Consider the following 144179-nt stretch of genomic DNA (forward strand, 5'->3'; position numbering starts at 1 on the left):
GAAAATAATATAAGTAAATTTTAAAAATTCTTTATGCTTTAATTTTTCGAATATACTATGAGAGTAATATATATGAGTAAATAAGTAAAATATTTTATTCGCATTATCGATAGAACAATCTATTCATGTGCTGAGTCATTCAAAAGTAATTTATGATAAGTAGTTATGCTAAGTCATTTCTATTCAAAATTTACTAAGTCATAGAAGTTTAGAAATATATTCTATCTAGTAGAGATAGTCTACTTTTTATATTTGTCTTCTATATCAGTTTTTATTTATTTATACATTTGAATGTTTAATCCTTTTGGGCTAAAATTTTTAGTTCAAAATTTTCTGGAAAAATTCGAAATCTGTGTTAATGAAATTTGAGATGTAACTCATTTTCTGAATGAAAAATTCAAATTGCTAAAATTTGCAATGTAAAAAATTAACTGTTAATTAAAAAATTAAATAAAATGCGATGTAATAAACACTGAATGCAAAATTCCTAAAATTTGAGATGTAACTCATTGTGCTGAAATTATACGAGATACTTAGTATAATTTCACTTTCATTTGTAAATATTAATGGAAGTCAAGTGTCTAATTTCATATCTTGTTTTGTGTTGAAACGATTTCTAAAATATTAAGCTTTTAAGATTTTTCTTGGATTGTATAAACAAAGCATCATTAGTTTCAATAGAAAATATCTTTTAATATGAAATAATTCCATGTGATTTTTCTTATTTTGTAAATTGAAAAATCTTTTTTAAAGATATTTAATTCATTAAAGTATTTTGTATGGATGCAATTCAAAATGAATAATATATCAAATACCAGGTAATTCAAAAGTCCGTTAGCATTTAAAAATTATATAAATTCATTGAATGATGTAGGTAGCGAGGTAAAAATTGACAAACATGCTTGAAATGGCATGGGGTTTTATAGAAACGAAAAAAATGCAAAAACATTGGCCAAGAGATGGCGCTTCATATGATAACAGAAGCAATAAGTAGCATAATACAGTAGACTCCCGATTATCCGCGCCTGCCGCACTAAGTTTTTTTTTTTTTTTTTTTTTTTTTTTGCTTCCAAGCAAAGAGAAAATGCTTCCAAAGCAAGAAGCAAACACAAATGACTGATTTTTTTTAAAAAGGTGTAGTTTTACAGTTATGCTTTTGTAATTACATAATACATTACAGTATTAAAACAGTACATACGTATTCATTTTTCTGTGTATCCTTGACGCCTCTCGTAAGTACAAGAACTTTTCGGTTTTCATTAACAAAATGCACTTTAGGTTGGTTTTGAGTGATATACTAAAATATTAAGCGTTAGTTAAACATTTCCTGCTGTTTATTTTACGTTTTATTGTACATAAAACGATTTTTCAAAGTTGGAATGACTGTTTTCTCTTTTGCTATACCCGTTTTTAGCTTTTTTCGGATTATCCGTGATTTTTGTTATCCGCGGCGGCCGCGCCACCCAATTCCGCGGATAATCGGGAGTGTACTGTAATTGATTTTTGGCAAAGACAATGTTGTGAACAGCACTGTAGCATACCTGTAGGTGTAGTGAGAATTTGTGGTTGGATATTGTCTTTTAGCATCCCTAATGAGGTCAGACGATAGCGGAATATTGCGATTTCAGGTAACGCCACAACCAATAATCACATTCTGGGGACCTGGGAGGCCAAGCATGACGGAAGGGGCGGCTCAGCACGAGATCCTCACCAAACGATGTGCGCAAGAGATTTTTCACACGTGTAGCAGTATGTGATGGAATGCCATCCTGCATAAAAGTCGTACCTTCCAGCTGGTGTTTATCAGCCAGGCTAGGGGTGTGATTCTGTAACATATCCGCATGCCTCGCACCCGTCACGCACAAAATTTGAAAAGCAGAGCCAAGTGTTTCTTTGAAGAATAAGGGTCTGCACACGATAAATGTAGTAAATACACACCACAACGTGACTTTCTCTTCATGTAATGGTTTTTTTTATAATAGTTCTAGGATTTTCAGTAGCCCAAATTCTTCAGTTGTCAGAGTTGACAGACCTTTGGAGTACGAAATAGGCTTCGTTGGTTCATAACATGTTAGACAACCAATTGTCATCTTCCGCCATTTTTTACACTTTTCTTTTTTTTTTTTGGTTTCTATGAAACACCATGTCATTTCAAACGTGTGTGTCAGTTTTTACTTCTCTACTTGCAATATTCCGTGAAAAATTTTTCAAATGTTAATGAACTTTTGAATCATTCTGTATATTTATGTTAAGAAGCTTTGCGGAGTTGCCAAGCAAAAGGCTTATTTGAAAACAGTCATGTTCCAAGCAATTCAGACTTTTGTTTTGGATTTTTTTTAAAGGTGATTTTTACTCAAGCTTGTTATCTATCAACTTATTCTTCAACATTGATATTTACTAAAAAGTAATCAAAACTGCCCGAATTTTTTCTGAAATCTTGCCTTATCTCCCCCTTCCCCCACCTTTTTTTCCCTACTATTTTAAGGATTTTGTGTCAGATGCGCTCAGTCGCATTTGCATTCATTCGATAACTAGTGTTATATGGGCTCGAGCATTAAAATGGATGCATTTTATAAAAGGTTTGTATATATAATTAATGTATGTTTATATATATAATAACCTTATATATATAAGGTTTGGTGCATTGAAAACGAAAGACACAAAATAATCAATGACTTCATGTCTCTAATAACGGAATGTAGCTTCCGCAGAAAACTGCTGATGGCCCTTGATTGCTTTTTTGAAATGTACGACTAATATCGAGTCTGAAGAGTTACGAAAATAATAAATAAAATGAGAGGAATTTGTTTCTAAAAGTTTATTATAGAGGAATACATCCATAACTTTGTTTTATAGAACACATTTATAAAAATGTTAATTTTGATTCTTCAGATAGTGATGTGTGCTGTTCTTTCAGTGACTACAACATGAAATTTATTGTTGCATTAGCTGTTAATAAATTAGAATCTCTCCGACATAATGCCTAAACAGTCAGTTTTATTGGAAGTAGAGCTGATTCAATTCTGGCCATAAAAGTATTGTTCATTCTCATTAGCAATATCTTCTTCAATAATTACATTGTCATTATCTTCCTTGTCAATATCACTCTCACTCTAATTCTTTTCAAAGTTGGAATCCGAAGTTTCTATATCCACAGTATTTGGATTCTTCTGTTCTTTATATTTTTGGTATATACATCTATTAATCCTAATTGAATTCCATGAGCATAGCACAATAGCTGATTTGCACCATTCAACTTTCCAACTTTTTTCATAACTGTTGCTCCATCAGTCGTTATGGATACAATATCTTCTTTCAGGGATAATCCATGTTTTGATAATTTAGATTTAAGCAATTAATTAAGACATTAATTAGCTAATTAATTTCGCCCATTATGGAGACATAAAATCAAAAACGTATACTATTGTGCTATGTTGGCGATCCCTGAACATATAATGGAGACAATTTTAAAACTTTTTAGTAAATACCGAAAAAACGGTATTTAAACTTTTGAATACCAGTATTACAAAATTGTACAAATGGCTCAGAATACCGGTATTCGATATCCCGGTATACCGGTATTGCAATCTCTAGACACAATATATATACAAGTGTGAAAATCATGATTATATGAACAACGTTTGATTTGAAGCTACAGTCATGGAGCGATTTTTATTCTCTAAACGATTTAGCGAGATTTATTCTTTATAATTTCAAGGAAACAATAACAATTTTATATATTAGTGCTGTAGCGGAAGATTAAGTAGACAAAAAGTAGGAAAGAAAGGTTGAGAAAATATTTTGAACTTATATATTTTTAGAAAAGAATTTTCCAGCGTATCATTTAGAGAATCAATAAAGATACAGGTAATATTTTTTAAAGAAACGATTAATTACAAATTGTAATACAAACACACACACACATGTATATATATTTTCTCTGTGGATATATCTATGTATATGATTAAACAGGTAAAAAACATGATACAATACTTTATTGCCATTCATTTTTATTTTTTAAACTCCTTAAATAAATAATGTAAAGGAATGAGATGTCAGTGATTTCTTTTGATCTTTTAATTCGGATGGGCGCAACAGTGTTCAAGCATTTGAATTTTATATTAAATGGAAACAAAATTTTAAAAAAATATGCTTAATAAATACATTTTTCCTCTTGATTTTTTTTTTTTTTTTTTTTGTGATAAAGGAAGCGTATTTAATTTAACCAGCAAGAATGGTCTTCCCGCAACTTTCCAGAAAACTTATCTTTTTATAACTTTCTAATAAAAGTATTCTCCCTCCTCCTATAAAATCAGTCAACTCGACAGTGTTCAGATTTTTATTTTCAGATATCTGCATACGAGTTTTGTGTTTCTTAGTACGATGAAGAAAATCAATCGAGCATTGTAAATGCCTTTTTTTTTTGACCGATTGAAATCAAAATTTAAAATAGAATTGCAGTTTTAATATCGCGATAACGTATCAAATTTCATTGATCTACGTCTTATATTTTTAAATTATCACTTTTACATATATGCAAAAGTACAGATGACACAAACGGTCAATTCTTTGACGAATTTAATTGAAAAATTTGATAAGTATCTAACTTTAGATGCTAAATTTGTCTACCGATTTTATTCAGATAGCTATTTACTGACTATTGTGCTCACTTGTACTGGAACAGCCAAATAGACAGATTTCATGTCGATGGATTTCATTCAAAATTTGATAGAAATCTACAATTTTGTTGTAAAGACCATGCAATTAAATTTCAATTTGTCTAGCTCAAAACGTTTTTGAGCTATTGTTTTCACAGACTTATAAACAGATATAATTCTCAAAAGTACTTTATGGACTCGGAGAAGTCTGAAATGTTGAGATTTGTCAAAATCTCGAGTTGAATTTTTTGAAGAATACAAATTTTCTCTTTGTATGCTTATTTATACTAGTAAGTAAAAATGGGCTTGATATCATAAATGATTAAATTTTTTTTAGGAATTATAACAAATTTAATTATAAACAGAGGACCATTATGGGAAAATTTTATATTCTTTCTGAACTTCGAACTGAATTAAACATTACCAGCTTTCTATAACCCAAATGGCATATTTTCTGATAAAGAAATATTAATTTCAAATAAAATTCCAAAATTTTATTTAAAAATTAAATAAAATTTTAGTGGGAGGTACAAAAATGCATGTTGAGTAGCATGAAATTTATACTTTTGATATGATAATAAAGTAAATTTAAAAAATGAAATTAAAATTTTACAAACGTCGAAACATATATTGAAAGGCATCAAAATGTCACTTTTCTTGCTTTTAATTGGAAAAACTTGTCTATAATTCTTTGATAATATCATTTTCAATAAATAAGCGAGACAACTGACTCCTATTATTCTGCAAATAGTTCTTGACTATTTTAGAACAGAGAAAGCGGCCTCTCTCAACTTACATTACAAATTCGGCAGAGCTCTCTGTTAAATTTCAATTTGGAGATAACTAAACAAAATGTAATCAAAGATTTTTTACTTAAATATTTAGTTATCATTTATAATTTACCGAAATAGAATGTTTCCATTAATTCAGAAAAAAGAAAAACCCGTAGTAATATTATTCTCATTAATTTAAGTGATCTGACATTACTGAAAATGGAAGTACTCGCCTTAAGAGAGGATGTCACTTTTCGGGGGGGGGGGGAGATCTCCTCATTTTCGATAATTTTTTGTCCCCTCAATTATTGGCAACTCTGATTCAAGCAGAAAAGAAAAACTGCACTATAGTATCAGAATTCGACGTTTGATGTAAATGATTGCTGTTAAAAATTAATCTTTTTCAGTGGATAAACAAAAGACTGATAGATAGTCCTTTTCTGATTTTAACTTAAAAGACACTGACCGCTTTCGTCGATCAACTGTTCGTCCTTCACATTAATAGCTATAATTTAGCCATTTCGATTAACCTCTGATCAACTGCATTTTACTAAAAGAAATGAAATAATATTTTAAAGCATTCTTGCACAATAAACATAAAGCGTACTACTGATCAGCTATGCATGCAAAAAATCGAAATTAATTGCCAACTAAAATTAATTGCCAATTAATTGCCAACATAATCTATTTGGTTGTAAGGTGCAAGTAAACTACTAACTGCGTTAATAGTTTTATTTTGCGGTAACTCTCAAAAAGGAGTGGTAGGATGGCCAGGCGATCATTGATGACTTATCTAGAAATCATGAGCTTCCTGTGAAATAGAAATTGTCGAAATCTTACTGATGGTTGAGGTTGGATGACTGGTCATTTTTCCCCCTTATTATTTTAAATGTTAATTGTTGATTTAATAACATGATTTTTTTGTCATATATACAAGGGTTATCCAAAATAACGGAAAACCCATAGAAAAAGAAGTGTTTTGCATCTAGTATGGTGTGAGAGCACCTTTGGCAGTTAAAACTCCATGCAACTTCCTTGAAATGGACATATACAAGTTTTGTATAACGGTAAGTGGGATGTTGTATCATTCCTCATGCAGGAACTGCTCTAACTGTCGGAGAGATACGGGAGGAGAATAAGGGAATCTCACCCTTTCTTCTAAAACATAACATAGGGGCTCTACGATTTCGGTGATTGGGCATATCACGGAAGATGTGTAACTGAGTCCTCATGTTCCCGAAACCATAACTGAACAGTTCGACTTCGGTGAATCGTGAAATTATCATCTTGATAGGACTATCTCCAAACGGAAACAATATCTGTGTCTTAGAATGCAGTTTGTCGGCCAAAAGAGTGGCATAGTCATTGCTAGTGACCTGTACATGTAAAGTGCCAAAGGGACCTACTCCATACCACGAGATGAGGCCCCAAATCATTACGGAACCCCTTCTTGCTTCACTGTAGGAAAAAGGCAGTCTGGGTTCTAGGCTTCTGCGGGATTCACCACACTTAAACCCGCCCCGTGGTGGGGAATAGGGATGAACTGGATTCATCTAAAAACAATACATGTGCCCATTCATCTGCAGTCCAGATTTTATGGTCCTTGCACTACTGCACTCGGCGTTTCCGATTTACATCTTTCACAAGAAGTTTTGCAATCGCAGCTTTGCCCCAAATATTTTGTTTATGCAATTCCCTTCGAACTGTATGAATAGACACTAGGTTCTGTAGATGTTCGTTCAGCTCAGCAGTCACTTCTGCTGCTGTGGTCTTCATTCTGGTGGTCACAGTCCCCCATAATATCCGCCTGTCTCTTGCAGTGAGTTTGGTTTTTCTTCCACAGTTCGTTCTAGCAGATGTTGTTTTTCCATGATCATTGTATGCTGTCATGGCTTTCTACACTGTACCTATTGATACCTCCAAATGCTGTGCCACTGTGATTGCCGACGCACCAATCAGACGAGCTCCTGCTATCTGTCCTCTTTGGAACTCTGACAAGTCTCTCAATTTAGGTTCGCCCGAAACGCAATTAAAGAGGCAACGATATACAATATACTCGCACATTCCCTTGAGATTATAAGCAGCAATGTAGTACAAACCCCCCCCCCCCCAAAAAAAGTAGTTACGTATTCAATTTATACCTACATTATCATATATGGAAGTTGCTTTTCCAGCGAGGCTTTTCCATTATTTTGGATAACCTCTGTATATGAATACCATGACTTATAAGATTTTTTGGTAATTTTTTTTTCCCTTCCGGATTCCCGTTAGTGTATATTCCTTCCAACATTTCATGTGACTCTTTTTATACATTCATGTTTTTTTTAAAGAAAAAGTATTGGGAAAAAATTCTTTAAACCAAACCGAAGGGGAAAATGCGAACAATTTTTTTCCCCCGATCGCTTGGTACTATGATATACGTCGAAACAAATTTAAAGGACCTCTGTAGATCTCGAAGTGCGAGGCGACCACCCCCACCGCCTGTGCGGAAAACCACCACTGTTCATGATGCACTATACACATTTTTCTCTAAACGTAGTTTTTTCCAAATTATTGAGTTGCCATAACTTTTTTTTTCAGTTTGTTGAAATATTTTACGAAATTTTTAGATTAGTGGCTAATTGAATATATTTTTATATTTTTTCAGAAATGAGTACTGGAAACATGCTAATGAATGCATTTTTTACCATCATTTTAGTCAAACAAGTTGCATTAAATTCAGTGTTTCTGCAAAATAATAAGCATTCTTGTTAAAATAAGACAATACTGATATTAATAGTATTAAAAATAAGAGAGTTGTTTTATTCTAAAAAAATATTTTTTCTTTAATATTACAAATAACTGAAATTCGTTTAAATCTGAAATACATTATGTTATTTCATTCTAAGTAGAAAAACCTATTAAACTTGCATTTTTTTCCCTCTGCCATACATCATCCCATGTACTCGCATTCAATATTTAATTGCAATATCAGCACATACTATTTTTAAACGCTTGCTTCTGAGATACATTATATTACAGTTAAAGTTTTATTCTCAGATAAAATAGCCTACCACTATTTAGTTTCTTAAAAGCATTGCCAGTGCTTTCCTGCTAGTTTTCAGTTTGTTGTATGTACATGCAAGCAAGGAAATAATTTACATCACAATTTATAATTTGTTTTCTCTTTTATTTTCTTGAATTTCTTGTCAAAAGGGAAGAATTATCACATTTGGACCATTTTGGATTGGACCTTTATAATAATCTCAATCCCATTAAATAATCAAGTCGTAAAATAAGATTTATTTCGCAGCTATTCAAGTAGGTTTTCTGGATTAATTTTTTTTCGGGAAAGATTAATTGTAATTAGAAGCAAGAGTTGGTGTTAAGATATCGTTATTCCTATATTTTAAGAAAGAAATGATAGTCTAAGATATCATTCCAAGTCGTTACCTTCCTATCAAAAGCAAGTAACAAACCATGCTATATCCTGAGAGTGATGATTTTTTTACTGCAATTGGCTATAATAATTTTATTCATATAATTTAAAAATAAAATTGGTGAATATTTTGGATTTTGCTAAAAAGTTGCTTTAATTAGACCTCAAATCAGTGCTAGAATTTGATGACCAAATCAAAGCGACTATTATCTTATCCAAAACGCAGCTCTAAAAACTACCAGTTCTTAAAAATTGAAATTAAAATAAGCTAGAGCAAAAAGACAGAATAAAGAGATATTAAAGACACCAAATTATTGGTTCAAACCGAGCAAAAACTAAAACTGTATGTTTTAGCATCAGCTGTGAGGAACAAGCAGATAAATGTTTTAAAAAATGATACCGCTCTTAAAATGTCAAACTTCAATTCAAGCTTTGTATGAACGCGAAAATCAAAAAATATTTTACTTTATTAATCTTAAAAAAATGATGATGTAATTCGAGGAAACATTTTCTTTGATTGAACTGATTACATAATTTTAATAAGTTGTGTTTCATACTACGTTAAAGTATGTTTCTCAAAAAGTTTATTCAATTTTTAAAGATAAACTATAAAAAATTATCCTGTTTTAAATTACGCATTTCTAAAACAATAAACTATTTTGCTTTTGAAAATATCCAGAATATTTTTAAGGTATAAAGTGAAAAAAACGACGCTTTATCGAGTGATGTGTGGATCATTCTATTTACTGTCAATTAAGTTTGATTTTTTTTCATTAATTTATATGGCTGTATCAATAAAACCAGGATTTAAAGCCAGGACATATATCCTGTCATAGCGCAGAAATTCAGTATTCTAACACATATTCAAATTTCATATTTGAAAATGTCCTTTTTAGATCTCTATTTTCTTTAATTTTTTGCGATTTTTTTTCATGAAATATACATTATGTATCAGAAAAAAATGAAATTTTTTGGCGTAACAGCACTATTGATAACGTGATTAGAATTCATAAGATTTACAGCATTTGTTTAAAAAAATATTTTTCATAAAAATATAATAAAATGGATAGTTTTTTTTTTTTTTTGTGTGTGTGTGTGTCAAAGTAATGCATCACTTAAAAAGTGTAGAATCTTAAAAATCTATTATATGTATCATCAATCATACATAATTCTTCGTAATGTTAGGAATTATATTTTGAAAAAATAATGATTGTGTTTATTTTGCCTTTTACTGTTATTACTACTATTTATTTAAATATCAAAATGTTTAACTTCCTATATAATTGAGGTACTGGCTCTCTTTTTTTTTGAAGTAATGAAAAAAGAAATCTTTAAAAGTTTAAAAATAATGTTCCATGGAATCCCAGTTTTGAAAAATTTCAGTTATGCATATTTTTTAAATTGAATTTCTTCTGCATTATCAATCTTATTTAGATAAATAGTAAGGCAATATTACTCTGCTAAAATGATGCATTGGAAGCCATTGAGATTAAAATTTCGGTAATTTTATATTTATCAAAATTATAAATATTCGTTATTCTAAAATTTGATATATCGACAGTCTTTAGCCTTTAGTGATTAATTTGATATTACAATCATGTAAAAATCTAGCGGTGTGCAAGCTAATTTGATATCACAATCATGTAGAGATCGAGCGTTGTGCAAGCTCCCACACTCTTCTTCATTTGACCAAAAGAATTTGATAATACGATATTTTAGTGTGTGACCGAAATCGATGTGTGAAACTATTTATAGATTCAATTTGTGTGTGGTTGCAATCACATGGCAAAGTAATTGCGTATGTCTTCCGACTGCACTTTGCTTTCCACTGCGCTGTCTCATAATACTGCTAGCAATGTATAAAAATGCGCAACAGATTTCAGAATTAAACTAGTACATTGCAGCTGACGAACATCAAGTAAGCATTAATTGAATTCACGTGGAAGCCGATTCATTATTTGAACGCTCAAAGTTTCAAAGTCTTTTTTCCAATAAACGTATAGTTTTAAATTAGGATGTTGATTGGCATATCAAACCATTCAATTTCTCTAATAATAGCATCTTTTTTTTTGTTTTGTTTTCGAGTTAATACTAAAACTTACTGATTTAAAACATTTCATGTAGGGAAAATGTTCATGGATTATAGGGTGATAATTATGTGATTTAAATTAAATTTTGAAAGAAAAGTTTCCATAGTATTGAAAAATGTCGGTATTCTGCTGTTTTGAGGGGCGACGCTTGAAATTATGAAATAAGTTATGTGAATTTAATGCAATTTTACAACATTAATTAAAAGAGAATATTCCTCTTCTCATGTCCAGATCAGGTTCCCTGCAATAAACATATAAACATTTAACTGAAGAGGTTCTAAAAGCACCAGAACACAGTTTAAGAGTTGCATGATGTACTGAGTCCAATTTTTGAAGAGGGTTTTTAATTATAGACCATTAATCATACATCCATAAACTATTTTATAAAGAATGTAAATTCGCATCATAGATGGTTATTGATAAAACACTCCGAATATACAGTGCTTGTTCACATTTCTTTTTCAGCGTCTTTATATGAGGAAGAAATGACAATTTCTTATCAGATATAATTCCTAGAAAGCGGGATTCATTGACAAATGGAATTTGTGACTTTTAAGATGGATTTCAGAATCTAGAAGGAGTTCTTCTGACAAAAATGTAAGTTTTCAGCCTGCGTCGTAAAAAAGTTAGAACAATTTTTAGGCTCACCATTTTTGGATGTTGTTCATAGTCATTTGAAGTTGATGCTGAATAAGATCCATATCATTACTTTCACAAGATAAATGCAAATTGCCAACGTATAAAATTCCTTTTATAGAAAAGGATAGAGGATTTAAAATGTCATTAATTTGACAGTAAAAGGTGTGACGCGTAAAATATTTCCCTGGGGGGGGGGGGGTTTCTCCTCTTGGATAAAAGTGTCTAAAAACTCGGAACCTGCTCTGACTTGAAATCTACGAAGTTTTAAAAAGCTTTAAATGAAAATGGGACCCTTCAAGTTAAAATTTCACATGTCTCTAAGAATTCCGTATTTCCATGTTCGGTTGTAAGCCTTTTCGATATTGCAAAATATGGCCGCCAGATGTTTTCTTTGTAAAAATGCAGGCCGAATGTCAGTCTATAGCCTAGAGATTGTTCTGGGCTTATCGCCTTTTTCAGAAGCCATTTTGACAGGGCTTATTATTCGCCTCTAAAGAGTGAATAAGCCTACGGTTTATCATTTTTTCAGTATCTTACACAACCAGCTGATTAAAGCGATTGGACGGTAGCTCAAAGAGCCCATTGGATCTTTACCAGTTTTAAGAAGAAGTATTTAATTGCATTTTGCCACGAGATCGGAAAGAAGTTTGTTTCCAGATTCTGTTAAAAAAGGGCAATAAATTTTTCCGGGACACGGGAGTGAGATTTTGAATCACATTGTAGTTAATTTTATCAGGTTCAGATGATTGTGCACATCAGATAAACAAGATAGAAATTCTTCAAAAGTAAAATTGCTATTGTGTTGTAGTGATGATTGGGCTCTAAAATTTAATTCCTGTTTTTCATTCTCTTGTTTGTAATTTGAAAAGGTAGAGCTGTAGTTTCTGCTATTGGATGTACCCGAAAGAGTAGGAGCAATTGAGCTTATAATATTTTTTTGAGGATGATGCAATCTGCCCATTATCGCATTAAACCAAAATGGAGTTTGAAATAGATTCCCAAATGTTTTACTTTTTAAAACCTTTTTCTATCTTTATGGCTGAATGTGGAATAAGTGATAGTAGATATATAATTGAACCACGAAGCCCTTTGACTGCGTCATCGAATACGATGAAACTCTGCTCTAGCCATTTTCTAAGCAATGGAATTTGATGTAGTTGGGTATCTGCGAAACATGGCCGATGCTTTCTTTTGTCTTTAAAATGCAATTTGAAAGTCTTCATTCTACCAAGAATTGAGAATTAAGATGCTTTTTCTTTGAATTATTCGCTTTCGGGATGGAAGCATTTGCAGTGTCATTTATAATCTTGGTTACAGTACAAACGGCTTCTTCTATGGAGTTCTTTTCCACCATATCAGAGGTGATAGTAGTAAGAGCGGCAAATTGACTCCGGTGGGCAGACACCGATGCATATGTTTCAGGGTGATTAGAGTCAGAGTTGCTATTTCTATTGACAGTTAAAATAAATTGAAAATGATAGTTACTTTGGAGATCATTGTCTGTTGTCAGATAAAAAAAATTGATAAATAGAAGGTGAACTTATGACAAGATCTATCGAATGAAATGTTGTTGTGGCTCGATGGAAATATGTTCGTTGATCGGAATTCAATAGGCACAGATCATGATCGGTTAACAACTGTTCAACTGTTCAATATTCCCCCTTGCCCCCCCCCCCTGCTAACACCGCTCCTAGGAAAGATTATTCAATACAATTTGATTAATTTATTTGTTTAATAGAAAATATAAGCTGCAAACAGTTATTAATGAATTAATATGAATCCAGGCTGCAGTAACCTGCAAATTTGTATTTAGTTGCAACGGTGATGAAGGGATGTCTTTTGCTATAAGTAATGCCATTCCGCCTGTAGCTCTTTCTCTATCAAAGGTTTTATTCAAAATAGGATAATGCTTAAACTGTAAATTATAAGCTGCTTTAAGATGTGTTTCTTGAAGGGCAATGCATGCTTGTTGATTAGTATTAATAATGTCTTTTGATTCATGTATTCTATTTTTGTGGTCACAACAATTACAAGAGACAAAAGAAGCTATGTGAAGAAGAACAATAGAAAAAAGGGGAAAAGAGAAGATGGTTAGGAATATATGAGTCGACTTTTCAACAAATATAGTCGGCTTTGATATGTGTTGATAATTTTGTTGTATTAAATGCTAATATAATGTGTTTGGTTACATACATTCTGCCCCTCTTTTAACATTGATTTGTCTGACTGCATTCACGCCTTTAGAGGACAACCCTTAAAAAATTTCTGTTTCTGAAATGTGTAACAGCTGCGATTCAAACATTATACCTTGATTACTGTTGAACGTTCGATGGAGAGATAGTGTAATGGGGTAATTTTAAAAAGTTTTGTAATTTTAAAAGTTACTAGAAACCATTTTGCTTGAACAGCATATGAAGTTTCAATCAAAAGTTTCTCAAATCTAGGCTTTTTAATATATTTGAGATTTTCGCCTATTTCTTGTAATACTTTTTCAATGGCAAATGGATAAATTTTAGAGGGCCGATTATTTCATACAGAAGTGATAAGAAAACAAGCTGTCTATGATATCTTGTCTATGTTGGTGATAAGAGAAGCCACGCAAAGTAGATTAGAATTCGGACCCCAACTGCACAGAAAGCCATGAAGTCCAACAGGAGAAGGCAATCAGCGGCTCTAAGAATTCCCAACCTCGGCATCTACTTTAGTGTTAGCCGAGACCTATATGCTAAGGGTCACTTCTAGCAGCGCTGACCATCTTAACCCCAAACCCCAGAAGTTGACCACTTTAACTTGATCCCTTTGAGTAGACCAGCCTTGGGAATGGGATCCCGGCCGATTGATACACCGGACACCAAAATATACCGCTAATCTAAAAGTTCGAAATGCTTTGCCAACACTTTTGGGTATTTGTTATCCATGAAGCAAACCGAATGGCAGTTACTTCTCATGGTGAACTTTCTCCCCTACCCTAGAGGGAACGAAAAACAAAAGTCAGAAGCAGAAGATGGAGGAAGGGTAAATCGAAAGAAGGCCAGACACTGGGATACTACAGGATCATGCAAGTCCATCACACCAAAAGAAAGTGCGACCCTGAGGGGTTAAATCTATTGAACAAAGCGGAATAATATTTTATTCTTCTGAACTATGATTTAAATTGTTTAATGGATTTGTAAAATAACTACTTATTTCTAATTGTTGTTTCTAATTGTAATAATTGTTTTTTGCTCTCTTTTATTCAAAATAAACTAAATCTGAAAATAACGAAGCATTCAGTTCTGATAGTATTTTTTACCTTTCTCTCTCTTCTCTCCGTTTTTAATATTCTGCAGCCATGACTTAATTACTGTAGAATTTCAGTACTATTGCTAACAAGGAGTGTTGCGATATCTATCTTCCATACTACTACAGATTCCTTCGAATTTTCAAACATTTTGCTTTGATACTTTTAAGACTGATTTCTTGTCTGCATGTTTGAAACCACATAAATAAATTTTCCTTGGATTTGGCGTTCCTATTAGAAGCTAAAACGATTTGCATTAATATTTATTTTTGTTACTTTTAAAAGTTTAAACCTTTTTTTCGGAACTTATTGTTTATTCGCAACTTTTGGATATCCTGCTGGTTTCCGAAAGATATTGTTCTACAGTGTTTACATATAATTTTCAAATTATATTTTACTTCATATTAAAATAAATTTAAAATCACTGAAACATACATTGGAACAAATATATCGTTTAGTATAGAACCGATTTATGTCATGGAACCAATCATTCAACATATTTGATGCGTGTCATATTAGTTCATTACATTAAAAGAGTTAAAGGTCTAGAATTTTAATAGAGATATATAAAGAGTGTTCCAAAATGAGCAACAAGCGTTTATTTCCGTAATTATTACAATTAGGCATGTACTTCCAGTTACAAAGTTTCATCATATAAGATACCCAAAGGTTTGAAAATACTTTGAATTCTGCAAGGATTGTGTATAAAAAGATACAAAAAAATAGATTTTACACGGCATCTATAGTTAAAAAAATGTCAATGAGTAAAATATTTTTTTACACTTATCTATAAGCAAACAAAGTTTCATTTTTCTGTCCATGAAATTTGCTGAGATATTAAAAGGCAAAGTTTCCCATACTTCATACTGGTATCTGAGTGGGTCTTTCGTGGACTTTTTTAGTAATAACATATATATCACATGCATTAACTTTCATTAAATTTTGAAAAATGGCCAAATAAAACATTAATTGAAGTATCTAAAAGAACTTGTTCAAAATGAATACCTTCAACAACTAAAAAAAATTGATTTCTTCTAATAATACTTACGTGCATGCGATCCAGTTTATCACTTGCGATATAAAGACTGGCTTCTTGAATTAGTCAGAAAAGATTTTTTGTGTGTACAAGAGACGTATGATGCGTAGAAAAACGTAAACAGGTCTATAAATAAACATCAAGAGTCAAGTAGACTACAGACGCAATATAAAATTATAATTTTTTAAACTTTTCGATTTCAACTTCCATAGAAACAAAAATGTTTTGGTACATTTGCTTAATTTATTCAATGAAACGTTGTAAAAAGTATATCTCTATGTGGAACATATTTAGAAAAATAAATACTTGCTCCACTTTTTTTGGGATACACAGTGCATACACACATTTGTTTTAATTATACCGCATATTGTAGCATCTTTATTTTCGAATGCTGTTATAATATGTTTCCAAAATAATTTATACTACTTATCGCCTTTTTGATGAATACAAAGCCCCTTGAAGAGAGTATTTGTTCACTTTACTAAAATGGCGAAGAAAACTGAAATAAAAAAAACATTTGGCGAGAAAATCAAAAACATTTTATTGATTCTGATAGGATTTCATAATTTAAAGGCAGGCTTGAGATTTTTTAAAATAAAACTGCAAGTTTGTATATCTGTAAATGAACGTTTAAATTACAATGATGCATGCTGTTTTTCAAAAATAAATAAATAATTAAATATGTTTAAAACTGTAGTCATTGCGTACTTTAATTCATTTCCACTCAACCACTTTGTCAAACCTGGATTTAAAAAATCCTCTAAAATTTAAACATTATATATACATCATCGTTGTTCTTGTACTTTTTGCGACACTTGAATTTCTCGAATACAAAGAAAATATGATTCATTCTTCTGTAACTTTAACCTATCTAAATAATGAAGACTTTTAATTTAGTTTACTTTAATTGATTTTTATACTACTGATCTATTATGAAATGGCATTTTTTAACGCAATTTTATAGTAGATAGCTTTTTTGAGAAAGTTAACAAATTATTACAGTTCTTAAAATTTATATTATTTCTAAACCTTTTCTTCATTTTTTATAAATGCATTGGTTGGTAACACATTTTGAGAATAAGAAGGAAATATTTATGAAAGTTTTTCTTAGAATCACTTTCGTATAAATTTCTTCAATATTTTCCACCCAATCATTTATGCAATGCTAATGTTGTGTTTTTAAGATAAATATTAAAATTTTTCTATATGTATTGTTTTGTCTAGTTTAACAATTCCACAGGAAATCCTTAGTTTTTTTTAGGAATAAATAGAAGTAGCCTACGAAAACGTACCATTCTTGATTTTGCCACATTTTTATATACAAGACTAATGCTGTCTCTTAAAGAATGGCGGAATACCAAAAACAATGCTAAATTTTTGCATTTCCGTGGAAAATCTATCAAAATTACTTTCTTTCCAGCAGTATTTATTGCTTGTACTACTTGGATTTGCAAACCATATGTATAAAAAGTTATATTTTTTCATTCCTACTAATGTATAAAATCAGAAACGACTAAATTTGCTCATAAGTAACTAAGTCATTAAATTTCCTATTTTTAAAGGGATTCTAAAGTTAGATAATTGTAAAGGAAAAGTTCAGTTAATTATATTTATTGCAAAAATTATTACAAAATGTCTTAAAAACTTAATGATGTTTTCAATAATATTGCTCTTAATTGATATTGAAGAATTTGGTAGAAGTACATGTTGACAGTGTTTTCGCTGCTCCAAAATAATGTTTGGATAGGGATCCATTGTTGAAGAAACGTTGTGCTAAACCTTTAATTTAACTATGATAATCGCAATTCGGGAGCTCTTACACTGGTAATTGAAATCTACTTTTTGGAGCAAATTAGTATATTCAAATATTAGGGTGTCCTATAAGTTTCTTTCCTATTTCTAATATGAAATGAATACACAATATTTACTGTTTAAGATATTATTTATTTTGTTATATAAGAACCCTTTTGATCTATTACCTTCTTCCATCTCTCAGAAAGCCTCATTATGCCTTCTTTCCAAAATAGATGTGTTTTGGACAACAAATAATCCTAGAGGTGCGCTATTATTTCGCTGATGGATTTAAAGCGTTTATCGCGAAAAGAATATTTTAAGGACAGAAAGAAGTAATAATCAGATGGAGCGAGATCTGGAGAGTATGCAGGATGCGGTAAAACATCCCAATCAAACTGTAAGAGCTTCTCTCTTACGACTAATGCAAAATGTGATCTCAAGTTGTCATGATGAAAAACAGCGCCTCGTCAATTCATTAATTCTGACAGTTTTTTTTTTTTTTTTTTTGCTATGGCAGCTTTAAACTGATCCAGTCGATGACAGTATTTCGTAGAATTTATTGTTTCACCTTGAGGAAGGAGCTCGTAGAAAATTACACTTTCCAATCCCACCAAATGGACAAAAGAACTGTTTTGGGGTGTAGTCCAGGATTTACGACAGCTGAATGCATATTATCCTTACACCAAGTGCGTTTTCTATGCACATTTTTATATAAAAGCCAAGTTTCGTCTACATTGACAAGCCTCTTTAATACTGCAAAATCGCCTTTCGCTACTCATGTTTAATGCTATGGATGAAAGTTTTAAAAGTGACTGTGGCACAAACGAAACGTACTGTAAAAGAGCTCTGGCAAGACAGAAATCTATGTCATAGTGGAATTGTGTATGTGTGTGTTTCTTTTCCTTTTCAAAATCAGTTACTTTCGAAAGCTGATCTCATGATCCATATGAAGGATCAAATAATTTCAAAAGAATTTAAGCTTGAATTGTAATGATTTATCAGATTAAAGTCAAAATATTAAAGTTTTTCTGGTAATGCTATAATTAAGCTGATTACTTTAATGGTTCTTCAAATGATAATGAAATGTGAGAGAGATAGGTAACAAAATTAAGGTGCTCGTAATATGATCAGGTTGAATTTCTTTATCTCTGCCATATCTATCTTCCACTTACTCAGCCATACCATATCTCTGCATTTTCTAAAGCGAAATTTTCGTCTTTTAACATTAAGAAGAATATTAAAATTCTTATTTATTAATAAGGCTCATTGATCATTAAAACTTTAGAATTTGCCTTTTAATTTCTTAAATCGCATCTAATTGTAGTAGGAAATGATTTATTATTGATAACTCTCGATGTATTTCGTTTTGATACTGGTCATATAGTTTAGCTCTTGAAAATATTGGATTTCGAATGGACGAAGAAAATCATATGATTCAATAGTCAAAAATCTAGTTTTAATTATTTTTTTCTATTTAAAGTTCTTTTACACACTTTTGTTTGTGCGTATGAGAAGGATGAACACAAGAGAAACATCAATATTTCTCTTGTGTTCATATTGAATATTTTTCAAGTACTGATAAATTTGTCTTGTTATTACGTTGTATTTATGTTTATTCTATGATGTAAAAGCTGTACAAGTTAATATTTTAAAGAAGAATTCCGTGAACTGCAAACACTTTTCAGAAAATTATTGGTATTGAAACTGAATAGTTTCAATCTCCTGAAATTTAATAATCTCAAAAAAAAAAGTTTACTGAGTATGTTTTGTTTGCGTGTTTCTGGTTGCTATCCACAAACTGTACTCTTTTAGAGCTGAAACACGCGCTCTAAAAATCTTTCCTGGAAAATTATCTTCAAGCCACTTTACAGAAAATTTGGAAAGTAAGATGCTGGCTTTAGTGTCGTTATCATCATCTGACCATGGGTCAGAATTCTGGAGCTCTTTCAAATAATTCCTCAGTCAGCTCAAAATGGGTCTTTAATCAGAACAAATATTCTTTTTTGTTTAATTTCTCTTATTATCTCATTATATAAAAATTATTTTTAATTATATCTGACATTTTTCAATTTAAAATTTTAACTCGAGACTTTTTTTAAAAAAAATAAGATAAAAATTATTTGGATGTCACATATGCTCTCCATAATTTCGTGAATTTTGTCTCTTGCTTTGCTTTAATAATATTATTTTTACCAAATGAATTTTCATGAATTTTGTCCTGGACATCACTTTTAACTAATAATTTTTTTTCTTGTTATTAATGAAATATATTATATATACATATATATACTGAAATGTAGGAAAGTCATTTGCTTCTAGAAGTAATATTACTATTTCGTTTCACTTAACGTAATATCATTATTTCATTCATTATTCATAATGTCATTATTTCGTAATTTTCTTCGTTTTAGAAGGGTTTTTTTTTGTTTATGTGTCTTGTATGCTTTCATCTGAATAAAACATTTCAAATGTCATCAATATATGGAGGTAAGTAGAAGTTTAAAGATCTGCTTATTTTTATTAGTTTTGAATTGTTAAGAGAAAACTAAGAGCTTGTTCTGCAGTGTTTGTTTTACTCTTTATTACTCATAATTTAATAAAACTGTCCACCAGGAATGCGAGAATTCTGATTATTGGGAATGCCGCGGATGACCCAAGTGATATCTACAGCTAAAAAGTTAAATCTAAGAATTCTATATGTTGTAGCTATAATTCTTACAAATAATATAAATATTTAGAGAAGTTTGAAGTAAAATTACTTTTGGTTATTTTATAAGAACATTTTTACGGTATTATAAATCTGTTAGACTAGATGGGACATTTTTTTTCAATTAAATAAATTAATTAATCTTCGAATTCTGTTAGTTTATTGAAAAGTTAATTTTTTGCAAAATGCAGTAACAATAGCATGAAACGAATTAGTTTAATTTTTATAGTATTCAAAGAGGCGCTAGTACTTTTGTCTTTATCTAAATGATATTGTAGATAATTTTATCCTTATCTTATAAAAATTTACCATAAAAAAATCTATTTAGAAAAATATTAACACGTTTACACCTGTAAAAGGTAATCTGCACACACGATTGGTATAAGTCGTTGAAGTATTCCTTGGCTTGTGATAAATAAACATTATGGTGAGAGCATTATTCAGCGACTGGTGTTTTATTGGAATCGTCATGTGTGGATTATTCCGCCTGGGAAAGCACATAGGTTAAAAAAAAAATTTCAGTTAGCAAATATTAAGCTAATGGCTACGCTTTTAGGATTCTTTGATTCCTAATATTCAACATATAGATATTGTAATTTCCTTCCATAATTTCTTTTGGAATTAGTTTGACATAAAATTTGTTTGACTTGAATTAAATAACCTTCATTTAATTCCTTCGTTGTTCAACGATCAGAAATAAATCTTAGAGCCAGTAAATCATTGTAAATTTATTAATTATATTTAGGAAGTATTTACAATAGTAGTTGACAAGGCAACATTTAGATTATCAGTTAGAAATCTGCTAATCAAGTTTGATGCTCTTTTTAAAAATCAGCACAGCACTGTTTTTGCTCAAATATCCCATGCTTCATGGAGACAGTGATTTTTCTTTAAAGTTCTAGTACTGTCCATTTTCAATCCGAAAAACCTGAAACAAAACATTTAATAAGATCAATATACATTTTTTATACATATATTTGAAAAAAAAATCGGCATTCATTTAATTTATTTGCATTATCTACATTTGTTAATTAACGATATTTATTTTATTTTATTGACATTTTCGATTTGAAAGTATTTCAACATTTTTGGTTACGTTGTAATTATATATTCTAGATTAAATCACATGCATTGTTCGACCAGAAAAAATTTATTTAATTGTACATATAAGGTATATTTATGTATGGATTGGTTACACATACATTCTTTCTTTAATATTTTCTTTTTATGGATTTTCAGGTAATTTTGCTCACTACACGAAAGTGAATATACATCTTCAGGCAGTTCGAATGATAATGGTAGAAGGTATTAGAGGCTTATGTTAATGATTTATAGGCTGTAAAATATAGACCACACTTTTATTTCATTCATAAAAGCCTGTAATTTGAACCAATCGGGCTTTATTTGGGTTTCGTTACTTACTGTAATGATGGAAAAAAAGTAATACAATAACTATAACAATAAAAGTTCTAATATAATTATTATTTGATTCGGATAGTAATTAGAAACAGAAAATTTTTCTCCGTAAACAATATTTTTGAAGTAAAATAACTGATGTGATTTACTTTATTTTTAAATATTACATTATCTCTATATTTAATAGCATTTTATTAAAAAATGATAACCATGCTTATTAAAAACTTTTATTCATTCAATTGTATGTGTTTTATTTATTTCAAAATACTTATATTTTTTAACAGTTTTTTGAAATATTTTATTATATGCTGAAACCTTTTTTCTTTTCACTTTAACGGGCAATACAACAATTTCCTTAAAAATGTTTAAGTAGTAATGTAGACTTCAGATCCTATAATTGCTTTTTGCATAGAGATTATTAATTTATTTACGAAGAAATAAAAAAAAAAGTTTTGTAGCAGTTTTATAAAATTTGATATTTTTGTTTGTTTTTCTGCATAGTTTTAATATTGAAAACACTATAAAAAAGAATTTCTATTTTCGTTATGCTTTATAATATTTATTAAATTGTTGGATTAGTAATTTCCAGAAAATAATCGTAATAATTTTGTATTTGTTCCTTAGTAAAATTTGATTTGATACTTACTTTAACAAAGAATAATCTTTCTTAATTATCTCTTTATATTATCAATATATCTCGTTTTCTCTATCTTGCAGTAAAAGTGAAAGATTACTTGTTAATGATAAACATGCAATTCTTTAGTTTCAATGGGATTTTGTTACGTAGTAAGTGACTACTCAGAATAATGAACTTTTACTATCATGCGAAATTCTTAAATTTCAGTTTAAATAAGCAAAAACATCTCTTTTTGATGTTTAATTGGATGAATAAACACAAATGGTTGGTTATAAAATTATTTATAGAGGCTGTTAGATTGAAAAATGAGCGAGTGAAATATTTAAAAAATGGATAATATATAAATTTAAGAAGTAAATAATTTAGGAAATAGATAATAAAGATCTTAAAATCCATATTTAATGAAAGAATTTGTATTAAACCAACAAAGGTTTAATATAAATTCATTTCGTTTGTGGAAAAAAAAAGTGTTATTCAGGATTTTTCTTCGTGCTCGAAAAACATGTCGGTGAGAAACTATAAATTTTTTGCCGAATACTTCTGTTCATCTTTATTTCAGGGCACTTAATTTTTAAAATAGAGTGATGTATTTTTATGACCAAAATTGGATACTCTTTTTTTACGGCCTTTCCCAATGTTTCGAAGCTGTTTTAATAATATTCAGGCTTAAAATATCTAAGTAATGAAACATTAGGGTGTTCCAAAAGTTTCTTTCTCAATGCGCAAACGGATCCGTTTTTAAAGAGGCTTGTCACTGGAAACGAAACTTGGATTTTATATGAAAATGTGCATAGAAAACGTCCTTGGTGTAAGGACAATAGGCCTTCAACTTTAGCAAAGACGGGACTACACTCCCAAAAAATTCTTTTTTTCATTTGGTGGGATTGGAAAGGCGTAATTTTGTACGAGCTCCTTCCTCAAAGTGAAACAATAAATTCTATGAAATATTGTCATCGACTGGATCAGTTGAAAGCTGCCATAGGAGAAACAGAAATAGGAAAGAAACTTATAGGACACCCTAATATATACAGTTAAAATTAAATTTGCATTCCGATGGTTAACAATGCTTAGATGGGGCCTTTATTCTTTAATATACATGTATTTTATGCAGCTGATATGTATTTAGTGTGTCTTAGGGATAAAGACAATGTATAATAATGTTAAATAATACCGATAAGGTAGCACAGCATTACTGACTTACGTGATTAAATCACGATACTGCTTTCTTTTCTCTATTGAATTTTCTTTTTTCGCTGTTCACTAGGAATGTGTCACAGCAGGTCTTCTTTAACTATGGATCCTTATTCTAAGTGGAATCACCAATATTAATTTTGTCATCATAAAATCAATTAAACAAGAATATCCATCAAATATTTACAATCAAAATAATTTTAAGAAATTCAAAACGCTATTTTAATCTAAAGCATCTCATGTACATTTTTGGATTGGAGTCTGTTTAATTAAATTTGGTTTTGTTTAATCATTAATTAAGTACTTTGCTTCTTATATTGTTTTCAAATTGATAAACACTTGGGGATGTAAAAGATTTCTTTTTATAGATGGGTTCTCAAATCGTATTTTGCAGCCTAAATAGAGTTTGAGTGGAAAAACCACTCGCACAATATTCTGAACTATATTTTCCTAATACTCTTTTGGCGCACTTTAATCAAGAATGATTCATTCGCCAAAAATCTCTCAAAACCAAACCATAACAAACCCTCATTTTCTTCATTTCTGAGAAGTGTCGATGTTAGATTCCAAGGATGGTGATCGGCTAACAATATTTATATATAACAACCGCTGTTTTTCAAATAAATGGAAATACCAGTGATCGAATTTAAGTGAAAATTTACAATAAATTATAGGTTTGGAAAGGATCGAATTTGAGTCTGTGATGGCGTAAGAACAAAATATGACTGAAATATTGACCTTAGTCATCGAAGAAATCTTGTTTATTATTTTGACGCTTAGCAATATGCAAGATCTTTACATCATTTTGAGGCTCATGCAATGAATAATTTCAGAGCAGAATATGCATTTCTTTGAATTGCTTCTTTCTAAAATAAGATAAGCTGCTGGATTAAGATATTTAAACTCAGAAGATATATTTGTAAATCTAAAGCATTTAAAATATCTGTTTGTATAATTAGAGCTACCTCAATGTATTGAAAAAGGCGTTAGCTGCTAAAAAGGGGATAGATTGGCAAAATAATTATAATAGGAGGCTATCTTAAATAATATTCCATTCCGCAATCTTTCGAACTAATCTCTGAATTTTTAATATTTTGGTTTGTGAAACCCTGTCTAGTTTTCTCTAATTACTGAACATCTATTCTTCTTGTAAATATTTTTCATTACAATTTGCTATTCTAACGATTGTGACACATACTATTGTAAGATTTGTAATGACTCTAAACAGTCAAGGAAAATAACAAAAATGAAAAAAAAAAAAAAAAAAAATGGCTGATCTGTCAGCCTCAGTTTATACAGTTTTCCATAACTTCATATAATATGAAAAATTTGACGTTGTACTTAATCACGAATATAAAGTTTCTTCAGATGGTGTCTTGTATCTGTGTGCATAACTAAAAATAATTAAATTAATTCTTTTTCCTTTTCTAAACTGAATTTTCTGGAACAAAGGCCCTCAATTTGAATAATTCAGTGCTCTTTTGTCTCAAAAGCTACTTTTTTCTTCTTCTTCTTATTTTCTTTCTTTTATTTTTGACTGTCAAAGAATTTATATTGTGTGCATTTTCAGGGTTTTTTAATTTATTATTTTTTTTAAAAAGCAGACGTTTGTCACTATACCTCTCAGCACTGCCATTATAAGAAACATAACTCGAAGGTTTGACATTATAATCCTCAGCTATGCCGAATGAAAACTTTTCCATTTTCGTTTTTTCTTCTGCCTTTCGCTGTTTTTTTTTTTTTTTTTCATTTCTTTTCGTTCTTCGCTGTTTTATTGCTTAGTATGAGAATCATCGATTCCTCTTCAAAACTGACTTCTTTCTCATTATCTAGAGTTCAATCGAGTTCCCATCTTCATCTTGATCATTGGAATCTTTAGATATGTATTTTCTTCTCTGCCGTCATTCATTTCCTTTTGTCCATTTTCTTTGGTATGTTTTATAAAGCTGAATGAGTTTATTATGTCTGTTTCTTGTTTAACATTCGTCTTTGATTAGATGTTCCAATTTTTCATTGTTTATTCTATGTTCGTTCCAAAGTGGGAAAAAATGTGTAGAATTGTCTCATCTTTTTAGTACAAAATTGCGACATCCTTTGTAAAAAATTATCGTGAAATAACTTTCCGTGTTTGGAAGCCTCTGCAGTTAAAAATAATAAAACAAATGAAGCCAAATTTTATATGCGTAATGAAGAAGGCATGAAAAGATGAATGAATCCTCTAAATTTCCCTCCCGCAAAAAATTCTTAAAAGAAACCCGAATAAATATTACAAATAGGAGATATTCCGGTTCTGTCGAAAAACCTCACTGAAATAAATAATTCCAACGAGCGCAAAGATAATGTATTATGCAAAATTTCATTAATGTTCAAGTGATAAATACACATACAGAAATGAGTGGCATGAAATATGGAACTCACCGAAACTAACTTTTACTAACCGATACTCGTGTTACCTTTTAATTGTCCTTATTTTAATTCTTCACATAAGACATTGCATTTTTTTCCGGAAATGATCTCTCTGTGTCTTCAACAATCTCCACAAGAAATATGGTTTCATTCCGTTCTTTAATTTCACGTGAAGATGTCACTCTGTATATAAAAAAAAGCAAAAAAAAAAAAAAAAAAAAAAAAAAAGAAAGAAAGAAAAAGCCATTGAGATATTAATTAAGAGATTTAATTCATAGTGCCATATGTCACATTTAAATGAAATGCTTTCAAGCATACCTAATATCTACATATATACTTACAATGTTTTTTTTTATTAACGTTTAAGACTCTTAGAGAAGTATTTACGGTCAAATGTATTTTGAGAGTTATTGCTATATATATTTTAGTCATGTTCATTATAACAAAAATGATTTCTGAGACAATGTTTCATTTTTCAAAATTTCCTGCCATACCAATGTGAGGACATGTTTTTTTTCTTCTGGAGAAGCTGTTCTTCAAAGATAGCGTTTTTACTGCTTAGTTGATTTAGAGTTCATCTCTTGTTTTGCCGTTGTTTTTTTTTTTTTCGGTCTATTTTCACGCGATAAAAGAGAAGACGAGAATAATTTTGTTCTGTTTTCGGGGCAATCATTAGTTGAAGTTAGTTGGATTTATTACTTACTAGCCGCCTTTGGCGACCAGCCGGTTCGACAATCTTAATGTTTGTTAAAATTTTAATAATTAACTATTTTATGCAATTCCTACTTTAATAGATTCTTCATCAAAATATTTTAAAACTTCAAATTTTGATAGTCATATAATTCACTCATAATATTATAAACGCCTTCAGTCATAACGTAATATGCATCTCTCTAATTTTCTCTTAACTCCCGTGTAATTTATACTTTAAATTAAAGTGGAAAGGATTAACCTGCAATTAATATAATAATATTTTTTTACTGAAACAAAGTATTTTTTTTGTGATATGATTACTGAAAACAGTCACTGAGCGTTTAAACTTTAGTTGCACTAAAGAATATCTTTCTTAATTTATGTAATATTTCAAGAATTTGTCAACAAAATTTTCTCAGATTCATCATGAACAGATCGATTAATTAACAATGTTTAATTTTATATGCATCAAACACTAAGAAAATAAAACGAATCGTTTAAAATAATCGGTCGAAAACAGGTTAAAAAAACTACTTAAAAAACGATGGACTTAAAACTATAAGCATATATAAAAAATATATAACTAACATAAATACACTTTAATTACAAAAGCATGCAACTAATCTAAAAATAATTTAAATCATCCGTTGATAATGGTTGTCATGTCAACAATCAGAACACAATACGCATGCGTGAATTTTCAACGCCAGTTACAGTAACGCAAATGCGTGAGTTTTTCTACGCCAGTTGGGGTAACGCTATGCAGATTAGAAATTTTTAATTTCCTTTATTCGGTTTTATTTTAATTCAAAAGTACTTCAGAATGAATCTGAAAGATCGATTAATTAACAATGTTTAATTTTAAATGCATCAAACATTAAGAAAATAAACAGAATCGTTTGAAATAATCAGCCGAAAAATCTTAAGCCTAGCCTCATTACTGTTGGGAAAAAAAACTGAACCCTTACTCATTTGACGGTGGGGAAAATGAAGATTTTTTTGGCGGGAAAGTTAGTTTTTAATTAATAATTAAAATTCTAATCAAAAATTCAAAAAAAGGAACCCCAGGTGCACATTCCCTAACTCCAAGGTATACATGTACCAGATTTGGTAGCTATAGGTCAAATTGTCTTTTCTGTAGAGCGCCAACACACACACATTGAGCTTTATAAATAAGTATAGATTAATTTCCAAATTCTTTAGTAGAATTTGGAAGGAAGATTAATACAAAATCGTAAACTTTGAGGAAAAAGCCCTGCTGAATCAGTCTTGGTAATAGCATATTTCAGTTGATAACATGAAAAGCAATTAGCATTTGCGAATTTTTTTTTAAGAATATCTCAACCACATTCTGTAATTCATTTTTTCTTATATATTTTCCTAAAAATGAACAGAATTCTCTAGTATTCTTTTATTTCAGACCATCTTTCATTCAGACAGTCGTTCATGGTGAGAAACACATGAAATGGTGATTCTATCAATTGTATTTTTAACTTAGTTTAACCTCATTAACGACCCTTTTCGAAGTTATTCGGTAGCTGTTTTGAGACGAACTTCGTAATTTTGAACCATAATCAAATGACAAAAGCGAACTCTAATCTGCGACTCATCCCTGAATTTTAAAGCCACACTAGAAGGAAGGTGTTTGATTTCGACGGATTTAATGTGCACATTTTAACTATGAGAAAAAAAGGAAGAATGTTGCAAGTTTCATCGGGATTATTTATAAATAAAAGGATTATCAGGGAGAAATTATTTTGGAAAGAAAGGGAGCGCAGCAATATTTTTAATTAATGTCGAATGTAAAAAACAGTTATTTTAGTAGAATGTTTCTGTATTTTTTTTTCTTTAATTTTTTCTTTAATTTTTTTTTTTTTTTTTTTTTTTTGCTTTTTGGACAACGTATGACTATTTACCATTTATTTAAAGTTCCGCCTTTAAATTTCCTTTTTTAAATATAGTAACTTTGTATGCCTTTTAATATTTTTAATGTTAAATGTCTTCAACTTTTAAGCCGATGCTTAACTGATGAATTCTTTTCTTGGATGCTGATATTGTTCTGTGAAGAATGAATAATTTTTTGTGGGCTTTTTTTGTGATTCATTATCCTTTGTGTATTTTGTTTTACTGCCTATATTTTGTATATTATCTTTCTGCTGCCTTTTTATTTGTCATGCTTAACTGAAACTAGATTTTTACCTATAGTGCGAATTTGTTTAATAGAAATAAATAAACACATGTAAAGCCTATATCTGAAATATATCTAACAAGAGAAAGATAAAAATTGTATACTAAGAAAATCCAGATTAATAAAACTATTGAAAAATTGTATATGGAATATCTAAGGTTTCGATAAAGATAAAAATTATTGTACAATAGTACTAAGTACAATATTTTTATTCATTCAGAAGTCAAGATAAAGAAAATTCAGTAAAAACAATAATAATAAAAAAAAAAATCTAACTTGCATGCTATTTACGTTTTCAGGATCTCAAAGACATGTTCTTGAAATAACAAACAGTAAAATCTGACATTAGTAATTAACACTGCATTATAGACTAATTGTTATGGTGACGAAAATATTTTGCTTTTTAAGAAAACGGAAGATAAAATTTATGTGGAAATGCTAGAAATATGAATGAAACATTCAAGGTCCATCTATTACAATATAAGCTTTAGGAAGCGGAACACTTTTAGGATCCCTTTTCGACAAGAGAATCACTTTTTTACGAGCATTTTCTTTTAATTGTTTCGAAGCGATACGAACACGACATAAGCTCCTATTCACAAGTCTGAAATGTAATTCTCTTCGCAAAAAAGAAACCGTACTTATAGCTTACACTTTTTTGCTTGATACTAAAAGGAATTTTCCAGTTTGGAATCACTTATTGTTTGCAAACACATATGGACTTCTCATATGGAAGAGAAAATCGTTGTAGAAGCATTTAGAAAAGGATTTTTTTTTTTTTGCATTTTTTTTTCTGACTAAAGATTCTTAAACTATTGTGTGTATATATATATATATATATATATATATATATATATATATATATATATATATACATAAAAGTCCCGAAACAGATGGTTTTGTTTCTGAAAATAGTTATTTTTAAAAAATGAATTACCAGCTTTCTTGCAATACATGATAACCTTTTAATACCTGACTCTAATTTTACTTGGGTTTAAATTTATCGATTGTCCACGCATTCCTCGATATCAGAGGATCTAACGTTAAATTATATTATGCTTACTATAGCGTTATGTGTAAATTATATAAAAAAATAACTGTAACTGTTACGAAAGGGTTTGAAATTATTCCTAAGCCTACGCTTAGATAGCTATTAGCAATGTTGGGGAATTAAATGGTCTAGTCATAGGAATAAAGAATGATATATCCTTCACCCCTTCAGAAACTGAAATGGGAGATAGTCGGAACTTTGTTCAAGTACTACAATTACAAGAAAAATGTTTTTAACGGTTATTATAATGATATCAACATTTTTCACCAAAACGTTTTCTCTTTTAATAATTTTCCTTCAGATAAAATAGTTTCGCCTTGAAATTGCAGAGCAAATTACGTCAAGAAAATAAGACGCGGATCAATTTTCAGACACTAAATTACCTTAAGATAATCTCGAGGATGGTTAAAGCGAGGAAATGATAAATTAAAAGTTTGGCCATTATGTTAAAATTTGTTATCGCTCATGTTTCCATCGGTATATGTCAAGACAGGCATATAAGCCTGATATTAAAAGGATAAATATATATTTATTTTTATAGTTAACTCTTTGAAAGTACAGTTTTTTAGTAATGGTATGTTAAAATATTTTTGAAATTGAAATTGGTTTAAAAAATAAGTTCCATTAATTTATTAGATCAATTTAAATTGCTTTTTAATTCCTTTCTTTAAATGTCGCAAAATGACGACACATGAAAAAGTTCCACTAATTATTTCTTCTACTAAAGTAAGAGGCTACAGTGGTTTTGCGGTAAAGGCATATCATTTGGGTTCCTGGATCGAAACTTGGTGGGGCGTTAAAATAACAAAATTAAACTTCTCAAAGAAATTTTTTATAAATTGTTTTTTTACTATTGTATAAAGCAAACACAGGGTTTTGATCTAAGTAAACAATATAATTTTATATATGTGGCAATTGATATTCTCGGTAATTAGAAGATGAATGAACACATTATTTTCCATCATTCCTTTTGCCTATTACAGATAGAATTGAAGAGTACAAGTGAATGTCTTTTTTTTTTTAGTGTTTCACAAGAAGTTTAATAAATATCTAGATATATTTTTAGGGTTTTGCAATTTGTTTATTAGAAAACCTGTGATGCGCAAAAGTTGTAGCATTTTTTTTCACGTATGTTTAACTCGCTTTTATTACCCTTCAGCGGAAGAAAACGCAGTCAATTAAATTTCACTTTCGAGCATTAGAAATTAAATTGCATTTTATGAGTTAATATTGCAGGAAAGAATTTTCTGTTTTATTAAACATTTCATTCAAAAAATGTATAAAAAAGAGAACAGTTATCACATTTTGCTATTTTTTAATTACGAATTACGGAGTTCTTAATGTAAAAGATAATTCTTAAAATTTTATTCAATTGTTATTAACACTCTGTATGTTTCTGGAAAAAAATCTTATCATTATAGGGATCAGCGCAACTGTGATAATTTTTGAGTTGTAGTATACTTTATAAATGTCAATCAATTCAATTTTTATATTCTTTTAATTAACTTCATTTGTTTCATACCTGTAAATATGGAATTTTGTAATCTATTTTTTCATTCACTTTTGGCTTAGATTGCATTTTGTAAGTTAATTTCGCAGGAAAGAATTTTCTGTTTTCATTGTTAAAATATTTATATAATTAAACTCTTTTTCCATATATCTAACTAAGTAGTAAATTTGAGAAAAAAATGATAACAAGATTCGATATTTATAATAATGAATTCGAACTTAAAGACTGAAAAGTAGGAAATATTTAAGATAAAAATCTATTTTTCAGAATACTAATAAAAATGTGTTTAAAAAATTGCTTTTATTAATCATTATTATTATTTGTACTTTAAGAACGCATTTTTCAAACTTGAAGACATGCTGTCTTTTAAATGGAAATACATCCACTTTTTAAGGTTATGCTTTTGGGCAAATGATTTCCTTGTTTAAATATTTTTGCGATTAAGAACAAATTTTTATAAGTGTTCTGGTTCAAAAACTTAATAAAAATTATAAGTTTGTCTTTCTAATTATTGTACATATTATATACACTCATGTTTAACTCATTATTTGTTTCCAGTACATTATATAAAATTTTTTAAGCGAATCCAAGCGATCAATAGACTGATAGGAATAAATGAATGATTTTTGTAAAGAATTTAGGCAAGAATATAGATGCATTTTGTAATTTTTGTTAATTGTTTTAAATAAATTCAAATGAAAAAATATTAATTGATTTCCAAAGGTGACAACTTCATATAGTTAAGATAATTGCAAATCAATACAAAGATCTAAAAATAGAAGCACAGGAGACTTTCAGAAATATTTCAGTAGTGTTATCTATCTTCAGAAAATATCAAAATTAAAAATTTCTATCTCCCTGTATATGTATGTTATAAAAATCTAAACTGCTGAATAGATTTTTTTTTCTAATTTTACTCACAAATGCAATGAAGCATCTCTGTAAATACAAATGAAGCATCAAGAATAATTCGTACGTCACAGAGATCTAAACCCGACGTCGAATCCATATTTGATATTTAAAAAAATGCCTTTGATAACAAACCTTTCTGGATTGAGCGGTAATACAATCAAAACCTTGCAAGAGATTCGATCCTCCTACGGATGCTATTCTCTTTCAAAGAAAAAAAAAAAAAATTCGTTAGCATTATGGATAATTTTTTTTTATTTAAATCCAAACAATTCAAAAGATTTTCTCCAAATTCGGAATACAAATACAGGATGCTCATAAGTTAAAGTTCACATTTGCGAGACATCTGTATCAAACACTGTGAAGCAGAATTTCATGAAAAGTGGTTAATGGCATAATGAAATGATGGAAATTTTTAGTTTTAGATAAAAAGTTCCAAAACCCACTACTAGATGGCGCTATGCCACAGTCCTTCTGGTATATGCAAATGTCGTAATTGTAGTAATCCTGTGCTTGCGTAGCAGGTCATGTGATATAAAAATGCGATGGTCGAATCTCAATCATGCCTGTTTCCAAGACGAGGAAGATGGCGTTGATTATGCAGGAACGTGCTTTACTAGTTAAATTGTTTTATTAAAACAATCACTGTGCTACAAAAGCTTCAGGAAAATTTCCTTTTTTGAAGAAATTAGTAAAAGGTCCAGTCGCTATCCAAGAACTAAAAAAAGAAAGATTGAGAAATTTGAAGCAACAGGATCAATGACCATTCAGCCAGGAAGAGGACGAAGGTATGCTGCAACACAGGTAATGGATGATGTAGTGACGCAAATAGAGGAAGACAGGATATACCGTTTCATAGGCAGCACTAGTATTCGGTGTATTACACAAAATGTGGTCTAACCTCTCTCCTAAGTTCATAAAATTCTTCGAAAACTGTTAAGTTACTGTCCCTATAAACAATCTCTTGTGCAGCAACTCTTACCAGCTGATCGTAATAACCGACAAATCTTTGCGCAACAGTTTCTTGTGCAATTGGAGTTTCAAAAAGAATAACCAAGGAACATTTTGTGGACGAACGAGGCCCACTTCCATCTGGATGGTGTGGTTGGCATGCACAATTGACGTATTTTTACTAAATAAACTTTCCATCATTTCATTATGACACTACCCAATTTTCATGAAATTCTGCTGCATAGTATTTCATACAGACGTCTCGCAAATATGAACTTTAATTATGTATGCCCTGTACTATGACGGATAAGAAAGGTGTTAGAAAAAAATTCGCAAAAATTAATCTAATAGTTAATTTCTATGAATGAAAAGAAGCATGAAAATATTTTCATCCGAAGCAAAGGCGGGTTATATTAATTAATATTCAATATTCTGCGATGTCTAATAGAAAATCGGAAAGAAAAAAAATCGGTCACTTTAGTGAGCTTCAAATAAGCCCTTAAGTCAGAAATTAACTACAATATCTATATTTTTATACTCCTCTATGTATTTGCATTTAATAGCCTTAAGTTACTTTATTGAAATAACAACGAATAAAATGCATGAATATTATTTTAAAAAAAACAAATTTTAAAGGAATGGATTTTTAACTACTTTTGTGGGCACTTTTGAAAATATTAGTAATTCTAAATAATAATAATTTTCGCCAATGTTTGAAGCATCCAAAGAAGCACATTTAAGTTTTTTTTCATTTTTAAAGCTCAGGAAAAAATGTTTAAAATAAAAGGAACAGCCAATTTCAAAGCTAATAATAGCACACATTCAAAATTTAAGACAAAAATACAAACTTTTCCCTAAAATAATTAATCTTAATGAACTTTCACTAAACAGACTTGTTTCTCAATGAAATTGATGCAATAATTTAACTTGCCATTTAAGTACGAGTTTTACATTAAAAAAAAATTATAAGATTAGAGGATAATCGAATAATCGACTTTAATCACAATGCAATGCTTTCCAGAAGAAACTCGTCATTGCATGTTTTGATTTATCTGGTCATGTCTTTGCAAAATTCGAATAACTAAATCAATGAATATTTTTCTATCGGTATAAAAACAAATCAAAGTTGTCAAATCAAGAGATGAGAAACCGACTGTCTATCGGAATCAGTTATTAAGGTTGAGTCAAGAGAGAGGAAACAAACATTAAATGAATATTAAAGTCGTTAAATATATCAAATTCTGACATCTGCGCTCTGATAACTTTTAAAACTATATACGCAACCAGGTTTAAAAACTATCTTTAATGATCATTTTATGTTCCACCCAACTGGTTTTGAAGCCATAAATATATTCTCTTAGAGAGTTTTTTGTTAATGATATATTATGTGATGTAAATAATGCTCGTTCTGTAAGTGGACTTTTTTTTTTTCATTAGCGAAAGAAACATTCCAAGAATCCTTCGAATCGTGAACCAATAAGAATGCATCTCCCACGATTCAACAAATCGCGGATCAGATCAATGGCGCCGCATTCGACGTCACGACTGCGTCACAACTGCGGCTCTGACGTCATCGCACAATTCTGCAATTTATACTGGAAAAACTGACACCTACAAAAGTTCAAAAGTCATCTGAAGTTACGTAATTGTGAAGATAAAATATTTTTTTCTTTTGATAACCCAGGAATTTTTTAAGGGATAAACTATTTCGAAGGAGACACGAGGGCGGAATGCAAATATTTTTCTCTTGTTAGAAAAGAAATTTGAAACTTCCAGCATAAAACTTTCCCATCAGTGAATCTCGCTAATCTTCTTGCATCTCTTTTAGGAAAGAGCAGAAGGATTAATATTTCTGCTTAGCTTCGAAAAAATATGAAAGTGCAAGCAAAATAAAAGTCTTTGTGTTATAAAAACCAATCATTAGAAGTTACAATCAGCAGATTAATTAAAATGAAAAAAATATAGGAAAGATTTGACTTGTTTTTTGTATTTTTCCTCGCTTCTTCATGTGGCTACTGAAATAAAAAAAAAAGAGAGAAGATTACAATTTGATGCTGACGTTGTTTTCTTTGGAATGAAAATAAATCTTCGAAGCTCATATTAATTATTTCAGCATTAACTTTTCTTGCTGTGTATTTTACCTTTTAAATTTAAACCTTTAAGTTTTTTTCATATTAGATGACATCAACTTACCATTATTATTTTTACTTGTAAGTAAAATCGAAAGATTCAGTTTCATTAATTTTCACTGAGTCAGAGTGAAAAAACATAGCTTATTTTGAATAAATTTACTTTATTTTCATCAATAATTTCTTATAGTTTTATTAAATTTTATTCGTAAACATGTCTACTCGAGGAATCTTTTTCTGGAAAATTACAAAAAAAAAAAAAAAAAAAAAAAAAATTAATATGGACTAGAATAAGTTTTGAAAATTATATTTAACGATGAAAAATAGAACAGATTACAGAAAAAAGAATGGTTTAAACAATACCACTATTTTTCGGATAGATGCAATTAATTCATAAATTAAAAAACTTCTTTAAAATAAATTTGGTAGCTTATCAATAAGTGCACAAGAGTTTCAGCATACAATTAAATAGTTTTTCACACAAAAAAAGCTTAGTCAAAGCTAATAAAAACTGTATTAAGAAATAAATTTGTTTTGAGAAATACATCACGATTCAATCGCAATCATCGATTTAAATGAATTAAATTTTAATCATTTTTTTATTTGTGAATGGATTCTTAAAGGATAATGAAACGCATTTACACAATAACATTCCCGTATTAATTGTTTGAAGATAAAAAATTATGAAATTTGTAATTATATTAGTTTTATTTGTTTGCTTTAAAATATGAAATGATAGAAAAAAGCTTTTTGCTTCAACTACGAATGATATTTAAAATTTATTTACATTAGTATACTACAGATTTCTCCAGACTGCAATTAGGTTCTAGAAATTATTGCAAAAATTCAAATGTTTCCAATAAAATGCCAATCTTAGATTTTATCTTCAATTATAAAGGTTTATTCTGTATTATGTAAAAATAGCTACAGTAAAAATCTTATTATGAAAGGCCGATAATTCACGTACTGAAAGGACACGTTCAATGTCAAATAAAGGTCGATGCTAGCGCAATCATTCTTAAAAGCGGTTTGCGCTAAATACTAAAATTTTTCTACAGTTTAAATATCTAAAAAATTCCATGACACTTTTATAAATAGTTAAGTAACTACAAGATAGTTCAATTAAAAAAAAAAGAAAAGAGAAATCTGATATTAATAACAGAACGATTCTAATATTATTTATTGTTGTTTTTCCTCCATAAGTATTTATCTTATTTCAATATTATGTCGATGATAGAAAAATTTACTATTTTATGCGAGAGAACTTAACTAATACTATATTCATTGATTTTTTTTCCTTTTTTCTGACTTTAATATCTTTTCTCAGCTTTAAGAAATAAAATTTTACATATTGAGCAATACAAATATTGAAATATAAAAATAATTACGCATCATTTTTGTATTAAATGAAAGAAAATAACGTAAATTTCTCAGAAACCTAGTAGATATTTCTTCTTTCGATATTCTCATATATTTACACAATACAGCACCTTTTCTGTTTAGTTTCTTCGTGCGCATAAAAAATGCGGTATTCAATTTGGATCTGTTTTTTACTGATTCGGCCTGAAATTTAATACAGAACTTCATTCGTCCTCCTCTTAAGAGTTTTTGAGTTATTGCATTCATATACACATGGACAAGCCAACAGACGGACAGTCTACTCTTTGGCAGACCAGTTCAAAGTTATACGAAGACCTATAATTTAGTGTAAAGATGATATTCTGAAACTTATCCATTTAGCTTGTTGAATCTTTGAATAATGAAGCTCGCATGCATATGATGAAAAATTGAGACATTCAATACCTTGCCATACTTGTTTCAAAAACTGATACATAATTGTAATTCTGGTCATAAAACTGTAACTTAAATTTTGTTTATCTAAATTATTGCACTTTTTATTATCGCGTTCATTTGCAAAGGACGGACTTAAAAGAAATAGTTCCCGTTAACAGATTTCATTCAAAGTTACTATTGATTCATAATTCTAAAGACCACATAAGAAATTTCATTTAAAGAGCAAGGTCCAGGTTTGAGTTATTGTGCTCTCAAACAAATAGATGAAAGTAAAATGTTTTTTCGGGCTCAGGGAGATATAAATTTCATATACTTATTAAAATTTCTAGGTTGAATTTTTATGAATGTAATACAGTAGACTCCCGATTATCCGCGCCTGCCGCAATAAGTATTTTTTATTTATTTATTTATTTATTTATTGCTTCCAAGCAAAGAGAAAATGCTTCCAAAGCAAGAAGCAAACTCAAATGACTGATTTCTTCAAAAAGGTGTAGTTTTACAGTTATGCTTTTGTAATTACATAATACATTACAGTATTAAAACAGTACATATGTATTAATTTTTCTGTGTATCCTTGACGCCTCTCGTAAGTACAAAGCACTTTTCTGTTTTCATTAACAAAATGCATTTTAGGTTAGTTTTGAGTGATATACTAAAATATTAAGCATTAGTTAAACATTTCCTGCTGTTTATTTTACGTTTTAATGTACATAAAACGATTTTTTAAAGTTGGAATGACTGTTTTCTCTTTTGCTATACCCGTTTTTAGATTTTTTCGGATTATCCGCGATTTTTGTTATCCGCGGTGGCCGCGCCACCCAATTCCGCGGATAATCGGGAGTGTACTGTATTTACTTTTTACATATTTCATGAACGAGAGAATAATAAAAAACTTTCAATTGGTTTCGAAACCAAATTTGTAAACCTTGCATGTCAAACTCAGTCAAATTTTCAATAAAGGCCAAATAAACAAGGTAGAAAGAAATGTAGGCTTCAGAACGTAAAAAGAAAACTTTTAATCTCTTTCGAAAAACAATCTCAAAAAGAAGAGCATAACGTAAAGAAAATGATGAAATTAATGATATCTCATTGTTATAATGCATTTTTTTCTGTTTAAGTGCTATCTCATTGGTACGCTGTATATTTTTATGATTTAATGCTATCTCATTGGTATACTACATATTTTTTTTTGTTATCAACATTTTCCCCCCTCCAAATGATTACTTAAAAAATTGAACCAAAGTGAATAAAAGTAATTCTGCTTTTCATTAACGATATATTTCCTTACATTAATAAATTGTAGTATTTTTAATGATATTACGGATATACTGACCCAGTAATAATTTTTAAAACAAAACTCTAAATACTTTTTTATAACATTTCGAGTGACGGTTTTTCCCACGGTGCTAGAGTTGCTGGCCTCGTTCCTCGAGATCTTAAAAGGCTTCAAAATCTGTTCAATGCCCGTGTGTTACTAATCCAGGGGCAAATTTACGAAATTGAGTTGGGGATAAAACCTGAAAACAATTTTGCGTCTGTGGCTTCATATTATCAAAATCTGCTATTGAATATTTGCAATAAATCCTCCATTGGAAATAATTATATGATAAATCAGATGTCAATTTAAATTAGGATACAGGTTACTCTTATATATTTGTCATCAGGAGATAATTGTAAAATTGAGGCATTTCACATTCAGTGAGTTCTACTTTCAAATTCAAAACGTATTCGATATCGATTACTTCCTTTGGTATATAATAAACTATTCATTTTATATTTATCGAAATAGATAAAAAATATTAACATAAATTTTATTTCAAATACGGTTTCAGAATTTAAGAATTTTCAAAAAGATTACAGTTGGAAAACCAAATTTATTGAAGATGGAATACTTTAATTTTAAAAATTTCTTTTAGTAGCAAATATATAAATAGAATTAATTTTTTAATTTAAACATCTATGTGATCCTAACATGCGATTTCTTTCAGACATATTAATTAATATTTTTAATAAGAAATATTTAAAATTTTAGCTTCCGAATGTTATTCTTTCGCTTTATATTGAACCCAAGGCTACAGAAATGATCGCTGAAGGAGAAGTTGAGATTATTCATGTATAAAAGCCAAGGAAGTCTTTCTAGAAACTAGAAGAGGGAAGCAATTTTTAAAATGTATAATTTTTTTTAAAAGGGCAACTAAAAAAAATCTGGTATGATTATTTTGCATTTTACAAACGTATTAAAGGAAACTCGTGATTTTTGAAGTTTTTTTTAACAGGAATCATCACATATATAAAAAGCAAACATACGAGGCAACTGAAGTTAGCATCGAATTGATTTTATTTGAAAAGTTGGGTTATATTTATATAGAATACATTTATCATTTAGCAGTAGGTAAAAAAAAAAAAACTTCTTACTTTTGTTAACAGGTAAAAAATTTATTATTATTGAGATTTATAGAATTAATAGCAAAATTAAGTAAGGGAATTTGTTAGTGTTAAGTTGATTGATCCAGAGACAAAATTCGCCTCCGAGTATGCTTTTTCATGATAATTCAATCAGTACCTTTTGTTGGCTCTCTGCTCATTAATTTAGAGTACCACTAGGAATTTCTTTTTGTGAAATACAATATAAAATTACATGTTTAAATAATAAAGATATTGCTGAAATACACGGCGTTTAATCAATACTATTTTTATAAAAAATATTAAATTTTGATAAAAATTTAAATATGATTTTTAAGAAGAATAATAAAAGGACTTCTGGTATTATTTCATTATTCCTTATAAATAATATTTTCACTGCTTTCGGTGCTATGATGCTATAAAATTCTTCTGGATATTTTTCATAATTTGATATAGGAATGAATTGTAACTGCATTGCTTTTACTTTTATTAGATTATACCTCGACTTACGGGAATGCGCTGTTTTACAAATTGATTTAACAATCTGTAGAAAGCTATAGATTTTTTTGGACTATATGTAACTTCTGTGCCATAGTATCTTTGAAAGATTTAATTTCATATTATAAAGATGAGGAGAGATAATCAGATGTTCGCATGACGCGCATGAATGACAATTAGGAGGTTAAATTCTTCATTCTTCTCTACAAGTATTGATATATTTAGCGACAGCAAATTCTTCAGTTAATCATATTTATAGTTTATAAAGATGTTTTCCATTTTTTATTATAATCTTAAAAACTGGCAAAAAACTATCTAGATATTTTTCTCACTATGAAGAAAAGGGTATACGAAATGTGCTTAGGTTTCAAAGTTAGTAGCTAAAAATGCTAATGAGTGTGTTTTAGTTACATGTATGTATGCAAAATATATTATAATTACATGATACACAGTAAATGCTTTGAGCCATTTTAAAGTATCAATCGATTGCTCATTAAGAAGAAGAAGAAGAAGAAAAAAAAAAAAAAAAAAAAAAAAAAAAAAAGCTGGCGTAATACCACAGAATATGTATAGTTAAATGTTAGATACAATGAGTAGTTACTTTTGTCATGTGAATGTGCCCCAATTAATTGATTTTTATATAATGTTTAATCATTGCAAGGTTTTTCTGACTTTAATGTTTGCTAATAATGATACAATTTACCATCCCAAAAAAATTAGGGAAAAAAAAAGCATTTTTCTAAATTCAAAAAACTCCAAAAATTATGTTACCTGATAGAACCTGTTTGTTTGGTGTTTCCTTCGAAGTAACTATCCCGTGCAACTATGTATTTTTGCAATTGTTCATACAGAGATGTAAATGTGAAATATAAGCCTCTGTTTTTCTTATTTCTCAGTGCCTTCCTCACTGTACACTTTCGGAACTTGAGAATCATTGCACCTTAAACAAATTTTTCAAGCGAGGAAATAGTGACTGAGGGTGGTCAGGGGAGAATAAAAGACAGTTGTGGGATATAATTCGACAAGTAATTTGACGCCAGGTCCAACCTGTGAGTCGGCGTCCAATGTTAATGGAATACCTAGGACTGGATCTTCTTTGCGAATGAATGTAAAGTGTTGAAATGCCTGGAATCAAGAGCTACTCGCATGTACCATACGTATTTGAACAGGATGAAACCTGTTCTAACTAATCGGTATTATGGTACTCTTCATTTGAGCAGAAAAACAATAGCCTAATTCATTTACATTTGGAAATTATTAATATAGTTTCGGTACTCTTGAACGTAGTAATATTTTGATGTTGAATATATACGTTTGAAAAAATCCATAAAGTTGGGTTAGAAAAACTGAACTAAAATAAATGGATACTCCAGACAAAAATTTGGGAAGTAACAAGTGGTTGGCATGAAGGAATTTTAAATAAATTTTTATTTTTGTTGGAAAATGTTTTAATACTGGAATAAATTCATCTGTGAAATTCCTCCACTTATTTTAATCTGCAGAACTGCTGAAATCGAAAGCTTTAGATATAATTAAGTATAATCAGTAATAATTTAAGTTCATACTACGACAAAAATTGAACAGAGCATCATTACGCCTAATTAAATAGTCCTAAATATGATTCTAAACAGTTTAAAATAACTGATATATTTTAAGAGAATTTATTTTTAAAATCTAATTAATTAAATACAGTGAAATGAAAAATCTATAATTAAAATCAGAGCGCTTGATATATGGAGTATTTGATTTCATAGAACTATCTTCCTGTCATATTAAGATGTTCAGAAACACTGCTACGTTACTCATAAGTTATGCGGTATCTCGTAGCTTTTTATGAACTGTCAATTATCACCGACTTTAAATATTGTTAAATTGACCACGAATCGGACAAAGAAGGAAAAGTAATAGATACACTAACATATAAGAAAATGTCATTGGTTTAAAAATATTGAGAAAGCGGCATGTGAACTACCACTGATGTATAGAAGATGTTTTTAGTTAGTTTTAGGTTATTTATATATTTTTATAAGTTAGTTAATATGTACAACAATATGCTAAAAAACTTCCATTTTAAAAGAGTGAAGTTTTCGGAGCAATACAAATTTAAAATATTTAAAACTGTCCTTTCAAATCTATTTAATATCATGCCTTAAATAATTCAGGCTTGTTAAAGGCGAAATTGAAAAACAATTTCATACGCCAGTTGCCTATGTCTTTTCCGTCGTAATAGCTTTAGTTGAAAAATTAAACATTTTTCCTGTTGAAAAAGATTACGCAAAACCTATGCCTTAGTCCAGTGTAAGATATCAGTAATACATAGTTACATAGCAATGTAATTCAGCAGCCGTGGCTTCATTTGAATTCTATTCCATTAGTTTAGAAAAACAAAAACAATAATATTATTTTCCTCGTAAGAAATATTATTTTTGCTTATATTCTTTGTTTCTCAATAATAAGTTCACAAGACATAATACTTATTCCTATGCTCAGAAGAACTTATTGCAACATATATAGCACTCACTACATTGACATCTTTCATTTATCATCATAAACATTCAATATTATCTGCATTTATTTGAAGTGTTTATTATTTTAAAAGTTTTAAATGAGAAAAAACCTTTAAAATCATTTAAAATTATCGTTAAAATTAAGCGATGAAAACAGCATCAGAAACTCTGAAATTCAATTTTCGTTGTCCTTGACATTGTGTTTAACTCCCCAATCAAAAGTTTGAAAACTTTTACTTAGCAGTTATTTAACCCTATTATTGCTTTATTTTTGAAGCATTTATTAAAGTATCTTCTAGATTAAAAATACTTTAAAAAGGAAATAAAATTTAAATACACTTTTTATACTAAAATTTCGAAAATCAATATAAATTTAGCATTATATTTTCAACATTAAAAAAACAAACAAAAAAAATATATAATTAAACTCAAATCATTTTCGAATTGTAGGGCTTGCTCTAATGTTCTGCTTTAAGATTAACTTTATTCTTACTTAATCTTTTTCTTTTTTCCCCTCCATTGAATGCAATCTTTTTTTATTCAATACGTTGGAAGAGCAACGTATTGTTAGCCTCATATTTCGCTCAGGAAATGGACATGTTCTGTCTTCGTTCACGTAAAGAAAGAAGGTAAGAAAATGGATGAGAAAGAGCCATTTTATAAATTGGCGACTGTCAAGAGACCTAATTATTTTGTCGGCGCAAACATTATTTTTCATATCTTTCCAAAGTGAATATTTTTTATGGTAGCTATTAGGTAATGTTCAAAGGTCTCGTACATTAAGCCAACCAAACCTTTGAGGACAGTGACTTTTAGCCGCTTTGTACATACATTTATAATTTGCGATTTTTATAAATATTCGATATATATTAAATAGCTAAAAACTATTTATTACTTGATCAATACCAAAGCTTAAATTATAAATAAAGGAGACCGAGTGTGATTTTGATTTGAAGACTAATGAAATGAGATGCATGAATTTTATTAATATTCAAGAACAAATTTTGAAATAATACAAAAATGGTAATTTTAACATTAAATTTGTGATGTGAATTTTTTATTAATTTAAAATGATAATATATTGAAAAATATCATTTAAATATGACTTATAAACTATATATTTGGGTGCGTGCATACTCACTACTAATTGAAAGTCCGTTCAAAGAAACGTTTTTTATGTTGATCATTGTGTTAACTAAGTATCATGAACCCAAAATTTGAAGCGATTGTATTATAATACAATATTTATATTGCATGCTTCGCATATTGTTTTATATATTTTTTTCCTGGTTGAATTATAAACAATAAGGAAATAATTGAACAAATACATCAAGAGATTTTCAAAAGAGATGCAAATATATTTATATACCTTAAACCCAATCTAAAAGTATTTATACTATTTCTATATTAAGCAAAATGAAAGAAATCTGGAAATTGAGGAGCGCAGCCCATCATTAACTATCGCAATATTAATTTTTAATAAATTTTTATTTCATTCTTTGTTCAAATATTTTAACGGGTTATTAAACAGAAATGTTAAATTTCTTTTTATCGAGTTCAACTTCTGCAGCCATAAAATTTTCTGATCACTGACTTGTGGTATTAAATTTTTTTTCCGCGAAATTCTTCTCTCTCTACTTGTGAAGTCTTATGCACAAAATCTGACCTCATTATAGTCATTAATTTAAGCCACAAAAACCTCTAGACAAGAAAAAAATATTTTATAATCACACTGTATTTGGCAGTGTAAGTCATCGGATCTCTGTGATTTTGAGTAAAAATTGCCTCTAATAGCTTTAGGTAGTTCAAACAAATCCTCAATATTTATCTTAGAAAATCCATTGTTCTAGAATATATTATCAAGAAAAATATGTATAATAGAGATATAACAAATCTTTACGATTTCTAAAGATTTACTTGAATCTTTTTAGTTAAATTTCACTGAACAGCATTTTTAACGATTCTAAAAGAACATAATAAAGAAATAGTATTTGCAAGTACTAAATCTACATACATGACTTTTTAGATTATATAGTAAAGTTTAAATATTTTTTAGATAAAAAAATAAATATTCGATATAGATGGAGAAAAAGTTGGAAGACAGAAAATAAATAAAAAATATTAGAAAAAGTTTGTCACCAAGAAAATATTTCTAGCTATCTTTTTTTTTTTCTTTTAATGAAAGTATTTATAAATTTGAAAATTTTCCAGCTTTAAACGTGGCATCTCAAAATTAATAGAAGATGATGTGCTAAATTATTTTTCCATATTCTAGTATTTTGTAATCAGGGACATAATTTCTGGCATTCCTTATTTATTTATAAAAGTTTTTAAGCTTTTTATCATAAACAAAATATCTAGGATATTAACTGGAATTAATCATTTTTTCACCACTGATGCATAATCATGATAGAAAATGCTGTTTGTAATATTTATATCACCTTGTGTTGTTCCTTTATTCATTGTGACAGTTTTTGGTAATTGATTAAGTCAAGCTTCAGTTTTTAAAAGAATTAAATCTAACCAAAAGAAGACCGTTTTCAAAATCTCCCAAAGATAATTGTTTTATTTTAATTATTTCTTAATCTTCATTCTCTGATTTATAATTCATTTTTATAAATATTATGAAACTTTTAAATCGCTTTTTTTAAAATTCATTAGCAAATGATTGCTACTCGTATGCAATCAAACTTAATAAATTAATCGATAAGCTGACGACGATATTCTGAATATACTACTTTAATATACTTTCACCGAGAGCTCTCAAATGTATAAAATTCCAAAAATCTAAAATGAAGAAGTGAGTGAAAAATATATTATAAAATTCCTTCTTTACAAACGTGAAACAAGTGAAATTAAATAAAAGAGTGTGAAAATATGCAAGTTTTGTATCAGATAAAGCTATATGAAAAACTAGAAAATATTTAAATAATTAATCCGATTCAAACTAGTTGCATTTTTACTGGTATTAATTTTATTTGTTTCACGAATGGCACGAAGTACATTGGGACGGGTTTTTAACAAACAGTCAATTAGCTAGAATAGCACCTCAATCAGCATGTCAGCCTAAAACTTTTATCTCCCACTAATTAAAGATTGTTCAGGTCTCAATCAGTTTATACAGTCCATCTATGTGATGAAATGAATGAAATTAAAACAAAGATTTTTTCTTATATTCATTGTTCTTGTCTACAACCTTATTTCGCTTTTTATTTCAATTCTATTCTATAACATATTTATCTTTAGTTTAGTTTTATGTTAATACCACATATTTATTTGAACCCTGTTTTCAGTTAAGATAATATCTGAATATTTCTTACATTCGCATTAGTTTTTATGGTTTATTAAGGCGCAAGATAGCGAAATCTGGCTTGTACTCTATTAAACTCCACCAATTAATTAACCACGCGATGGTTCCTCAGTAGAAATGTAAACGACCTTTCATAATAAACATAATAATTAGAACAAATTTTTCTTCTAAGTTACATAGATAACTGAATATTCAATAAAAGGATAGACCATTCGAAGTTAAAAAAATTGTATAAAAATGCTTATGGAACGTAAAAAATTTCTTTAAGTTGAATATCTTTTTATTCTGAGTGAAATCAAGAAGAATATTTCTCATTTTCAAGCAGATGGAAGGTAAATCCATAGTTATATTTAAAAAAAAATCTTTAAAGGCATTAAATATGCTAAATTTTTAAATCTGAGTTTTCATTCAAAATTTAAAATCTCTTGAAATTGGGCAACTTCTAATTTCTTTTGAAATCAAGAAGGACATTCCCCATTTCTAAGTAGATGAAAGCTAAATTCATGGTTAAATCAAAAGGCAATAAAGGCATGTCTTTCACTAGTAAAACAAATTTTTTCAGGTTTTCCATGTTTAAATTTGTTGAAATTGATTAGATGCAGCCTCTTAGAAGGATATAAAAGCACGAAAGAAGTAGAATATCTGAAAATTTCTGTCATTGTGTTGAAATTGATTAGAAGCAGCTTCTCAGAAGGATATAAAAGCACAAAAGAAGTAGAATATTGAAAATTTCTGTCAATGTAAAAATATATCAACGGTAAACAAACAAATATATCTAAGTAATATATAAATTATCTTATATTAAAGTAAACAATTTTCTAAACAAATTCAACAGAAATCTCTGGAAGCGAGGCGCGACTTGAGATTATATGTTAAGTAAAATGCTAGATACTAAATTGTTAAAAAAATGTTTCTCTATTGTAGAAAACTTTAATTTAATTTTAAATTTGATAATTACACTAGTTACGATTTTATTAAATTAATTTTTCTCTGAAATTATTACCATTCATTGAATAAATATAAATTTATGAAAGAAAGAATATTCAAATTTAAAATATTTTGAACAGAGAAACTAAACCTTTATTAAAGACTCATTTTTCTCTCATGAAAGATAATTTCCTTCATTCCATTAAACATACCTTCTACAGAAACTTCTTTCATTAAATTCTCCATGAGACCAACTCAAATCTTTCTTTTTTTTTTACAAAAATTGAAATGAATAGCAATAATAAAAAAAGTAAGCTAGTGCAACAAAGCTTTCAAAATGAAGAGAAAGCAGTCCGTTTACGGGAGCATGGTTGCGGCATCGGAGCGGACGTGACTTCTCCCGAGCGCCGCTTAAAGCCTCTGGATTAGGGGGAGTGCCGCTGTCGATTACCTCCGCCATTCATTCCAGGCTTTGCCCTGTCCCTGCCCTATTCATTTTCCCCCTTCCAGTCTCTCCGGACAAAATGCCAAAATTCCACTTGGATCGGATGGTGTTTTGTTCTCCCCGTACTATCCAAAAGCGTAAAATGACTCCATGCGGTAATTCCGTGCTTAAAAACAGGAAACTCTGCTGATATTCTCAGCACTAAAAGAGAGTTGTGATGAGTACAGAACGAACGATGAAAACTCAAGAGTTAAAAATCGCCTATGTTGTAAAATAAAAATAAATAATTTTTATGTTAGTGAATACAGTAATAATTGATACAGTACTGATCCTTTTGGTAATATTTTTGTCACTAACAGAATGTCAAAATTTCCCTTGGGTTGAAAGGCCTTTTCTTCTCACCGTTCTTCCCAAAAGTGTAAGATGACTGACTACTTGGTAATAAAAATTACTTAAAAGCAGAAAATTCTGCCCTTATTTAGTACGATTAAAAGCAGCAGCAATGGATAATGAGCACGTAATAAAAGATAATTATTTTTAGATTGTGAACCTAAAAAGAATATTTATATTCCACCAATATCAGATAGCACTTCGTTCTATCTTCAAATGGGTAAGATAATTTCCTGAATCGTAATGCGGTCTCTAAAAACTGAAAATTTCTTTATTGTTTTTTATATTCTAACAGTAAGAGTGTGAGGGAAAAACACATTATGAAGGAACGTACTTAAAAAGTACAAATTAAAATCGTTTCTGTCACAAAACAGGAATAAATGCTTTAATGGAAGTTCTAGATAGTGATTGGCTAGTAGTAATTGACATTTTATGGGCTAGTAGTAATTGACATTTTATGGGCTAGTAGTAATTGATATTGTATCAATCATTTTAATAATATTTGTCTCTAACAGAACGTTGATCAAATGGCATTTTGTTGTCATTGTGCTTTATAAAAGTGCAAAATGACTGCCGACATGATAATTAAAAACCAGAAATTCCGCTGTTTTCTGTATGATAAAAGTCAGCAGTGTTGAGTAATGAATACATAATGAAAGATAAGTTTTTAAAGATATCAGCCTAAATAGAATATTATTATTTTTCATATCGTTTAGTGCTTTGATCTCTCTTCATTTTTCGAAAGTGTAAGATAGTTATCTCCTTATGCAGTAATTCTATTCCCAGAAACTGAAAATTTTGCTATTTTTTTATGTACTAAAAATGAGAATTTGAATATAAAACATATTATGAGTGAAAGTAATTTTTAAAAAAACTCTTTTGTCCCGACAAGTTACATTTGAATCGGATAGAGTCTTTTTTTTTCCTTGCATTCTTCAGCAATGTGAGATACAGAGAATGTCCGTGTATTTTGATTTAAGGCTTAAAATTAGGAATTAGTTTGTTATTCAAAACGATAGAAGTGAAAAATTTCTAATATGATTTGAGAAGGGAATATCAGAGATACTTCTTACTCATTATGAATGCAGAAAATATGAGAATTAAAACAGAGAATCTCCCTCACGATAAAAAAAAACAAAACCAGAAAATACGGAATCTCCCTCATGATGAAAACAGAAAATATGGCAATTATTAAGATATTTCTTTCTCCTGATGAATGCAATAATAACGTTATTGCATTCCACTGAGAACCACAAGGGTTCTCTGTTAGTTGAGTAATTATACATAGGAAGAAGAGAAGACCATGTTCTTGAAAAAACAACAACAACAAAAAAACATGATTTACCCATCACATATACTAGCTGGCATCATTTTGTCTGAACTTCCACGCACGACAGCCGTGAACATTTGAATTCAAGTCCAATGGAATTTAATGATTAGGAGAAAATGAATGTATACAAGATCTTTTTAATTATCAAGCATAAGACTTTTTTTGCAAAATAAATAAATAAATAAAAAATGTGAATAAGATTGAAAAAAACATAAATACTATGCATCACAAAGCAATTGATAAAGACAAACTGGTTGCTTGATGTAAAGAACAAAAAGAGAGAGAGAGAGAGGGGAAAAAAAAAGATCGTGACTAAAAGTCAAAATTTCTTTTTCCTATCCCAGTGGAACAATGCTATAAGATTCTCGACAGAGTATTTCGAATTGATAATTCGACGCTATAAAACCGAGTACTTCGCTGTTCTGTGCATTAAAAGTGAATAGAAATGAATTCAGAATATGGTCAGAGGTATTTCTTCCGCATCGAATCCAAACTGAAGGTTCTCATGATTTTTTATTCATTGTTAATGGGAGTCGAATTAATAATTTGATGCTAACTTCTTTTGCCGTGAAAAGAACGTCAAAATATCTCTTGAATTTGGTGGCATTTGTTCCTTTCTCACTCTGTAACATTGGAAAATTATATCTCATTAGGATACAACACATAAAACTGCGTTGCTGTTTCGTGCACTGAAATTAAACGCAAAATGAAAGGAAAAGAAGTAAAAAAATATTTTCTCTATCATAACTAATATATTATTCTTCAAAAATTGTTGCTTTAGAAATTAAGATTGTAATAAACATTTAATATTTAATTCTGACATCTAAAATAAGTCAAATTAATTTTGAATCAGATAAAGTTTATTCTCATACTTCGATAAGGAAATATCACTCCTGATTAAAGTTTTCAATAAATAAAAGTTTTCACTGTTGTTCTGTACACAAAAAAACATGAAGTGATTATGATAAAAGAAGTTATATTTTAAGAAATTACTCTGTTAAATGAAAAGAGAATGTTCCCGAAATGGTGCATATTTTAATATTTGTCATTGTATTATTATTTATGGTTAATTCCTTTGACATTTTTAAATAAAGGCTTTTGCATTACAGTTGCAGTTAATATGTAATATATAAAGCAACTGTTGATCATATTTTAACATATAGAATAACTGTTGATTCGATATATATTCTTGTAAGCTATATAATTATTAATCAGGTTATTAGAGGGAAACTACATAATATAAAACCTTTAAATGGAACTTTGAAATAAAAGCGAGAGTAGGAAAAAGAAGCATAATTTTATTAATTTAAGGTAACTCGGGAATAAAAATTTTTAAAGAAAATTTTTAATTCACATTATTATCAGAACCTAGAAAATATATAACTGTAAGTTTCAGTTTTTTGCATTTTTCCTAGTCTTCGTTCAGGTAAAAGTCATAGCGTCAAAAACTGAAGTTCTGAGATACAGCCGATTTAAATATTTGACTGGGTATGAAAAATAGTAAGCATTATTTTACATGCTTATAATCTTCATAGTAAATTTACTGATGAATATATTAGTGGTTTAAATCATTAAATAATTAATTGGAAATTCTAGTGGATTGTAGTAGTCCATAAAAGATGTGCGGATTTAGTCATTTTTACCTGCCAAAAAATGACTCCTTTTGAACAATGTACATTATTTATGTGATCTTATTTGTTTATATCCTCAATTTGATTTATTTTTATTAATACAAAATATGCATTAATAATATTAGCACGGAAAAATAAATTATTAATACTAATATTATTTTCTAAAGCATTGTTTTTATTCTAAAGTTTCCTTTGGCATTTTCTACATAAGCTTTTTATCACATCATTGCAAATACAAATATTGCATAAACATACATTTTTTTCGTGACGCCTTAATCATATATTTAAGCAAAATCAGATTCATTTTCCGAGTCATTTCCTGGATTGGTTTCGGATTTAAATTTTTAAGAGTTCTTTGAACTTGGCAGCGAATTATATCAAAATTGAAATTTTTATGATATCACTATTGAATTAAGTCACCATACTTCTAGGCAGAGATTGTAAAGAGAGAAATATAAATACTTGAAAGTTTAGGACCATAGGAATTGACTTTTGAGTAATTATTTAAATGACCATATCTGAAAAATATTGATTCAGCGTGTTTCTCTCAAAATTGAAACATTCTACCTTCAGCCAGTTGACTTTATTTCCTTCAGATTCCTTTGCATAAGTTTTGAGGGATTGAACTTAAGAATCATTGAACTCAAATTAATGTATAAAATATGAGAGAGCTTTTTTCCTTTTCCTAGCAGAGCGGACGACCTTGAAGATGTTTGTGCAGTTACGCATTATGTAGACTGAATGCATTTTTTGCCTCAGTAGTGCTTTGTATACTATCATGTTGCATTATTACATGTCCGTATTCCATGCTGTTTTTTTGCTGAATAATTTTGATGAAAATTTTTTGAACCAAATACATAAGCATAGATACTATATCTTGGTTTTGATTCTGATCAATACATGTGTCAGAGAAAAAGTGAAACTTCTTTATTATTTTCTAGGAATGTGACCAGAAAGTTGAACAAACGCATTCCGATTTTTAAATTACCACGCTTATCATTCACTTCATACTACGTGTAACACTGAGCAATATTTGGGGGGTGGGGTTACTTCATATATTACTAAGCTGAAACAACACAATTCCTGCTGTAATGCATCAGTGACACATTATTGCAGGAATCTGAAGATCAAACAGAACACTCGTCCGTCGCTCTTTTGTCTGCCTAATGATTTACTCTTATTTGCTTCCTTTTCATACTGTTTATGTTCTTGGTATGATTCTTGCAGTTTTCTTTACAATCTCCTTGGGTTTTATTATTTTTTGAGGACAAGAGCACCGATCCTTTTACCAAAATTTCATACTCAGCTCCTTTCAACTATTTCCTGTCATTTGATCACCAATGTCTACTTTCGAAGACCATCGAAAGCAATTATCATGCCATACTCAGCAGAAGGAGACAATCAGTAAGTCTTTTTCATGTCTCATACACATTTGCGGTGAATCTTCTAAAAGTCATTAATTGGACTAAATGATTTATCTCTGAAGATATAAATGCTTATTAGATTTAGGGAAATACAAACATCTTTGTTATTCAGCCACAAAAGTTAAGAGAGTTAGTGAGTTGTAACAGAATGTAGGAAATTACTTGGAGATGGTGTTGAAGAATATATCTCAAAATTGAAATTTTCGGACTTGGTAACTCTTACCTGAACGAACAAATTTCTGATAAAATTACTAAATCACCTAAATAAAAAAAGTAGATTCTTTCTTCTCTTCGCTAAAAATTAATTTTTTTGCAAAGTTTCTTCATTCTTCTTACATATGACATGTGAAATTTTTTTGTAAGTTTCAGTACATTAATTTTTGTGTAATTTTCAGTTTCAAAATATACATTTCGCAGATATTACTTTGGCTTGATGTATTTGCAGTTAATTTTAGCAATTATATCTCTCACTTGAATTTTTCTTAAGGAATCAATTAGGAAACATTTGTACTAAATCATGAATGATATTTTTAAGCATAATTTTTATGCATCAAAAGCTTTAATACTTAACTCATTGGTATGATTAGTGCAGAGTTTTGTTTAAGTAAATCCTGTTAAAACGAAAAGTTGGATATCTTAACTATGAAATTATTGAAATGTTGTCCCAATTACACGACATCTCATAAAAGAATAACTTAAATGTCCCAAACTATAGATTAATGTCGTCGTTGTTGAATAAACACTTTACAAGTTGAAAGAGGCCATGCAAATCTAAAGAAATTGCATATAGCAAAAATATATAGAGAGAAAGTATAAATCAAGGTAAACCAGTTAAATTCATTAATTATGAAACTATTGAAAAATTATTTTAAAATTCCAAAGCACTAAAAAATAAATAACAATAATCCGCATGGCAATTAGACATTTTAAGTAATCTGTAATCCAAATGCGAACAAAAACTGTTCCTTACTAAACTTTCAAATTAGTAATGGCTCTGGAAGTCAGAATTTGCTGAAAAATAACAGAAACTGGAATTCCCTTCCAGTTTTTATAGATCTTTTTATAATATAAAGTTGTACAAAAAAATTGCATGAACCTAATTTTTATATAAAAACTCGCAAATACAATTTAAAAGAATTGAATACTTGAAAAGTTAGAAAGCTGGCAGAGAAAATATATATCTACACAGCTATGAGCGATGATTGGGCACATTGCCAGTGTTTGCATCAACCGTGCAATACACTAAATGTGCTGCGCGGAAAAAATATATTAGAAAAAAAATGTTTTGTTGTAGATCTAACTTTGCATACGTTTTCTTTTCATATTATTTGCGCAGTTCAAAACGCTTATAGCAACGTAGCTATTTCTTTCCGTGGCAAACACTAATTGCAGTATGTGATGCAACTTATTTGCAGAATCCTATCTATTAGAAACTCATTTGAATATGTTATGTTTGTAATTCATAGAAAGCAGGTATTTTATTATCTGCTACAATTCATTTTATTTGTGTGGAACGAAGTTACTGTTTTCCATTACAAAAACTCAATTTGCGGCATTTAATGCAATTTTCTTACATATTTCGGTAATTCTGCTACTTCGCATGTTATCTTATCCGATTAATCGTATGACTGTTATTCCATTCTAAAACGTTTTTCCAGGGAATGAAGATAAAAGGCCAATATGGCTTGAAAATTCCAATAAAATTCCATCTACTTGAGAAATGAACAAACTTGCTTTTTTATAGCAATTTATTGCATATTACGTTCTATGATTGCGATAATTCTGAATGGAGAATCGAACAATCCCTGTTTCACTATACTAAGATGTAAGACCTGTTAGATATGTTGAAAATACTAGATGTCCTTAGAGTTAATATTTAGAGTTTCGAATATCTTTACGTGAATGTGCCATAAGTAGATGAAATTTGGAAAGACGTTCAGGTATTGCAATTAGACCAAAGGACAACAATCCCTGTTCAGAAAATTTGTCATGCAGCGTCGAAAGAACAATTTGAAATATACTTAAAATGAGTTGACGTTTCCGAAATTGTTGAAAGTTATTAATACATTCTAATGCTAAAAATAAGAAGCCAAAAAGAAAATTTCAATCTTTATTTTTCATAGTATTAATCCATGCTAATTGATATTTCTCGTTAGTTAATTTCATTTATTTACTAGTTTTAGAAACGAGATATCATTGTTCGTAGACGTTTTCCTTTATAATTGTAGCTAATTAAAATAAATTATTCTATTTTCAAATAACATAAAGAACAATAACTTATATATTTGCTTTATTGGTGAAAAATATGGCTCTTTATATTCATTAATATATGCTTTATGTAGAAAATAAGATATTATTTGGAATCAAAATATTTAAGTATAAAGAATTTCTGCATCTTCACTGATAATTTTCCATTACCATGAAAATTATCATCAGTATTTTTAAAGTAATTAAACAATATTAAGCATTTATTTATTCTTAATTCATAATTTCTACTTTAGTATACTAATTCTAGTTTAATTTAATATGCAATTAAAATTTCAACTATTAAAATTTTTCTTGCACAAAATGAATTTGGGAGATGTTTATTAAGCACAACATTACATGTAAATTAAGCTAGCTAAAATGCAGGCCATTTTTTCCATTAAAATATATAAAACTGTAAGGTAGAGTTCAAGATAGATTTGCACAAGGATATAAATACTGCATAAACAATAAAATGTATAGGTAAATTCGAAATAAAAAAAAGACTTAACTAGAAGCTTTCATTCAAATAAAGCATGTGAATATCATTAATGTTTAGGATTTTTACAATAACAGTAAGACAAAGTCAATTATTTTTGAAAATTGTTTTTACTTTAGGAATAATAATTCCAATAAACTCAACAATATGATATTTGGAATTATTTATTACCTTAGTATTATCTAAAATTTATTTCTTTTTAAAAGATTAAAAGCAAAGATTAAATTTTCAATTAATGAACTTTAACTCATTCCAATAACAGTGACAATCAAATTTTCCATTTCACTTTTCTCAATCTACTGCAGCTTTGGAAAAATGCTAATTCTTAGGAAAACCCAAAACTTTTGCATTCTAACCTGGTTTTAATAATAGACCCAGAAAGGGAAGAGAAAAGCTTACTTACGAATAGCATCCTCGGATGGTGATGGAGAAAAGGATAGAAAAGATAGAGCGAAGAAGTCCGGGAGTAGACCCCGCCTTTCGCCTTAGCCGGGTAATTCTTGCCACCAATGGAATGTGAGCGTGGGATGTTCCAACGCTTGCCGATTGCGAAGGCGTGCGTCGATGGATGCGTAGAGTCCGGGAAACTTAAATACCGCATATATTAACGTAGCCCGATTTTTACAAGGGGGGGAAGGCAATGCTGCGACAGAATCCCGGCTACCAGAACTGATTCAGCAGCTAGACCAAGAGCCAGATCTTCAGCCATGGACAAGAAATCGTCCAACAAAGATATTGGAACTTTAAAATATACTGGTGAGTTAAATTTGAATTAAGTTAAAATGATCAATTAAGAAAGATAAACCAATATTATACATCTAAATTTTAATTTCAAGAATTTTCCATTGACTTAATATTGTCTACGTTTCTGAACTCGATCTGACCGACTCGACTTTCTGATCGAGTTCGACTCATTTCATAACTGTCCCCTATCTCTACATTACGCAAATGTAGAATGTCATATTTCGTAAAGGCATAAGATTAAGTCTTTTGGAGAGAATATTTTCTCAATTAATATAAAACTATAAAATCCAAAGAATATCGTTTTTTGGTAGTAAATTATGATCAAGTTTATTTACAGTACAGTTATAATTTAAAACAGAATAATTGTTCAATTATGTCCTTAAACAGTAGAGAATAAACTGAATGAAAAGAAATAATATGATAAAAGTTGGTTTTATAACTAATTTTATATTTATATCAAGAATTAATTTGAAGATATGATAGCCTTTAAAAAGTTATGCCTTAAAAATTATATCCAACTGAGAAAATTTCTATAAGTAATTTGTCTTCTCTATATTGAATCCTAACATAATCTGTTGATTCTGCATTGCAGTTGATTTTTTTTCCTTTTCTCCTATGCTTTGTTATTTATGACAAATTAATAAAATAAACTCGTCGCTTCAAAGTACATATAACATGTCAAAAAGTTAACAGTTTTAAAGTTTAAAGATATTAATGAACTTGTTTATCTCTTTAAAAATGAGTTTTGATCTTTTCTCACTTCTAATTTCACTGTCGAGAGTAAAAGATGGATGTCGTGGATGAATTTCATAGGCATCTGCTTCATGTCCTTCAAATAACCTTCATGCATCCAATGCGTGGGCAGGCTCAGAAACATCTCAGCTATGATTTTTTTCAGCTTCATCATGCATTTCGTCTGAGCTTTCTGATTGATTTAAGAAAATTATTAACGAAAAAGTTATTATAATTTTTTTATTTAATTATATTAATATATTTGTTATAAAAAATGAGTTCAATTCTATTTTTTTTATTCATCTATCATCATCAAGCATCAGAGATATTATTTAAATATGAAACTTAATCAATTTATTGAATTTTTGTTATATTTAAATGTTAAACAGTTTTGAAAAAAATCGAATTTCAAAATGAATTAAGAATTTTTTTTTTGTGTATCATATTAATAGAAGTTACATTTTCAGAGACTTTTCTGCAACTATTAAATAGTTTCGGAATAATCGAATTTAAAAATGAATTCGAAATTTTTAAAAATTATTTTTGATTATAAAATCGTTTTTTAATTTTAATTTTTCTTTGATTCTTCATAGATCATATATTTAATAACATTAAATTCATCTATTAAACATTGTTATAGTTTTAAAAGAAATATTTCCTTCTATTGTCTTCTCACAGCGAAACGTATTTATGTAACTAACGTAAGCATGATTGATTTTTTCCATCGAGATATAACTAGAAAATTGTAGGTGAAACTCTGAATGCAATTTATTGTAAATTTCCCGCTGTAAATCTTTAATATTGAAATGTAACTAAGATCAGAAGATCGATGTATTTAGAAAATATTTATAAAGAATTTATTCTTATTATTTTATATAAAGCTAGAAATGACTATCAAAACAGATTTTTAAAAATTTATTATTGTAATTTCCTGCTTATTATTTGAAATAAAATATTTAAGATATAATGGAACTTACTGTAATCATGGCTAATTTACAGCGCATATTAACTACGAACAAAACAATTGTCCTTCCATTTATACTGCAGTTTAACATTTCTTTGTTAAAATAAATTCCATTAATAGCCAAGAACAAGGAATTAGTTGCCGCCAAGTGACGTAATCCTTGTCCATTTCATTAGACACGAATACTCGGACTAATCCTACATTACGTAGTTTATTAACGAGGGCGGGATTACTGACGCTTCAATGGCCAATTGGATTCCATTGTTTCGCCCTCTTTTGTTTGAATTAGAAAGATAGTATAAGAGAAGATTGAAATTCTATCAAGTTTGGGAATAGTAAGAATGGATTTTTCTCTCTTGAGAAGAAGGCGGAAAAAAAATTGAATTAAACTTTATGAAATAAAGAAATCTTTATTTTTATTCCTGAGTGCTTTCTGAATAATCTTATCTGATGATTATTAAGTAAGAGATAAGTTATATATTTCTCGGATGAAAAGTTATATATTTCTAGGATATGTAGAAAATAACAAATAAGATTCAATTTTTCAGTTATCCTTGACAAATTTCATCGTAGATTAATCAGAGATATGTTTTATAACAATAAAAATCTTTATTTTTCATGCTTTTGGAATAATTTGTTATATGATAGGAAATTACATTAAATCTAGGAACCCAGTAGGGTTTTTTTTCCCTCTAATAAAATTTATTATTTTGTGTCAAATAAACAATTGGCATTTTAAAAGAATTTACATACATATTATTTTCATGAATGGAAGTTTGTAATTAGGAACTATTTGAGGCTGTATGACGTCATGTATGGAAGAAAATAAAAAAAAAGCTGACGACGAAGTAGAAGAAAATTCAATGCTGAAAATTTGAAGATGATTATTTTGACTATTTTCAACAAGAAAGGAAGATTCTGGAGATAGAGGATGTGGCTTATATTGAATTCTCCATAGCTGAGTTTTCAACAAATTTGTATCCTGTGACCCGTTGCGTTTGAAGTGACAGAATGAAGATCTATTATTCTCAAGTCTGAGCGATTGATGAAGGTGACACACGTCAAATGAATACGACAGATTCAAAGAACACTAATTTAACAAAATCTAAATTTGTTTTGGTGATTAATGATAGTTTACGATTTATAAGAATCAAATCGATATTTTCGAAAATATCGAACAGATATTTTCGTGGAAATAGACATCTCTGGAAAGCCTAAATGTCAAAGAAAAATTAATTGATTAAAAAGTTTGAATGTTCTACTTGAAGAAAGAATTATATTTTCTATTACTAAGTTTCTATTTATCTTTACTCATTTTAAAGCAAGTCTCTAAGCCTTAGAAATTTGTTTTTCCTGTTTCATAAAATTCATTAATTTTTAGTTACATAAAGTTTTGATTCCCGAATTTTTCTGGCAAAAACGAGGATAGAATAATTAAAAATAACTTCAGATTGAAGTACATTATATAGTGGTGATAGTTTATATACAATACCCCATGAAATAAAATATATATTAATATAAAAACAGTGAAAAAGCAATATTTTTGTGGAGTTGGGAACTGGCAGTAAAATAAAGTCTGAGGCAATAAGAAATAGTTTCTTACCATTTCAAATGTATTATCTTCATATCATCTTGTTACTATGATCTGAAGACAAAATAAGAGTTCTGAATCACCCATGGTCTTTTGGGTAATTGGGAACATATTGGGGTAATTATGAACGTGGCTATAACTGAGAATGGTTAATTAAGAAATTAATTTGAAAAAAAGCAAAGTTCAATGAGCCTTCCAGAACCCGATTATACGTTTACATAAATTATAGGCCTATTTTCAAACTCATGCGGTCATTTTAAATCGAAAAAAAAGTGACAAAGTTTGTAAAATTCATTTCCAATTATCCTAACCGACCTTAGTATTGATGATTTTAAAAATTTAAATACAAACTTAAAACTATTGATATCCTGACATTTTTCTTTTCTTTTATGGAAGATTGAAAAAAAAAAAAAAATATTTCAATAAATTGCTCTCATTTATACTGATGATTTCAAAGCATGTTATATTTCTGAAGCTAGCCAGTCACAATTTTTAGGAATTGCCGATTTTACCTATTGCTAAAAGTTTTAGAAATTGCTTACATTTTCTGTCATGAATGGACTGTTAATACCTTTCGTATTTCGAAATTTTTCTGTTTGGGGATCTGAGAAAAATAAAGACATAAATTTCAACTTATTAGGTAACGATAGGCTGTGGATTAAATTAGGTAAAAAAAAAAAGGAGTTTCACCATCCAGATTTATTATACAATATAACAATTGTTTGCTATTGTCTTGATTAGCATTATGTCTCTACTTCTTCTTGAAGTGCAATTTCGTATGTATGAGACTTAAGGCATCCTTTCTAATCATTTGACCAGTTCCGTCTTCCTATACTTTTCTGTGATGGATGGTTCTTCAAGATAGAGCATACATGATGTTTCTCTGCTCCTTCTTGATAAAAAGAATCAGAAACAATGAGTATCGTTATATCTCTGCTCCTTCTTACGGTACATAAAAAAAGGAGCAGAAATATAATAATATTTACAATGATAGCAAATAATATTGTAATCTTTTCTTCATTTTTTTTTATTTCTATGTACAGTTAAATTTTACATCTATCTTTTATAGTGTTAAAAAAATTTGGGTTTTTGAAAAAATTTGTTTCTAATGCAAAGTTTTGAATGCAAAAGTTTTTTTGTAATGTAAAATAAACATAATCACAATTTTAATTCTTATTTTAAAACAATTTAGAGTTTATTTGTTTTAAAAATTCCTAATTTGTAATTATATTGTGACTAGAAAAGTATAAATAATAAACATAATGCCGTAAAACATAGTATTGCCTTCATGTGTTTCATTTAGTTACATAAAGATTGATAGCACTTCTATTAAAAGAGGTTTTTATCACCACGTCATACAGAAATTAATCTTGTGAATTATGTGCATCTGATTAACAAAGAAATTTAATCATGACGATAAAAATGTTGTAGATTATTCGAGATTCATTCATTGCAAGACACTTCACGTAATCTCAAGATATCGCTGAATACAGATGGAGAGTTCAATCCATCATTTTGGATGGCATGTTTTTTTTTTTTTTTTTTTTTTTTTTTTGCAGTTTCCAAGCAAATATTCAATAAAATATTAGCAAATCTTGCCTTACTGGATAAAATATTAAATGAAGGATAAAAAATCTGTTTAAAAAAAAGTTATTGTAAGCTACAAGAAACACAAGAATCGTCAACGTATGAAACTTTTAGATGATGGTAAATTAGATAATCCTCTCTCATTCATTCATAGATATGTTTTCATAAGAGTTTTGATAATAGTATTTTTTTAAATTTAAACTAACATTATTATGATTGTAAAATCTCCAAAGATGTAAGCAATACAATCTTATACATATATAAATCTTCAATGACCAGATGTTTTTAGCCTTTTGCTCTAACACCTAATACCGAAAATTAATGATACTGAGGCACGTATGGGAAATTTTAATTTGTTCAACAGTTCTTGTAAATGTTATACATATTTTTAATACATACATTTATGAATCATTAAATTATAGTTACTTCTCATCACCCACCAGTTACAATTTTAACATATTTGAAAGTACTTACTTTAGCTCTTAACGCCAAAGTATTTAGTTTATTGAAGTTAAATAACAAAAAATGTTAAATTTATGTCCCTATTAATAAATAAATGTGATTTTTTAGATTTCTTCTTGTGATTTATTTCTTCTTTATTCAATAAAGATGTTTCCCTTAGGTCTTTTTGAGTACTTGTAAATGATTCGAGCAGAATTTATTTGATTTTATTGATTATCTCAGTCATAATCTCCAATAATTCTGCTAGAAAACACTTTATTTATGAAATACTGAAAATAGAAGCTTAAACTCAGAGAAGAATCGATGAATGATCAGTACAGATAATCTGAATTTCATTTTATTAATACTTTCCGAAGACTAATCCTGTTATCATATATGCAAAACGTATGTGAAGCTCCTTTCCAACTTTATAAAATAATATAGTAGAAAGCGTTTTAACAATATTTCCCTTTTTCAATCTAGTATATTTGCTACAGATATACAAAAATATTACTGCCCTTTTCTGCCGCAGTTACAATTTTCTATCTATATACATTACATGGCAAAGATATTAAAGGAAAATACGTCAACTGGAACATCTACGATTCTTAATAGTAATTGAAATAGATTACTCTCTATTCTAGCATTCAATCAAATGCTACAGGACAGAACCAAGAATAAGCTATGGAGTGAATAACATGCTTGAGAAGCTTAAGGTAATGATGAAAGGATTAAGAGAGTGTGTGTTTCACCTTTCACCTTGGCTAATCGGATGAACGAGCGACCATTTCTTGACCTCTCACCTTCCCCATACCTTGAAGAGTGGACAGGGCCTTCATAGATTTTCCCAGTGTCATTCAATTAAGATCGAATCTTGAGATGTGGGGTTGGGGTTATACCATGGGGAGAAGGGATCGGAAGGGATATTCAGAAAATCCTCTGATTTATTGCGACCGGGAACAGTGGAAAGGAGACCGCAACGGTGGATCATTTTTCGATACAGGAAATCAGTCCCCCAGGCAGTTTAATCTCTCCCCTACGTTTTACATGACTTTGGTCAATACTATTTTGTCGCAATGATGTCTAGGGTCTTTAGAGGTATGTTTTCTCTGTACACAGATTAGGTTTAGTTCAAACAGTCTTTATTACGACGATGAAACTTCAATATGATACTTTATTAAACTTAGAATAAATGACGCAAATCATTGTACATTTCGTATTTGACTTGCTTACATAGAAAGTGATCGTTATTGTTTCGGTAGAGTATATTTCTTCAAACATTGAAGGGAGAGAATTTCAACCGGATACGTTATTAAACTTGGAATAAATGACTCAGATAGTTAATACAGCTTGCACAGACGCTATTCTCATGAAAACTTTATTATTATTGAAGACGATTTTTTAAATTTCGCATTGCATTTTAAAATTATTTTTTTAAATTTTGCAAACGATGCGGTAAATTGATTTTTTTCATAATTATTCAATTCAATAAAGAATTTGTTAAATATTTTAACCTTTTTATTTCATTTTTTAAAGGTTTTTTTTGGTACTTACCTAAGTTTGGTATTCTTCCAATCTTGGGAGATTTTTTTAATCTTCTGAATAAAATTGTGTGCTTTCTTAAATTGTTATTTATGTATAATGCTTACAAATAAATTCTTATAATGATTCAAAAATACGAACTACTACTTAAATGCAACACTATTATATCGTCACACTTTAACACTTATAAAATTATGTGCTATTGAAGAATTAACAAGAGAACTGAAAGAAGACAAGAGAATTGAAAAGAAGTTCAAATTTACAAATTTGGGTAGTACTGAACATGAATGATTTCCTGGCTTGTAAAATTTGCACATTATCATAAATATACAGAATGTAATTTTTCATTCTTTGAAGTGAAAAGTGACGCAGAAGGAAAAATGGATTAAATAAAAACTGATGTTAATTAACTTAGGTGAAATGTCTTCATGCATTGCTTTCTATTGCTATGAATATCATATAAACAAACATTTTTAAAAATAAACCTGTTTCAAGCTCTTAAATTGATTGATTGCCATTTCATTTAATAATTGATATAGAAAATACTTTTTAGCGAAGAGATGGAATTCGGTTTTCTTTAAATATCATATACTTGAACGACTAGTGATTTTAAGTCCGGATTTGTTATTTTTTTATTTTTGCGCTCAATGTTCTTTTCTTTTTATTGGAAAACAAATGTTTTTCAAAAAGCCAGTATTCATTTGATGAATTGTTTTAATAATAGTTTCATTGCACCCTTTTGATTTATTATTTGATTTGTTAATAATGATAAAAAACATATTTTAAAATAAGGATTCATTAAATTTATTGATAAAAATAATTCTTTTGTAACATATTATTATAAATGATTAAAAATGCATTAGAGAAGTTAAGGATTAAGTTAAAACTAAATAAATTATGCATGTTAGGATTATTATGTTTAAGTCACAATTTTAAAAAAATGTATTGCTTTTTGATTCTAATGCTAGTTTTATGTATGAATACTTTTCAATAAGTGTATATACAACACCCAATTCAAATTTTTGATTCAAAATGCATTAAAAACTTTTTAAAAAATAATATATTGTATTAAGCATGAACTATTTCAGTACTGTAAATCAGTCTTTTTGCATTCTCTGTAAAACTCATTTCCCTACACCGAGAGTAGAGAGGCAGGAAAAAAGCATCCAGAGCCGCTAAATCTCAAGGCCATTGCGTTATCGCTTAGAGCAGACTCTACTGGGAATCTCCCGCAGTTATGAAAAGTCTAATAATCCCCCCTACTTTTCCCATAGAAAAGCCTGCCGAGGGCTATGACGAGTATTTAGATAACAGCGAGCCTTTTAATCCACTGCCTAAACGGGGACCCAAAGTGATTTGTACTCGTCGTGATTTTTTTTTTTTTTTGGTTCGTCTTATTGGTGTCTAAGGGGACCTTTTGAAGCGTATTCAGGATATCTCTCATGGCCAGAAGCTGTTTGACGTTTAGACCTAAGCTCCCGAGTGCCCTGAATTGATTCTCGGAAAGCCATGTTGTTAGGGGAAAGGATAAATAAAAGTCTTTTTTTCCAAGTCAATATGAAGAAAATAATAGAATGAAAACAACAGGTAGTTAGTTTTGGCAATTGGAGATAAGAATAGTTCCATTTTCTTACAAACATATCGTATAAATTACAGTAATTTATAGAGGTAATAGTAACAATAAGAAATATTATTAGTTAATCATTGCTATTTCTATTAGTTTTAGTAATGTTTGCTTTGCATCTTTTCCATTGAAGTCAATACTTCAAAGCCTTCCCCATTAAATTTGTCAAAATATAAAATCAAACAGTTATTGAAACATACTTTGACACATGATTGTAATCGCTAATGTGCTTATTTACGATGAATAAATTCAATAGTATATAATAATACAATGTTCATCAAAAGTTCGCTTACAAATTGTACGGGTAGGTCGAGTTTACAGAAACGAGTCATTTTTACTTGAAAGAATGGAATCAAAACTCAAAGAGCTCCTTTTGATAATTAATCTTTGCATTTGAGATCCCATGTTATTTGAAAAAAAAAAAATGTTTCTGCATACCTGACTTATTCTTTAAGTCTGAATATAAACTTTCATAATTTTTTTAAAAAAATCTGTTACTTGCAAATATAAGATAATAAATTGAATGAATGTTACTAAACTTAAATTCTATATACTAATTATTATAAGTATTCTCATACAATTTCTGAACAATTATTAGATTATTTTCAGAGAATCAAATATGTGAAGGTACATTTAAAATGTCGAATTTTTTTCTAAAGTTTATTTTAAAGAATAAAAAAAAAAAAAAGATATCATCCAAAAACTTCAGAGTAATAAAAAAACTCAAAACATTGGGAAAACTGTAGTCGGAAACAGATTTATTTCCACAGCCGCTAGAGTCATTTTATAAATTTTCATTTGAAAAACTCTGAAATTTTTATGACATTTTTGGAATTTTGTTGTGCAACCTATTCAATTGTATTATTATGAATATTAGAAATTCCCTTGTGATTTTGAAATTTCAAGCTAATTCCTTGTCAAATCAATCGATCACATTGGAATCAAGACAGGAAAACCAGATCTTGCTCTATTGGAGAGAAATAAAAGGGAATAATAAAGCTTCATTAAAATGAAAAGTGTAAACCAACAGTTGATGTAGTTGAAAACTCTATCAGATGACATTGTGATTTTTGAAAGAACATCGGTATTTAATTCCTATGTATCGCATATTATTCTTCAACAGGATTATTTTTTCCAAAATTCTTTATATTAAGATTATACTTAAAAGTAGATTTTTTCTATTCTTAATATGTTGGCTATGATTAGAATAATTAGCTGAAGCGTTTACCTTTTTTTCTAGGAATGAGCCGTATGCAAATTTATTACCATTGAACATACATAGATTTATATTAAAATTTCATTTCTTTAAAATGAGTTAAGGAATATGGAATTTGAAAGCAAAAAGTGTGTGTAAGGTTTTAAAATCTGCTGACATTCGTTGACAAACTAACAATATTAACTTCTTTTCAACACATCTTTTAACATCAAACTAGACATTTGGAAATTCAATGTTATTTATATGTTATTTTAAAAACGGAATTTAAATAAATTTTTGTTCATTCTTAAATAATATCAAAATGATTTAAATTGATATTTGGAATAAATCAAATCCAAAAGCAAATAATTTACACATTTTTCATTTAAAAGATGAATTGGAGAAATGTACATTGACATTATCTTTTGGAAAGATTTATTTGCTTACATATTCTCCTGTTTTGAAACTAAAAAAGCTAAATATTTGTTTAGGGAAATATGTTAAAGTTTTAATTTTCGTTCATCACATCTAGTTTATTCGTATAAAGCGCATTTAAATTTCATTTTAAAAGAAATTAGTAAATAAATAAATAAATGAAGATTTTGAAAATATTGAAAAAAATAATGATGATGCAAAACCAAGTGAATTAAGTCTAAAATTAACGAACGTATTTTTTCAGCTTCTTAAAATCGAAGATTTTTTATCCGTTAGGCGCAAATTTTTTTTTTCCTGTTTAAGCACTAACTAAAAAGATTTTTAAACTTCAAATTAAAAAAAATTTAAAAAGTAAAAATTAAATGATTTGAAATAAAATTAAAATAAAGAAATAAAATAAATAAAAATAAGGATAAAAATTGAAATATTTTTAAAACCTCATCGAGCATGCTAAAATGCTAAACTCTCGTATTCAATAAAGCTCTACTTTCAAATAATTTATTTAATCAATCATTCAACAACAGTTTTTTTTACTACGATTATTAGATTAATCGTATTTTAATTATAAATATTTAATGATATCGACTTTTTACTCTTCGCATTTATGTATATAATAACTTTATAATTTTTAACTCACTGAATGTGGTTCACGCATCGAATAACCATGTATTCTACTATTCAGCTTAAACTAAATCATTCACAAACATTATAATTCGATATATAAATTACGTCGGACCCATAAAGATGTGAAGTGTTACATGGACATTTAGTTGAATCAATACTATAACACCATTCCAGCCGGCATTCTGGCATAGGGGTAGCGCTTATTCCCTATGATCTGGGCGTCCCGGATTCTGGCATGTTGTTCTTCTTCTGTGTTCCATCTGTGAGGTGTGTGAATGTGCCCCCCTGTAGAAAGGGGTTGTGCAAGCGAATGTGACGCATGAAGTAGCTAAGTCGCAATTTTGGTCTTAGTTGGTGCTACTAAAAAACAAGAGACGCTCACTCGCCTTAAATCGATGACAGATAACAGTCAGCGGGCTTGTATAGTGCCATAAGTCACAACAACAATTGCTCCAAAATCAAAGATGTCATCTAATTAGATAGCACAGAAAATTACGCAGTTAAGGGATTAAACAAAGATTATCTGAAGATGTGATCATTAAGTCTATGATCTCTGGATATATTTTTACCAGCAGAAAAACACAGAATGCTGAGTAAATGGTTTTACAGAGGTTGCAGAACAGAATGCAGAGAGTTGTCTTTTAGTTAACGAATATTGTTTTTACCACTTTGTACTGACTTTTAAAAACATTTTTTTGCTCTTACTGTTTTCACATTATAATTTTTTTATCCGTTTTATCTTTTTCTAAAATTAAAACTATAGTCATTGTTAGATAGCAATGCATCGTTATGTTAAATTAAATAACTCTTTATACCCTCCTAGGAGTACAGAGTTTATTGGAATAGAATTTAGTTTTAAAATACCAATAATTAGTATTTTGTGAAAGAAAACTTTCTAAAATGGAAGTTGTTTACACTCATGGAATTCTTAGAATTCTAAAATTCACGGAAACAATATTACATTATCGCCATCGAAGCAAGCACTTGTGATTTTCTATGAACTGTTAATATGAGTTATCTTTAAATTAATAATATTTCTTGCAAATGAACAAAACTCCTTATAAGATTTATTTCTTTGATGAGATGCATTATCGCCGCAATAAATATTTTTGAAAACTTTCGATTCAACTAACAAAAAGTATCCTGTTCATAAGAATTTGAAATCCTTTTGAGTATTTAACTAATTTATTTTTTTTCCTTCTTTTTCTCTTTTAAAGATTTATTACCTCTTGGCAAGAAAGATGCCGAAGAAGTTACAAGAGCTTTCCTTCAAAGAGTGTTTGACATTCTGTGGGATTTCATCAGCAAAACAAATGATAGATCGTCGAAAATTCTCGATTTCCACCAACCCAGTCAACTGAAGGAAGTCCTGGATCTTGACATTCCAGATGATCCTTTAAATCTTGATCAACTGCTTGTTGATTGCAAAGATACTCTCAAATACCAAGTCAAAACTGGTACGTAACTTTTTAGAAAATGGCTTTTTTACTTATAAAATTTACAAGTAATAAAAATGACGATGCAACTTTTTGCTTTAGAACTAACACAACAAGTAATATTCAAAAATAAAATTTAGATAAAAATAAGCTTGTCGGTATTTTAAAAGATTAGAATTTAATATCCTGCCTGAAAACTTTTTGTTAGATTAATTTATTTGATGATTCTTATATGTCTACAAAAGGGAATTATGCACTTTTAATTAAACAAATGAAAAGGAATAAGGCGTTTATAGTGAGACTGAACAAAAGAGTAAATCATAATGATGAGAACTTTTAAATGCATCAATACTTTTTCCATTTTTACCAAAGATAAATAGAAAATTTTTTTTATTAAAAATATTCTTTTCAGGTGATATCATGAAATAAGACTAAAATATAAACAGCAAACTGAAACATAAAAATTATGATATGTGTACATTTTTCAAAACTGGTAGATTTTATAGTCAATACATACGAGTAAAAATTCTAATACAATTTATATTTCCTTATTTAACCTTAATAGTATAATATAAAGATAATAGACAGAGTAATTTAGGATTTTTATTACATTTCTTTATTGCAGCTTCTTTCTATAGTACAATTGTGGTTCTGAGAGTTAATATGTAATCTATTTTCTCTTTTAAATTAGTTGATTTACAAACATTCCCCAAAATAACAAAGCATTTTGACATCATTATCTTCTGGTCGTCCATATAAACTTAAACATGTTACAATAGGTTACATAAAATTGCGGACTCTCAACACGACTGGTACTATCCTGCTTCATATCAAATTATGTTCAATACTGAAAAATGAAATCTTTAAAAAAACCCCGAAGAAAGATGCAATAGAATGAAAAAAGAAGAAAAGGATACGATTCTTTATAATTACATTGATTGTTACGCCCATATGAAAGAAAAATCGAAATCATTATATTTTTTCAGCATTGAATCTATCCTAATTAACACTTTTCGATAACGCTAAACAAGCCTTTTAGATATAACAAGATAAGCAGGGTGTTTTTTGTTTTTTTGCACCCAAAAGAAGTTTAACATCTTGTTAAATTTACAAGGCTATGATATTCAGCTGATTCTATTTGCACTAGATGATTAAAGTATTAGCTTCAAATACAAAAAGATACAAATTAGTACCTTACTTTTTTTTTTATCCATCCTAAGCAGGACTATGTTAAAATCTTGAGTGAGTCATAGATTTGACAGTGGGGACGTGACAATTTGTTTGTTTTTTTAATACTAACGAGAGATTTGGTACCTTGTTAAATGCCGCGCAACAGTTCCCCCTGCCAAGGGTTCTCCTTTCAATCAGCCAATTATTCGGTGAAGGGGACCACTTCGCCGAGATTTAATAACGGGTCTAGGACGTCGCGGGAGGCCTGTTATTTATGGACCAATTATGGACCCCTCAACTCCGTTTACCCTCTCCAATCGTCTTTCTCGCCAAGTTTCGCCAAATAGTTTTTTCTTTTTTAGTGTCTTAGATAAAACTTCATATGTTTCCTATGAGATTTGACTTTTCATGTAAAATCGTAATTTCATTCATGTGAAATCAAAATTATAAAGGAGTTTTTTTAAAGAAAAGTACATAAAAAATGGGATATATTCAGGACTTATTGTTTGAAATCAGAAAATCTTTTATTCCAATCTTTATCAATGCAGAGTAACTCTAGGCATTGACAAATATTTTCACAATGCTTTAATATATGACAAAATTTAAATAATCTAACTTTATATTTAGTTAACAAAATGCTCCAATGGGAGACAGCTTTTATTTTTTTATGTTTGTGATAATCATCAACATTTATAAATAAGGTGAACCAATTAATGAGAGCTAAGGTTAAACAATCCGGTTCACTGATCATTTTAAAAGAAATTAATTTTTAGAAATTCTGCATAATTATAATCTTTGATTTTATAAATGTGAAACCTCTGATCTTTCTTTACTTTAGTTGTGTAATGCCACTACTGTTCATTCGAGAAAGATTTAACCATTAAAAAATTGGAATAATATCAAAAAAGAAATAAAAAATTTAGCCTATTGTTTAATGAATAATTCCATAGTTTTTCTTTAGCCAAATACTTATAATATGTGATTGGAAAAGTTGTGCATTTCGAACATTACCAAACAGATCTCGTTTAAAAAATCATATACATATTTGAAGTTTTATTTCTATAGATCTGTCCCTATTTCCTTTTAAAGGCGATTGTCTTAAATGTTTCTTATGATGAGATTTTTTTCACTGGAAACTACAATGAAATTTTTAAAAAGTAGTGTAAAGCATTTTGAAAGTAAAAAAAAAAAAAATCTCTTTTCTTATTCATGCCAAACTAATTCACATAAATCCATACACATGGCCATACCAAAAATTTCGCATTTGTAAACACTAGAAACGTTTTTTTATTCTTTTCTTAAAAAATGTTGTCTTGATCGTAAATCCACTTTCAACTACTTTTAGATTACGATGTAACTGAAGAGATTCTTGTTCATAGTCATTTGCCACTCTTATTATCAAGACTACTACTTACTTCTATGAATCTCCCATACATAGGGAACCCATCAATTTCGTATAGGTCAAAATAGGTGCGATTTAGTAACTGCTTGCGATAGAAATAATCAGTAAAAATAAATTATATTCTTTCATTGGCTGAATAAAAATCTATTGTTTATGATAAAGTAAATTCGTAACTCAGCGCAAAAAAAGGCACAGCGCTCAAAAATTCTAAACATACTTAGATAAAGAAAGAAATAAACAATTAAAAAAAAATTAATTTTTGGATTGAATTTTCAACGTTTATTTATCTAGAACAAGATTAAAGTTTAAATATTGTTTCAAAATAACGATATGTTCCGTAATGATGGTGGTTATTGTCGAAATATTCTTTTTCAGGGTACATTAGAGCAGAAGTCTTAAAAGTATTTAGAACTCTTTACCCTATATGAATTAAAGAAATCCACATTTGAATGTTTATGACAGTATTTCCAGTGCTTTTCTGTTTATAATTCGTAATTAATACGCATTAAAATTGTAAATGAATTGCTTAACAGCTATGAAGGAATCATGTATATACTAAGAATAATCCATCGATCTTCGTTCTTTCTTGCAAGTTGTCAAATTACGAATGTCTTTAAATTTTGAAACACATCTTACCGATATTTGACATTATTAAAACCAAATGAGTCTTTTAATACTATACTTCCATTTTAATTACTTATTTACACAACTGAATTGTTTTTTTTATCATCATTCAAATATCCATCCCCATCCTCCTTTGGCGGTGAAAAAAGAGCAGTAAATGACACTCCACGGAGTCAGAAAGTAGGATAAGCCCTCTCATTTGTTTCGTCTAATAAAAAATACCATTTCTAGAAAAACATTTCGGGGGAAGGGTGAGACGCCAAGATCTAAAAATCACGGCTCGATGAATCCAAGCCGGTGATCCCAGCGGGGATTCTTAACGGCTTCTCAACGCATGGCTGGCCACTGCCAATTGATGGATACCGGCAGAAGATGTGACTGCCGAAAACGACCGGCCGCAGGGTTATAAAGTAAGGGATTACTGTAACCGAAGATCTGCTCCCCAGCTACTCAGCCGCTGGAAGAAGACAAATGATCTTCGAAGTTTCCGAGGTGTACAGAATGGAAACTTCTATAATGCCTACAGGGTCAGTTTTCCTTCTGAAGATGGAAATGATGATTGCTCTTAATTGAAGTGTGTATCGAATGGCTTTGGATCCGAGTGAGATAGCTTGCTGGTTTATGTAAGAACCTCTATTAAAAGAAATGAAAAATCTAATACTTTAATGCATTTACTTCTTCCAGAATAATAAAAATAAACACATGCGTGAGGTTTTGCTCCTTTAATTAAATTATTATATTTGAAAAAGATAAAATCTTAGTGGAATAAAATTCAATAGATATAAAATAAGGGATTTGTGTAAGTGAAAATTGCTTTCATCTGATAGAAGAAGTCAAAGGATTCTCGGTTTGGAAGACGTAGAAAATGGATATATCTATGTATTATATTATGTACTGAATCTATTTTCATTCTGCAGATAGAACACATTATTAATATCAATTGATGGTTGTTTTTATGTGAGTTGGACAATTCATTTGTTTATTATAAAATTAGCTGTGTTATTATATATATTTATGTTTTTGACTACTTCATCTATTTAGAGAAAAAAAAAAAACATATAAAACTTTTAAAGTGCTTACTTTACCTTTTTCAAGCTACTACCATAATACCAGATCTTTGGGCTTTGTTTCTTTTGTCAGAAATTATTATAGTGACGGAGTGATGACCTAGCTTTATGGCTTATTTTTGTCTGTTCTAGCTCTTCACCGTATATGTAAATAATGTATTCCAACAATTGCGATGAAGCATATAACCAGGATTCAAATACTTTATCATAGCCAATAGCAACTGTTGTAACTTATTCAAAATTTTGGAAAATGAACAAACAATATAATTGTTAAATCAGTCATTGATACGTATATGTCTAATTGTTTTTTTCTAAAACATTTTTCTAATAACAATTTCTCAATTAACAATCTGGGGACGAATAAAAAATTATATTTAAATGCTTTTACTATCAATCTTTACGAAATACGAAGTGTTTTCATATAATTTCCTACTTTATTTGATGAAATTTTGCAATTGGAAGTATATGTCTAATTGCATTATGTAAGAAAATAAATTATTTTTCCACTGTTTTAGTACACCCTGCTTAAAGACAGTCCAGAGCAAATCTAAACATTAAAAGTACAGCAATAAAATTTAAATCTTCCATAAGATTTTATGCTTCTTAAATTTTGAATAATAAAAAAATGGCGCACTAAATCATCTTATATCACAAATGATTATAAATCTTAAGAGAAAATTAATTTATAGATTTTAAGAATTTGCTAAAGTGAAAAGTTAAAATGCTAAACATCATTATCATTGTTTATTTTATTAGCTTTATCATAGATTATTTTAATTTAAAATAAGGAACAAATTTAAGTAATAAATTACTTTAGAAATTAGATTTTTAAAGCAAATACAGTTTTTTCACAAATTTAATAAAGTTAATTTGAAATATTTTTTGTTTATGCAATTTTATTAACAAATAAAGATTTTACTTAAGCAATTTTAAAACTTTAAGTGATATATCCTTATTTCATATAGTTTATAACAGTTTAGAATTTTTATCACTAAGAGTATAGTTTAAAAACATTATTTAAGGAAATTTGGTGCATATATCCTATATGAAGAAAAGTACAAATGAATAATTATAGCAATTCATTAATTATAAAACATAACTACAAAACTGTTTTCAATTTAAATTTTTTTACAGTTTTTTTTAAATTTTATTTTTTAAAACAGTTTTATTATTTCAAACATAATTCTTGCACTGTATAATTTCTAGTCGAATATTTTTAAACAATTAATATATGCAACTTTTCCTGCATATTCAAACTACTTATTATTTTATTTACATTATACTCCAAAATATACAGTATTCTGTAATTCACACATTTGAACGTACAGGAGAATTTGTTAACCGGATAGGATAAATCAATATACTATGATAGATCGATGATCGGAAAGCATTATTTAAATGATTTCATATACTAAATAATTCAAAAGAAAGTGTTGTTTTATGAAAGTAAGTTGAAGTTATTATTATTTTTTTTTGAAAAAGCATTTAAAGCAAAAACTAGTCCTTTTGCCTCTTTAACGTTAGAATTCTTATTAATAAAATTATTAATTATTCTTCTCTATAAATTATATAATGTGTTGTTTTTTAAAAAATAATTGGCAATGATTTTGATGCAAGATAAAAACATTTCAACTAATAAAAAAAACAATTAAACTAATAAAATGTTTAAAAAGCTCGTTCATATTGTGAAAGAATTTTCATTTAATAAACCAACGAAGAAAATACTGCAATTCAACATCACATGTCCTCGTTAGAAATTTCATGCTCTAACTTTTTTATTGTTCGATTAAATGACACCGATTATTCTCCGATTTTCTCTAAACCACTGAAGGGGGAGAGGCTGGAAATCAGAGTATTACAGAAGGTGGGGTAGATTGTCAGAGGCAGCTGTTACAAGAGCAGAGCGTCAGTTCCAGCTTTCGTTGTGTTATTAATAATCGAAATTCCCCTCGCATATCGCAATCGCTTATTTTGCCTTTCGCTGGGGTATTTGCTTTATAAAAATAATTTCTTGAAACGAAATCGTTCAAAGGAATGAATTCACTTTTTTCTTTTCTATATTAGTTTTAAATTTGATTCTAGAATTTTGACAGCCCTATTCGAATGAAATGCATTTTGATAATCAATTAATGCATTTGAAAGATCGATTTTTATGTTGCTTGTAATGATCTAGCTTTGAAAAACGTATGTCTTCTTTTTATTTCTTTTGCATTTATCCGAAGCATTTAAAAAAGCAAAAGCTAGTCTACTCACAACTTCAATTTATATCCGAATGTTATAATGATGTAAATAGAGCTATTCAACGAAGCAATAATTATATGTTTTATAAAATTATCATAAGCGTAGGAAATTTTTTCGGTTCTCTCACCATTCATAATCTTATTTCATTGAATATTTTGTTATTACTTTTTAAAACTTTACTAAACCTATACTTTTATTATAGCTATCAATTGACAATATTAATTTATTAATATTTAGTTTTACTATCTTTTCCTTTTTATCTAAAAGTATTTAACAGAAATGACAAAAAGTCCAATAAAGAGAAAAAGCAAAGAAATAGATACATTTCAGTTGGTGATTGTATTACATTCTTTAAAAAGCTTTTCTTATTTCCACTTATGCAGTCTTCTATTCTTAATATTATTTAAATGAAAAATTCAAATAATTGCACATTCCTTTTTTTAAAAGGCATTAGGAAAAATTGAAGCAATGAATCAAAATCTTTGGAAGGTATTGTTTGCGATTTAAATGTGTATATTACACAATTTAGATATATTTAAATAATCTTCCATAACACACACACACACACACACACACACACACACACACACACACACACACACACACACACACACACACACACACACACACACGATTATAATTTGATAAACCTTACTTTTTAAAATTAATGTAAATATTTAATGTCACTAAATAAAATAGTGTTACTTATAGCATACTTTAACTGAAATAAAGGTATATTCTGCTTACACAAGAAAAGAAATCTAAAACAATAATAGATAACATAAAGTTCATAATAAAAGCATTTTTGCAGAAATTTGAACTTTTCATTATGTATATGATATTTGAAAGATATCTTTTCCACTACCTTTTATAACTATTCAAAGATATTTTTTCTTCTATTAGCATATTCTACTGACGCAAACTGACGGCTAAAATCACACAAATTTGCAGACTAAATATAGAAAATGAATAAAAGTAAATTCTGCACTATTTAATATAAAGCAAACAAAGGAAAAGTAGAGAATTTGAAAGGACCTATGAAAAAATCTCTTTTAACTAAGAAGTGTTCGGCTTCTTCTGAAAAAATGAACAATATTGAAGAGAACTAGAATAGTTGAAACTCTCCAGCTCACGGTTCTAGAATAAAAATTAATCGAACTTCGAAATTTTCTCTAACAAAACGGGGGGGAGAGCAGTAACATGAATTTATATTCTAATAACATTCAAATATTCCGAATTCTCAAACTTTTTATGCCTATAATATTTCAAAATACCACCAAGAACCAGGAATTAAAGTTTCCTCTGTGAGATATCTGCTCTTTAGTAGGAAATTAAACCTTGCCAGAGATTGCAGACCAAGTCAATAAATAGCTCTGTGACTGCGGCAAACCTCACCGGAAGACGGAACACTTTTTCATCCTTATCGCGAGCAAGCTGGTAAAGCATTCACTTTCCGTGAGGGATAGTCCCGTTGGTGGTAAATTAGTTTCACAAATTAAATTTGCTCGACACAAGCCCATGTAATCAGCGTTGGAACGGCCGCACAAAACGGTCGTCCTTTCGACCAGGAAACGGGGAGAAATACAGGATAAAAATGACGTCAGAATCCAGCCAAATCAAACGGTGTTCGGTGGGAAGCACTTCGTCATTTGAGAACTGATAATGGGACAAAAGAGATTCTCCCATGGAAGGTACAGGTCCGTACAAACAGAATAAGACTGATAAAAATGAGTGTTTTTGGTCCTATCCTGGTTTCATTTTACTGGATAACTAAGTTGAAGGATGTTTTCTGATTTTGTTTTAGATCAGAACTTCTTAAACATTTTCATCTAACCACTCTATCATTTGAAAGAATATTTAGAGAGCATTGATGAATATTTATTTTTCTTATTTTATGATATAGGAATATATGAACAGGAATTAAAGGACATGAAAAAAGGAGTATGAAGCACCTATTACTGATGAACAAAAATAAACTTAACTAAACATATTTATTCGTAAAATGTTAATAATTTTATTAACTTTAATTATATTTTTTTAGCTATATAACTTTCTCAGTTAGTTTTGTTCAATAATATTGAAGAATTTGATTAAAAGAATTGAGGTTAATGTTTTTGAACACAATTCGGGATATCAAGAATTTAGTTTAACAATAAAATAATACAATTAATTTATAAATAGGTCACTGGAATCAACGCTTCGTGTTTAGTACTGTAAGAAAACTAAGTATTTCATAACAACAAATTAGTAAGAATTTATAATTAATTTATAACAATAATATTAATAAATTAAAAAGGAATAAATAATATTTAAATAACTTCTGAATTTCTTCCTCTATAATATTAAAAAATGCAAATTTACGAATCAATATTTTAAAATCAATAATTTATGGTTTAGTTATATCTATTTCAGATAATAATAAGTAGGGAAATGTATTTAAGTAAACCTTACTACAGGTAAGTAATTTTAATTCCGTTGCACTTTTCATTTTTATTACGAATGAACCATTAATTAAATGTATAAAACTCAAATTATCAAATAAATAAATAAATAAATAAACAAATAAATAAAAAAAAATAAAAAAAATAAAGATAAATAACTTATCATTTTAAACTTTTAAGTTGAAGTATCAAATTACAATATGAAACATATTATGTGAACAAATACATCATCACTTAAGGTAATTGATATTAACAAGCTGTGGAATAATTTCATTTAATAAAAACCTCTGTAACTATTCTAGATACTTGAAAACATTAATAAATATATATTTATAAGAAAATAAGAGGTATATTAATCATAACTAAGAGTGCATGAAAAGCTATCAGCTTTATTGTCAATTTATAAAAGAAATTTTATAAAATTATGATTTTTTTTCCCTTATCAAAAATGAATCATACAAATTTTAAAAGTGAAGTATTTTTATGATGATGATTCAGAGCATTTGGATTTCGTCGCCCTTGAATTTTGTTTTCTCACTATTTACTTCAACAGTTTGAAAATTTTTCTAGTAAAACATTTAATTCATGGTAAACCTTACTTTATTGAAATGAAGTTAACTAAAATAATGTTGACTATGTAATATAAAATATTTTTGATATATTTCAATGATAAAATGAAGAGACATTAATAATTTATTTTAAAACTTAGATATGAAAATGAGTGATAAGGCTGATAAGAGGTTTATATGATAATTTTTTTTTCATTTATTTTTTTCAGAAATTTTTCATTTACTTAGGGATAATTTGTCTTTTCTTCATTTACTCATACTACGTTCATTAACGTTCTTCATTTCATTCCATTAATTCTCTATTTTCCCATTTTAATTCGTCAAACAAATTTCTTTATTTAAAGTTATCAAATTTTTCTGTACTTTTAAAAGCTGAAAATAAATACATTATTTTTATTAAAAAATATAATCAATTATAATTCTAAAAAAATGAAATTCAATTTATATTCTATTATTTTCATTTCGCTTTCTAACATTTTACTTGTAAGAATGTTGCCGAGTGCATTAATGATTCTTATATTTTGCAGTATTTTAAATATTTTGGAACAATGCAGTGCCGTTATGTTTATTCCTGTTAGATTCCTAATCTATTTTATACAAAATTTTCAACTTATTGGAAAAATTCGTAAAATCATACACATAGGAAAATAGCTTTATAAATACTTATCAGTAACTTTAAAAATTATTCTGATTTATTTTCAAGGGAAGAAACTAAGTATTTTATATATATATATATATATATATATATATATATATATATATATATATATATATATATATATATATATATATATATATATATTTGAAGAAAAGTTTATCTTGTGACTCCAAAAAAGTTTCAGTTGTCTTCATTACATCCTATTTTTCGGGAAAAAATTCGAAGAGAATTTTCAACTATTCGGAAAATAAATATGTTTAAATCCAAATAAATTTACTCTGACACAACTTCCGTTTCTATGAAATTGAGATTTTAGCTGTTTTGAAAATCATCATCTTTGTCAAGGTAAATAAAAGTTTTCTTTTCCTTGAAACATTTACTTCGCGGTTCCCACAGCAAGGTTATTTTTGGCTCTTTTGCTATTAAACCTGACCCATCGCTGTAAATAATGCTGCAAAACCTCCAAGTTCCACTGAAACAAACCACCGGAAAGCTAGATTCCTAAAATTCAATTATCGTGCTCAGGGGAGAATTCGTTTTCCCGATTCAATGACTCGTAATGCAATAATCGACGACGGTAACACAGTTTATGTTATCTATTTCTTAAACTTTTCACCTAAAGTCATCGTAATTGCTTCTAACTCTTCTTATCGACAAGAATTTCGTCTATTTGGGAGTTTGGCTCTGAAATAGGGAGAGATAAATGCCCCAAGAACGAAACATTGAAATATTTCACCAAATATATGGTGTAAATGAAAAATTAACATTGAAACAAATCCTTTACAAAATTAAGCTCAGTAAATAAAATTTTACTTTTAACTTTTATCCAAATGTTAAAACATTGTAAAAATCAAAGATGAAACAATAAGGTCAGATAAAAAAAGAGAGTATATGAAATACGAAAAGAAAAGGCCAATAAGAAGACGTATGATAAATTCCTTGATAAAATAAAGATATTATCAATCATATCAATGGGGCGATTTTCAAAATGTACAAAAGAAAATCAATAACCAAGTTATTTCTTTTTTGTTCTCTGTAATGTGATTGTGTTCAAATAGTGTTACGTTTTACTGGAGTAAGAGTGGTTATTTGGAGATAGATAAAATTGAAAAACTTTCCGATAGAAAAGCATATTTACATATCAAATAAAACTGCTTTTTACCAACTTTTATTCACACAGAAACGACAGTGATTTAATTTCAACCAATCCACGGATAAAGGATAGGCTGAATGGCACAAATTTCAATTATCTCATTTGATTTATACATGCATCATACGTCAGTGGTGATGGAATGCCTTAAATTCTTAGTTTCTCTCCGTAAGAAATACTCGGAGACCTCAAAGTATCAGTGAGACAACCTACTATTAAGCAGAGTAGCCGAATTCCAAAGATTCCAGTATCCAGCCCACGGGAGAATCCATTTTCCCAAATCAATGACTCCCTCACTCCTTCTTGACGGATGACTCGCTTGTGATTACAGCTCCCTCCCTCCCCCAAAAGAAGGCTTTTGTTACTTGACACCGCTCCCTCCCCCTGTAATTTCGCCCCTCTTTATGACTGGTGGGGGTAGCTAAGCAGAAAGTCGAATCTAGGACCCCTTTAACCTATTCGAATCCCCTCGGTGATAAAATCCTACTCCTGAATTTATCCTTCTCTGCAAGGATGCTCTTTTCAGTTTTTTAATCCTCTGTCCTATTCATTTTGCGAGAAAAGTGCCCTTTTTCGTCTGTTTATGACTTGTTTAATGAAAGTTTCGTCGAGTCATTCACATCAAGGCTAGTTTTATTAACGTTGTTTATTTTCATGTACGAAGCTAGGTATGCTTTAATTGGAGGTGCGTGTTGATTTGTGTTTCTCTAAAAATTTGTTGAGTTTTGCATGAGCATTACTTTAAGCCTTTAAGGCTATTACTTATCTTTATTTTTTTCTCCCCTGTATAAAACTTTTATCAGGCGTTTAGTCGATTCAGAACAAACATTTAAAGATATCTGTTTATAAATATAGATTTCATATATAACTATATTCAGTTATCTTCAGCTGAGGATTTCATAATTTTTTTTTTTGAAATTGGATTTAAGAGTATTTTAAATTCTCCGCTCTCCTACGCTATGATAAAGCTTATTCTTGACGTTATCATTCTCTACAAAAGTGATTTTTCCAGGGTTTTTTTCAAAATTGGATTCAGTTTTGCTTAAAGCATACATTTCGCTTGTTTATGATTTTCTTTATGAAAATTTCTTTCTTGTATTCGAGTTTTGATAGTAGAATCACAACTATTACTTCAGAGAATAGCAATTTCCGAATTCGAATCTTAAAAAATCTGCAGCTGCAGTTTAAACATTTCCATGATGATGTGAAAGGTTGTTTAGAGAATGGAGTACTAGCTGAAGTGACGTTTTCATCCCAATCTATCTATCTTAAAACTTAAAAATAATCATAATCTACAAAACTCATAAAAATAATCATAATCTACAAAACTCATAAAAATAATCATAATCTACAAAACTCATAAAAATAATCATAATCTACAGAACTCTCAATGGTTATAATTGGAGGTGCAGATCATATACATTACTTTTGCATTTAAAACTTGCTTACACTTAGCAAAGTAGTTTTTCAGTGTTCCTGAAACATTGGTCTTATTTTATTATAGTAATTCATTAATCGTTTAAGTAATTCTGGCAGAAAAATGGGAAATTTATTCTAGAAAGGATACAATTTAAATTTCCATGGATAAATACCATAATACATGCCTAATAATAATGATAATATTAATTTATTATGTTAATAATATATAAGACTTCATTGTATTAATCATTTTAAACTAGTTTAAATTAAAAATGGTTCAGATCATGCTTTTAAATTTAGATTAATATAATAGTTAAAGTATTAATTGTTGTTTCATCGAGCCTTATGTCACTGAAATGTATCCTTAAGAGTATATGGATGCCAAAATAATTAAAGGGCAAATATTTTAATAATCTATTAAGAAATGATGTTTATAATCTTAAGTTAACTCAGGAAGGCAAAATTGATTTGTACCATAATTTTTCTATTAATTTAAATAGAAGTTTACAGAATTATGGGACCAAAGTTACATTTAAAATGATCCTAAACATTATTTATTTTATTATACAAATTTAAATTATTTTATTTTAATAATATAAAAATTAGTTCAGAACATACCTTTGAAAAATTAAAAGGGGAAAATATAGAAATTAAAAATGGTCATATGAATCAAGATCTCAAATTGATTAAGAAATATATTTCAAAAAGAAATGCAAGATTTCATTAAGCTTGAGAGATTTTTGATGGAAACTACAAATTAGGTTGTTTCTAATGATTACGCGTTCTGTCACTATGGGATCATAATAGGTAATTAATTCTTACAATTGAATTTAATTTATTGAAACTTAATAAATTTCAAACATCTTCATCAAATTAATAAGATGAAATAAGAATTAGAAAGTTTGACTGAAATAATTTAGATAATTGATTCAAAATTTATGCAGTTTTAGAATTTTCATCCAAGTCTTGGATACTTCTAAAGAATGTTCTTTACTACAATTTCTGATGGGGATAAAAAATATAAAACTAATGAACATAGCAATGAAAATTAAAATAAAAATTTTGAAATTCATATGTGCCAGTAAAAATTATCTATCAAAATGAAATTCAATTTCTGAGTATTCCTAAAAAAGTTGAGTATTCTATTGATTTTTCTATTCACCTTATTTTCATTATTATTTTAAAATTTATTGAGCTTTCATTAATTCTTATTCAATACTTTTTTCTTTTCTTGAAAATTATGTCGAATTTTTACTTGTTGTTCAGGTAAGAAAATTCGATTTATTTTTTAAAGGTTAAAAAAAATCTTTTTGCTATTTCTAATGAGCTTGCTTGAATAATGTACTGTCCCTAAAGGATCAAAGTCTATTTGTTTCAACTATCAAACTATTTGTTTTTAAAAGTTCCCTTTTACATAATCGCTTTATTTCAACTCGGTTATAGCAAACAGCCTACTTGTCTCCTTTATCTATGTATATGTACTCGTATGTATATAATAATCCTTCTTAACAATGATTTTATTTAAATATAATTAGTTTTCTGTTATAATAATATACGTTTAGAATTTAAGCAAGAGTAAAATTGCGAGATTTTAAAAAATATATTAATATACTTAGTTAAGAATGTTCTAAAAAGAACGCAAAAACTTGGTTTGGAATATTGTAAAAAAATAAGAATTTTTAAATTCTCATTCCCAAGAAAAATTCATTTCCTCAATGAACTTTTAATATCACCTTGATCATATTGGGTATTCTATTAAATTATCGATTCCAACTACATATATGCGAACTTTTCAAACTTTTCAATACTATAGAAGTCTTCAATACTTAATGGAAAACCACTCCATTTTAACGAAATGGACATCTTAACGGCCAGTTAAGATGTTATCGGCCATTAACACCTCATTTGACTATGAGTGAAGAAATGCATAAGAGGTCGGTTATGAGGAGGAATCATTTGTCCAAAATCTAAAAAACTTATGATAGATTCAAGTAATTCTGTTGGCTAAGAGAAAATGACAGTACAACCAATTATACTTAATGCTGCAGTCAACGAAACAGGAAAATACAAATGAAATTATCACTAGTGAAACATATAATATGCCTTTCTGTGCATATTGTGGCAATATAAAAAGATCCATATATAATACATCTTCTTATGAGATATAAAAATTTATCTATTGAATTCATTTCATCGAAATTCTTAATTATTAATATTAAAATGTCAGCTTATATTATGTCACTTATTTTTAAATACCTTAAAATCATATTCAGGATTAGATGATAGAGTACAATTAAGAGATTAATAATTTGAATTGCTATTATTAATAAAAATTTTCCTAGCATAAGCCGTTCACGAATACAGTGTCTGAATATTATTCAGTTCTGTAAATAGAATATTCCCTTTCTTCAAAATGAAGAATTTCTGAATATTAACACAAATTTTCAAATTATTATTTTCAGTCTAATAGTCTCCTTGACAACTTTTGGTAAGATTTTTTATGATCCGTTTATTTTTATCCAATAATCTTATTTCGATTTTACTTTAACAAATAGGTAATAAAAAATTATACATTGCTGTTTTTGAAACATAGGATCCATTTTAATAAAAATATTAAACGTTCCGATATTTCGAGCTGGAATTCGAAGCAGAAGCTTGTGCCTCTTTTAATAACAGCCCTGTAAGGGCCCAAAATATACTTCTGAGCAAAATAAAACATTTCATTTGATATGCATTTATGTTCATAATCAGATGAAAGAAGCTGAAAATAATGGATTATGAAAACATATAATTTGATTGCAACTTTTTTAGGTAATATCTATTTTATTCATCTTCAGTTGTATTAAATATTGTAAAATGAAATGCGAATTAAATATAATATTAAAGCGATAGCACCTATCTGTCTTAGAATAGATTTATAAGACAATAAAGCCTCAACAAAAATAATAGAAAACAGCACATTACTTTTACTTGAAATAATGCATACTCCTTATTCAAATGTCCAAAACGTTACCCAAACCATTATAATAATATAATATCGGCGGAAAATTGCTCACAGTAGGAATTCAGCGCAGAAACATGTGTCCCTTTAATAACGATTATTTGCCTCTAATAACGACGTGAAATCCGCTTTCTAGCGTTATGGTATCAGGATACCGGAACAAAGCATCTCTTGCGTTATGAATTTGCTTCCGAAATCGGGGGAGCGGGACAATTATGCGGCTCGCGTTACGTAAGTCACCTTCCTGGCATCCGGAGAATGCTTGCATCTTTCTCTAAACAATCGAACCTTGTGGGAAGGGAACACATGTTCAGAGAGGAGGGAAAAAAGCCTTTCCTTGTCAACCGTTAAGAGACCTAATCCGATTTAAATGCATCGACGGCCACCTTGTTTAAGGGATTGGGGCGATTAGCCGAACAGGGGGTATGGTCCACGGGATTTAAAATTAAACTGTGTTGAAGTGGAGTCATCGATTGGAGGGTTGGGGTTGCCTTTACCAGTGGTTCCTGTTCAGCAAACTATAGCTTCATATTAAAAAATATAGAATTTTATACAATAGTAAGAATGATATGTATTTTTAAGGTTGTCTTTCTCAAGTGTTTATTTCAAGAAAGCAGTTATGCAGTTCTTGTCTTTTTATTATTAAAGAAAATTTTGATGTAACGTCATAGAGCCTTGAAAAATAAGAAGCAAAATATAAACTAGTATATTTTTCATCATACTGTTTATGTACACTAAATCTCTTCGTATTAATGAAGTACGTTTTAATTTAATGATAAGAATCATGATGAAAAAGCAATAAAGTGTAAGATTTATTAGATGGTCATTGCAATGAAAAAATATCCTATATAAGCAATGATAATTCAAGTTAATATTAGGTAGAAACTCGAGAGCATCTAATATGCCTTTCAAAGAACGATATATTATATGAATAATTCGTCTCACATAACGAGACATATTATGTGAATATGTCTCACGTTACCAGATGCATTATATGAAAACAATGATATGACGCTGTTTAAATAAAGTCAATGATATCATAGTTTTTTAACTTCCAAAGATTATTTTTAGGGAAAAGTAAAAAAATTTGACAAATTTTTAATGTGTTTAATAACTTGGCTAAACTTTTCTATCAATTGATACTACTGTTATTTAAATATTCGTTTAAGTACAGTATTGTTGAAAATGCAATAAAATTGCTATAAGATAACAAAAGGAAAGAAGAATCATAGCAGTTCTAAGTTACTTGTGAAGAAGAATCAAATTTGAAATAACAGTGATGAAATATATTTTTCTGCTTTCTTTGTGTTATAAAAATCATTTCATGAAATTAAACACATTTTGCTTCAAATATACAGATTCAATTAATCAGCATTTCTTTTACTATTATTTAAAATTACATTTTTATTATTTATTTTGAATAATTTAGAAATGTATGGATCGTTAAAATGCATAGAGTTCTTTCTACTGCCAATTTAAGTTATTGTTAACTACAGAAAGTACATACATTTTTTATCGATCATTGTTTTAATTTTCTCAGTATCCTAAAAGCTTCTAAGTAGAATTAATATTATTTCAAAGTGATTTAACTGCTATTCATTTCAGTTTTTGCGATTGTTGTATTAACAAAATGCAGAAAGCTTTATGTCAATATGTGAAAGGCCTTCTAAAATATATTTTTAACTCGTTGTTGCAATTATATTTATTTTATCCAAAAATGTTAAGAATGAAATGAAGATTTTTAAATGATAAAAGTATTATTAAAACGGTATAAATCTTTTTATTAATGGAAGATTTAGTCGAAATGTACCACTTCAAAGTTACTATTCGTAATGAGAAGCGAAGACTTAATCTCATTTATTTAAATGTTAAATCAGTTGCTGAAAGTTTAATTAATGTTTCCTGCAGGCGAATTGCAAGTGTACAATTGCATTGTTACAGTTTATATTAATGTACGCCGGCAAGGAGCAGAAAACAGAGAATTTGTTAGAACAAAATTATTGTTACATAAATATACTTACTTCTTAATACTTCAAAGCAAATTGATTCTATACTCATGGATAGAAAACGTAGTTAGATTTTCATTTAGCTTTTAATGTTTGCTGCCATTTTGGAACCTAACCGAATTTAAAAATAAAGGTTGAACTTAACAGATCACTGATTCTAGAGGACCAAACCGAAGGAAATGTAAAACATTATTATATGAAAAGAAAGTATCTCAACTAACATATCTCTGAAATATTATTATTATTAAGTGATGGGCTTAGAGTCAATTTCAACAATAGTTGCTAAGCAAATTGGTATAAAATATTCTTTTTAGTTTTCATCAGTAAAGAATATCTTAAAAAAAATTTGGTTTCATATTTAAGAAGCAATCAGATCAGTAGAGTATATATTTTAGCGAATTCTCTGCTAATTCTTTTCTGCGTATATTAACGCAGAAAAGTAAATGTCAAAAATGGATCTTATACCCTTCTCCTCAATGGTGTTTAATAAATAATCAAAATTTATTGAAATACAAAAGTTTCACAATTCGTCAAGAAAGTAACTTTTATTTTTTTTAAACCACGAATGACCAAGCAGGCTCATTTTATTTCTAACACTATGAAAATCTGATAATTACATTTATTCAATCAATACTTTTGTTGTCATTTCTTTTAATCTTATTTGAGTTACTTAAGCACATCTTTACATAATTACATTTTTCGCAAAGTTTTGCTAACAAAAAAATAATTAATTCAGCAGAGAAAAACTTTAGCAAAATAATGAAATTCCATACAGAATTTTCATTGCAACAGCATTTCATTGTCATCCGATAGAGTCACAAGACACTTCGATCCGCCAGGGAAAAGAAGCGAGGGAAAATGTAACAGCTGTATTGAGCGTAGGGGTGAAGCTTGGCAGCATATGGTGGTTGTATCATATCGCGCTACCATTTCCAACCCCCGAAATATACGAGGGATTGCAATAATATTCTTTTTTCTGAGCTTCTTTTTAACGTTTCTCATCATTGAGCTAGAAGCTACAAACTGATGTTTGGAGATGCTCCCTTAAAGGCATTACTGTAAAGCTGAGATGTTAGGGGATCGGACAAAGGAAGCCGTGAGGTGGCAAACGACACACTTATCCGCCTTATTAAAAGAGCACCTGAAACTAATTGTTTTCGCGCCCGGCTATCAGAGATGAGGGAGGGGTTTTCCGAACCCTCCCCTCAAGCTAGGGACGATATGCATGAGTAGCCACATTTAGCTTTTGGTGGAAAGGGAAAGTTTCACGTGACTTCGGAAATAGCTTTCCCTTTTGTTGCTATAAATTCCATAACAAATGGATTTAAACCAGAAGCTAACTTCCTTCTTGGAATATGAATACAATTCTTGGAAATTAAATTCCTAGAAGTTATTATGAAATGAAAATGACGACTCCTTGCTTTGCAACAGATTAATTGTTGTGTTAAGTTATTAAATTTTCTCGAACGAAAAGGCTTTGTGACTTCTCCATTTGTGAATGCTTGTCTCTTCTAATCAATTGTTATTTCTATATTCTCAGTTTACTTGTTGTTATAAAAGATTTTTGAAGAAGATTGAAATCAATAAATTAATTGATGTGAAGTTCTCAGTGATTATAATTAAAGCAAACTATTTAGAGTATTAAGGAGGAAGAAATAATGGTCATAAAAATGCAAAATCTTGGCAGCACGCATTTCAGTACAAAGCAAAACGATTAACTCAAAAAAAATAAATATGAAAAATTGATAAAAATACGTTCACTGCCTTTCGCATAACAACAATTTACTGTCGAGAATATAATAGCTCAAAAACAGTCATGATTCATTTTACTTATAAATTTCAAGTCTTATAGGGATACTATAGATGCTTAAAATTGTCGTTGATTGAGATAACTTCATTAATTAATATGAAACAAAAACATATAAGATAAACCGAATCATTTTTAAATAAATATTTCTGCTCTTTTTAGTTTTTCGTTCTTTTCAGTTTTACGTCTTTTGCTTTCCCGTGAATTAGAATGCTTGCGTTCAAGATTTGAGATTCTCATTGCCAATGGTTGAGCTCTATAGTGGCTTATACCAACAGTGCTCTGAATAATCCTTATCGATTCGCACATTTATTTCACTATAACAGATAAGGATTTCGGGGTTCTTAACACTGAGAAACTAATTAGATTCATTTTCTTTTCTTTTTTATTTATAGGCACAAAGAATAAATAATTGAATAACTGAAAATAAAGTAACGGGAATTTCCAAATATATATATATATATATATATATATATATATATATATATATATATATATATATATAAATATAAATGTGATGAATATAAATATTCTTTTTACACTCTCTAATTTTAATTTTTTATGTAAAGAATTTTTTAATATTCTTAAAATCATTTCTCTATTTATTTGATTTATTTGTAGCAATGAATTTTTAAAAGAATTAAAAATTTTATTGCTAACTGCTTCAATTTTGACAGCTTAATTTTTTTTTTACTTGCTTCTAGTGGGATGCTTGTTCATGCTTTCATCATAAATTTCTGTGCATCAGTTCCAATTGCTGATGAATATATACTCAATTGACAAATGAAAAGGTTTTGATATCATTCCAAAACCCTAAAATATTCATTCAATATCAAAATAATCAGCTTTATATAATATATCGAAACACAACTTGTATAATAAGCCTCAAGAATACAAAAAAAAAAAAAAAATGCAACATTTTTTTAATCAAAGAGACTTTAAAATTAGAGAATGGAGCACGTGTTCCTAAAACATTTTTTACAGTGTACACTATCATCTCATTTTTTAAATATTCAAAATTTATTGTTGTCTTCCTGTTTTTTCTTTAGATTAGTGATAATTTAACTTCAACAAATTAAGATGATAGAATGAAGAAATTTATGAGGTACATTATTACTTCATAAAAAAAAGTATTTAATTTGTTCCTAATTCGTTTAAAAGTATTTGATACTTATAAAACACAATTTAATTTTAAATATCAATAATCTATATTCAATTTGATGAGACTGTATTTAATTAGAAAGTTACCTCATTTCATACAGATCTTTTTATAGCCCCAAGAAGAGAAGTAAAATATGCTACGTCATTCACTTGCAAAGCGGTCGCGATCAACTTTTTACGTACTGTCGACTTCAGTTGTCACTGTTTATAACAGTAAAACGATAGAGAATTTCTACTCATAGGATTGACAATTGGTACGGGAATAAAAAATAGTTATGTGAAATTTTCATTTTAGGCAGGAGCATTTATTACAATCCTTACTCTCTGAGACATACGAGTACTTTGACTCTTGTTAGAGGTTTTAATCCATTTAGTGCATATTATCTGTAATTGTAAAATATGTGTTTATTTTATAAACTTTGTTACTTTACAAATTTCCTATTCAAAAATTTTAGACATGTAATGTATAATATAGATTTATAAAATTAAATATCTTTTCTGTTTATTTATAGGTCATCCTCACTTCTTTAATCAGTTGTCAACTGGTTTAGATATAGTCTGCATGGCTGGAGAATGGCTTACTGCAACTGCCAATACCAACATGTAAGTGCATGTTTTAATAGAAAGCTATATAAAATAAAATTTGTGTTTAAAAATTTGTTTTAAAGTTGTCGTTCATAAAATTGCATTTTTCTGCTGGTATTTCTTATCCTGTTTAGCTAAACTCGATTTATCTTAGTCCACACGTTTAAATATTCATGGAAAAGAGGAAAGAAGACAGCAATGTGTCTTAGTATGAATACTGAGTCACCCCAAATGGTAAAAGATTGTCTTAGCAATGAAGATATTAAAGGAATATATGCCATATTGAAGGAATTTTCAAAGGAAACTTATCCACATTTGTGTTACAAGAGAGATTGACAAGAAAATATTTACTCAGTTATGGTCTAATGCAGTAGTGCTGAAGACGCCTGTATCGATCTACAAGTTTTCTAGATAATATTTAATGGAAATGGTGCTAAATTTGATCTCAACGAGAATAATTTTTATTTATTTTTTATTTTTTTCGATGAGAATAATTGGATACAAAAGGATTGGATTTCTTTCCTCTCCCCCTACCCCCGACTCTGAATCTGCCAATCATAGGGTTAAAATTTACCTAATTTTTCTTATAGCACAATTAGATATACCTGCCACCGCATTATGAAATTTTTTTTAAAAAATCATCTTAATATCGAGCTATTATTTAGTTACTTCAAAATAATATTAAATGAGGCTAAAGGCATTAACAAGTGTATTAAAATACTGAGAAAAAATGCATAAATATCTTTTTAAATTGATTTCCTTTTAAGGAAATATCTTTTTATTACTTTTAATAAGAAGTAAATAGAACATTTAAACAACTTTTTTTAGTAATAGGAAGTCAGAACAATAACTTAAAGATATCGGAACATATCCGTAAAAACCTCTGATTCATCTTAAAATGCAAAATAGTACTTTTTCAAAAAACACATTGCAAAATAATGAAATACCAGTATATATTCTTTATACATTTGATAATATTAAAATGTTTTCTTTTATTATTAATCATAATTATCGAATAAAATATTGTTATTAATATATGAAGAATAAAATAATCGAAGCAAGCAGAATTGTTCTTCAGTATGGTCTTAGAACAAAAGATTTTTAACGAAATAGAGAGAAGTACCTTAATAACTAGAAAATTTAATTTGCAAATTTTTTTATGAAAAGAGAATATTTACACATGTTTATAAATAAGGTAGACTTTTGCGTATGAAGATATTTAAAACTATATAATAACTTTTGCAGAAAATTAAAAATATTCTTCAAATTAAAATTTCAAAATGTCACAACACTTACCATCCTTAAACTTATATTTAGAAGCTTACGATTCTTATGTAAATATAAAATTATAATTGAACGCTAATTCTTTAAATAATTTGTTTGAAAATAATATTTCAAATATTAATAATTAGAACATAAAATTTTCAGGTTTACCTATGAAATCGCTCCAGTTTTCATCTTAATGGAGCAAGTCACTTTAAAAAAGATGAGAGATGTTATTGGCTGGCCTAATGGAGACAGCATCCTTGGACCAGGTTTGCCTACAATTTTATATATTCATATTTCATATAGATAGTTTAGATAATCATATTTTTTTCCATGCTATATACTCGCTCTTTTAGCATCTAGTTCAGGTAATCATACTTTGCTCTTTATTACATGCACAATTTTTTTAGCCATTGGTCCAGATAATCGTAAGTTCTCTCTTCTTTGATTAACCACTTAATTATCAATATTTATCTTTCACAGGTGGTTCCATTTCAAATCTCTATGCTTGTTTATGTGCTCGCCACAAAATGTACCCTACTTACAAAACAAAAGGATTGATGGGCTTGGGACAACTTGTCATCTACACTTCAGAACATGTAAGTGAATCATTTCTATCGTAGCTGATGAAGCGCATCAGCCTCAGTTATAGACTACTGCTGCCAATCAGCTGGGGTAAATAAAAAGAAGCGTGCCAGATTGGCTTCATTTGGGAGGCCAGTATTTTGGACATAATTGTTCCTCCTTTCAATTAAATTCTTCTTTTCCAGAGCCATTATTCGATGAAGGGAGCCGGGATGGTTATGGGCTTTGGAACCGACCATGTCATCGAAGTGAAATGTGATGCAAGGTAAGATGAGATAAAGAAATATGTCATCAATTTATTGTTGTGAAATAAGAAATTTTTACCTGAAAATAATCAGATAGAACTAGATTTTATTTTCGAAAATTTACTCTTTTTTGAACAATAAATCAATATGAGAAGTGCAATAAAATAAAGAATGATTGGTAAATACAGCATAAATTAATACATAATTAAATATAATAAAAGATAACCCTCGAATGAAAAGATAAATAAAAAGGGTTACACTCCATCTACATCTAGCTTTGAGAACTCTAAAACTGAACTCTTTAAAATAAATATATGAAGAAGAATTCTGATTTGAGCATTTGATTCTTATTCGCAAGATTACTATTTATTAAATTACTACAAAAGTAAAGTAAAAGTAACTTTTTTAATAATCCTTTCTCGCAAAATTTAAAATATTGCTCACATAAATCAAAATGCATTAATATTATACAGGGTGTCCCAATGAATGGAGAAAACGTTTATTTCCTTAAATATTGTACCTAGAATATATCTTCTAGTTACAAGGTTTCATTAAATAAGAAAGAAAATTGTATGAATACACTTTGAATTCTGTAGATGTTGATAATAAAAGATTTAATAACGACCATTTCTTATACATATCTCATTCAGTAAAAGTGTCAGACAGTAAAATATTTCTCTTATACTCATCAATTAACCCACAAAATTTCACATTTATGTCTATAAAATTTTCAGAGATATTAAAATGAAAATTTATTGATTTAAACCACTTTTTCATACCTCGGACTGATGTTTGAGTGAGTTTTTCATGTGCCTTTCAGGGATAGTACATAAATCACAATAGTTTGTTAAAAGGGTGGAATCATGAAATGTTAATGCATTTATTAATTTTTATTAAAACTAAAAATGATTAGTAATGAATATATTAATTGAAGTGCTCATAATTTTTTTGCTTGCATTTTCCACATATATACAAAGCTGCATTCTTCCAACTATACTTACATAAACACTACTCAGTTCATCATTTGTAATATCAAGACAGGTTTCTTGAATTCATTGGCAAAGATCTGCTTTGTCTACAGATGTTGAGTTATAAAGAGAAGAGCATAAAATATGCTATGAATAAAAGTGAAGCAGCTGCTTCAAGTTAGGTGATCTAGGAGGAAATTCAACTTGTCCTTGTAAACTAATCCACTTGTCATGAAATTCTGTATTGTAACATCATTTTTAAAGATGACTTGTGGTGAGAAGGAGCATCATCTTATTTCAACTAGATATGTAGAAGTACTGTCACCTGCATTTCATCTATTATTTCAGACACAGAGCTATTAAAAACTAATTGAATACACCGGTCATTATTTAGCATACTGTTGAGAAAAATGGCCCCAATCAACGAGTTTTTGAAAATTCTATTCTATACAGTTATGGAAAATCGTCACCGATAAAGAATCTGTTGTAAGAAAAATGGATTTTTACCATTTCAAACGTGATTGTTTTGGCAATTGATGCTTTCATCTAAATCATAGCCACATTCATCTTCCCAAATTCCATTTCAGAGGAAACAAGGATTTGATTTTATGAGAAGTAGAGCCTAATTGCAAAATTTTAGACGTTGATCATAATCTGATAGTAGCTGTTCCAAGGCGTCCATGAATGTTGTATGGATGCCAGTTATTACATTAAAGAATTCTCTGCACTGTATTTTTTGGAATTGAAGTTCTATATACTAACATTGCAATAACTTGAAAAATAAACTAAAATATCTACTTCTATATCATTTGTATAACGCCTCATCTTTCCCTTTACTTCCCGAGGAAATAAAAATTTTATAGTTTGCAGTCCCTAAACTGTTCATACACTTTCTAGAATGATGCCTAGAATTCGAAAATACTACATAGTTTGTATTCTGCAACAACTTAGGCGTTACAATTCCAAATGGCCTAAATCCTTAGCATATCAAAACATTCTTCGTTACTGAAATGCATTATTCTTTAGGAAAGCTTTGAATTATGCACACAAGTGAGAGAAAATAGTTTTATTTTATTGTTCGGTATTCCATTACTTCTCAGAGATATCTTTAAAAAGTTCAACTCCTCAAATTTAGAATTCTTTTCCTGTAAAGTCGAAGTTGCAACTGTCGACAAATCAAATTGGATAACAGTATCCATGACTACCAATTTCTTTTAAGTCATGATGATTGATTTATGTACTACAATACAAATATTTTCATATGACGTTTTTCTATATTGAATAAATTTGCATCTCTGAAATAAATGTTTTCTTCTAAATTTGTAATTAGCTTCTTTAAATTTAAACATATATCTGCTAAATTTATATATAGAAGGGTAAAACTTTGTATCTGCATAATTGAATATAAAATAAATATTTTACTAATTAACCTTTCTACACTATGGGGGCATATAAAAATTATTATTTTTTTATTAATAACTTCCACAGAGGCAAAAGTGTTTTTTCATAATTGAGCATCTTATTTACTAAAGTTTTAAAGTTGGAAATATATGTCTAATTTTAATATTTAAGGAAATAAACACTTGTTCCTCTTTTTTTGATATTCTGCATATAAACAAGGTAAAAAAATTAAACTTTATACAAAAAATAAAAGATATTATAATATACCTAAATAATTACGCCTCTCCTTAAAGCTGAAAGTTTTTAAATCAACAAAAGTAATTTAAAGTAGAAGATGTTACCAATTTTGATTGGAAATTTGCAATAGCCGTATTTGGTGAACTTAAAGTATTTTAATAATATAAAGTCATTTAAAGATTCATGGCACAAAAGATAGTACTTTATTTAGAATAAAAAAGTATATATGAGGATTTTTCTCATGAAACAATTTTTTAGAAATATAAATGTAATTTACGTAAGTAGAAGCAATACTTAAAATGATGCATAGAAGAATTAAAACCTAAAAAATAATAATTAAAATGATTTTGTACCATATATTATGTAAAACCATGTACGTAGTTCAATTTCATATTTGAATATAAAATTTCTTCAATTTAGGCCTCAGAGTAGGATTATTACAAATACTTCCTACTGAAGTAGAACAATAAAGGACAAAACGAGCTATATTTTTATATTTCATAAGCAGGAAGATTATGGGTAAAATTCCTGCTCTTATGGTGCAAGACAAATACTCCAGTAAGCAACATTTGCAATGACCGGCTTATGGGGAATTTTTTAAAGTTCGGAAAGAAATAAAAATATTAATTCGATTATAATGCAAGCAAGCTGGAATTACCTGAGTTAAAAGAAATTTTATACCGCATTTGTAAGGATTATATAATATTAAAATATAAATTTAGTCGTTTTATAATTTCAAATCCTGTATTATCACTTATTTGATGCATTTTAAATGTGATTGCTTAATCTTATACATTTAAACTTCTTAGAGTATAAAAGTTTTTAATTCTAGTCAATGGAAAGGTAATATTTTGACCTTTTATTAAACCCTACACATTTCTTTCTTTGTTAGGGGACGAATGATTCCGGAAGAATTGGAAAAATGCATATTGGCAGACAAAGCGAAGGGTAACAAGCCTTTCTTCGTTTGTGCTACAGCTGGAACCACTGTTTTTGGAGCATTTGATCCGATCGAAGCTTGTGCCGATATTTGCAAGAAGTATGGTCTGTGGTTGCATGTAGATGTAAGTACAATACTTCTCCTAAAAATTCTTGCACATTCATAACACTATTGGAGAGATTTCTTTAAACAAAATAAAAAATTGAATTTTTTTTTAATTCTCCGTTTTTAAAGGGAACTGTAAAATTATTGCCAAATTCGATTCTTATTAATATTAGATTACTAGAATTAAAATACCCCAATTCAAAGTGAAGAAATTATTGGTCATAGAAGCAATAAATCTTTGTGGTATGCTTTTCAGAGCATTGGAAAACAACTGATTCTGAAAAAAAGTTCCTGAAATGAAAAATAATGGAAAAAGGGCTTAATATATACATAAATTTATCAGGATCGAATAGTAATTCTGCCATAGTCATGGTGTATTTTAATTACGAATTATGAATGCTACAAAAGTTTCCTATGCACCAAAACATCGATTAAATTAATGCATGGAAACCAGAGATTTATTTATAGGGGGAAAATTAAAATTTTCACATAAGTTTTTTATTTCTCTTTTTTTCTTGTGTATGTATCTTTTCCTCATATTGTGAAACGCGTATTATCAAGATTTGATATTCTTATTACTAATGGGTAATTTGTTGTCCTCTCTATAGTGCCCTAAAAGTGAAATTCTCCTTTTAACCTCTCAATACATCGTATTAATTAAGAGGAACATCGTATGTTATTCATATCAGTTGGTTGCAGATCATGGATGAGTTTTCCGAAAAGCTATCCTGTGATTCATTAAAGAGAGAGAACCAACAATGCGTGTGTATCATATTACCTTAAAAGTCAAACTGTTTTCATATGATCTTTTTTGAAATATTTACGGCATGCCTAGGTATAAAATTATAAAATTCCTGAATCAGAAAAAGCCCGCTTTAAAAAATCGAGTGACTTCAAGATTTTAAATGTAAAATAATAAAATTTATTTGAAACAGTAGAATTAAATTTAATATATAATATTCAGTTAAACAAAATTCATTAATAAGTTATTAAAATATTAAAATTTCACTATAAATTTCGGTTAATTTAAAATTATTTAATCATATTTTCTTAAATTTAATTCAATTTTGTACTAGTACAAGTTTTGCTGCAAGTTGGAGTGGAAATATTAATTTAAAGAATGTAAGGAAATATTACAAAGAATGTATTTATTTGCGATTAAAATCTCATATCTGGAATTATCTTTAAACAACATAATTGAAATACTAGCAATTTACCTTAAATTTTTATATGCATGCATTGTTCAAAATAAGATCTTTTATTAATTTTCCAGGCTGCTTGGGGAGGTGGTGTTTTATTGTCAAGGAAATACAGAACAAGAATGAATGGCGTCGAAAGGTAAGATGTTTTATTATTTTCAAAGCGATGCTGCTTTAAATTCTCTTTGGTATTATTGATATGTCATGAACCAAAGAGTTTTTTTAGTTATTTATCATTTCTAATATTTTCTAATTATAATAGTCAAACTAAATGCTTACATTTTTATCACCTCAAAAAATTTCTTTTTACTTATTTTTAGAGCTAATTCTCTCACATGGAATCCCCATAAACTTATGGGCTCACTTCTGCAGTGTTCGACTGTTCATTTCAAAGAAGATGTAAGTTTATAATTTTGAAAAATAAACCCTATTAAAGAATTTTCTGCGTTTAAAAAATTTGTAACAATTAATTTGAAAAAAATCGCTTTAAAATATATAGGCTTTCGCTCAAATCGTGAGCAGGAGCTAATTTCTAAATCGTTAGAGACGGGCATATATTTCTAGGTGGAAAACATATTTAAATGACTTAAAAAAACATGTAAGTTTTGTGCATCAATAAATTTATTGCTGAAAAAATTTGATCTAAATTTTTACACAGTCCCCAGGATTTATTAGTTATATTCAGTACATATTCTTTGTGCCCCACCATTTAAAATAAATTTTAAAAATATTTTCCTCTTTCCTGCGAATAAAACTGATCGAGTTATGAAACTCTAAATTTTATTATTTCGTGGCTAAATTTTATTGTCTTGAAAAGTTCTTAAGGAGTCTCTTAACTCTTAAATTTCTCACAAATGAGTTATTGGGTATTAGATTTCTTAAAATTACGGTGCGTGGAAAAACAAAAGAATTTTAATATTAAGTTATTTGCTGTTTATTTCATTATAGATCAAAATGCTGTTACATTACTTAAAATGTATTCGGAATTAGCGAGGAGATATAAAACACTATGCATCAAAATGTCCATCTACAATCCTTTGGAGAAATCGGTATTGTAGAATTTATTATGTCAAGGTGTTCCATTAAATCAGCTCTATACATACTTGTCGAAAGTGTCCAAAGGTATGTCCTCATTTACCCAGAAGGTAGTCCCCCCTTCAAAAAAAATTTCATAATTTCAAATATGGAAAATTTTATACGATGTGAGTCATATCTATATTGACTATTATCCTGCAAACGAGGTTTGATTTTAGGAATTTAAAACCAACCAGATCGAAATCTATTTTTATAGGATTAAATGTAATGGATCTAGAAGTATCAGTTTCTTAGCCAAGATAGTTTTAATAAAATAGTTACTTACGGTCTCTAAAAAATCCTAATAACATATAATTAGACAGTTAGCAATGAGTTAGTCTGTGAATGTTTGTATGGAACATGGAAGAGTACTTTAATCCGATTTTTCTTCACCTTTGCTTTAACTTGTATTGTTGTGTAGGTATAATCATTTGAACAATTATCTGATTATTTGGAAGAATCAATTAGAATTGTCAAGATTGATTATTAGATTATTTTTAGATTTGTCAAAAGTGTAGAATGTAAATATCATGATGTAAAAGATACCATGAAAGGGCGTCACCATACACATCCTTTCAGCAGCATACTTTTCTGATAAATACAGAATGAAATATAATTATTGGAATGAAAATTTTAATGAGTGGGTCTCGCTATTATCAGATTTCAGTTCTTTAAATAATTTTTTGCGAAAGTTTCTTAAAAAATAAAGTTTACGAAAGAGAATCCACGAATAGAACAGATTTGGTTGCGTTGTAAATATGTTACATTATTAAGGCCAAGAAGAATTTCCTTCGCAGTTGCGTTTCTGTTAAATATTACTGTAAAATAGTTTTTAATTCAAGCTTTTCATATTCTTGATTATAAGTATATTTTAAATAATATTCATTATAATAATTTTGTTCATTCCATCATGTTTGTTTATTGCCTCAGTTATGTTAGTTTAAAAATATTAAGCTGGATTATTAAGCTGGATATCTGCTTTATGATTTTCTATTGAATATCTCAACAAATAAAAAAAATCAATGAAATTTTTAATCAGTTAGAAAAATGTTACTTTTTTTAAAAAAAAATATTATTTTTCCTAAAAAAAACTTGCATAGATTTTTATTAATATTAAGCTTCTCTTACCTAGTCAGTTTAAGTCAAAAAGCAATGTAACTTTTTCATTTCATACATAAGGGTGTCAGGACTTTTAAGAAATAAATATCCTAAATAGTACCAAAGGATTATTTAAAACTTCAGATTTCGCAGATTTCAGAAATATATTTATTGACTCAAATATTGTAAAAAGACAATCTTTTCTTTAATTAAAACATTTTTCACTGGAAACATATGGCTGTGTATAAAGATTTGGAAATTAATATTGGACCACTATTAAAATAGACATCCTTTATACATGTTATCATAAAAGACCAAAATAAGAGAATATCAACATTCTCTGGTGAGTGTCAACATTCTCATCCGGTGAATGTTAACATTCACCGAAAGAACAACTACATAAATGCTGAAATTCACCGGAGAAAGTCGACATTTGCCAGATATCGGTCTTTCACTGTAGTATATATATATATCCGATTTTATATGAGTCGGAGACAAAATTAAGGACAAGACGTTCTTGATCTTTAGGGTCTTTTAATGAGTTGCAACCAGTTGAGTGCCGATTACCTCTTCCAACAAGACAAGCATTACGATGTCAACTTTGATACAGGTGATAAGGTTATCCAGTGTGGTCGCCACAATGACATCTTTAAACTGTGGCTTATGTGGAGAGCAAAGGTATGTGTAATGCTCTACATTAAGAATAAAAAGTAAATATAGTACATTCAGGTAAAAAAATGCACGAAGCCTTTTCTTAACGCTTGTTTTTTGTTTATTTCTTCTAGGGTGACAAGGGCTTTGAAAAGCATATAGATCATCTCTTTGAAATGACAGAGTAAGTAGTATTTTTCTTGAACTCTATCATCAAGTTTTTTTTAAAAATAAAATGACTTTGTCAGTGTTTTTGGTAGCTTTTGTTAATGTTTTTTTAACAAAAATGAAATGGGGGTTACGTAATAGAAAATTTTCGGATAAAATATTAGATTTAACATTTATATAATCAAATTCTAATATATACTCATAATCTTTCATCTATTGGTCGATTGCACTTTCGGTCACAAAGATAAAACATGTAAAAATTACAAACTTCAGGTAACTGAAGATGAAGAAACTACTATTGAAATCTCCCTTTTATAATTTTAAAGCCTTTTTACATTTTCTCTTAAAACAATCGTCCTATTATTGTAAAATTCGCTGATATTTGAATAAAATTAAAAGGCGTTTTAATTAATTAGTTTCTTTTTTGAAAAGCTTAATGCATTCTACTCATACGCATCTTAACTTTTGAAATACTTAATAGCTATATTTCTAATATAATTGTTATAACACTGTCTACTGTTGAAAACACAGACATATAAAACATTTATGAAGACATACGTTTGTTTCTAATAATTTCTATTAACAAGAAAAAATATCGCAACAGTAAATTTATCAGGTCTTAGGGAAAAAAAAAAAAAAAAAGGAAAAAGGGAAGAAAAAAAAAGTCAGCTTTTGCTTGAAAAGTGAATAGATGTTATTCTTATAAAAAGGAAGCAGAGTAGCGTTCTTTATAAGTTTACACTACGATGATTAATCCCTAAAATATTGCAACACAAGTAATCAAACATCTGCTTCAAACTTAAAATACTGTTTTATTACAAATGAATCATCAATGACTGATTTCCTTCAACAGAGTGATATATCTGATTTGTAATTTAATAGCAGTTTGAAGGTATAACGAAAGAGTAATTTAGTATAAAATTCTAAGATTTCTTTGTTTAGTTGGTTGTGTTATGTAAGGAATACCAAAAAGTTAGAGAAATAGTGCTGGTGAGAGTATTTTGAATACACATTATTTTATTATACTATTAAACATAAAAAAAATGAAAGGAATTTTTATATAGCATTTGAAATAAATATTTGGTTTCTTTTGTAATATTTGCAATTATGCTAAATTCTTATATGATTTTATTTTTTATCTGTATCTAGATATTTTTAAATCAATAGTAGCTTCTTATCAAGGTATAAATGCTTTCAAACTTTTTTAATGAACCAGTAATATTTGAAAGTTACAAAATTTAAAGTTACAGGTGGATTTTTAAGCTAGAACTGCTTTGAATTTTGTCACTATATTGATTTTTCTTTTTACGTCTGCCGTTATTACTAATCTATTTAGAAATGAGGTCAATTGAAGCGAGAAACATCAACGTGAACTGTTCATTCAACTACACTGCGAATTGCTTGTCTTCTAATATCTAACTGTCTACAGTTATATACTGTGCAGCGATTTCACGCCCTTTTTCCCTTCAATTAGAAAATGCAGTGAACTGAAAAATTAAATTAGTACTGTGCACGTGATGTGTATCAAGGAACCATAAACTGGCCCCCATTTTATTCATAATATCATGCTGAAATCATTATAGAAACTATTTTACTGAATTTAGGAAACTAAAGAACAAAAAATAGTTAGTACAAAAAGCATGTTTAAACATTAAACAAGTGAATAAAACCTTAAACGAATTCTTGAAGTTTTTTTCAAGCATGTTTTAAAGATTTTATTGATTTCCCACCCCCAACAGGATTGGATATTTGTTAATACCTGATAATCTTTTGGAAATTTAAGATATATTCATTAAAAAAATTAAACAGTAATGCATCATAAAATTTATTTTGTAAAAGTAAGAAGAAATTAACATCAAATAAAATCTTTTTGAATGTTTCTATAACTATGCTTTTAGGTAGAAACAAGTTGTTGATTTTCATTCGACTTTCGGCTTCGCGTTTAATTTCTAAAGACATTCAAGTTTACAAAAACTTAAACAATTTTCAAAAAAAAAAAAAAAGATACGAAAACCAATTAAAAGGATTATTTATTTGTTTCAGATACATGGTGAAGAAGTTGAAGGATAACAGAGATAAATTCCATCTGATTCTTGAAGAAGTAAGACACATAATGTCACAAAACTTTTATTTGTATAGCAAATGTTTTTAATATTAAATATTTTCTTTTTAACAGTTTAAAGTATCTAAAAGTGTTTAAAAAATATTTATATTATATTCTGAAAACGTTTTAAAGCAATATAAATATTTAAAATATGTAAATATTTAGTATTGCTATTAATGCCTTAATTATATTACTTTCCTGCTGTTGACAATTAATCTTTTATATTTGACTTTTCTATTAGGATTGTAACTTTTTAAATTTGTGTTTAATTGTTTTTAAAATAATTATTTATATCCGTTTATTACTAAAATATATTCATAATACTAAATATATTCTAAACATACTAAATATATTCATACTAAAATATATTCAAAATATATATATTTAGGCAAAATTTGAGCGAAAAAAATAATACTTTTTATGAGAGCTACCGTGCAGGAATATCATTTCTCATAAAGCAAAAATTTTGTTAAATATACTATAATGTTCGCCAAAACCTGTTCTAAGATTTGTCGCAAAATTAAAATTACACATTTCTAGATTTCTTTACATTCTGCTTAAATCAAAACACCAATCTATGAATTGTAGTTATTTAGTGATGATTGAACCCGTGTGCTCTTTCTGTTTAAAAATTATAGAGTACCCAAAATATTAAATTTATAATAATTCTTATACATACAAATGCTTCTGAGAAAGATTCAGGCGAATACGGAATTTAAATAGAGGACAAACGGAAAAAGACTATTCATGCGAAAAAGGTTTGTCTTACCATTATTAGCTAACTATACAGCCATTAATGCACTCATTGGTTAAGTGTTTCTCATATAAAATACACATATTTCAGACAAATACGCTGGCAAACAGGGTCAAATGGACTGTCACAACCTAAGTTTAAAGCTGAACTAAGATGATGTCACAATTATGATAATCATTATATTCATGAAATTAAACTAAGATTGAAATATACAAATGCTACCACACGAAACATATAGCGCCACATCATATATCGATGACTTGGTGATGTCGGAATTTATGTAATACATGTCCTCTCATGTCTTCTCAGAATCAAGATCGATTGTGGCTTAGTATCAACACCGTTCACAATGGGTTGGTTTTGTGTTCTTACAAATGAATCAGAGGTAAGCCTATAAAGTAGCAAACGTTATCATTCCATCAGTACAGAGATATAAACACAACAGTCGCCAATAAAACGCATGCCGTCAGATTCCTTTTTAGATGGTAACGTGTATGTTTGACCATCTGACCAACGGGGCCTTAAACCTTTTCACATGTTCCATGAAAAGTACAGTATATTGGCACACGTTCTCGATTTTAAAATCCTGCAATCCTACAAACACAAATTTTGGGAATGAATTAAGTCCAAATTTCTTGCTCTCGTGTGATTATGGTCCTCATCAATGGACAAGCTTTGAAAATAATTATTGTGAAACTGGAGATATTCATCGAATGAAATAATCCATCAAATCTATGGACTAAAATCTCATAATGAAACTTTGAGACTGCCTCGGCAGATAAGTTGCAGCAGGCTGTCCACCAATGACTTTTAGATGCAAGATGTCAAGATGTTATGATTAAAAATACGCCTTTTATATAATCTTAAGAGACCATCTAATGTCAGATTAAAGCAGTCTTTCCATCTGTTGACTTTTTTAATACTTTTGTTGCATTTCATAATTTCTCCACTAGATCATGTTTGGTATCTGTAAAATATTTCTCATATGTATTAAAATTTACTAGTATTATCAATGAATATCTTTGCAGATATATGTTATTCACTATCCAAATGATATTATCATCTTTCAACTGGAAATAGCTTTCGCACTGTCTGATTTCGAACGTACATATATTTTCGATGTAGAATTTTTATTTTTTATTTCAAACATTTTCACATACGTTATTGTCTTGTATTAGTAAGATATATTATTAAATACTTATTTTTTCAGCCTGAATGCACAAATGTTTCATTCTGGTACATTCCAAAGCGTTTGAGGAGTATGCCTCATTCTCCACAAAAGGAAAAGCTGCTGGGAGAGGTACGACGTAGAATTCATTAATACTTTATTGTTTAACAGTTTTAACAGTTTAACAGAATCAAACAGTTTATTTGGTATAATTAACCAATAAAAATCCGTCATTAATCTTTCTTCCATAGTTAACAGCAACACTGAAGGGACGCATGATGAATGCCGGAACCCTAATGATTGGGTACCAACCTCAAGGTGATTTACCCAACTTTTTCAGAAGTATCATCTCGAATGCCGCTGTTCAGGAGCATGACATTGATTTCATGCTCGATGAACTGGATCGGCTTGGACATGACCTCTAAATAAAAAAGAAATTGAATAGTTGTACGTTATGTGCTTGTTATGTAGATCAGTGTCATATATACATTTAGAAAAAGGTAAAACTTGGCCCATTTAAATTTTCTCCTGATTCTTTATGTCTGTTAACTTCTAATTTATCTTGTTTCTTACGTTTTACGTATGCAAATAAAGATTAACATTTTTCAATTAGTTGTTCTTAATATAATGGTATGTATGTGCGTGTTTCAAAATTTTGGGCCATTGTTTCCTCGATATCGGCAACTTCTAAAGCCGAATCAAATGTTAGATATATGATTACAGCACTGAGTGCTAATTGCTTGTGTCGTCGTTGTCTTTGTGATGATGAAATGATGATGAATCTCATCTACAACAAAATCCAATGTCTTCCAAAACTTAGCGATGCCAAAGTGTAAGAGAATAATTCTAGTTCCATCTTTGGTGCATCAGTAGTTTTTCTGTCCGTGTTTGATGTGTTTAGAAGATATTAAATAGGATCATGGTTATTTATTGCTATGTGTATTTTCCATGCACATAACAATAGATAACCATGTATCTACTCACATATATATGTATATATAGGACACTTTAATGTCATTTAAAGTAAGGCACTAAATCTTCACAGCAGATTATTTTATGTATACCAATTGAAGCATTCGTAGTTATATTGTGTGTATATATATGACTGATATATATATATGTGTGTACTTAGATGTAATCTAATTATTTTTAGTTTCTGAAAATGAAACACAAGTTATAAAAATATATTTAAATATTTATATTGAGAGAGAGAGAGAATTTAATATATTTAAGGCAGGGACAGCTATTAGCAATATTATTAGAGGCGAAACAAGGATTTCTGTAGAGAGTACTGCGATCTCTGTTCATTATTTGTTGTTTCAGTGCCTATTGATGTGTTGTGTGATTTTAAATATTTCCCTACTATAAAAAAGCAACAATTTATATTTTCATTAAAATGTTTTGTTTCAATGCTCTTTGGTAGTTTTAGTCTTGGGACTATTTAATCTTTTTTATTCTATTTAGATAAAATATTTGTACCTGAATCATATTTCGTATTGTGAAAGATCCATTTTTTAATAACAGCATATTTTTGAAAAACTAAAATGCGGAATTTTTTAGAATGGGCATAGAAATGCTCTCTGACAAATGCTTTTTTTATTTTTATTGCATGTCGAATTTATTTGATTCTGGATTCTGCTTCATTTTGAAAAATTCCAATTTTTAAAAATCATAATGAGCTGTTAGTATATTTATCTGATGACGAAAAACGATGCTTGTTTGTTAAGTTAATTGTTACTTGTTACAGTTACTTATATTTTTTAGTATTATGACTTAGATAACGTCCAAATGTTAACTATAATATTATTAGCAGATATGTGTATCTTGTTCCATGTTTTAAAGAGGATGATTTGTTTATGAAGGATTCAGAACTTTTCTCCTTGCATGTGAGAAAAATTGTGTGAATATTGTATGTACATGTTAACGGATGAAAAAGAAATGTATGCATGCGTGTTGATTATTCATTACTATATTAATAGCTCGAAAGCTTATAAATATTTGTTGTTAGAGAGCTCAAACTTATTTCCAGCTTATAATCGCGATTATTAAGGAAAAAGGAAGAAACTATTACAAACAACATTAATATATTTGCATAACTTTAACATAATAGTGGAATTTTTTAATTAATAATTACACTGCCACACTTCATTTCTGCTTTGCTCACGCACATTTAACAAGAATAAAAAAAAGACCATTTGGATTTTTAAACACAATATTCACACCATCATTAATATAACAACATATTATTATAGAATATGCATCATGACATGTGCTAGCACCTTAAATATTTAAAAGTCATGGCAATGCACAAAAGTAGTCAAAACTTACATAGCTTTATTTTTCTCACACAATGAATATTCTCAATAATAAAGACACGGTATTTTGAAGAACTAAAGGATAATTTTAAAATCGTTGAAAGGGAACGGGATCAATAATTTTTCTAAAATGCTGATACACATTAAGGGAAATAAACCCAATATAACTAGCTGGATTATTCTTTATTGATTAATGCTTAGCAAAGCATTCTATATGTAAAAATGTATTCTGATCCATCTATGTTTATCGTGGAGTTTCTTATCATGGTTATTTTGTCAAATGCGTAAATTTTCTCGTTGTTAATTCGAGATAAAGTGCATTTAATCATATATGGGATCTTACGTAATTTTATTGTAGATTGTCGTTTCCCCCTCCCCCATTCAAATGTTCCTAGAATTGGATCTTTGTTTCAAAAAATAATTTAAAGACGATGTTATTGTCTGTGCCACAGTCTCCAATGTAAACATTCACAATACTATAGCCGAAATAAAATATTGTTAATTGTGGGCTTTAGTGTGTTCTGTCCTTATTCCACACAAAAATGTATTCGAGTAATTTTCTGTATCAATAACTATTCTCAATGAAATCGCAAATTAGTAGTACGAGAGAAGCTATGAAATATAAAATTACGCCCTGGTAAATAGTTCTACATACTATCCGAATATATTTTAAAGTAGTTTACATATTTAAATCAATTTTCGATTTAAGCACCAATAATTGATATTCTAGATAATAAAACTCAATTTTTAGTATAGATATTCCATAGAATTCTTTCTGCTGTTCTAAATCTTTAAATAAATATAAGTGATCATTTATCAGTGAAAAATTCGCTCGCAGCTTTCTATGCATTATCAAAATCATTTATTATTCGCAATAAGAAATATAATTTTGTAGTGGTAAAAATAATTAGACCTAATAACAATCAATTGCATCCAACATAAATTAAAAAATATTTTTTTCAAAGATTTATTCAATGTCGTTTGATAATCTGTTGGAAGATTTGATATCAGCTGCTTTTTAAAAATATTTTTTCTTATTAAATTAACATTAAAGATTCAAACAAATGTAATATTTGGAGGAGGTTAATATTTAGATTATTAATCAATCATTTACAGTATTACAGTCAGTACATGTTTCACTGCCACGTGTCAGAGGTCAGACTAATTCATTACAATCCGCATGACACGGTGGAGCATCTGTCCCAGGTATGGCGTTTTGTCACAAAACTAGTAACATGCTAGGTATGTAAAGTAGTCCAAAAAAATCAAATAACATGTGTGTAATTATAATGAAATTTAATTTTTATATATTAGTGAACAATCAAACCAAGAAGAAGGCGTATTTATTAATGACAGACATATTTTTTTTAAATAAAAAAAATCGTTTTCAAATTAAAGCATCAGGATGGTCAAACTCAAGATTAGAATGAGTCTTACAACTACATGAAAATAAACTGCAGTAAACTTTATAAGAATGAGTAATAATGTTGAAAGTAATATTTTTTAATTAAAAAAGAGATTTTCGAAATTATTAGTGAAGACAGAAAAAAAATGGCATATGGTGACAGTTTTGAAAAGAAAATTTTTCTGAAGTTCAATTAAGACTGTATAGAAGTTACCTGAATTGATTCTGTTTAACCTCAAGAAAATTGAAATGAACATGTCAAGATTTTGATGTAGACATTTCTTAAAATAAGTCATTATTTATAAAAGATATATATATATATATATAAGTAACCAATCTAAAGTAAGAAAAAGTTTGAAAACGAAACTAAAATGAAAACGAAACAAAACAGTTTCGAAATCGCAACTAAAATTTATTACCTATTTAAACTAAAACCAAAAAGGAACTTCATAGTATTTAGAGAGCGCAATTGCAGCTACTTCTAAAACACAGATGAATTGAAACAAAAGTATTAGAATCAAGTTAATAGGAAAAACAAAAACCAAATAAAAATTAAACCAAAAAAATTATTAAAAAATATTAAAAAAGAATCCGGCCTGAAGACTTTTTCAAGGGTCACCCTCAGGCAGGGATTCAAATAAAGGGATTTTTTCTGTGAGGACATACAGACATTAAGTCTAATAATGATTCCTCGTGACCCGAAAATCCCCCGAAATTATGCTCAAGAGATATACCATTTTAACAGAAAGGAAATATAAAATAACAAATTAGAAAAAAACCACAAAGTAAAAATACAATAAAAACAATAACAATAAAAACAAAAACAGCATTAAAATTAAAATTAAAAACGAAAAGGCCAAGACATACCATCCAACAGTGATATATATATATATATAAGCATTAGTTTTTAGAGATTTAAGAACTTGAAATAAGTACTTTTAGTAATCATTTATATCATTCCAGTCCGAGACAATTATTGCAAATTATATATATGCAGCTTCACATGTCATCGGGAATTGTAGAAAAAGAACATCAAAATTGTAAAGGATTGGCTAATTGTTCTCAGTATAACACTCAACTCCGAAATACTTATGCATGAACACAACTGAAGATTAAAGGGGAAAAACAACTTTAAATACAAATAAATAAAATAATCAAACACCATTTTCCCCATTAACAATTTAAAGGGCCATTTTTTTCTAGTCATATTACGTTAAAATATTTTTAGGTTTGAAATTAGAATAAGAAAAGGGATTCATTTAGCTTATTAGATAAATTTGATTAATTAATTAATTTGGTTAATTAATAATTAAGTATCAAATCAAGACACATCCTTTTGTACAAAATAAAGAAGTAAAGCATCTAAGTTTCTGTTTTTCTAAAAAATTTGTCAGAACTTATGCCAACCTACATAAATTCATACAAAAATTGATAAATTTGGTGGGAAGCATACTTCCCAGAAAGGGTTAAAGTGTCAAAAATGTGGCAAACCTGAAACATGCCTGGTAGGCTTCTAAATATTTCAAAACAGCGTGTAAAGAGATAGCAATAATAACATCCCTTATAGCATATTTTTTTTTCTTTGAGTGTGCGTGTGTGTGGGATTTTCAAACATTTTTGATTTTGGTATTTATTATGTTAATCATGTTTAGTCCTCATAGAAGCTGAGTGAGATGCATGGCATCGTATTGCCCTATGAAATCTTATTTTTGATTAATAAACTTAAAAAAATAACTAGCCATACATTTCCTATATCAGCATTTCAGCAGAAAAACAGACAAGTGGGTCTCTTCTTCTTAGCCGTTAAATAAAATTAGAAGAAACACCCTAATGCAAAAAGAACTGGAATTGAACTCCTTTTTAAGTGGTCCGAATTAGCTCAGCTTCAGAACAACAAGTTTTCAAGTCAATAATATATACATAATATAATAATAATAAAGTTTTCAAGTCACTAATTAACTAACTTTAAAATTTCTAGTGGCAACATCTATTTTTCTCATTATATTTCGAAACTACATCAAAAGTTATTCCTGGAAACCAAGTTTCGTTTCGGAATTATGAGCTTAAAAAATTTTGATCATCTAATGTTAAAATTAAAGTTTGGACTTCATTCTTATTTTAAAAAATAATATAGTTATTGACCTAAACTCTTTTTGCTATGAAAATATTTCTACACATTTTGCTCGCATATTTATCATTAAAGAGTAATTTTTAATAAGCAAAAAAATTTAATATTAAAGTTTAAAATTTTTAAAATAGAAACATTTTTAAATTTTAGCATAGAATAGAAGTACAAGGCGCTATTTTATGAGAACATGCAAAATTTCAGCTCATTTCTAACTGTAGTTCTCCGATACGTTAAGTTTTCTGTATTGCCCCTAAAACGATGCATTTAGGGTCGCATCACAAATTTCAAAATGTCGACAGCTCTTTATCTGACATTTGAATGCTATTGATCATGCATCCCTTGAAACAAATATCGTTTTCTGCGTTGTTGCAATGTAAGTTTTGCCGACATCCAAAGAATATCTAAACCTTACACATCTAAATTTGGAAATTACCTCAAAGCAGAAAATGTCAAATATCTATAGATGTAATCATGGTATATTAATCAAAATTCGTACTCCATGTAATTTTTTCATTGGAAATCTATTCAAGACATTAAAAATGCACGTTTCTTCAGAAAATTCCAAAATTTGTACAATTTTAAAGGGTCGGACAATCCTCTAAGAAAAGTCTAGATACAGCATCTGTTAGTTTTAATTACTATCTTTAAAACGGTATTTTTATTTTTCACATGATGATATATGGCAGAAAAACACCGAATTGTTCCTTTTTTTTCAGCGACTTTGTTAGAATATATGTCTAGTTACGTTTGCGTGTTTCTTTCATCGATTGAATTTACTCAAGGATATCGACACTGGGAGGAGGAGGGGGTGGAATTGCTTCCAGCCCGTTTTTGAGAATTTATGAGTTTCATCGGCAAAAGTCCTCATTGTTTCATATAGGAGAGGTATAAGGCTGGATATAAGAGATGATGATAATTTAAATCCTATTTTAAAATTATTATATAGTAAACAGTCAAGATAAGTGAATTCTGCCGGCAGAAAGTCTACAGAAAGTCGAACAATTGATTTTATCATGATTCATTCAGTTTGTAGTTTACACTAAATCTGGCAAAATAACCAACATGGCAAGTGATCAGATATCACATTTTGCCGACTGTTTTCGTCGGTCGACTTAGAAATCAGCACAATAAATGAAAATTTGCATAGCTTGTTACCTTCATCGACTATTTTGATCACTTGTCAGTAAAGGAAAATAAGAATATCAATATTATGCAAGACTGGGATTTTAGGACAATTCAGCGAATCCATGAGTACCTTGAGACTTACTTTGCCCGATTAAAATTTTATTGAACACTTAAAGAAAGAAGTGATATTTTATTTTTCCAATCGGTTCCTTTTTCAGCAACATGTTTTCAAGATTTTGATTTACTACATTTTACTTCCTTGTGATAATTCTTTGTTTAGTTAATAGCTGAAGCAAATGTATTAAAAACATAGGCTGTTGCTGTAACCATTTTTTTTTTTTTTTTTTTTTTTTTTTTGCAATATAGGATTGCTAAGTAAAATTGGTGTTCTAGTTAAATGATATGGATTCAATATAAAAAGATGGTGTAAGTAAAGTGTGTTAATAAAAATTAATTTACTGTAAATTAAAATATCTGTTCTTTTCAATTATTGAAATATAATTATTTTCTTAATAAAATTTTACCGAATGCATTTTAAGGGCAAAAAGTAAATATATATGTTACGGTAAACTATTATCCACAATTAATGAATTTATTCAAGAACACACAAAACCTTGTTGAATGAATTCATATCAAAATTCAGATATTATATTCAGTATTATAAGTATGAAATCGAAATTTTATTCTCTCCTTCTGTATTACAAAAACTTTATCATTCCAACTTGATTTAAATTTTTCTCGTTAAAAAGAGGATTAATTAAAGAAAAATATTGATACAATGTTTATATTCCCCATACCGAGAAAAAAACCAATGCTGAAAATTGAGGGGGAAAAACTTACTTTTGGGAATATTCAAGTTTGCTATAGTTCTTGAAAATATTTTCATCTCTACATTTAAAAAATTTAAAGAGAGGCGAGCTGGAATTCAAGTATAGATTTCTTGTGTTTTGAATAAAGTCAGTGAAGAATAAGGATGCCATAGATTCATATTTTCCAGTTAATATCTGTTATATGAAAATTCTTTTAATCAACTTTTATACAAAATATCAGTGCAAATACCAAGAAGTAAAACTTTAATTTTTCTCCTAAAAAGAAATACATTGAGACATTTTTGTATGAAAATTTTCATCAAAGATCCTTTTAAAACAGTATCAATTGTGTTAAGTGGACAAAAAATCAGTAATTCCGTTTCTGCTTGGAGGATTTAACTTTCATATTCTGAGGTACAAATAAGTTTTAAAAGATGGTTAAAAATAAGTTAACAATGCGCTGTGCATAAGCGCTCACATTTTATGCTCAGGGCATACTTGGCACATTTCTTTGCTGTGGAAAGAGGAGACATCACAAAGTAGACGTTTGCCAGTTGAAGATAAATTGCATTTGATAACATTCAATACATTCTTTGTTTTCGAGGCGATGCCATCAAGTGAAGAAATTGCGGTTATTCATCATTTCCATCGTCATCCTGTCTCTTGTGCATCATGAGATTTGTCATCTTGCACATTATGATATTTTTAAAAGGGTTGGCTGTCACTGCTTTTTCAACTTTATAAGGAAATTCATTGCTGTAAATCGGATTCAAAATGAAAGCATTGAAGTCTATCAATAATTTTCAGTAATTTATGAAGTATTCTCGTGGGAGGGTTAATTTCTAGAGATTTATAGAGAGTACATAAAAGGCAGTTTGCTGCATCTCTTCCTCCGTGTTTAACCAATAAAAATTGTGCCTGAAATATCGGACAACGTGAAACACAGTATCCAAATATTTTCCAATAAAGCTTACTTTGCAGTTGAAAAGTAATCAGGTCAATTGCAAAGTTGAAAAACAAAGTTTGTTTTTAGAGTAATAGCCTTCAGTAAAACAAAACATTCTGCATTTGTTCCTGAAAATAAACTTCAGATATGCAATTTCTAGTCTAATTTTTTCATTTCTTCATTAAACAACCTTTCATCTGATATTTCTGAAAAGAAGATTCAAACATTATAATTAGTTACTAATTTTCTAAAAAAGATACAGAAAGCAATGTAGTTCCTTCTTTGTTTTTTTTATCCCAATATTTTTGTTATTCGTAATTATTATACACACTTCAAGTAAAAGAAATTTTTTTAACAAAAGACAATCTTTTTTTTTCTATACTTTTATATAATGCGTTTTTCATTACAAAGTGTTTATTATTTTGAATCTTTATTAATTTTTTGGTAACTAGACTCTAAAATTATTAGGATGAATTATGAATTATTTGAAGCATTTGAAGATTGATTCAGTATAACGATCCTAAATCAAAACTATCTGGAGTTTGTTTATGATTTTAAGCAATTTTATGAATAAGAGATTATCTTTCTTTCAATTTTTTGGATCAGTTATATCATAGAAAGGTTCTCGATTTTAAATATGAAAAAAAGAAAGAATGCGGCTTTTAAGAAATTCAATTTATTATTATACCTAAATTTGCTGAAGATCCAGATGTTCAGACGGCATCAAATGTTGTTTGAATAACTAATGCATGCACTATGAGAAATAACTTAACAGATGCTTTGAAGGTGGGGGGGGGAGGTGTAATAATAAAATTTCAAGCTGAACTTCTAGCCCTTCAACAAGCCACAGAATATGCTTCTAACCTCTCTCCACAACACATCACAATATTAGCTGACAACCAAGCCAGCGTACAAGTGGCAGCTAATCCCAAAAAACCAAAATACAGTTGCGAGGGCCATCTGCAAAAATCTGATCCAACATAGAAAAATCAAAGTTTTCTAGATTGAAGCTCACTTTGGGTATGAGGGAAATGAAGAAGCCGACAGGCTGGCGAAGAAAGCCGCAGAATCAAACATGGAACCATGTCACTATAAGGTACCAAAATCCTACCTAAAATGGTTCTTTAAGGAGAAAATGATGGAAGAGTGGCTAAAGGATTGGGAAGACGGAGATACGGGGCGATCTACATTCAATATTCTCCCTAAAGTCTCCCTTCAACCAAGTAACTGGAAAAGGGAAGATATTCTTTTCTTCACGTTCCACAGACCATTCCCCTCATATCTTCGGCGTTTTAATCTGTTCCCTAATGCATTCTGCCCTTGCGGAAATCTCGATGCCACGCCGATCCACTACGCAACAGAATGTATGCTGACTTCTTCCTTCCATATGACGAAGCCAACATCTGAACTACATAGAACGAGTTTGGTTCCGTAGTGTTGCCTCCTCAAAAGGATCCAGGATGAAAATTCGGAGATTGATTCGTCATCTCGAAGAAAATCAAGATCTGTTCAGATTTGAAGAATGCTATTGTCAAGAGTAGCACCGTCTATACATCTATATATTTATTTTCTGTTATTTTTGTATTTGTACATAGCATTTATTTGTATTTGCATTTTTTTTTGTGCTGTTACGTGTTATTTTTACTTCTTATTTTTATTTCTGTCCCCATTTCTAATTTTTCGTTAATATTTTTATTATTTTTTTGTCTGAATTTTGTAATCGCAAACAAACTGTAAGTCTGTTTATGTAAAAGAGCACAAGTTTTCAGTTTATATCTCTTGGTTTGCTTTACAAGCCAAAGTTACTTCCCATTTTTTATTTCAAATAGCTCATTGCTTTCGGTTTTCTTTTGTCCAATATTAAAATCCCCTAACAAAATTTCAATCAGTAAATGTTAGATGTCGAACAATAGTCACAGGGATGGATAGGACAGGAGCGTCTTTACATGTCTCTCCCACTTCATGCCCATTACATTGTTTAAATAACCAGAGGGTTATAGTTGCAGCGGCATGAAGCGGTGTTGTGTAACAGTAAAAGGCAATTTTGTTGTTAAGGATAATACTGATAATAAGGCTGTATAATTAAAAATAATTTTATGTTTCATCAACTTTCATATTTTGAAATTTTAATTGAAACTATTTTTGTATTTTATAATTGAAATTTAAAACTGTAATTTATATTTTCATATTAAACATTTTATACTGTTTTTGACGCATATCAAATATCTGGAAAATCCTTTTGAATCAAATGAAATATTAAAGAGATTCGCATAAAATTTAAGACATTTGAATACTTTACCGAGTTATTCATTATAATTCTTCCTTTAAAAAAAACTTATAATTGATTTAATCTGATGAATGAAAAAATACAAACGTTTTGTTTGCAAAATATTTATATTTAGAAATTTATCAAAAGAAATAATTTCCCAATAATACTTTTTAATTAAAAAATTTTCTTTCAAGACTCTGACTTTTTAATGAAAAATAGTAACTTCATTTTAAATAAGTATTTGTTTATTTTTCCAAAAACAACAGCAATAACTATAATTGATAATTCAGTGAACAATCCTAATTTGATTTTGAAAAATTCTTTAGCATTTGATTTGATTGAATTCACTTTATATAGTATTCATATAATTAATATAAATTTAATTCAATTAAATTTATATCTTTCAGTAGTCAAGTTTAATAATGAGTTAACAATTACCATCATTTGTTTCGGCTATTACTTTATTTTATTATACAATTTAAATAATAATGCGATTGTTATTTTTTTACAATACCAGTGTGTTACAGGCATCATCATCAACAACAACACATAGTTGGTGTTGATGAAAATGATTCGAGGGGATAGATTTGTTCTAAAAATCAATTAACTGATAAACTGAGTCAATTAACTATCTCGAAATTTTTCCATTACGGCTATCAGTTCTTTTACTAAATCGACTTGTCATCATGAAATTAACCTCCTGATAATACTTTACGGAATTCTGATGATAATTTTGAGAATTATAGGGTCTTGAAAAATGGCGATTCCAATATTAAATGAGTCTTGTGAACTTTCGGCGATATCTCGGAAACTATTATAAATTTCATTCACTAAAAGAAAATTATCTTATTTCATAAAATCTCAAAATAATTTCATAAATATCCTTTTATGATATTAATGGGGGGGGAGTGGAATTGTAACATGGTAAAATTTTTGCATGGGAGCAAAGTTGATTACATCTTAAATAGTTAATACATACATCTTAAATAATTTTCGAAATATTCACAAAATTATAAAATTTTCACAATCGCTTTGCAACGCTCACTTTTTAAGGGACCGTTAAAGTTTTTTTAAAGGATTTTTCACCAATTTAATGTTAGTTTCGTCACGCTGTAATCAGAATATTTATAACGGATAAACTGTTATCTAAATGTGAGAAAGAAAAAGACCCTATTAGCACTTTTGGCTCCATCTACTGGGCTCAATAAGAATTAAAAACTGTTATCTCTAACGGTAAAATTTACAAAATTCCTTCAATAATTAATAAAATTTAAAATTTTAGTTCCATTAGCTTTACACTTTCTGTTTTGGAGTAATGCCGAGCAATAATTTATTCATTGAAGGCCATATTCAAATTATAAAACAATGAAATTATTTGATGCTTCATAACATTAAGCAGCTCCTTCGATTGAAGTGAAACGCAAACCATGATATAATTAAAAAATAGTACTTAAATTACTATAGAGAAGCAGGGTCGTATCATTAACTGGGCAATTACCTATAGATTTCTCAACTTTGGAAGCGCCCAAAATCCCCTCCCTTCCATTAATTTCTGGGAAATTTAAAACCAAGCTTTCATTCGATTGATATGAGCCAGGAATTCAGACATTCAAATTATAATCACCTATCGATTAAATTTCAAAACATAATTCTTAAGATTTTTTTTATGTTTTCAGAATTTACTTCCAAATTAATGTTTTTTTTTAATAAGCTGATTGATTCACAAATTAACAGCTCTAACAATGATTTGTTAATTTTTTAATTAGAATTTTTAGGTTGCTTTAAAACATCATTGTGATGTTTCTAATATTTTGTTTAATATTATTTTTAAATTGAAATTAATTTATTTACACGAGAGGTACTGAAAACAACTCACTAAAAGGTGGCCCGTCATTAGATGCTTTGTCATTTTAGTTTGTAGATAATATTAAAAGTATATATTTAATTATTAAATAAAATCATTAAAAAAAATTCTGGTATTAGAATTTGGGAAGAGGAAAAGAGGACCCAAAATCTGTACTGCCTATAGGCCCCAACAGGGTTTAATCCGACCATGATTATGAATTTTCTTGACAAAACCACTTGAATTTTTCTTAATAATTAATCATCATAGTAAGTCATAAAATTAATTTTACAAAATTTAAAAATAAGTCTGAATGAAAATAATCATCTAATTTCAAGGCTGAATTTTTTTACATTTTATGTTTCACATACACATACACATGGGAAAAAAAATCCTTGATAGAAATAACAATTTCAAAAATACACGTTAGTAATATTATCAAACCAGATTTTGAAATAACTGCAACTCGTACAGAGTTGCAGTTATTTTCGTGTAGCAGCATATTACTCGTTTAGAGTTGAAAGAAAAGGCTTTTATATTTTGAAGTAAAATTTTAAATTCGTTTTAAATATTTGAGTTTAGATTTATAGACATTATGCAGTTTTTAAAACATATTAAAAAACTACTTTTTTACTTTCTCGTACATAAGATATTGAAAGAAGAAATAATGTAATAATCAAAAAATTCGACATTTGAATTTCATGTTTCCTACCGCTGCCAGTCGACAAAAACAAAACATTTTTGGAATTATGTCTGTGTGTGAACGCAATGATTCAATCGAAAAAACGTAACGAATCTGGAATGAGAAGAATGAAAAAAAATCGTAATTAGAAGAATGGAATTTTATTTGGCGTATAGTTTTATCAGCAGAATAATAGCAATACAACGAAATTCAGACCAAATCCATCAAAATGTTAACTGTCTTGCGATCTGTTCATTCATGGGTATGCAAACGCCCTAACTCGAATGCGAAACAAACTATATAAATGAAATTCAAAATGTTGTTTTGATGTCAGAACTGTAAATTTATATTAAATTTTAGATCCAGTCAGTCGAAGGGAGATGACCCGCTAGCACACTCTTCACTGTACTTTAAAAAAAAGATAACACTATATTGTTTACTTATACGAGACAATAACCCAGAAATTGGCATAATGTTTATTTATAATTGTTTCTTTAATAGCTTTGAAAGATATGCTTCCTAAAATTTGTAACTCTATATCATGGATTACTGCTAAAATGCCCAATTTTTGAAACTCAGAATCATTCCCCATTACATCAAGATATTTTATGATATTTTCCCAGTGATGTCCGATATCCTGTATGTCGGACAACATCTTGAAGATGTCGTAACAATATTGTTAGGCATTTTGTGCAAATAAGAAGACATTTATCAGAGAAGCGGTAAATATTAGCTTGCAATAGCTAGCTCCGAGGGAAAAAAGTACTTAAATCAAAATCAAAATCAAGTGCCTAAAACTCAAGATAAAGAATTTCAAATTCAAGATCTAATTTTTTTTAATAAAATGTAATGGTTTCGAAGTCTAAATATGCATAGATAAATAAATAAATGGAGAATCTAAGTATAAGTGTATAAGTAGTTCATTTTTTGTGTACGCATTTTTCTTTTCTTGCTATGCATTAAACAAATGAACAAACTTGTACATATATTTATAAAATATTTTCTCCGACCTTTTTAAAAAACATCATCATCATATCTTTTCCGCCTTCTATATTGCGCTTGATCGAACAGTAGTAAATTTTTGTTCATGCACATGAGCTTATTCACCTCTTGCTAGAAACACATTTGAATTTTTGCTCGTTGTTGAAAACCTTATTTAAAAATTCTTTTAGGTTGGTGACTATGCTAAAAAAATTGATTTCAGGTGAAAGCATCGAATATTATTTTTAATTAATTATTCTGTATTTCTGAAAACTTTCTTTCAAAAAACCGTTGGAATTTTCTACATTCATTTTATATAGATTCCATTAAAAGAGCATGCAATCATTCATTTAACAATACATGTCATCTATGCACAATCGACACAAAATTGAATGCATTGTTTGTCAAGAATATTTTCACAATGACTATGCTAAAAGATATAAGAGTGTAAAGCATTCCAAGTTAGTGCAACAAAATCGGGTACTTCCAATTTTAGAAATAGGAGTGGTGAAAAGGAAGAATGTATAAGAAATCATTTCATCAAAATGTCCTCACTTGGAAACAATGGAAGGAACCTATGTCAAAGATGAATTTTTTGCTTTCTTTCTAAATTGGAGGGAGTTAATAAAATTAAACAAAAGATTTATCTTTTTCATATTACCTCTTCTATCGACAGCATCTCATGAACTAATTCTTTTTCATAATTTTACACACACATTTTATTTCAGAAACAGCTAGCACATTTACACAGGAACAAAGAGCACAAAGACGAAAGTAACACAACTAGACATCACATGATACAGATAGAGACTGACTCAATATAAATAAACCCATGAGAGACGCACAACCCCCTCGGGCGGAAAAACCTTGAACTACAAGGGGGCAGATAAAGTTTTAGCATCCTGTTTAATATATCGAACTTGATATCTACATGGTATTTCGCTATTTATAAAAGGCCTGTAACCAACAGTCCGATCTTGACCTTTCTTGGGGGAGGGGGGCGGTTGCCTGTTGATAAAGTCTCGCCTTCGAAACCGGAGAGTTTCAGATTCGAGATCTGATTCCATCAAAGAACCATTGTGTAAGCGGATCTGGTGCAATTTAAATTCGTCGAGGCCAAACGTCCTATCGCTGGTGTGGTGTGGAAGTTTGGAGATGTGGTGTCAGTTCAGGTGTCATCCTCGTCATCTGACAGCGGTTCAAATTTACAAGGTCCGTCCCAAAATAGCCCTAGTGTTGCCACTCAGGGGCACATCTTCTTTAGGTGTGACAGGCTTCCTGCCTCCGAGGTACACTAATGATATGGTCTGCTTTCCAGATTCTTCTCCTCTGTCTTCTGCTGTCTTGCTTCCTTCCCACGACGGGGTAAGCGAGGAAGCATTCCATGAGAAGCTGCCGCCGCTCTGTTTGCTTCTTGCTTTTCATAGACAGACACTCCCCCCCCCCACGTGTTTGCCGTGCGTGGCGACCCATTTGATGGGTGGTGCACTGTAGTCCCCACTGTATCAATCGGCTGGTAGCTAGCCACCTGAGTGGTTGGTCTGCTAGGGATCAAATGAAAGGGTCCCTTCTTGAGCTTGGTGTTAAATGTAGTCACTGTCCCCGGGGGGGGGGGTGACCTCCAGCATATAGGTTCCGGCTAGCACTAAGGTAAGCGCCGAGGCTGGAATGGCCAGAGTCAGTGGCTGCCTTCCCTTGTTGGCCTCCGCGGAGGCGGTGCCGTTGGGCTTGAATCCCCATTAGTCTCATATGGGCAAACGAAAGCTTCGTCCCTTCAGTGGGCAACAAAATTTTACTAATTCCTCTGCTTCATTTCCAACATTTTTCATTATTAAACGCTTATCCGCAAACAATTTTCATGGCGTTTCACCATTTTTAGATGAAATATCTGTAACCGACATTTTTCCTGAAGTTAAATCAATTAAAAAACTTAAATCAGGAGATTTACTTGTAGAAGTTATAACTGAAAAGCAATCCCAGAAAATAATGAAACTGAAATCAATGTCTCCAATATTTGTATCTATTAGCACTTATGAAATACTAAATTATTCAAAAGGTTTATTGCCTGTGGAGAACTGTGTCATGTACCCTTGTATCCCGAACGCTTTGCGATGTTTCAAGTGTCGTTTCGAGCATTCCCAGTCTTCCTGCCGCGGGGCACAAACATATGCCCGTTGTGCTGAAGTAGGCCATGCAAGTTCTGGATGCACTGCAAAGGAGAGATTGACGCAATTGTAGAAATGATCCTTTTCTTTCTCTAGAAACTATATGGCGTGGAAACCGGAAAAAAATCCTCTCAACAAAAGTAAAGAAGCAAATTACATATACAGAGGCCAGGTGACTGGTTGTATCAAAAACCCCTACACCAGGCGATAGTTATGCTTCTCTTTCTCTGGATAAGGTTAAAAAGGCAAACATTCAGAGTATACCAACTGAAAATATTACTTCAGAAATAACGCTCCCAGTTGCCAAACACACGCGTATAGTTTCTTTCACAAACAAATTCCTTCTACCCCCATTCAGAAATGTGATGTTTTATCTGCAACTGCTAAGTTTTGAAAGAAATCCCCTTCACAGGCCCCGTCTCCTACTATGGAAGTAGATGGCATTTCTCATTTAACAAATTCAGTTAAAGTTGTCGCAAATAATAATAAAAGTCAGTCAGGCCACATTTAAATCCCGACACTCATTCTAACTCAAAAGTAATTTCTCACCGAGATACTAATGAAATCGAGGCCTCAACATCTAAAGATATCATAGAATAGGATCCAAATGAAACCATAGAATAAACTTCTGTTTTAAAACAACGGCCCACAGTAAAAAAACCTTCCTCCATTAAAGCTACTTTCAAACAGAAAATGAATCAGACCCCACTTCAGTGGGTGAATTTTAACCTTTTATTCCAAAACATCAAATACCCCTGTCCATGACAAGTATTTAAAAAAATACCATGTCAAAAGACTGAAGTGTTTTTTTTATCACCGTTCGAACCACCGTTCACGATTTTGAATTTTTACTTCATTGAAATGTTTTTAATTTCAATTAATACTGTTGGAACAATATTTTTACTGAAATGAAGTGGAAAAGGAAGTTAGACAATTTTTACAGCAGGATTTTAATGTTTTTTTTTTAAAAAATAGGTCATTTTTTTTATTGCAAGTGCTACTTTTTTACAATTTTAAGTTTTGTTACCTTGTACCTTTACATCTACTATTTGTTTGGCGTAGTATAGCCAAATTTGGCTCTTGCGCCATTAAACCCCAATAACCAATTATTTTGGTTGGTTACTGGGGTTCAATGTTGTGTTGCTCTAAGAGTCTAAGTGCTCTAAGTGTTGCTCTAAGAAGAGACGTTGATATAACTAAGCTAAACTTGACCTTTCTTGATATGGAGAATCAAAATAGTTGATCAGCATATTAAAATATATAAAGATGAAGGGTTTCTAAGGTTAAAATTTCTTGCATATAATTGTTTCCAAAGTTTGATTTATTCCACCATTGCGTGAAAATCGCCCCATTTGTAACCTGAAACTTTCCTTTTATATATTTCGAAACTATTTCGATAGCGTTTAATATTTTAAGAATTATTTTAACGCCATTGATTTCACTTGGCTGTTCATCCTTCTCATATCCTTGTTTATAAGGAGGGTAGTTTCATCTGTCATTCTACACTCATCAATTCTAGTCCATTTATAACAATCTTCTACCGGAAGAGTCTCCACAAAAATAACATTCTCTAGCATAGTGGCTTGGAGTTTGTCACTAGCTTTGCAAGCATTTATTAATAGCAAATTACTAATATAACAATGAAAACTGTAAATTACATTTTTCGATTGATTAGTTTTAATTCAGAATTGATCTATTTCGTTTATGTGGATTTTCTTTTTTGGCACAAGAATCGTCTTGTTCATTTGTGCCAAATTATGACGTCTGTTAATCCGGAATACTGAGTAACACGATTCTACCATATCCAGAATAGATTAATTCGATAACAAAGGTAACCTGCTGTTCCTGTTCATATGATGTATAAAACTATTTAATTATTTCTTAATTTATTGGGCTTTGAGTTTGCTTTATTCTAACAGCTTTTAAAGATTTTACTTTCATTTCATTGAAAGTATTTTTTAAGGTTTTTTTCTTACATTTCAGATCAGAAGTGAAGATGCCTTGTGGGCCATTAATAGAAGACTCAACCGGTGCTGAAATTTTGGTGTATAATGAATATGTAGTGTTTGTCAATCAAGTCGAATTGAAGTATCTTCTTAGAATCAAATTTCACTTTAAATAATTTTCCTGTAAGTGATTTCTCATCGAGTCTAATATTGTATCGTATTTTTAATATTTATGAATTTTTTTAACGATGTATTTTTGTTCGTTAACATTTTAGGATGCTACTTTGAAGAATTTTTGAAGCAAAATGTGCAACCATTGTAGAGATGTTGTAGCTCCTTCCGATACAAGATTTGCAAAACTATATTTTACTAAGAATTTATAGTTCAAAACTTGCTATTCAATTTTAATCATGCTGCATTTTAGAAAAAAAGGCCATGTGTTTGAAGATTGTAAAACCGTCTTTTTATGGAAAGAATAGCTTTTTTTTTTTTTTTTTTTTTTTTTTTTTTACCGTAAAAAAAAGTACCCAACAAGAGTCTTCTTTTATTTCAAGTTTTAAACTTTTTGTTCAAGTGCACTTATTTATTGAATGCCTTCCCCAAATTGTTTTGTGAAAACAGTATTTGTAAATAAAAGTTAAAATAAACTTAAGTCTTATTTCATTCTTCACAAAATTTATTTGAAATTCATGAAGATTTGTTGCTCAAAATCGGTAAGCTTGGAACCTGAAACTAAAGCACAGATTTGTGCATGTTTTGAATTTTTAATGGAATCATCACAATAAGGCATCAAAGTAAGACGTCTAAGTTAGCCTTCTAATATTAAATATTCTAGTGAGTGTGTTGTGATTTTCTAATGAACTGCACGGTTTTAAATATATTTTTAATCTACGCAAACACAGCTACACTACAAAATTTGCAAACACACATAGACAATTAGGTTAAAGAAAACAGTATGGTGGAGGGATTCCACCGTTTCTAGCCGAAAGCATTCGGCGTTAGCGCAAGGGTTGCGCATAGGGAAAAAAGTCGACCTCGAGATGCAGGTCTGCCACCCAATTTATTGTCTTCTACAAAACGCCCCAAGGGGGTGTTCTCTGGTCAAGGGGAAAAAGAGGTGTTACAATATGGCTCCTAAACTAACTTTACATGCTGTCAGAATGGCAAAACTAATTGGCATAACTCTTATTCATACATGGTGAAAAAATAAACACTTGAGCTATTTTGGGTAGATACACATTTTTTCTTGTGAATATAGTTAGTACTTAGGTATTTTTTTTTCTTTGTATATGAAATATTAAACAAAAGATACTGCAGCTGATCCTTGAAAAAAAATCCAAGATGCTTTTTACGATAATATTTTTTTCTCGAATTTTTTTTTTTCTTTTTTTTTTTTTTTTTCTCGGAGCTAAATACTCAAAAGGGGAACGAAGAGACTTTTGAAAATTTTGATTTTCTATATTCTTTTAAGGTGTTTTGAAACTGGAACTTTGTAAAGATTAACTGTCTATTAGCAACAGAAAAGATTAATTAAAATTAATCTAATATTTGTTGAGACTGCTTAATTGTGCGAACACAAACATCACCTTTAACAGTTTCTGTGAAGCATAGTTTGAGGTTTGGGGAAAAGCATAGTTGTTTCTATATTAACCTTCAAAAATAAACTTGCAATTTGAAACATTTTTTCACTAATATTTTTTTCATTAATCGAATATTTCATGGTATTTTTAATGCGCCGCTTTATGTATGTTTCTTTTCTTAAAGCAATCGTACTCGTACACGATATCAATTTGTAAAAAAAAAAAAAAATCTATGAAACATAGCTAAGAAACTTGCAATAGAAATTTTTAGAAAAATAAGTGCTACATTTTTTAACATTTAAAACTGGTAATTTCAAGATACTTTTATTTTGCTGACAAATATTTTGTAATTAATGAAATTTTATGATTTTTTTTAATATTCTGTTTCTCTTGTTAGAATTTTATCTGAAAAAATAAAATAAAATTCCAATAAAGATTTCTAGATATTACACACTGGAATATAGTAGATTGACTGTCAAAAGACGGGTTACAACCCTTTTTCATCGATTCCTTTAGTTTCAGAAATTTCGTTTTTATTAGATTTCTTTTAGATGCCAAGACTTAGCAAGTATTATCGGCATTTCTTTAAACAACATTATAGCAAATTTATGAGTTTTTATATTTTCGAGTCTACAGAAACAATGATTTCAGTTCTCTTTCATGCACCTCTGAAATAGTTTTTAGGGAAAAAAAAACCCGTAAGTAATTTAACATAAAGTGGCAGTTTATTTGCATTATAATTAAAAATATTTTAAAGAAAATTAGTTTATTGAAAAAAAGACAAGAATTAGTTATGTTCGCATTAAAATGATTTATTTTAATTCTTTCCGCTAAGGGGAAATCCAAGTTACACTGAAAATGAAATTAATATTATAAAAATTTAGAAATTTTAAACGAAATTGTTTTTTTTACCACACTGCTAACCATATTACTGATGTATAAACATCATTGATATATGCCTCATGCCAACATTTAGAGTAAGTTGCACATTTAAAAAAAGAAATCACATTTGGTTGAATTTCTATGCATCGTCCAAGATGTATTTAAAAATCTATGATGGGATATTTATCAACAGCAATTTATTTAAAATATCACTTTTCTTTTTAAAAGGGTTTAAAAATGTGTCATACAATTGTTTAAAAAAAACTGGGCATTCTTTGACAGCAGCGGAATTCACACACTAACCGTGCATAGACAATTTAATTATGTGAATATTAAATTGTTTCAGTCATGGAAAAGTATTAAATATGACTGGAATTATGGCTTTATATCCATTTAAGAGATACCACATATGGAATTTATTTGCAGCAATTGAATGCAGAAACTTCTTTAAGAAAAAACAAATGTTTTCTGAGGAAGCTTCATTTTGAAGAAAATCTGGTTTATGCACAATGAGATAAGCAGATTATTGCTTAGAGCGACATTAATTATCAGGCATCTTGTCAGTAGAGCTTCGATCGAAAGCCTCATTCTGACGGCGCGTTGTCATTACCAAATCTACCACCCGTTGCCTTTACCAAATCTTGCCGCCAAATCTACCATCTGACCCATTTTAAGTCGCGTTCCGACGACCTGTGGCTTTAAGCATATGGTCGTAAATCTTCCAACTGACCCATTGTTGGACCAACCCCACTCGTAGACGCGATCCGGAGTTTCTCATAAATTGTCAGTAAATTGAAAAGAATCCTGGAAAACCGCAAACAAGGGAAAGTGTGCCATGTCTGCAAGCGCACTTTGGCAAACATGGCTTGAGACCGACACATTTTCCCCTCTTTTCTCTCTTGTGGTTTGCCCCGGGGTTCTTTGGTGTCGGTTCATTTTACCAACAATTTGCGGGAAGCTCCGGACCATCGTCCACACGCGGAGGTGGTCATACAATGGGTCAATTGGCAGATTTACTTTCATATCCGAAAAGACAGCGGTCCATGGGAACGGGGCTTTAGGATCACTCTCGCTTGTTGACTTCGATCGGCAGTTTTTCGCAAATTGTCGGTAAAATGAGCAGATAGCAAAGAACCCTTGAAAACCACAAGTGAGGGGGAAGAGGGCAAAATGCACCAGACTGAAGGTGTGCGTGGAGCTCTTGTGAAATGAGAAACTCTCCGCTTGTGACCAGTAAGTCCAGCAACATCAATGGGGGGGGGAGTCTATCTCTGGAACATGCGTCAGAGTGTAAGGGACTTTACCTATGCAGGACTGAGTTCTCGTTTTTTAGCTTTAATTAGCTTAGTAACAAGATCGTATCGCTTGTTACTTTCTATCACGATCCAGCACCTGTAATCGAAATATCACCAGTAAAATCATATCAAGGATTTGAATCACACCTCTCTTTGAAAAGTATTGATCACTGGTATTTGTGACTTTTTGATAATGCTTACATAATAACCGTTTGTAAAATATTCGTCATCCCTATTAGGGATCAGACGGTCGAAGCCATACAATTCAAGATTGACAATAGTCCCAATTTCAGATCGAACCTGTGTCTCTCAGAGTCTAGCCTTCCAAAGGTTGCGAACGCGAGAATGCCATCACCAACCTGATGCCGTCACCCTATCTCAATTGTCCATCAACTTTTAGAGGAAGGGTTTTGTAAGGAAGGGGCGTTAGGTATAATTGCCCAGGCTGGCCGCAAATGCAAACCTTTGGACTGTAAGTGCCAGTTTCATTTTCCAATCAGCTTACCCTAGACCAGGACCCACTTTTATCTCCGAGATCAAATAAAGAAAAGTTGGATGTGATCTAAAATATGCTTTAAAAATGCAGAGAAAGAGGATTCAAGATACGGATGTTTTGGGATTCTTTTTTGGGAATGCTTATCACTTTGTGTATTATTTCCCTCAATAAATAGCAAAATATCCAAAAATGAAAAAGAGTTAAACTCAATCACTTTTCATAATCTCTAAAATGTGACAATTATTTAAATTTTCATTGTATCTTCATTGCCATTCAAAGCTATAATAAATGTGTTGACGGTCTAGGTTTAGGTTACCGTAAATGACATCACTTTGACGTGGAAAGGAAGCAGAGCATATATTGGATTTATATAACGTGGTTTTTGTTGAATAGTATTGTAAACAGTGCCTGTATATAATATCGTTTAAAAATTTGACATTATTTCGGAAATTGCAAAGACTTCTCAATTTCAAATGATGAAGAATATGGCAGTAAAAATGCCTATGAGATTGAAAGATCCATAACAACACCTAATTTTCCGCATAAACAAAGAAAAATTAAAGGGTGAAAGTCTATCGAAGATGCTGTAAATTGCAAATTAAAACTGTGTGAAATAATGCTATTCAAATCTCCTGGATGTGTAGTACTTGCTACGTTTCTTAATACATGGACTGTTTTGGATCGTGCCACAATGAAATAAAGAAGGTCAAAGTCATGCGTTGTAATAGGTAAGTCGAAATTTTTGAAGAATGTTCAAACTTTTATTGTCTCTTTTTTCACTTAATGATGTGCATAAGAATTCAGCTAAAAACCCTGTATAATTTATAGGATCGTACTATTCTATATTAACTATGTTATAACACTTTTATGCAGCCTTTAAAACTATATATTTATAAATTTAGAAATTTTAATTATTATTAGTAAATATAAAGTATAAGGTAATTATTCTAAGAAAAGGATTTTCATTTCATTTATTTTGATGGTGCTTTAACTCATAACCAGTGAGTCTCAAAATTAAGTATGCACGTAAACGTGTTGCATGTGCTTTTACCTAACGTGCTAAATTTTGCTCCAAGAAAATAGTGTTTTTTTATTTTTAATTCTTTTTTGTATCCTCTTCCAATATGTAAAGAAAAAAATTACGAAATTGAATTTATTTAAAAAAAAAACGATTAAATATAATATTTGGAGGAAAAACTACACTACAAAATTGTGTATACGCCTTTATTAATTTCCATAAAAAGAGCAAACTAATACTTAGTCGCGTTTCCTTTTGCCTGGATCATGGCTCGCAATCTTTTAAGCCTGGATTCCAATAAATTCTTTGTTATTTCAATCGAAATTTTTGTCCACTCTTTTTTCTTTAAATCCTCTTTTCTCGTCATATCATGTTCATGGACAGATTTTTTCGATTGAACCCATAAATTTTCTATATTTAGGTCTGGAGATTGCTGTGGGGTATCTAGCTGCTGCTTGCAGTGGTACAACAAATACGATTTGACTATTTTCGCCATATGTTTCGGCTTATAGTCTTGTTGGAAGACGAAGTTTGACCCAAGCCCAACTTTTTTGGTACTTTTTTTTGTAAATTATTTTTTAAGGTGTCAAAATATACCATTCTATCCATAATGCCATCAATGAAGACAATTTCTCTTACTCCTCCTGCTGTCATATAGCCCCAAACGAGGATGGATCCACCTCCATACTTAAACATCTTTACGGTATTCCTAGGATATAGTTCTTACCTAACTTTCCTCCACACTTTATATCGTCCGTCGCTTCCGCACAGATTGAATTTCTTCTCATCGGAGAACAGAATAGAGTTCCAGAATAATTACTGTTCTGAAATATGATTGTTTGCAAAAGAAAGTATTTTTTCCCTATTGATGCTACTGATGAGCGGCTTTCTTATTGGAGAATGGGCATGAAATCCTGGGTTATGAAGAACTCGTCTAACAGTTTCAACTGAAACGCGTTTTCCAATTTCTTAGGATATCGACGATGCAAACTTTGGGGCACTTAACTTCGTATTTTTCTTTACTGAACGAATAATATTCCTCTTCGCAGTAGTTCTAAAAATTTCCTTACGCCCTCTTCTTGGAATATAGACCACAGATCCAGATTTTCAATACTTTTGAATTATTGTTTGAACACCACCATGACTTTTCCCAACTAACCACGTAATTTCTCAGAGATTTACCATCTTTTGACCATTTGATGACTAAACGTTATTTTTCCAAAGTTTTCCTCCTACAGCTCATTTTTCGAGTTTTTAAAACTGAAAAACAATGATTACATTAACGAGAAACTATTATTGAGCTTTTATTCTTCATACGCAATTGTAATAATATTTTTAAGAATTTCTTTTTTTTAAAAGTGGTAAAAATTTATAAATTCGTTAAGCGTATTTACTCAGTTTTGTGACATCGTGTTTCGGCAAAATTTCATATCAATTACTTTTATGAAAAGGGGCGAAGAAACTAATTTTTTTTTTCAAATAGAGGGAGCGAAAGAACAATAGTATAGACAGTGGAAAATTCGATTATTTCGAAGTAAAGTTCAGCTTTTTATTTATGAAATATCTCAAACTTTTGAGGTGTATACCTACTTTTGGGGCCACTGTATATTGCACTTGTATTTTTTACAGTTTAAATCCGAAATTCAGAAATAAGTCCGGTAAAAGTGAAGTTTAATGTGCCCCTTGCTGCACCAAAGATGCCAAGTCGCCAGTGAAGATGGCGCTAGTAGCTTCGCTAGCACACCGAACGTAAGGACTGTGTGGATAACAGGAACAGTACATAATCAATAGAAAAGAAGGAATGAAGGACATTATAGGAACGGATTTCAGAGGGAATTTTTAAGAATTAATGCACTTGATTTATTTAATACACACTTAGAAGCAATCAAACGATTCTCCATGCAGAATTTCAAACAAGCATCCTTTCCTCTCATCAACTCGTAAAAAATATATATATATATTCCACTCGCCCTTCATCCACTCTGCAGGTTCGAAATACTCTCTTCCATCCCATTTATCCGACATCCATTCTTGCATAATTGTCGACATAACAAATTATCAAGGGAACCAACCGTTAGAACACCAAAAGAATAACGAGAACTGCGAAGAATTCCATTGCAGCTGACTTTTAAAGTAAGAATGCAGACGATTTCGTAGAGTAAGAATTCAGACGACTTTTTAAAGCGCATACTGACAATTAAAAATTGTAAAAGAATAAATATTTTCTGTTCGTATTCACATTAAAAATAAAATTGCAGTGTCTTATTAGTCGTTAAAAAACTTTTAGTTATAATAAAGAACAAAATTAAAATCTTTAATCGCTATTTTTTTTATTATTCTTAATTTAACATTTTTTTAAAAAATAGTTGTAGTTCATGTATAACTCAAACATTGTAAAAAGTAGTAAACAAAACAGCATTAGGGTTGCTAGAAGAGCGTTCCGTTGGGTTGCCATATTGGCGACAAACTCGGGGGACACACTGATCTTCACTTAACCGTAAGTCCCTTTATTTTAGATACAATCTTGTAGAATATTGTTTTTCTTATGGAATAACATTTTGTTAAATTTAAGAAGTATTAAAAACATACATTTGAATCTGTACGAGAATAAATGAAGAAATAATCGCTTCATTTCTCTTATTTGTAGATGCAAAAATAATAAATGTGCACACCGACTATCTTAATTTTGTTGCAACAAAAGGTACAAAAACTTTGTTAAAATGGCAGGCTCTTTATTTTCCTTCTTGGTCCCACGGGGGTGGGGGCGAAAATTGAGAATGAGAAGCTTCGGTATGATGGTTTGGTTCTTGCCACCCTTGTGGGTACGTAAAAAGGTGGAAGTCTGGCTCCTCCCATCGATGACGGGACGTACTATCTTAGGGGAAGGGTTGTATTGTGGCCGGTGATGGTCCTTAGGGCTCAATCACAATTCCCGCCAGTGTTGCTGGTACGGCGTTCTGGTCATTCAAGTTTTTTCGTGTGCCTTTTGGCAGGTCGGAGTAGCCAGTTTGTGGTTATTCTCATTCTTGTTTAAAAATTTTCTTAAAGAAATACATTTGTTGAAGAAAGAAAAATAGTCATTAAACTAAAAAGTGTTTAAACACTAAATATTAATGAAAAATGAAACAGTGAAATTGAGTTTCACATAAAAACCAAGAAAATATTGACAAATAGTTTTCTCTTCACCATATTGAGAACGACATCATTGACATGTGAAAAGCACATTGATCTGCATTTTATGTCAACATTTATGTAAAGTGTTGTACATTTAACACATTGCTTCCATGGATTACGCCTGTCATTTGGATCACCTTTCAAATTAGATGACTCCTTCCCTACCATCTCTGAATTCTAGCAGACAAGGGGTCATCTAATTAGATGATATGAATCGCAGACGAGTCAAGTGACAATCAATGTGTTAAGCATATATTAATGAATACATTATACAAGAATTTTTTTTTAAGTTATGAAAGTAAATTTATCAGTCTTAATGAATTTGAAATACCATCTTTACATCTACCATTAAAAGGTCTCATAATTAATAACTAAGCAAATTAATTTTTGAAAAAAATTAATGGACATTCGAACGTTTAACATGAAACATCGAAAGATTGTAACGTTTTAAAGATGAATGGTCTATTTTTATTTTATGTTTAAATTTGCTCTCAGATACATAGCATCTATAAGGTGCACACAAACAAATGTGTTTAATATCACAACGCGTGTGAATATAAATCCAGAAATTAAAACTATGAAAAGTTTCATCACACGAAAAATTATTTAAAATTTTTATTGAAAATAGAAAAATAAATTATATAGAGATAAAATTGATTTAGTGTACATCGCTTAATGTGACCGCGGTTAATGTTATCATTTGCTTTATATTATGAAAATCATCTTGTGTCGAGCCGACGTATTCAATTGTATATAAAAAAGTTTTCTTTTTACTGTTATCAGTTTTGATGTATATAATTAACTAAGAAATATACATTAATATTTGAGATGAGGACAAATGTGTTAAAAAAAATCTTCCAACGAACGCCGAAAGGAATTAAGGTTTTATTTTAAATCGCGTCGTGTAGTATTGTTCAACAAATTTTAGAAAATATGTGCGAAAAATATGGATGTGAACTGTTAAGGAATAATTATCTACTTCCAAGAGAGAATGAATTTTTAACATTATTTTTGAAATAAATTTCAGTTAGCCCTGTGGTAAGTGTGGTTATTCTTTTCCTTTGATGCACTAAAAACATAGTTGATTCTACTCAATTCGGTTATTATTATCAATCGGTTAATATTATCAAATTTAAGTTGCGCCGAGATCACACCAAGCGGTAGCTACTGTACTAGTTAGAGTAAATGTATGTTATACGATATTCTCTGAAGTTACTAAAGAGTAACACTAAAATTTTGTTTACTTTTTAATTATATATATAATAATTTCTAATTCTTATTTTTCTATTACTGTATTTTATTTTGTGTTAACTCAATGAACAAACATTCTCTTTACTCAAAGAATACAAAATAGGGGGTTAATTTCTCTAAATCCCTTTCCTTAAACCGTAAATGACCACCAGTGTTCTATGACCCTCCTTTCTTTCGTTTTTGGCTTGTTTCATTGATCCCCTCCAGTAATTTCTTTCTTAGAAAAAGCGATATCGTTCTGTCTTTCTTAATGAGAGATTACCTCGAGTTTCGAGGTATTTGATTTCTCACATCAGATGAGTATATAATTAAAGGACGGTCTAGTACATTTCTATTAAAAACGGGATGTTTTTTATGAAAACAGGGACAAAGAATGGAAACCAGGATATATACAAATGTGTTCAAATTGTCCGATTACTCCAGAAAAAATACATTAAAAAAATTAATTCCTTGACCTACTAATTTACTTAACTTCATAACTAGATGACACATCTTTATTTGGGACATTTATTATTTTAATTTCTATAATAACATAAGGGCATTTGAGATATTGAAAAGTTGTAAGAGTTTATTTTTGTATTTTAAATTACTTTCACTTCATTTCTGATTTAAAATTAAAAAATTCCGTAATTCGATAAGCGAATTAGACTCGTCATTGTATACGAAGGGATTAAAATGTATCATTGTTAAATACAGAAATTACAATTCTGCAATTACAACGTTGACCAACTTTTTAAAACAAATTTACAGTATAATTTTCGTAATATTGATAATCGTTGTTGAATATAGAATCTAAAATACTATTTACACAACGTTGAGTGGTATTATATATTATTTGGCTTTTTGAAGAAAAGTTGTTCCAAAGTGTTTTCTGAAATAAAATCTAAAATGAATTATTAAGCTAAAACTTATATTTGTGCCAAAATGTTTCTTTAAAATTTCAACTCTTAAAAATTCCAGACCTCTTTTTATTTTAATTATTACATAATGTTGATTCAATGTTCGGTATTCATGCCATCGCTCAATACTGTTGATTCAATGTTCGGTATTCATGCCATTGCTCAATACTGTTGATTCAATGTTCGGTATTCATGCCATTGCTCAATATTGCCAGATAGTTTTCAAAATTGTGATGCTGCTGTCGTAAAGCAATGGTTTTTCAATGCTGTTTGCTTTGAAACCTACATGTAAACTTGTTATTTAGAATGGCGCATGGGGCAAAGGAATACTTTTCGCCTCCCTCTTTATATTTGCTTTTGATATGTGAAACGTTGTAATATTTCGTTTTCATGCTTATCCCTAGATCACCACCCAGGATATCTACACCCCTTTTCCTCCCTGTTCAGTTACCACAGAGGGCAGTTCTCATTTAGAAACTATAAGAATATGCCCGTTGGATATTTCTAATAAGTTCGGCCTCTTTTCCACATTTTTCTTGGGAAACAACAATTTAAAATGTATCTTTTGAAGCAGGATTTCAGAGTTTATATTTCTACTTCATTTATAAGAATACTACCTTTCCTCAGATATATGAATTGTTGTAATTGTTATTGAGCCACACAAGGCAATCTGTAATATTGCTACGATATTTTTTCGATATTGTAAAGCATTTAGAATAATAATGAACAACCTCGCGGGGATATCGTACAGTATCTCATTGTTAATGAGGTACTCATTCAATCCACTCTACAGAAATATCGTGAAACATCCTTAATATGCCCGTGAATATTTTAATGTAGTAGATTGGGCCCCTAGATCTTCGTTTATCAAATAACGCGATTTTGTTTAACCCCTTAACCTATGATTTACGTTCCAAACGTTGGGCCGAATATTTATATATAAATATCAAATATCCCATTATTTTGATAGGTAATTACAACCTGGTGAAATAATTGTGGTAGGTATACAAAAGAATTATCAATCGCTAACATATAACATAAATCAATAACATTTATTTGAAATTCCAGCCCGATCATCATACGAGCTATGCCCGTGATATTTATGTTTGGTCCGATCATCGTACTACGGGCTATACCTGTAGTTGTAGGTTAAGGTGTTAAAAACTGATAAACAAAATTGCAATTTTATCTGTAGCATGGGTTATCAGATTTAAAAAGTATTTTTGTTGTTTCAAGTACAAAAATTTAATATTGTTAGTAAAAATTAATCTTAACCTTGGCAACATTATTTTTTCAGAAATGGCCAAGTACGCTAATTTCAGGAGTCTTCGTTATTATAGTAATCGTAAATTCTTTTCTCTTTATGGATGCTCTATTCCAAGTATATATTCGAGTCGAATGTTGGAATATATCGTATGGAACATCCGCTGACTGTTCCATATGACATATTTCAAGATTCGGCTCGAATATTGTGTGAATAAATATTGTATGAAGGGTAAGCTTCCAGAACATTCAATATGGAACATCCATAATATCCCCGCGCAATATTGGTTACTTTTTATTCGCTGATAAGGGGATTTGACTGCGTAGTGTACATAAATCTTCAGATTACCGACGAAGTGTTTAGGATCATTTATCCATAACCCAAGATCTTTTAAGTAACAAACATTTTCGATATATTTATTTTTAAATATTTATTCCAAGTAACTTTTATTTTAACCCCGCTTTTAATTTTTTAAAAAAGTTTTGTGAAGTATACGTAGATCATTTCGAAAGAAAAAAAAAACTCGAGTCAAAAATTTCCTTTGCTTTTTGTAATATTTTCTTTAAATTTTGCGCTTTTAGCATATGATTTCAAAAGATGGCGCCAGTAATAAAATCTAGGCCGGTCGAAGTATCAGAAATCGCAAATATGAAGATCAAATGATCTGGAATAATCACCAGCTATAATTTTCGCAGTTTCGAAAATTTTCTGGAGAAGAATATAAATTAGTGACATGCTTTTCAAAGGTTTCCAGCGATTTTGTAATTTGAACAGTGACACTCTCTTCACTTTTCGCGAAATTCGCCATTCCCCTTTGTGAAAACTTGCCCTTCACACAATATTTGAGCATAATTCTTCTCTTCTCGCAATCAACTGCCTGTCTTGAAATAGAACCGTCTCTTTTTTTAAAACACTATTAATCTCTTCAGGGGATTGCGTTTTGTTGTAATGCTGGCAATGATTGGGATGTCATTTCTTGGAAAGTAAATTTGCAAGGGATCTGCGTTGGAAGAGATACGTTTCTCTAAGCATCAATTGATTTCTCTTCACGAGGACAACCGAATCGAACGTATCGAATCTCGTCCATTTTCGATCGAATCCTTGATTAAAGGGCTATTGTAGATGTTGCCGATAACTTCATATCAAGATGATTGATACCTCTCTGGTCTGTTTCAGTAGTATTCGATTTTTTGATATTATTTACCAACAATTTAAGCGGTGTTTTCTACTTCTTGTTTTGAAAATACTAAATAAGATCATATGTTCAGTGGCGTATTGAGGGAATCAACATGGGGCATAAATTGTTTCTTCTGCTATTTTCTTTCAACAGTTGGTTATAGATCAAATACATCCTACTCGGATTCAAATTTTAAAAATTCCAGTCAGTAGTTCTTATATTAGAATTATGTATTGCCAGAAAGAACGATAGAAAAGAAATATTACAAATTTTTCACACAAATATATTCAAAAAACACCAAGTAATAGGATAAATATTCAAAAGTACATATTAAAGACATCAAATTAGACAATTTCAAGCCATAATAATCGAAAAAGGACTCAAAATATTGTTCATCCTTCATCCTATTGTTCAATCAATATCACATCTCAGTTAAAAGAGAATTGCACCAGATTTTGAACTGGTCTTCGGCAGGTTTATGTAACTATTATTTACAAATGAAACAAAAGATCTGTGCAATTAGGCTTCAACATCGTCTATAATTTTTTCAAAGCCTTTTCCTGTCAACTTAGTTGACTTTTTCAAATCGAAATTTAAATTATTTTATGTAGTAACCTAGAAAAAGAAAATACATTTATGAATCTCATTCTTTTGCCAAAATTTCAGTTTATAAACCTATTTCCATCTTATGAAATCTTAATGTAAGCCAAAAAAACAATTTAGTTGGAGATACTTTACAGTTCTGAATTTAGAAGAAATCCTTTCCATTTGATTTACTCAAAAGAAAATTTGAAAAAAAAAAATGTTTGTATTTACCGCTATAAATATACAATAATGAGAATTGCTACTTTTATGAAACACAATATCAAAATATTAACCTAAATCGAGATTTCGTTTTTCATTGATTTTTTTTCAGCATCTCGCATGACAATTACTTTTCAATTTTCGGCACTTTTATGGAAAAAATAAAATTCTTCCTTCAACTTTTTCATTTAAATTTATACGTGGATCATATTCTTTAAAATTCATTTTAAATCTAGATCTAATTTGAATCTTGGGTGCAAATTTTAAATCCTGCTTAAAAACCTGACAGCATATTTGAAAATTTTTGAATTGAAACAATTTTGGAGTACGTTTTCTTGAATTTCTTCGGATTTTTATCTAGTTAGTTGATTTAATGCATTCCTTGTTTCAGGATATATCTTTAAATTTATTTTTAGTAATGCACTTTTGCATGAAATTAGTAACTAATAACATAACATATTTTTACTTTAGTTATTCATATATATAGGAAACTAAAGTATAATTCAAAACGAATTACAACTCAAACTAAAAGATTTCTCTTCACTGCAATATTTTCAAGGCTTCGGGATGGGTAGAGAAAAGAAAATGCAACGACTTTAAGAAATATATCATGCATCTTAAAGTTTATTGCATTTTAAAAATTTAATAGTAACAACAAAATTTCTAGTTTAAAAAGTAGCATTCTGAATGTAAATATTTAGTTAAAAAAATTTATACCACCAGCAAAAAGGTTTTTTTCCGGATACCTCTTGAATATAGATATGTTTTGTCAGAACATATGTTATCGTACAGATAACTATGCAGATATATTTCCATGAAATGTTTTTATTATATTAGAAATTACTAAAATTTTATTTAAAAGAACTCTTATTCGAATAGAAAGGATACTTTGAACTGAATTTTAATATCCAAGCAATTATTTACAGACGGATGATGTGCGCTTTTAACAGGGACTGTTAAGAATTCAATTAACCTCCTGGTCTTCTTGGGCGAAATCAGCTGTCAATCATTTAAATACCACGTGGTCTCTCTGTTAGTGCTAGATTTTATTTTTTTATATTTTTTATACCAGAAGCGAACTTGAATATCATGGACTATGTTGATGTGATCTCGGCTCTCTGCCGAATATTATGGTATGTGTCTAGGCCAGCTACACCTTGTAATATTTTCTTGGATACGACGTACGTATTAATATTGAATTGTCCTTGAGAACGTAATCATATGCCTTTTTATTTATCAAGAAATTTTCAGTCTAAATTTGTTGATGTTACGTTTCTATTACCGATAAACTACAAAAGAATAAACCTGTGTCTTCAAGTTATTTAAAACCCCGACACCAATTTCTACTATTAAATAAAATACTGTGAATCACGAAATAAATTTTCAGGGACCCTATAAACAGATCTTGCAATTATTGAAGAAGAGGGCGAATTTTTTGGATGTATTGAAGATGTGGGAGATAATGAACATCAGGAAAGTATAATTCTTTCTCTGGAACTTCAAAGACTCATTGTTTTAATTTAAATCCACGATATTTAGTTACTCGATATCAATTTTGGAAACTTTTCTTATCAATGTACGTTCTAGCTATTTTTTGCAAGAGATCCAATTTTTAATTCTCCCTGTATTCAGTGGCACAGCGAGGGTAACAGGCACCTGAGACTTTGTATAATTTTTCTGCCATTTCATGATATTTCGTATAAAAAAACTATATATTGTTTGCCAACGGATTCTAAAACTCCACGATGGTGCGCGTTCGTTAAGATGGGTTTAATTCATCAAAATAGGGGTGAGAAGAAAGTTAAATGGTGATGATTATATTTAATAATAAAGTAAACTTGGATTACTCGCGGGTTGAATTAAAATAATAAGGTCAGAAAAGATATTCATATACATATAGGATATTCATATACATGTGAAAAAATTTAGACAAAAAAAGTATCTAATAAGGCGGAAATCAAGGTTAGAGAATGACGAAGAATTCCAGAAATGCACTCATCCTTCCGTATCTCACCCCTTAGAGAGATAGAATCGTGTAAAAGTGGTCGTCTCAGAATACTGAAACGAACAATACGTAGAAATATTTTGTTTCTGATGACGCCAGGAGCATCTATACTTACTTGCTGCATCATTATTCGTACATTTAAACAAAGTTTGTGTCTAAGAGGATTTTAATAGGCTCTGAATTATTTTCAGTATCGGTCAAATATATTCTTTTATTTTTCAGTTCACAAATTCAAAAATAAATTTATAACCTGGAACTTTTGACATCTTGACTTTGGATTTATTTGGCACATGACTTATTTTATCAAACGGGTCGTTGAGAAAAAATTTTCAAAGTTAGGGAGAAAAAAAAAAAAACCTCAATATGTTTACTTTTTGAAAAATAATCAGTGTATACATTTTTATTTTTGTGCTGGTATATTTTACATAAAATTGGTTAAAAGTATTTAAATTTTTCACTCGAAAATGGGAATTCATAGAATTATTATCGTGGAATTAATTTATTCAGAAACAAGAAATCTGTCCTTGAATTCAAATTCATTTATCTTCATTTTTTGAATGTGTGCGCGGGGGGGGGGTATTTTCAAGGACTATTTTAGAGCTACAACTAGCTTGAATGTTCTTTTCTGACCCCCGATTTGGCTCAGACAGCCTATCATACAACCAGACACAAGATGGCCCACTTTCCCCTGTCACTGTTGATTAATGCTTCCCCTGTCACTGTTGATTAATGCCGTAAGTGTCCGAGGTTAGATATTCAATTTACATAAAGCTTTCTGCTTGCTAATTACAAAACATTCTTCCTGAAATGTCTGAATATCGGAATGTTTTAACAAAGAAATTAATACGATATTTTTAATGACATTGATGAATCCTCAGTTAGATTTAAATTCAGATTTACACAATGATGATAGTGAATTCGACACTCGGAGCCTTTCGGAATTATAAATTAATCTGCTTTGTTAGAAAATATATTAATACAAAACTCAATATAGAAAATTTTATAAAAAATAAAATGACTTGCTGCTTTTCTGGAAAAATTGTATTTGTAACAACAAAGTATTTTTTTAAGATTCGTTCTTTTTCTTATTAATAACTGAAACTGTCTTAACTATGAATACATTATGAAATCTTAAAAATAAATATAAAATGCTCTAATTTTTTTCTTCTTTTGGTAATTGTGTTTGTATCAATATATTTTTCAGAGTTCAATCTTTTTTCGACTAGTACTTGAAACATCCTTAATTATAAATAAAAGGATTTAAATATTCATACTTTCAAAAATCCTACAGATAATTTGAAAATTATATTTGATATACTGCTTAGGTCAGAGGACATAATTCTTTTTAAAAATTGTTATTAAAAATTTCAATTGATTAGAAAATGCAGGATTTGATTGCTATATTCATTAAAATTCTATATATTTTTTTTCGTTGCATTTATATTTTGTGCTAAGTAACAAAAATTCTGAATTGATAAAAAGCATTTGAAAGGGAAATGAGAGGTTTTGATTTTGTTACTTTTAGCAGTATACCAACATTATTTGTAAGTAGTAAATGTCAGCTAGTTAAAGAATCTTTTTCAAATAAAATTATCTGTCAGGTGTTGCCTCTTGTGCTATTTTATTTTAAATTCTGAAATTTTTAATAATTTACTGTAACTTAATGTTATCTTTAGAAATTTTCTATGTACCTAAATATATCTTAATAATTTTTCAGCTCAAAAAATTTATTCCTTTTTAGATATTAATAGATAAAATTTAGCAACTGCTCTAAAAATAAATTTATTTAAATACATTTAAAAATTCTCTTAAATTTTAATAAATATGATACATTGTTTACAATAAATTGTCAGGATTAATAAACTATTAAAATAAAAAATGGGAACTTTTAAATGATTAAATTTTTACGCACAGCAATGAATTTCAAATGGTAATTGCATGCTTATTGAAATTTAAAATTATGCATCAAATTTGTCTTTTGGTAAACAAACATCGGTAAAACATGAAACTTCTAGTGAGATTGTAAAGTGTTATTATAAGTTGTACACGACCCTCCTAACAATCAACAAGGATTTGGTTGTTAGAAACATGGCTATACAAAAGCCACTCAAGACGCAAATGAACACTTAATTGCAAGTAGGGGGAGGAAATAGCTTATATTCATTCATCTTTACTTTCAGCCACTATTGTTTTTTTTTTTAAATTAAATTTCAAAGAGTTAACAAGACACGTTTTTATCCATATGCGACTTAAAAGAGCTTTTGGAATAATATAATTTTAGTAGTGTAGAAATTGGAGAAGAAAGAAAATAACATTCCACTTTCATACTTACAATATTGTAAATGATATTTGAATGGTTTCGCACTGAACTCATTCAACGAGTTTAGTGCAATCTTGGATATATTATTTAACTGCAGATAATAGCCTCTATATCATTTACTGTATTGTTTGACAACGAATTCTAAAACCCTCCGCGCTTTTGCGCATGCGTTAAAATGGGTTTAATTCGTCAAGATAAGGGTGAGAAGAAATTTGAAAGGAGAGGATGTTTACGTTTAACAGTAGAATAAACTCGGATTACTAGCAGACTGAATTAAAATAATACACTCAGAAACGAAACGATATTCACATACACTTGAAGAAAATTGAACAAAAAAAGTATTTAATAGGCCGAAATCCAAGGTCAAAGAATGACGAAGAATTCCGGAAATGCTCTCATCCTTCCGCGTCTCTCCCCTTAATGACACAGATTCGGCAAAAAGTGGTCGTCTCAGAATACTAAAACGAACAGAAGTTGCTTTTTTTTATGAATTGGGACAGAAATATTTGACTAGATAAGGAAATAATTTATTAGTGAAATAATTGCAGCTTAATGAATTAAATCGTAAGAAAAAATAATTTACATTTAAGAAAATCTAATTTCCATTCAGATATTTTACTTACGCCATTGGTCTTTGCTGAATTCATATAATTTGACTAAAATAGAGCACCACTTCTCAGCAAGCCTACATTTTCTTTTAACCATTGACCAGACTATGAATTATCATAAGGAAATAAAATATAATAAATCAGAATCTTAAAAAATTTATTGCTTCAAAAAGAAACGATTGGTTTAATAAAACGTTGCTTCTTTTCATAAGAATTCAGAGGAATTTATATCAGGGTAAAAAAAGTCGAAAGACGTCCATGCATTCTCTGCATTATCTTAACGTCTCAGTCATATATAATACCGATACTCTCATTTTCCCTTACAATTCCATGACAAGTGATCGAAACAGTCGATAAAATTTTCATCCGTCAAAGTTCCGTGTTGATTTCTTAGATGACCGATCAAATACAGTAAGCAAAACATGATATCTGATTCACATGTCGCCATATCAGTTATTCTGCCAAATAAAGTGTGAAGAGTCGGATGTCCGACATTCTGCAGACTTAACTGGGTCTGGGTCGTCAAATTCAGATAAAAGTAGCTTATAGCTGCTTGTTATACAGTGTGCTCCTTGCCATCCTTTTAACTTCTGAGCGGCTGCTGCAATATTCATTCAAGTGGCGTCTAGGTATTGTAAAGTAGCCATGTGCTATTCAATGAAATCGCCTATGGCGCCACCTTGTAGAAAACTGTGGACATTCCTATCTCGAAAACGGGGGAACAGTTTTTTACAAAGATGCAGAGCATCGTCGATTTAGAACGAAAAGACACCTTCTGGACATTAATGCGAAGAATAGTAAGGTTAAAACCAGCATTTGTTTTTTCGTGATTTCTGTGACGTCACGAAACTTGAAACACCTCAATGTGGCATGGTGGTGCCGCTTGTGATCTCTAATTAAAAGGACTGCGGTTAAAACCTCGAGAGTTGTATCCTTGTACTGACTGTCTTTGTAAAAAGAGTAGACAATATCGTAATAGATCGTGTAAAATAGTGTCGCATCAACTCGACGCAGCTTGTGCTTTGTGTTCGGATTTTTTGCAGTAAGCAAATACGTAAGAAACATCACGCCTGCTCACCTGAGACAGCTTAAAAGAGACATCATCTTGGGTTGTAATATGTTGATGCTCATGGTCAAAGAGCAATTTTCCAAACCTGAGTATTGTGAAATAGTTTTACTGTATAGCGAATGCGATTTCCATTCCTATTCTACTACTCTTCAGAATCCATCAATCCTGGTGGATTTGGGTTTATAAAGAGCTCTTTTCAACAGATCACAGTCACAATAAACCATTGGGGAAGAATCAGGAGACTTTTCAGAAATATTTTGACAAAGTATATGTAAAATATCTGAATTAGAGTTTGTCTCGGTAATACTTTTTAAAGTATTACTTGTAACTTAAAACAGTGAAATCTCATCAAGACAAAGTCAGCGAGATGAAGAAATAGAATTTCTTTTGTAAATATTGGACGTAAAACCTTCTGTTTGTAGTAAGTTGCGCTGATTTTAACGACGTATTTTCACTCTTTTCCTTTTTAATTTCCCACTGTAAGAGAATTCTACGATACTCATAAATTCTTTATTGAAATTTCTTTGGAATGACGGAATCGGGTTAAAAAATATCCGAACATTTATTCCTCATAATCTATAAGAGTTGCATTCAAGGAAAAAATGTCATTCGATTTGGAAGAATATATTCTTTAAAAATACGTAAATTGCATTCGCATAAAGAGCCATTTATATATTTATATTCATATAACTTTCAACTTTTCAAATTGTAATCTCTAATTTTTCTTCTTTTAACTGATTCTGCATAATGAAAAATCCATAGACAAAATTTTAGATAAAATCGGTTCAAAATAATCGAAGATATCAGGAAAAAATATTCAGGAGATGTTTCAAAACAGCGCAGCAAATAGGTCATACTATTAATATTTCCTTTTATTAAACTTTTTGTTTCAGTCGTTAATATGTAACTTTTCTCTAAGAATTTTTAAATTTTTTCAGCTATTAGCAATGAAACAAGACTAAATTGGAATTCGAAATCCATACTTTTATCTGCAAATTTACTTGCAAATAAATAATAAATATTATTTTCAAGGAATATTGTTTTAAACAAGGAAAAAGATATAAGTTCAGAAATTATAATATTATTAAAGAAAGGTTAAATTAAAACTTCTTGGTGCAGCTGAAAAATAAGTCAAAATACCTATTTTCTGATATATTCTTTTACCACTGAAACATAAATAACATTATGCAGTTGATTTGTATGTTGAAATTTTCGCCAAGCGATACTTTAAATCATTTTTAAGGATTCTTTTTAATTTCTTTTTACCAGAAAAAGTATAAGAGTTTTGAAAAATAGTTACAGAAACGCTTATAAGCTTTTAATTTTTATAGGTATTTTGGGCGAATCCAGTGACACTGCATTATCCATACGCATGGAATTGCTTTTGTACTTTCTTTAATGTTTTATTTATTCACATGCTTCATGTTATATGAATTTTGTCTCTGTGCTTTTTTCAGTAATTATAAAGGTCTCAAAATTCATTTCTACAACTGAGATCGGCCCCATTTGTCCCAAATGAAAACTGGTTTGAAATATAACTGGAGTAAAATTTGTTATATGCATCGATCCCCCCCCCATCTCATCATCTTAGCATTTATTTTTAAATGAAAAAGTATCTTAATCTAAAACAAAGCTGAAAAACATGCACTGTTTTCCGTTCCACTTGAACGATTATTTCAATAATGCAAAATTGAAATTCTCCCCCGAAATTTCGAAAATCATATTGTTCTGAAAATGTTTGGCTATTACTTCATATATTAAAAACTACTTCACAGAAATGGATAAAATATGGTATAGTGATTGATGTTCCAAGTCTATCTCCTTCGATTGGGATCAAAATTTATATCCGTTTCTATTCAAAAATTGTTAACATGTAAATTTAGAAAATAAAGATTTACTTTAATGTTTTAAAAGGAAAACATTTTGTCTTGTTTATTGAGATTTAATTGCATAAAAAGAATTATTTTCAAAGATTTATTATATATTGAAAAAAGGAAAATCTCATTTCATATTAAGAGCTCAAATTTTCAATTTCTTATAACTACTCAATTATAGAATGTTATATATATTTGATCTATTTTAATCTGGAAAATTCATATGTATAATATTTATATTCAAAATTGAGTGCTGCAATTTGAAAAAGCTGAGTTTGCGTAAATCTAAATATGGAGACGACCCCGCACATGAAATATTTCTTACACTTGTAAAGAAATATCTTTACAACGATATTCATTTACAGTTTTCTTGTGCAGTAATTAGTTTCGGAATAGAGAGCAGTATCCATATACTTTTTTGATAGACTGTACGTTTCTTTCTCTTTTTCTTCGAAATTAAATACATCTTTTTTTGTTGTAGAATTTTATTGTAAACCCATACTTCATCAAGGGTAACAATGGATTTTCATTTATCTTCTTTTAAATAGTTTTCTCACAGGATTCTACAAACTGCTCTGCGTTAAGCCACATGTCTACACTAAAGCTAGTGAACAGTGTTTTTTTTTTTTTTTGGAGGGGGGCTTTTTAAAATTGTAAATTTTGCTTTATATATATATATATATAATGTTGTTGCTACAGATGTATTTAAAAACTTTACAATTGATTTAGTAATGATATGTATTATTAAATAATTCATTTCAAATTTCATTATTTGACACTAAAACATGTAAT

The 144179-nt window shown here is 29.3% G+C and overlaps 1 protein-coding gene and 1 long non-coding RNA gene across 2 annotated transcripts; one reads left to right on the top strand and one right to left on the bottom strand.

Moving 5' to 3' along the window:
• Nucleotides 1-21108: 21108 nt before the first annotated feature.
• On the bottom strand, nucleotides 21109-55305 carry LOC129961043 (uncharacterized). Its single transcript, XR_008783749.1, has 4 exons — nucleotides 55282-55305; nucleotides 26093-26228; nucleotides 23650-23754; nucleotides 21109-21323 (listed from the first exon to the last, which is right to left on the bottom strand). It is a non-coding gene; the product is annotated as an uncharacterized LOC129961043 (long non-coding RNA).
• Nucleotides 55306-55521: 216 nt separating this feature from the next.
• On the top strand, nucleotides 55522-105879 carry LOC129960815 (glutamate decarboxylase-like). Its single transcript, XM_056074473.1, has 14 exons — nucleotides 55522-55634; nucleotides 67575-67814; nucleotides 89022-89112; nucleotides 90523-90629; nucleotides 90844-90959; nucleotides 91131-91210; nucleotides 94689-94860; nucleotides 96115-96179; nucleotides 96361-96439; nucleotides 98741-98890; nucleotides 98998-99047; nucleotides 101075-101132; nucleotides 103100-103189; nucleotides 103309-105879. The coding sequence occupies exons 1-14, from the start codon at nucleotides 55586-55588 to the stop codon at nucleotides 103480-103482; spliced, it is 1521 nt and encodes a 506-aa protein (XP_055930448.1). The 5' UTR covers nucleotides 55522-55585; the 3' UTR covers nucleotides 103483-105879.
• The last annotated feature ends 38300 nt before the right edge of the window (nucleotides 105880-144179 follow it).

Source organism: Argiope bruennichi, chromosome X2 (assembly GCF_947563725.1).
Source record: "Argiope bruennichi chromosome X2, qqArgBrue1.1, whole genome shotgun sequence".
Classification (NCBI taxonomy): Eukaryota; Metazoa; Arthropoda; class Arachnida; order Araneae; family Araneidae; genus Argiope; species Argiope bruennichi.

Coding starts and splice junctions, on each gene's coding strand:
- LOC129960815 (XM_056074473.1), top strand. CDS start 55,586: ATGGACAAGAAATCGTCCAACAAAGATATTGGAACTTTAAAATATACT. Junction 67,815..89,021: donor CAAATACCAAGTCAAAACTG/GTACGTAACTTT, acceptor GTTTATTTATAG/GTCATCCTCACTTCTTTAAT. Junction 96,440..98,740: donor CTGTTCATTTCAAAGAAGAT/GTAAGTTTATAA, acceptor CTTGATCTTTAG/GGTCTTTTAATGAGTTGCAA.